This window comes from Salvelinus fontinalis, chromosome 27 (assembly GCF_029448725.1).
Source record: "Salvelinus fontinalis isolate EN_2023a chromosome 27, ASM2944872v1, whole genome shotgun sequence".
NCBI lineage: Eukaryota > Metazoa > Chordata > Actinopteri > Salmoniformes > Salmonidae > Salvelinus > Salvelinus fontinalis.
In genome coordinates this window covers 39,409,743-39,553,921 of record NC_074691.1, presented here as the reverse complement: position 1 = coordinate 39,553,921, position 144,179 = coordinate 39,409,743, and the positions used below count along the sequence as shown (strand labels likewise).

Below are 144,179 nucleotides of genomic sequence, written 5' to 3'. Positions count from 1 at the left end.
ACTCCTTGCCACTCCTGTCTTTGGCTAATAACAGGAGTGGAATGTTAACTGTAAAGACGGGTATCCAGGCTAGTTTGAGGCCAGTGTCACAATGAAAGGTCAACTTTAGCTGTGTCGAGTCTTTTTTTCCATCTGAGGAGAAACAACGACGTAGATTAATGACATAAATGATCTGTTTGACAGAGATCCTTTATAGCACGGGATGTTGTGGATGGTTTTGAGAAAGGGGGGCCAGGGAAGGGGCTGTATGGTAAGTTGATTAAATGTGGCCCTCATCTCTCCTCAAACTACCCCCCCCCCCCCCCCCCCCCCCCCCCACATTGACTAAGCCTGAAAGACAGACGCTAAATGAATTGACTTCTACTGGATGAACCACAAAGGAAGTGAATGTGTCATCGGTTGGATGTGCTTTCAAGTCTTCATGTTGTAGCTAGCCACCGCAAGGTCAAACGGGACACTGTGTTGACAGCCACGCAGCCAACCAGCTGACAGTAAGGGGGGGGGGGGGGTTTACACCCCAAGGCATTGTCCTTCCAGCTCCCAGACGGACACAGAATTGACCGCCAAGCGTTTCCTTTCACTGTTCATTTAAGGTTATTATTATTCGTGAGATGTATAGGGAGAAAGGGGAAGGAGGGGGAGAAAGGCTGGTGGGGGGGGGGGGGGGGGGGGGGGTAATAGGGGAGCAACCTGCCTGCCCTTGTCAACTGTCTGTCCCCTCTAGGCCCAAATGACCTGACTTATCATTGTGTCGTGGACTTGACAGGGCTTCCCCCCCCCCCCATTTTATTTTTCTAATGTAAACTTTCTTTTATTAGGCAAGTCAATTAGGAATGGCGTTCTACCAACAGGCAAAAGGACTCCTACCGGAGACACTGGAATTAAAAATAAAAATGTAGGACAAAACATCACATCGGGACAAGAGAGACACCACGACACTACATAAAGAGAGGCCTAAGACAACAACACAGCATGGCAAAGACACATGACAACACAACATGGTAGAAACACATGACAACAACACAAAATGGTAGTAACACAGCATGGTAGCAAAACAACATGATAGCAACACATGACAACAACATGACAACAACACAAAATGGTATCAACATAGCATGGTAGCAACACAACATCAAATTGTATTTGTCAAATGCGCCAAATACAACACGTGTAGACCTTTCAGTGAAATGCCCACTTAAACCAACAATGCAGTTTTAATTATAAAAATAAAAATAACAAATACTTAAAGAGCAGCAGTAAAATAACACTAATGGGGCTATATACAGGGTGTTACGGTACAGAGTCAATGTGGTGGCTATATACAGGGTGTTACGGTACAGAGTCAATGTGGAGGCTATATACAGGGTGTTACGGTACAGAGTCAATGTGGAGGCTATATACAGGGTGTTACGGTACAGAGTCAATGTGGAGGCTATATACAGGGTGTTACGGTACAGAGTCAATGTGGAGGCTATATACAGGGGGTACCGGTACAGAGTCAATGTGGAGGCTATATACAGGGGGTACCGGTACAGAGTCAATGTGGAGGCTATATACAGGGTGTTACGGTACAGAGTCAATGTGGAGGCTATATACAGGGGGTACCGGTACAGAGTCAATGTGGAGGCTATATACAGGGGGTACCGGTACGGAGTCAATGTGGAGGCTATATACAGGGTGTTACGGTACAGAGTCAATGTGGAGGCTATATACAGGGGGTACCGGTACAGAGTCAATGTGGAGGCTATATACAGGGGGTACCGGTACAGAGTCAATGTGGAGACTATATACAGGGTGTTACGGTACAGAGTCAATGTGGAGGCTATATACAGGGGGTACCGGTACAGAGTCAATGTGGAGGCTATATACAGGGGGTACCGGTACAGAGTCAATGTGGAGGCTATATACAGGGTGTTACGGTACAGAGTCAATGTGGAGGCTATATACAGGGTGTTACGGTACAGAGTCAATGTGGAGGCTATATACAGGGGGTACCGGTACAGAGTCAATGTGGAGGCTATATACAGGGTGTTACGGTACAGAGTCAATGTGGAGGCTATATACAGGGTGTTACGGTACAGAGTCAATGTGGAGGCTATATACAGGGGGTACCGGTACAGAGTCAATGTGGAGGCTATATACAGGGGGTACCGGTACAGAGTCAATGTGGAGGCTATATACAGGGTGTTACGGTACAGAGTCAATGTGGAGGCTATATACAGGGGGTACCGGTACAGAGTCAATGTGGAGGCTATATACAGGGGGTACCGGTACAGAGTCAATGTGGAGGCTATATACAGGGGGTACCGGTACAGAGTCAATGTGGAGGCTATATACAGGGGGTACCGGTACAGAGTCAATGTGGAGGCTATATACAGGGTGTTACGGTACAGAGTCAATGTGGAGGCTATATACAGGGTGTTACGGTACAGAGTCAATGTGGAGGCTATATACAGGGGGTACCGGTACAGAGTCAATGTGGAGGCTATATACAGGGGGTACCGGTACAGAGTCAATGTGGAGGCTATATACAGGGTGTTACGGTACAGAGTCAATGTGGAGGCTATATACAGGGGGTACCGGTACAGAGTCAATGTGGAGGCTATATACAGGGGGTACCGGTACAGAGTCAATGTGGAGGCTATATACAGGGGGTACCGGTACAGAGTCAATGTGGAGGCTATATACAGGGGGGTACCGGTACAGAGTCAATGTGGAGGCTATATACAGGGTGTTACGGTACAGAGTCAATGTGGAGGCTATATACAGGGTGTTACGGTACAGAGTCAATGTGGAGGCTATATACAGGGGGTACCGGTACAGAGTCAATGTGGAGGCTATATACAGGGGGTACCGGTACAGAGTCAATGTGGAGGCTATATACAGGGTGTTACGGTACAGAGTCAATGTGGAGGCTATATACAGGGGGTACCGGTACAGAGTCAATGTGGAGGCTATATACAGGGGGTACCGGTACAGAGTCAATGTGGAGGCTATATACAGGGGGTACCGGTACAGAGTCAATGTGGAGGCTATATACAAGGGGTACCGGTACAGAGTCAATGTGTGGTGGCTATATACAGGGGGTACCGGTACAGAGTCAATGTGGGGGCTATATACAGGGGGTACTGGTACAGAGTCAATATGGAGGCTATATACAGGGGGTACCGGTACAGAGTCAATATGGAGGCTATCTACAGGGGGTACTGGTACAGAGTCAATATGGAGGCTATATACAGGGGGTACTGGTACAGAGTCAATATGGAGGCTATATACAGGGGGTACCGGTACAGAGTCAATGTGTGGGGGTACAGGTTAGTCAAGGTAAATTGAGATAATATGTGCATGTAGATAGAGTTAAAATGACTATGCATAAATAATAATCAGAGAGTAGCAGCAGTGTAAAAGAGGGGGTGGAAGCTGTTAAGAAGCCTTTTAGTCCTACACTTGGTGCTCCGGTACCGCTTGCCGTGCGGTAGCAGATAGAACAGTCTTTGACAATTTTTAGGGCCTTCCTCTGGCACCGCCTGGTATAGAGGTCCTGGATGGCAGGAAGCCATGGCAGGACCGCAAGGCACTACAGAAGGTAATGAGTATGGCCCACTACATCACTGGGACCAAGCTTCCTGCCATCCAGGACCTACAGTATGTACTAGGCAATGTCAGAGGAAGGTCCAAAAAATTGTCCAAGACTCCAGTCACCCAAGTCATAGACTGTTCTCTCTGCTACTCCACGCCAAGCGGTACGGGAGCTCCAACTCTAGATGTCCCCACCCGTTTGTTTTTACACTGCTACTACTCGCTGTTTATTATCTATGCATCACTTTACCCTTACCTACATGTACAAATTAACTCGACCAACCTGTACCCCAAACATTGACTCGGTACCGGTACCCCCTGTATATAGCCTCGTTATTATTGTGTTACGTTTGTTTTTATTTTTTACTTTTGTTTATTTAGTCAATATTTTCTTAACCCTATTTCCCTAAGCGTTTTACTGTAAGGTCTACACCTGTTGTATTCAGTGTAAGGTTCTGTATTTATTTTCTTAGTCATCCTTGTGTTCTGTTTCTTTGTGTTCTGGAACGTAGCCCTGTTTCTTTGTGTTCTAGAACATAGCCCTGTTTCTTTGTGTTCTGGAACGTAAGCCATGTTTCTTTGTGTTCTGGAACGTAGCCCTGTTTCTTTGTGTTCTGGAACATAGCCCTGTTTCTTTGTGTTCTGGAATGTAGCCCTGTTTCTTTGTGTTCTGGAACGTAGCCCTGTTTCTTTGTGTTCTGGAACGTAGCCCTGTTTCTTTGTGTTCTGGAACGTAGCCCTGTTTCTTTGTGTTCTGGAACATAGCCCTGTTTCTTTGTGTTCTGGAACGTAGCCCTGTTTCTTTGTGTTCTGGAACGTAGCCCTGTTTCTTTGTGTTCTGGAACGTAGCCCTGCTTCTTTGTGTTCTGGAACGTAGCCCTGTTTCTTTGTGTTCTGGAACGTAGCCCTGTTTCTTTGTGTTCTGGAACGTAAGCCCTGTTTCTTTGTGTTCTGGAACGTAGCCCTGTTTCTTTGTGTTTTGGAACGTAGCCCTGTTTCTTTGTGTTTTGGAATGTAGCCCTGTTTCTTTGTGCTCTGGAACGTAGCCCTGTTTCTTTGTGTTCTGGAACGTAGCCCTGTTTCTTTGTGTTCTGGAACGTAGCCCTGTTTCTTTGTGTTCTGGAACGTAGCCCTGTTTCTTTGTGTTCTGGAACGTAGCCCTGTTTCTTTGTGTTCTGGAATTTAGCCCTGTTTCTTTGTGTTCTGGAACGTAGCCCTGTTTCTTTGTGTTCTGGAATTTAGCCCTGTGTCTTTGTGTTCTGGAACATAGCCCTGTTTCTTTGTGTTCTGGAACGTAGCCCTGTTTCTTTGTGTTCTGGAACGTAGCCCTGTTTCTTTGTGTTCTGGAACGTAGCCCTGTTTCGTTGTGTTCTAGAACGTAGCCCTGTTTCTTTGTGTTCTGGAACGTAGCCCTGTCTTTCATTTGTGTTCATTGATTTCACCTATGTTAGTTATACTCACCTGGTCTCATCAGCTCCTCAGTTAGTTCAGTTCGTTCTGTTTGTGCCTTTGGGAGGTATTGTTCATTTTGACTGACTTTCCCAGCTCGTTTGTGAGAACCAGTTATAGCCTTCAGTCCTAGGTCTGATTCACCTGCCTGTTTGCCTACCTGTGTATGACCATTGCCTGCCTGTGACCACGATACCTAACTTCTGCGAAGGTGAAATAAACACCTGCCGTCCTCTGGGTGTCAATCTACACCTTTTTCCCCCTGAGTATTCAGTACATTCAGCGCATGTGACGAATAAAATGTGATTTGATTTGATTTGGTGTCAGGCAGTGGCTGAGACAGCGGACGTTCTGACTTTATACACTACACTCTTTGAGAGAGGTAGTTAGCAAACCAGGCCAGAGACCCCTCAGAGACACCAATACTCCTTAGCCGGCCCACAAGAATGGAATGGTCTACCGTATCAAAAGATTTGGCCAAGTCAATAAAAATATCAGCACATCATTGCTAAGAATCAATGGCAATGGTGACATCATTTAGAACCTTGAAGGTTGCAGTGACACATCCATAACCTGAGAGGAAACCAGAGACAACACTATAGACATCAAGAAAGCCAGTCAGTTGATTATTGCCAAGTTTTTCCAACACTTTTAATAAACAGGGCAAGGTGTAAATAATCTGAAAGAACAGAAGAAGGAAACCATCAATATGAAACCAGGTGAGAGAAGAGTAAGAAGTGGAGATAGACCAGGTGAGAGAGAGAGAGAAGTGAGTGAGTAGTGGATATAGACCAGGTGAGAGGAGTGAGTAGTGGAGATAGACCAGGTGAGAGAAGAGTGAGTAGTGGAGATAGACCAGGTGAGAGAGAGAAGTGAGTGAGTAGTGGAGATAGACCAGGTGAGAGAGAGAGGAGTGAGTAGTGGAGATAGACCAGGTGAGAGAGAGAAGTGAGTGAGTAGTGGAGATAGACCAGGTGAGAGAGAGGAGTGAGTGAGTAGTGGAGATAGACCAGGTGAGAGAAGAGTGAGTAGTGGAGATAGACCAGGTGAGAGAGAGAGGAGTGAGTAGTGGAGATAGACGAGGTGAGAGAGAGAGGAGTGAGTAGTGGAGATAGACCAGGTGAGAGAGAGAAGTGAGTGAGTAGTGGACATAGACCAGGTGAGAGAGAGAGGAGTGAGTAGTGGAGATAGACCAGGTGAGAGAGAGAGGAGTGAGTAGTGGAGATAGACCAGGTGAGAGAGAGAGAGGAGTGAGTAGTGGAGATAGACCAGGTGAGAGAGAGAAGTGAGTGAGTAGTGGAGATAGACCGGGTGAGAGAGAGAGGAGTGAGTGAGTAGTGGAGATAGACCAGGTGAGAGGGAGGAGTGAGTGAGTAGTGGAGATAGACCAGGTGAGAGAGAGAGGAGTGAGTAGTGGAGATAGACCAGGTGAGAGAGAGAGAGAAGTGAGTGAGTAGTGGAGATAGACCAGGTGAGAGAGAGAAGTGAGTAGTGGAGATAGACCAGGTGAGAGAGAGAGGAGTGAGTGAGTAGTGGAGATAGACCAGGTGAGAGAGAGAGGAGTGAGTGAGTAGTGGAGATAGACCAGGTGAGAGAGAGAGGAGTGAGTAGTGGAGATAGACCAGGTGAGAGAGAGGAGTGAGTGAGTAGTGGAGATAGACCAGGTGAGAGAGAGAGGAGTGAGTGAGTAGTGGAGATAGACCAGGTGAGAGAGAGAGGAGTGAGTAGTGGAGATAGACCAGGTGAGAGAGGAGTGAGTAGTGGAGATAGACCAGGTGAGAGAGAGAGGAGTGAGTAGTGGAGATAGACCAGGTGAGAGAGAGAGGAGTGAGTGAGTAGTGGAGATAGACCAGGTGAGAGAGAGAGAGGAGTGAGTAGTGGAGATAGACCAGGTGAGAGAGAGAGGAGTGAGTGAGTAGTGGAGATAGACCAGGTGAGAGAGAAGTGAGTGAGTAGTGGAGATAGACCAGGTGAGAGAGAGGAGTGAGTGAGTAGTGGAGATAGACCAGGTGAGAGAGAGAGGAGTGAGTGAGTAGTGGAGATAGACCAGGTGAGAGAGAGAGGAGTGAGTAGTGGAGATAGACCAGGTGAGAGAGGAGTGAGTAGTGGAGATAGACCAGGTGAGAGAGAGAGGAGTGAGTGAGTAGTGGAGTTAGACCAGGTGAGAGAGAGAGGAGTGAGTGAGTAGTAGAGATAGACCAGGTGAGAGAGAGAGGAGTGAGTAGTGGAGATAGACCAGGTGAGAGAGAGAGGAGTGAGTAGTGGAGATAGACCAGGTGAGAGAAGAGGAGTGAGTGAGTAGTGGAGATAGACCAGGTGAGAGAGAGAGGAGTGAGTGAGTAGTGGAGATAAACCAGGTGAGAGAGAGAGGAGTGAGTGAGTAGTGGAGATAGACCAGGTGAGAGAGAGAGGAGTGAGTAGTGGAGATAAACCAGGTGAAAGAGAGAGGAGTGAGTAGTGGAGATAGACCAGGTGAGAGAGAGAGGAGTGAGTAGTGGAGATAGACCAGGTGAGAGAGAGAGGAGTGAGTGAGTAGTGGAGATAGACCAGGTGAGAGAGAAGTGAGTGAGTAGTGGAGATAGACCAGGTGAGAGAGATGAGTGAGTGAGTAGTGGAGATAGACCAGGTGAGAGAGAGAGGAGTGAGTGAGTAGTGGAGATAGACCAGGTGAGAGAGAGAGGAGTGAGTAGTGGAGATAGACCAGGTGAGAGAGAGAGGAGTGAGTAGTGGAGATAGACCAGGTGAGAGAAGAGGAGTGAGTGAGTAGTGGAGATAGACCAGGTGAGAGAGAGAGGAGTGAGTGAGTAGTGGAGATAAACCAGGTGAGAGAGAGAGGAGTGAGTGAGTAGTGGAGATAGACCAGGTGAGAGAGAGAGGAGTGAGTAGTGGAGATAAACCAGGTGAGAGAGAGAGGAGTGAGTAGTGGAGATAGACCAGGTGAGAGAGAGAGGAGTGAGTAGTGGAGATAGACCAGGTGAGAGAGAGAGGAGTGAGTAGTAGAGATAGACCAGGTTAGAGAGAGAGGAGTGAGTAGTGGAGATAGACCAGGTGAGAGAGAGAGGAGTGAGTAGTAGAGATAGACCAGGTGAGAGAGAGAGGAGTGAGTAGTGGAGATAGACCAGGTGAGAGAGAGAGGAGTGAGTGAGTAGTGGAGATAGACCAGGTGAGAGAGAGAGAAGAGTGAGTAGTGGAGATAGACCAGGTGAGAGAGAGAGGAGTGAGTGAGTAGTGGAGATAGACCAGGTGAGAGAGAAGTGAGTGAGTAGTGGAGATAGACCAGGTGAGAGAGAGGAGTGAGTGAGTAGTGGAGATAGACCAGGTGAGAGAGAGAGGAGTGAGTAGTGGAGATAGACCAGGTGAGAGAGGAGTGAGTAGTGGAGATAGACCAGGTGAGAGAGAGAGGAGTGAGTGAGTAGTGGAGTTAGACCAGGTGAGAGAGAGAGGAGTGAGTGAGTAGTAGAGATAGACCAGGTGAGAGAGAGAGGAGTGAGTAGTGGAGATAGACCAGGTGAGAGAGAGAGGAGTGAGTAGTGGAGATAGACCAGGTGAGAGAAGAGGAGTGAGTGAGTAGTGGAGATAGACCAGGTGAGAGAGAGAGGAGTGAGTGAGTAGTGGAGATAAACCAGGTGAGAGAGAGAGGAGTGAGTGAGTAGTGGAGATAGACCAGGTGAGAGAGAGAGGAGTGAGTAGTGGAGATAAACCAGGTGAGAGAGAGAGGAGTGAGTAGTGGAGATAGACCAGGTGAGAGAGAGAGGAGTGAGTAGTGGAGATAGACCAGGTGAGAGAGAGAGGAGTGAGTAGTAGAGATAGACCAGGTTAGAGAGAGAGGAGTGAGTAGTGGAGATAGACCAGGTGAGAGAGAGAGGAGTGAGTAGTGGAGATAGACCAGGTGAGAGAGAGAGGAGTGAGTAGTGGAGATAGACCAGGTGAGAGAGAGAGGAGTGAGTGAGTAGTGGAGATAGACCAGGTGAGAGAGAGAGAGGAGTGAGTAGTGGAGATAGACCAGGTGAGAGAGAGAGGAGTGAGTGAGTAGTGGAGATAGACCAGGTGAGAGAGAAGTGAGTGAGTAGTGGAGATAGACCAGGTGAGAGAGAGGAGTGAGTGAGTAGTGGAGATAGACCAGGTGAGAGAGAGAGGAGTGAGTGAGTAGTGGAGATAGACCAGGTGAGAGAGAGAGGAGTGAGTAGTGGAGATAGACCAGGTGAGAGAGGAGTGAGTAGTGGAGATAGACCAGGTGAGAGAGAGAGGGGTGAGTGAGTAGTGGAGTTAGACCAGGTGAGAGAGAGAGGAGTGAGTGAGTAGTGGAGATAGACCAGGTGAGAGAGAGAGGAGTGAGTAGTGGAGATAGACCAGGTGAGAGAGAGAGGAGTGAGTAGTGGAGATAGACCAGGTGAGAGAAGAGGAGTGAGTGAGTAGTGGAGATAGACCAGGTGAGAGAGAGAGGAGTGAGTGAGTAGTGGAGATAAACCAGGTGAGAGAGAGAGGAGTGAGTGAGTAGTGGAGATAAACCAGGTGAGAGAGAGAGGAGTGAGTAGTGGAGATAAACCAGGTGAGAGAGAGAGGAGTGTGTAGTGGAGATAGACCAGGTGAGAGAGAGAGGAGTGAGTAGTGGAGATAGACCAGGTGAGAGAGAGAGGAGTGAGTGAGTAGTGGAGATAGACCAGGTGAGAGAGAAGTGAGTGAGTAGTGGAGATAGACCAGGTGAGAGAGAGGAGTGAGTGAGTAGTGGAGATAGACCAGGTGAGAGAGAGAGGAGTGAGTGAGTAGTGGAGATAGACCAGGTGAGAGAGAGAGGAGTGAGTAGTGGAGATTGACCAGGTGAGAGAGAGAGGAGTGAGTAGTGGAGATAGACCAGGTGAGAGAAGAGGAGTGAGTGAGTAGTGGAGATAGACCAGGTGAGAGAGAGAGGAGTGAGTGAGTAGTGGAGATAAACCAGGTGAGAGAGAGAGGAGTGAGTGAGTAGTGGAGATAGACCAGGTGAGAGAGAGAGGAGTGAGTAGTGGAAATAAACCAGGTGAGAGAGAGAGGAGTGAGTAGTGGAGATAGACCAGGTGAGAGAGAGAGGAGTGAGTAGTGGAGATAGACCAGGTGAGAGAGAGAGGAGTGAGTAGTAGAGATAGACCAGGTTAGAGAGAGAGGAGTGAGTAGTGGAGATAGACCAGGTGAGAGAGAGAGGAGTGAGTAGTGGAGATAGACCAGGTGAGAGAGAGAGGAGTGAGTAGTGGAGATAGACCAGGTGAGAGAGAGAGGAGTTCGTGAGTGGAGGAGATAGACCAGGTGAGAGAGAGGAGTGAGTGAGTAGTGGAGATAAACCAGGTGAGAGAGAGAGGAGTGATTGAGTAGTGGAGATAGACCAGGTGAGAGAGAGAGGAGTGAGTGAGTAGTGGAGATAGACCAGGTGAGAGAGAGGAGTGAGTGAGTAGTGGAGATAGACCAGGTGAGAGTGAGGAGTGAGTGAGTAGTGGAGATAGACCAGGTGAGAGAGAGAGGAGTGAGTGAGTAGTGGAGATAGACCAGGTGAGAGAGAGAGGAGTGAGTAGTGGAGATAGACCAGGTGAGAGAGGAGTGAGTAGTGGAGATAGACCAGGTGAGAGAGAGAGGAGTGAGTGAGTAGTGGAGATAGACCAGGTGAGAGAGAGAGGAGTGAGTGAGTAGTGGAGATAAACCAGGTGAGAGAGAGAGGAGTGAGTGAGTAGTGGAGATAGACCAGGTGAGAGAGAGAGGAGTGAGTAGTGGAGATAAACCAGGTGAGAGAGAGAGGAGTGAGTAGTGGAGATAGACCAGGTGAGAGAGAGAGGAGTGAGTAGTGGAGATAGACCAGGTGAGAGAGAGAGGAGTGAGTAGTAGAGATAGACCAGGTGAGAGAGAGAGGAGTGAGTAGTGGAGATAGACCAGGTGAGAGAGAGAGGAGTGAGTAGTGGAGATAGACCAGGTGAGAGAGAGAGGAGTGAGTAGTGGAGATAGACCAGGTGAGAGAGAGAGGAGTTAGTGAGTGGAGGAGATAGACCAGGTGAGAGAGAGGAGTGAGTGAGTAGTGGAGATAAACCAGGTGAGAGAGAGAGGAGTGAGTGAGTAGTGGAGATAGACCAGGTGAGAGAGAGAGGAGTGACTGAGTAGTGGAGATAGACCAGGTGAGAGAGAGGAGTGAGTGAATAGTGGAGATAGACCAGGTGAGAGAGAGAGGAGTGAGTAGTGGAGATAGACCAGGTGAGAGAGAGGAGTGAGTGAGTAGTGGAGATAAACCAGGTGACAGAGAGAGGAGTGAGTGAGTAGTGGAGATAGACCAGGTGAGAGAGAGAGGAGTGAGTGAATAGTGGAGATAGACCAGGTGAGAGAGAGAGGAGTGAGTGAGTAGTGGAGATAAACCAGGTGAGAGAGAGAGGAGTGAGTAGTGGAGATAGACCAGGTGAGAGAGAGAGGATTGAGTAGTGGAGATAGACCAGGTGAGAGAGAGAGGAGTGAGTGAGTAGTGGAGATAGACCAGGTGAGAGAGGAGTGAGTAGTGGAGATAGACCAGGTGAGAGAGAGAAGTGAGTAGTGGAGATAAACCAGGTGAGAGAGAGAAGTGAGTAGTGGAGATAGACCAGGTGAGAGAGAGGAGTTAGTGAGTAGTGGACATAGACCAGGTGAGAGAGAGAGAAGTGAGTGAGTGGAGGAGATAGACCAGGTGTGAGAGAGAAGTGAGTAGTGGAGATAGACCAGGTGAAAGAGAGGAGTTAGTGAGTAGTAGAGATAAACCAGGTGAGAGAGAGAAGTGAGTGAGTAGTGGAGATAGACCAGGTGAGAGAGAGAAGTGAGCAGTGGAGATAGACCAGGTGAGAGAGAGAAGTGAGTGAGTAGTGGAGATAGACCAGGTGAGAGTCAGTGGAGTCAGTGGATTGTCATAGAATGGGACGACATCAATATGCTCAGTGTAAATTAAAGGAGGATGAGGTCATGATTTACATCTTCTGGCGTTGAGGGTGTTTGACCCCTACATGACCAAAAGTATGTGGACACCTGCTCGTCTAACATCTCATTCCAAAATCATGGGCATTAATATGGAGTTGGTCCCCCCTTTGCTGCCATAACAGCCTCCACTCCTCTGGGAAGGCCCTTCCACTAGATGTTGGAACATTGCTACGGGGACTTGCTTCCATTCAGCCACAAGAGCATTAGGAAGGTCGGGTCCTGATGTTGGCCGATTAGGCCTGGCTCGCTGTGTTCTAATTCATCCCAAAGGTGTTCGATGGGGTTGAGGTCAGGGCTCTGTGCTGTTCTTTCAGACCGATCTCGACAAACTATTTCTGTATGGACCTCGCTTTTTGCATGGGCCCATTGTCATGCTGAAACGGGAAAGGGCCTTCCCCAAACTGTTGCCACAAAGTTGGAAGCACACCTCTACTGGAACTAAGGGGCCTGAACCATTAAAAACAGCCCCAGACCATTATTCCTCCTCCACCAAACTTTACAGTTGGCACATTGCATTCGATCAGGTAACGTTCTTCTGGCATCCGTCAAACCCAGATTCGTCTGTTGGACTGCCAGATGGTGAAGCGTCGTTCATCACTCCAGAGAACACGTTTCCCCTGATCCAGAGTCCAATGGCGGTGAGCTTTACACCACTCCAGCTGATGCCATGGGGATCTTAGGCTTGTGTGAGGCAGCTCGGCCATGGAAAACCATTTCATGAAGCTCCCGGCGAACAGTTATTGTGCTGACGTTGCTTCCAGAGGCAGTTTGGAACTCAGTAGTGAGTGTTGCAACCAAGGACAGATGATTTCTATGCACTACGCGCTTAAGCACTCAGCGGTCTCGTTCTGTGAGCTTGTGTGGTCTACCACTTCACGGCTGAGCCGTTGTTGCTCCTAGACATTTCCACTTCACAATAACAGCACTTACAGTTGACCGGGCCAGGTCTAGCAGGGCAGAAATTTGACGAACTGACTTGATAGAAAGGTGGCATGAGTCACTGAGCTCTTCAGTAAGGCAATTCTACTGCCAATGTTTGTCTATGGAGATTGCATGGCTGTGTGCTCGAATTTATACACCTGTCAGCTACGGGTGTGGTTGAAATTTCTCTCTCTAACCTTTATTCAACTAGGCAAGTCAGTTAAGAACAAATTCTTATTTTACAATGACGGACCTACCCCGGCCAAACCCGGACGACGCTGAGCCAACTGTGCGCCACCCTATGGGACTCCCGATCACGGCCGGTTGTGATACAGTCCGGGATCGAACCAGGGTCTTCAGTGACGCTTCTAGCACTGAGATGCAGTGCCTTAGACTGCTGTGCCACTCGGAAGCGAAATCCACTCATTTGAATGGGTGTCCACATACTTTTGAATAGATAGTGTACCATAACATGATAGATAGTGTTTTCCTCTCCCTCCCTCTCCCACTCCCCCTCTCCCTACCCCTCTCCCTCTCCTCCAATCTGCTGGCCGTCTCAAGGACAGGTAAGGGTGCCTTTCCCCGTCTACCTCTCTCACTTTTTCTTTCTCTCCCTCTCTCTCTACCCCTCCCTCACCATCCCCCTCCCCTCTACCTCCTCCCTCTACATCTCCCTCCCCTCCACCTCCCCTACCCTCTCCTCTCCACCTCCCTTCACTCCCTCTCCAACTCTCCCTCTCCTCCTCCCTCCCCTCCCTCTCCCCTCTCCACCCCCCCTCATCTCCATCTCATCTCCATCATCTCCCTCCCTCCCCTCCCACTCCCTATCCCACTCCCTATCCCACTCCCTTCTCCCCCCCCTCCCCCCACCTTCCCTATCCCTCTGAAGTGAGTGCCATCTATAGCTCACTGGAGGTACTGACTCGGGGGAAAGCTGGGAGAAGATCACTCTGGTATTCCAACATGTATTTTGGACTTTACAACTATCTCTATGCCACAGGACATATACATTTACATTTACATTTAAGTCATTTAGCAGACGCTCTTATCCAGAGCGACTTACAAATTGGTGCATTCACCTTATATCCAGTGGAACAGCCACTTTACAATAGTGCATCTAAATCTTTTAAGGGGGGGGGGGGGGGGTTAGAAGGATTACTTTATCCTATCCTAGGTATTCCTTAAAGAGGTGAGGTTTCAGGTGTCTCCGGAAGGTGGTGATTGACTCCGCTGACCTGGCGTCGTGAGGGAGTTTGTTCCACCATTGAAGGGAACAGCTGTAGACTGACTCACAACAGCTGCAAACAACACACCCACGACATTACACATTACATTTGTCCTACAGACAGTCCTGTTGTATTGGTTTTAGGGAATAGGGTGCCATTTGGAACACAGTCGGGATGAAGAATATGCTTCAGCCCCAGAATATTCTTCAGCCCCAGAATATTCTTCAGCACCAGAATATGCTTCAGCCCCAGAATATGCTTCAGCCCCAAGAATATTCTTCAGCCCCAGAATATGCTTCAGCCCCAGAATATGCTTCAGCCCCAAGAATATGCTTCAGCCCCAAGAATATTCTTCAGCCCAAGAATATGCTTCAGCCCCAGAATATGCTTTAGCCCCAGAATATGCTTCAGCCCCAGAATATGCTTTAGCCCCAGGGGAAATGGCTGCTCAGAAATGACTACATTTTGGCTTCAGGGTCGTGACAGCTGCTTAAATCCACAGAGATAAAAAATGTAAAAAGTTGTTAAAGTAGGCCCTCACTGGCCCAGAAAGGCATAGACAACAGGAATCAAATGAAATCAAATTATATTGGTCACATACACATGGTTAGAAGATGTTATTGCAGGTGTAGTGAAATGCTTGTGCTTTTGGATCCAACAGTGCAGTAATATCTAACAAGTAATCTAACAATTCCACAACAACTACCTAATACACACAAATCTAAAAGGGGTGAATGAGAATATGTACATATAAATATATGGATGAGCAATGACCAATAGGCGAGATGCAACAGATGGTATAAAATACAGTATGTACATCTGGGATGAGTAATGCAAGATATGTAAACATCATTATTAAAATGACATTAATAAAAGTGACTAGTGATCCATTTGTTAGAGTGGCCAATGATTTCAAGTCTGTACGTAGGCAGCAGCCTCTCTGCATCTATAAAAGTTTGTGAGGGTTTTAGGTGGGTGTGAGTGGACCATTTCAGGGTGTCCATGATGTGTACGCCACTGAACTGACCACCTTCTCCCACTACTGTCCCGTCGATGCGGATAGGGGGGTGCTCCATCTGATGTTTGCCGAAGTCCACGATCATCTCCTTTGTTTTGTTGACGTTGAGTGAGAGGTTGTTTTCCTGACACCACACTCCGAGTGACCTCATCTCGTCGAAAGAGGAGGAAGGGAAGCTCTACTAAGGTACACAATAGTACATGTTGGTAGACAGAAGGTGCTCTTTGGTTAAAGGGGTGAATTGGTCATCAGAAAGAAAGGAGGACCAAGGCACTCTTCATATAATGAATTAAAAGGCCTTTATTAGTATGGCATGTTCAATAGAAACAAAGTTTTTTTTTTTACATCCGACGCGTTTCGGCTGCATGGCCGTCACCTCCTCCCTATAGGCTTGTCTCATCGTCGTTGGTGATCAAACCTACTACTGTTGTGTCATCTGCAAACGTGATGATAGAGTTGATCTGTGTTCCATTGAATTGGCACCAGCCTGATCTGTGTTCCATTGAATTGGCACCAGCCTGATCTGTGTTCCATTGAATTGGCACCAGCCTGATCTGTGTTCCATTGAATTGGCACCAGCCTGATCTGTGTTCCATTGAATTGGCACCAGCCTGATCTGTGTTCCATTGAATTGGCACTAGCCTGATCTGTGTTCCATTGAATTGGCACCAGCCTGATCTGTGTTCCATTGAATTGGCACCAGCCTGATCTGTGTTCCATTGAATTGGCACCAGCCTGATCTGTGTTCCATTGAATTGGCACCAGCCTGATCTGTGTTCCATTGAATTGGCACCAGCCTGATCTGTGTTCCATTGAATTGGCACCAGCCTGATCTGTGTTCCATTGAATTGGCACCAGCCTGATCTGTGTTCCATTGAATTGGCACCAGCCTGATCTGTGTTCCATTGAATTGGCACCAGCCTGATCTGTGTTCCATTGAATTGGCACTAGCCTGATCTGTGTTCCATTGAATTGGCACCAGCCTGATCTGTGTTCCAACAGAGGACATATTGAAATAACACACTGTAAGGCCAAAAGGATTTTGTTCTTCTTTGCTTCGTCATCATCATCATCATCGGCCTCTCCCTCCATTCAGCCATGCACAACAACAACAACATCAAACAACAACATACCACCTCTCTGAGTGGATCAGTCGTCCTTGTGGCTCCATGACACTACCTTTCACGGTGTGACAGGTGCTCTGTAACCCCCCCCCCCCCCCCCATTACTTTTCAATTAGCAACGATGAGCGTTAGTCATCAAGCGTAGCCAGCGTTATTTTACAGCCCCAGTGTCTTAGTCCATTAGTGACGGTGTGTGTGTATGTGATGTGTTTATGTGTGTGTGTGTGTGTGTGTGTGTGTGTGTGTGTGTGTGTGTGTGTGTGTGTGTGTGTGTGTGTGTGTGTGTGTGTGTGTGTGTGTGTGTGTGTGTGTGTGTGTGTGTGTGTGTCTCCTGAGGAGAGGGAGAGGAGGGTAGATAGGAGCCAGCGCTCCACTTAATAGAGGGAGAAAGCAAAAGCAATTAACGATACATTAACATTGTGCTAATAAGGTTGTGTGCTGCAGAAGGCTGTGTGCTGCAGAGGGCTGTGTGCTGCAGAGGGCTGTGTGTGCTGCAGAGGGCTGTGTGCTGCAGAGGGCTGTGTGTGCTGCAGAAGGCTGTGTGCTGCAGAGGGCTGTGTGCTGCAGAGGGCTGTGTGCTCCAGAAGGCTGTGTGCTGCAGAGGGCTGTGTGCTGCAGAGGGCTGTGTGCTGCAGAGGGCTGTGTGCTGCAGAGGGCTGTGTGCTGCAGAGGGCTGTGTGCTACAGAGGGCTGTGTGCTGCAGAGGGCTGTGTGCTGCAGAGGGCTGTGTATGGCTGTAGGACTACAGCAGTGTTTGGAACAGAGAGATGGCTAGAAACAACCCTTATGCAGTAGGCCCTACCCTCATAGCACTTGTTGACAGCTGAAAGGACTGGATACCTACATTATATGCAATATGGTAGGTAATCCACCATGCCTAAAGGCTTCAGCAAACCTCAGTTCGGCTGACGCCTAGACGAGCTCGGCAAGTTCGAATAAGATGGCGCCGAAGAGCTTGGACTGACGTTTCACATTCTCCCAACCAATTGTGCTATTTTGTGTAACTTATTTCTTTACTTATTGTGTACATAATGTTGCTGCTACCGTCTCCTATGACCGAAAAGAACTTCTGGACATCACTCACCGCGGACTGGAAGAAAATTGGTCAACGAATCCCTCCTGTTGACCAATTGGTCGACGAATCCCTATTGTTGACCAATTGGTCGACGAATCCCTACTGTTGACCAATTGGTCGACGAATCCCTCCTGTTGACCAATTGGTCGAAGAATCCCTACTGTTGACCAATTGGTCGAAGAATCCCTACTGTTGACCAATTGGTCGACGAATCCCTATTGTTGACCAATTGGTCGACGAATCCCTCCTGTTGACCAATTGGTCGACGAATCCCTCCTGTTGACCAATTGGTCGAAGAATCCCTACTGTTGACCAATTGGTCGACGAATCCCTACTGTTGACCAATTGGTCGACGAATCCCTCCTGTTGACCAATTGGTCGAAGAATCCCTACTGTTGACCAATTGGTCGAAGAATCCCTACTGTTGACCAATTGGTCGACGAATCCCTACTGTTGACCAATTGGTCGACGAATCCCTCCTGTTGACCAATTGGTCGACGAGGGGTTATAAACTTCGGCTACTGACTTTGTCTCGAGAAAAAAATTGTAAAACATCACAAAATATCATCATAATATATTGTATGCACAAACTGTTCCGAACTGTTTCGGCTAGGAAACATGCAAACCCCTTAATAAGAGGACTGCAAGGACAAGGACTACATCAAACTACACCCAACACCCTTCAGTGATGCACACCAAACTACACCAAACACCCTTCAGTGATGCACACCAAACTACACCCAACACCCTTCAGTGATGCACACCAAACTACAACCAACACCCTTCAGTGATACACACCAAACTACACCCACCCAACACCCTTCAGTGATGCACACCAAACTACACCCAACACCCTTCAGTGATGCACACCAAACTACACCCAACACCCTTCAGTGATACACACCAAACTACACCCAACACCCTTCAGTGATACACATCAAACTACACCCAACACCCTTCAGTGATGAACACCAAACTACACCCAACACCCTTCAGTGATGCACACCAAACTACACCCAACACCCTTCAGTGATGAACACCAAACTACAACCAACACCCTTCAGTGATGAACACCAAACTACACCCACCCAACACCCTTCAGTGATGCACACCAAACTACACCCAACACCCTTCAGTGATGCACACCAAACTACACCCAACACCCTTCAGTGATGAACACCAAACTACACCCAACACCCTTCAGTGATACACACCAAACTACACCCACCCAACACCCTTCAGTGATGCACACCAAACTACACCCAACCAACACCCTTCAGTGATGCACACCAAACTACACCCAACACCCTTCAGTGATGAACACCAAACTACACCCAACACCCTTCAGTGATGCACACCAAACTACACCCACCCAACACCCTTCAGTGATGCACATCAAACTACACCCACCCAACACCCTTCAGTGATGAACACCAAACTACACCCAACCAACACCCTTCAGTGATGAACACCAAACTACACCCAACACCCTTCAGTGATACACACCAAACTACACCCACCCAACACCCTTCAGTGATGCACACCAAACTACACCCAACCAACACCCTTCAGTGATGCACACCAAACTACACCCAACACCCTTCAGTGATGAACACCAAACTACACCCAACACCCTTCAGTGATGCACACCAAACTACACCCACCCAACACCCTTCAGTGATGCACATCAAACTACACCCACCCAACACCCTTCAGTGATGAACACCAAACTACACCCAACACCCTTCAGTGATGAACACCAAACTACACCCAACACCCTTCGGTATCACATCGGGTCTCGTGAGGATCCCATACGACAGCTCCATCGTGACCTCTGTCACCTTCAGCCTCGTCTTTCAACAGTAATGTGCTCCTCCTCAGTTTCACACGCACACATAACAACAAACTGAAATCTCAGCGCTTAGAACTGAAATCTCAAGAGATTATTTAAGGGGTTTTAGCTGCATTTTCCAAATAATTACATGCCATTAATGGTTGAAATGAAGCAGGGTTTTACAGTAAGCTGGCAGGATGTGGTTTAATTGTTGTCTGTTCCACTGTTTGATGATACAAAAGCATCAAAGTAATATAGTGTCTATATTATTCACTAATTCCAGCCTGTTAGTTCTGCTGATTAAGGTTATTAAATTGTGTTAATAGATGAAGTTGTGTTAATTGTTTATTTTTTCTATTATAACGTCACACTCATTAGCTTAGCGGTCACTCTGAATGGCCTTGATTGGATAACAAGTCAATGAGACTGAGTCACTTTTCTCTGATTAAAGTTATTGGTTCTTGATGAACATTGACCACTTGGTACAACAGCCATGGGAAACATCACTGATAGCGCTACAATTCCGCATGCACTGAGGGACGAGCGTCACGTAAGAGTGACGACCCCACCTGATGTAAGACAATGCAATTTTCCAGCTTTAGATGTGAGAATAAAGCCCAGTTCATATCATACTTTTATTCTTCACGTATGTGTGTTGTACTATTTGGTTTAACGTTGGTATTTAAATATCTATTATGATGGAATTATTATAAATTATGATCCACTCAAATGGACTTTCGGGGACAATAAAGATTTACTGAATCGGGGCCCCCGTATTTACAAAGTGTCTCAGAGCAGGCGCGCTGACTTAGGAACAGTTTTGACATTTAGATTATACTAAATGACCAGGGCGAACCTGATCCTAGATCAGCCCTGCTACTGACCAGGAGGAACCTGATCCTAGATCAGCCCTGCTACTGACCAGGGGGAACCTGATCCTAGATCAGCCCTGCTACTGACCAGGGGGAACCTGATCCTAAATCAGCCCTGCTACTGACCAGGGGGAACCTGATCCTAGATCAGCCCTGCTACTGACCAGGGCGAACCTGATCCTAGATCAGCCCTGCTACTGACCAGGGGGAACCTGATCCTAGATCAGCCCTGCTACCGACCAGGGGGAACCTGATCCTAGATCAGCCCTGCTACTGACCAGGGGGAACCTGATCCTAGATCAGCACTTCTACCGACCAGGGGGAACCTGATCCTAGATCAGCCCTGCTACCGACCAGGGGGAACCTGATCCTAGATCAGCCCTGCTACCGACCAGGGGGAACCTGATCCTAGATCAGCCCTGCTACTGACCAGGGGGAACCTGATCCTAGATCAGCCCTGCTACTGACCAGGGGGAACCTGATCCTAGATCAGCCCTGCTACTGACCAGGGGGAACCTGATCCTAGATCAGCCCTGCTACTGACCAGGGGGAACCTGATCCTAGATCAGCCTTGCTACCGACCAGGGGGAACCTGATCCTAGATCAGCCCTGCTACTGACCAGGAGGAACCTGATCCTAGATCAGCCCTGCTACTGACCAGGGGAAACCTGATCCTAGATCAGCCCTGCTACTGACCAGGGGGAACCTGATCCTAGATCAGCACTGCTACTTGTTAGAAATAGCAATGAAAAGGAGCAACAAAAACACTCAATCACTGACCTATATACCAACAAGCGACACTCCTAAATTGGTTGTGTAGTCCAACTGCACAGACACAAGAACCAAAATACACTCAGCTATACCGTACATGTACAGACAGAACCAGACGGATTAAAGCTACAAGAATAATGCCTCTGTCCTCATGCGGAGGCTGATAGGGATATCAGGGGAGATGTGAGTGTCGCAGGCCGCAGGAAGTGGAATACAACACTGGACTTAATAAAGCGTCAGAAGTCGAAGAGATAAGGCTCTAACGTCCTTCTACTAGGCCTCCGAAATGTCAGCAGTGACAGCACCATCACTCATTACAAATGGGGCTCTCCTGGTGTGTGTGTGTGTCTCCTCACACTGACCTCTGTGTGTGTGTGTGTGTGTGTGTGTGTGTGTGTGTGTGTGTGTGTGTGTGTGTGTGTGTGTGTGTGTGTGTGTGTGTGTGTGTGTGTGTGTGTGTGTGTGTGTGTGTGTGTGTGTGTGTGTGTGTGTCTCCTCACACTGACCTCTGTCTGTGTGTGTGTGTGTGTGTATGTGTGTGTGTGTGTGTGTGTGTGTGTGTGTGTGTGTGTGTGTGTGTGTGTGTGTGTGTGTGTGTGTGTGTGTGTGTGTGTGTGTGTGTGTGTGTGTGTGTGTGTGTGTGTGTGTGTGTGTGTGTCTCCTCACACTGACCTCTGTGTGTGTGTGTGTGTGTGTGTGTGTGTGTGTGTGTGTGTGTGTGTGTGTGTGTGTGTGTGTGTGTGTGTGTGTGTGTGTGTGTGTGTGTGTGTGTGTGTGTGTGTGTGTGTGTGTGTGTGTGTGTTGTGATCCTCCAGGGTCTCTATGTCTGCTGAGAGCCGACACACTGGTGATGCTGGGAGGAGATATGCAATTATTCAAAACAGGAGAGGAGCCTGGCCTTCGGCTGCTTGTGGGGGCTGTACTGTGGGGAATGCTTGGGGGGCTGTAACAGTTCTGTCCTCTCACGTTTTCTATGTTTCCCACTTTGTTTTGTATGACTGCATCAACTCAACTGAAAGAAAGCCTGATGGCTAAATGCAACTAAAATTGTGTGATAGTTGTTTCGTGTAACACCAACCTAACACTTTGAATGTTCCTTCATAATGCCTAGAGAGCTCCTGAATGGTAATCAGGATGGGGATGACATTCTCCTTTGCAAGTTGCCTTTTGTATATAATAAATGTTTGCCTTTCCATTCAGAGGTATGCCCGTACAGGTTTGAATCCTGCCGACTACGCCAACGGTAACAAAGGGGGATTATGCCATCAATATAATATCCTATGCACCCATTTGTATGACGAGGTGAGACCTTAGAGATACATGAGATTGTCATAAATATGCTTGTGAAGTAAATGATTATAAAAACAAAGCCATAACAGTCATCTCTGCACCCCCCATCCTGCTAACTCTGGCTAACACACGTCCTGTCCATATTGCAACATCGTTAATCAGATCCAATAATACAGGTAGTGTGGATTCCATTGGTTGAGAGGGAGGTTTAACTAATTACTTTAATGTATTGGAGTCATGCTCATTAAATATATAAATTGTGTTCTGTGGGGAAGGTTTGGTTTCCATGATCAATCTTGTTACGGACAAGATTGCAAGAGAAGAGCTTTTCATTGTAAAATGAAAAACACCACACACATACTTGAGTGTGTGCACGCACGCACACACACACACAGACAGGACACACACACACACACAGACAGGGGACAAACACATACTTGAGTGCGTGCATGCACACACACACAGACGGAGACACACACGTACTTGAGTGCGTGCAAGCACACACACACAGACAGGGGACACACACATACTTGAGTGCGTGCACGCACACACACACAGACAGGGGACACACACATACTTGAGTGCGTGCACACACACACACACAGACAGGGGACACACACATACTTGAGTGCGTGCACGCACACACACACAGACAGGGGACAAACACATACTTGAGTGCGTGCACGCACACACACACAGACGGGGACACACACATACTTGAGTGCGTGCACGCACACACACACAGACAGGGGACACACACATACTTGAGTGCGTGCACGCACACACACACAGACAGGGGACACACACATACTTGAGTGCGTGCATGCACACACACACACACAGACGGAGACACACACATACTTGAGTGCGTGCACGCACACACACACAGACAGGGGACACACACATACTTGAGTGCGTGCACACACACACACACAGACAGGGGACACACACATACTTGAGTGCGTGCACGCACACACACACAGACAGGGGACACACACATACTTGAGTGCGTGCACACACACACACACAGACAGGGGACACACACATACTTGAGTGCGTGCACGCACACACACACAGACAGGGGACACACACATACTTGAGTGCATGCACGCACACACACACAGACAGGGGACACACACATACTTGAGTGCGTGCACGCACACACACACAGACAGGGGACAAACACATACTTGAGTGCGTGCACGCACACACACACAGACGGGGACACACACATACTTGAGTGCGTGCACGCACACACACACAGACAGGGGACACACACATACTTGAGTGCGTGCACGCACACACACACAGACAGGGGACACACACATACTTGAGTGCGTGCATGCACACACACACACACAGACGGAGACACACACATACTTGAGTGCGTGCACGCACACACACACAGACAGGGGACACACACATACTTGAGTGCGTGCACGCACACACACACAGACAGGGGACACACACATACTTGAGTGCGTGCACACACACACACACAGACAGGGGACACACACATACTTGAGTGCGTGCACGCACACACACACAGACAGGGGACACACACATACTTGAGTGCGTGCACACACACACACACAGACAGGGGACACACACATACTTGAGTGCGTGCACGCACACACACACAGACAGGGGACACACACATACTTGAGTGCGTGCACGCACACACACACAGACAGGGGACACACACATACTTGAGTGCGTGCACGCACACACACACAGACAGGGGACACACACATACTTGAGTGCGTGCACGCACACACACACAGACAGGAGACACACACATACTTGAGTGCGTGCATGCACACACACACACAGACGGAGACACACACATACTTGAGTGCGTGCATGCACACACACACAGACGGAGACACACACATACTTGAGTGCGTGCATGCACACACACACAGACGGAGACACACACATACTTGAGTGTGTGCACGCACACACACACAGACAGGGGACACACACATACTTGAGTGCGTGCACGCACACACACACAGACAGGGGACACACACATACTTGAGTGCGTGCACGCACACACACACAGACAGGGGACACACACATACTTGAGTGCGTGCACGCACACACACACAGACAGGGGACACACACATACTTGAGTGCGTGCACGCACACACACACAGACAGGGGACAAACACATACTTGAGTGCGTGCACGCACACACACACAGACGGGGACACACACATACTTGAGTGCGTGCACGCACACACACACAGACAGGGGACACACACATACTTGAGTGCGTGCACGCACACACACACAGACAGGGGACACACACATACTTGAGTGCGTGCATGCACACACACACACACAGACGGAGACACACACATACTTGAGTGCGTGCACGCACACACACACAGACAGGGGACACACACATACTTGAGTGCGTGCACACACACACACACAGACAGGGGACACACACATACTTGAGTGCGTGCACTCACACACACACAGACAGGGGACACACACATACTTGAGTGCGTGCACACACACACACACAGACAGGGGACACACACATACTTGAGTGCGTGCACGCACAGACACACAGACAGGGGACACACACATACTTGAGTGCGTGCACACACACACACACAGACAGGGGACACACACATACTTCAGTGCGTGCACGCACACACACACAGACAGGGGACACACACATACTTGAGTGCGTGCACGCACACACACACAGACAGGAGACACACACATACTTGAGTGCGTGCATGCACACACACACACAGACGGAGACACACACATACTTGAGTGCGTGCATGCACACACACACAGACGGAGACACACACATACTTGAGTGCGTGCATGCACACACACACAGACGGAGACACACACATACTTGAGTGCGTGCATGCACACACACACAGACGGAGACACATACATACTTGAGTGCGTGCACGCACACACACACAGACAGGGGACACACACATACTTGAGTGCGTGCACGCACACACACACAGACAGGGGACACACACATACTTGAGTGCGTGCACGCACACACACACAGACAGGGGACACACACATACTTGAGTGCGTGCACGCACACACACACAGACAGGGGACACACACATACTCGTCCCAGTCTGGCGATGTGGTGTGGATGTTCCCATTTTTTTGCCATCTCTCATTGCGTTGACTTTCTTTGTCTTTTCATCTGTTGTTGTTGTTGAATGAGGAACAAATGTATCTGAGTTTTATAAATGGGGGAGAGATATTTGCAGATTGTGGAGATCAGGTAACATCTGGACCCCCCCCCCCTCACCATCTGGACATCTGGACCCCCCCCTCCCCCTCACCAAAAACCTCCCCATTGTTCTATCGTCCACTTCTGCCCCTTGCATTTCAAACAACATCATACTTTTAAATGTGGGAATGCCTTATTCATACCTCTGGTTATCTGAAATATCTGTCTCACATTTTGAGGAATTATATTATAGACCCATGACATTATGGTTTCTTTAAGATACATGCAATAGAATAAACACAGTCTGTTCAACTCACTGGCAGGCCCGGCTATTCATATAAATCAAACAGCTAAGTTCCTTTATGACACAAAGCAAATAGTCACAAATGCGCTCTTCTTCTCTCCTAATAGTCTGTCTGGTTACAATCATACTATTACATGTTATCGTTATCATATCAGGCAAACACCTCTTTTTTCATAGGTATCATTTATAACCAGTGGACAGCTGGTTCTGTAATGATATTCAAAAGCAGTCTATTGGGTCTAGGGATCGTCCTCTCTGTTTAGTTGGATTTACATATATTTCTGTGTGTTTATTTTCCACATCGTCCAAGTATGATGAATGCATCGCTGTGATCTGTCTGGGGGTCTGGGACAGAAACAGGCACTATATATATACACACACAATATATCTGAGGCCAGGAAAGTTACAGTTTACATTTACAACAAGGTTAGAAGTCTGTCCTTTGAAATGAATTATCTTATTATTACAAATGTATTAATTGTATATAGACAATATATCAGAGGACACAGGGAAGTGTACAGCAAAGTTGTCAATGTGTTTTGGTTTTAAATTAGTTGTTATTTTAAAATTAACATCTTATAATTGCATAATTATATATACATATATACAGTACCAGTCAAAAGTTTATACACTGTAAAATAATAGTGAAGACATCAACACTATGAAATAACACATATGGAAACATGTAGTAACCAAAAAAGTGTTAAACAAAACTAAATATATTTTACATTTGTGATTCTTCCAAGTAGCCACCTTTTGCCTTGATGACAGCTTTGCAAACTGTCCTCAAAATGGAAAACTGGAAACCAAAACAGGCAGGGTATTTATAAACCATCTGTGTTGTAGACCTATACTCCCCCTTTCATTTGTAGAGCGTTGATTAAATAATTAATATTCCTCTCTCAAGGACTTTTTATAAATCTCATCATTAATAAAAACAGACATTCAATTAGCAACCAAAGCTTGATAGCCAATTTTGTCATCATAACAGTCTCTCTCTCTCTCTCTCTGTCTGTCTCTCTCTCTCTCTCTTTCTCTTTCTCGCTCTCTCTCTCTCTCTGTCTCTCTCTCTCTCTCAGCTGGAGGGAGGGTGTGAAAGGGAGGGAAAAATTAACTAATTTCATTCATCTCATTGTCATCCATTTTCAAGCGGCCGCTAATAAGTACAAATTAATATGATTAATCAAATTGACTACATCAACTCCTTCCAGGTTTTCAAAGGCGAGTGGGTGTGTTGAGGGTGATAGGGAGGGAAGAGAGGATGAAGAGAGGAGAGGACAGAAGAACCCACTAAATGACACCACATCGGGGGTATTAAACCATCAGCGGAAACAACACCCAGATGACGATGACACCTGGGAGAGCGGATATCTCTACCGCTTTAATCTTTGTTATTTATTTTGAATTATACATTTTCTTCTACCCCATTCAAAGCTCTTTCTATTTGACTTAAAAGACAATTAAAATATTAGATGCGCACACTTTTAACTGGATCTACATTGTGTATGGTGTTACATCGCAATAAGCATCAGACACCTTTTTATTTAATGTTATTCGCCCCTATGGTTTAATTTCACCCAATCGGAATATACTATAGGCCTATACCATTCTCAGTGAGGATATATTAACCAGGAAGAAAGACCTCTGCTTTTGTTCTTTTGTTCTGACATCGGACTGAATCAGCTGTGGAGGGGAATGAAGAAGCATCTGTCACGATCGTCTTTTGGAGAGAGTGAGGACCAACATGCAGCGCGTGGAAAATACATCTTCTTTTTATTTTGAAGAAGGAAAAACGAAACAAAACACTTACAAACTAACAAAACAACAAACGACCGTGAAGCTACAAAACGAAAGTGCACACACAAGCTACTAACGTTTAGACATAGACAATTCCCCACAACAAACTAAAGCCTATGGCTACCTTAAATATGGCTCCCAATCAGAGACAACAGAAACCAGCTGTCTCTAATTGGGAACCCATTCAGGCAACCATAGACTTTCCTAGACAACTACACACAACATAGACACAACTAAGACACAACTAGACAACTATACTAAACATAAACCCAACTACTCTAAATAAACCCCCTAAACCTTACAATCACCCTGGACACTACAAAACCCACATAAATACCCATGTCACACCCTGACCTAACTAAAATAATAAAGAAAACAAAGAATACTAAGGCCAGGGCGTGACAGCATCACTATTAGACTGAACATCTTATTTTAAACAGAGTATGTATACTTAATAAAAATAAAAATATGTACTAAATATGTTAATAAAAATATTGACTGTAGTCATACTGAACATAATGTATCGGCTTCATCATATCAGGACGGTATCATTATAGGTGATGTTCTTTATGTATCAGCTTCATCATATCAGGACGGTATCATTATAGGTGATGTTCTTTATGTATCAGCTTCATCTTATCAGGACGTCATCATTATAGGTGATGTTCTTTGTTAATCGGCTTCATCATTATAATCAGGTGATTAAGTAGCAGCTCATATTGCTGCTGTGCTACACTGTATATTGGTATTATCTTTCAGATCCTCTGTCTCCTAATTGGAGAAGTGAGGGCATTACAGACTAGATACAGACCAGACAATCTGGGACTGCATCCCAAATGCCACCCTAGCTATTCCTTATATAGTGCACTACCCTGGTCAAAGGAAGTGCACTATATGGGGTATAGGGTGCAAATTGGGACGTAGTTCTGGGTTCGATTGGAGAGGAGGAGAGCAGAGGAGAGGAGCTGAGAGGAGAGCTTGGAATGCTGCTGACAGTCGAGAGAGAGAGAGAGGAGGGAGGCTTTTAAATGTCACACCAATTAATCTATCCAGCCATCAAACAATATTCTGGAAAACAAAGTCAGAGGCTGATCAATCGGCATCACTCTTCCCCTCACAGGGTTATGGGAAAATTGATTTGTCAAACAAAGCAAAGCGTTTTGAAAAGCAGCCAGCCAGCCAGCCAGCCAGCCAGGGAACAACCATGGATACATGGGCTTGTGCTGAATCCATTAGACTGCATTGAGCATTTTGTTTAACATAGGATTTTCATCACAGGAGAAAATGCACTGTCCTCAATATTGTATAACTGTCCAATTTTAAGTGTTTGAAATTGTTCAAACAGCTTTGGAAAGGGTTGTGCTGTTAAGTACCTAATACGCTGTCCTGTTCTGTTCTATAACACTACAAACGTGTAGATGTTTCACTTCTAGACAACATTAGGACCACAACATATACTCATTTGGTCAGAAATAACCAGATGATAAAAAATATGGATATTGTTTATAAAAATAATCTGACTTTTCACGTTTCATCCATACATCACTCAAATAATGGTAACTGCAAAAATAATGGAAACATTTGAGTAAATGAGGGATACAAAGTATTTTGAAAGCCAGTGCTTTCACAGAGGAGTGTTCATTAATAAATTGACATCCCATCATGCTTAGGGTCATCTATAAAAATGGGCAAACCATTATTTGGTTTATTCTATATATCACACAAATACTATATCATAGTGGTACAGGTACTCTATACCAGTTACCTGTCCATCATAGTGGTACAGTGTACCCTATACCAGTTACCTGTCCATCATAGTGGTACAGTGTACTCTATACCAGTTACTTGTCCATCATAGTGGTATAGGGTACTCTATACCAGTTACCTGTCCATCATAGTGGTACAGTGTACCCTATACCAGTTACCTGTCCATCATAGTGGTACAGTGTACTCTATACCAGTTACCTGTCCATAATAGTGGTACAGTGTACCCTATACCAGTTACCTGTCCATCATAGTGGTACAGTGTACTCTATACCAGTTACCTGTCCATAATAGTGGTACAGTGTACCCTATACCAGTTACCTGTCCATCATATCGGTACAGTGGTACAGTGTACTATCACCAGTTACCTGTCCATCATAGTGGTACAGTGTACTCTATACCAGTTACCTGTCCATCATAGTGGTACAGTGTACTCTATGCCAGTTACCTGTCCATCATAGTGGTACAGTGTACTCTATACCAGTTACCTGTCCATCATAGTGGTACAGTGTACCCTATACCAGTTACCTGTCCATCATAGTGGTACAGTGTACTCTATACCAGTTACCTGTCCATAATAGTGGTACAGTGTACCCTATACCAGTTACCTGTCCATCATAGTGGTACAGTGTACTCTATACCAGTTACCTGTCCATAATAGTGGTACAGTGTACCCTATACCAGTTACCTGTCCATCATAGTGGTACAGTGGTACAGTGTACTATCACCAGTTACCTGTCCATCATATCGGTACAGTGGTACAGTGTACTATCACCAGTTACCTGTCCATCATAGTGGTACAGTGTACTCTATACCAGTTACCTGTCCATCATAGTGGTACAGTGTACTCTATACCAGTTACCTGTCCATCATAGTGGTACAGTGTACTCTATGCCAGTTACCTGTCCATCATAGTGGTACAGTGTACCCTATACCAGTTACTTGTCCATCATAGTGGTACAGTGTACCCTATACCAGTTACCTGTCCATCATAGTGGTACAGTGTACCCTATACCAGTTACTTGTCCATCATAGTGGTACAGTGTACCCTATACCAGTTACCTGTCCATCATAGCGATACAGTGTACCCTATACCAGTTACCTGTCCATCATAGTGGTACAGTGTACTCTATACCAAAAGATACAGAGGCCTAGTCTTCTAAGCTGTAATGGCATATCCTGCTATTCAATGCAGCACTGCCTTAAGCTGCACCATGCTACCCCCCCCCCCCCCCCATTCTATTCCCTGGCCTGCCCATGCTATTCCCTGGCCCCTCTATGCTACACAGTCTAGTGTTCTAATCTAAACAGAACTGTATCATAATGCCCGTCATGCTTTTTAACGGAGAGAGCTCAGCTTCCTTCCTGTTTAGGGATTCCTCCACCCTCCACTGCATCACTCCTCCCCATTCCCTGCTCCATCCCTCCTCCCCATTCCCCCCTCCATCCCTCCTCCCCACTCCCCAATCCATCCCTCCCTCCACCCGCCACCCCATTCCTCGCTCCATCCCTCCCTCCTCCCCATTCCCCCCTCCATCCCTCCTCCCCACTCCCCGCTCCATCCCTCCTCCCCATTCCTCGCTCCATCCCTCCCTCCTCCCCATTCCCTGCTCCATCCCTTGACAATGTATCTGTATCCCTCCCTAAAGGCCAGAGCTCGTAGTGTGACCTTGTCTTCCATCAGGGAGGGCGTCCCGTCTTGAGAGTATAAAGAGCTGTGCCAGCGTTCAAAATGGCCCCCTATTCCCTATATCCCTCAAACTCAACTCTGGACCTCCAAGGCAGTTCCACTGCATTATTTCCATTGTTGCCCTCTAATCAGGGACTGATTTAGACCTGGGACAACAGGTGTGTGCAATTGATTATCAGGTAGAACAGAAAAGCAGCAGGCTCCGGACCTCGTAGGGTAAGTTTAGTACCCCTGCCCTATATAGTGCACAGGGATTTGGTCAAAAGTAGTGCACTATATAGGGAATAGGGTGCCATTTATTCTCTGTTTAACACCCCTTTAATGTCATCATGAAATATGAGGTCATTAGGAGATATTAAAACACTGCTGACAAACTCATTAACAGGAGACATTAAACGGGGCGGGGGTTGATTAATCCGCTTTAACGATTATTTTTAAGTGGTTCTGGTTTAAACTTAATACAGATTTACTGGGGATCTAACTGAAGACAAAACAGTAACACTGTGTGAAGGGTAGGGAGTCGAAAGGCCCTGAAGGGCAAGATAAAGTTGTTGGCGTTTGACCACAGCATGTGTCCTCTCTCCTTCAATCCCTTTTAGCTGAACTTCAAAGGCTCAAGGGGAACAAAAATGATTTCCAAACCATCCCAACACTCCTATATTTTGTTAGTGGTTCAGACTTTTGTGATGGAGATCATGAGAAATATACCTATTTTAAAGGTATTGAACAAAGGCTGCACACACACACAGGTTTTTTGTAAGCCATATCTCAGACCTTCAAAGCACAATTATTTGATCCAACTCTTTCAAAAAACAGAGCCCTTTTTTTTGACCCAATAATTTACATGTTTGACCCAATAATCTATCTGATTGGTTCCAAAAACCCTTTTCTCATCATGTTGTTTTGGACTACCGAAATCTGGTTGCGGCATATGAGGCCTGTGTGTTTATGTAGAAATGTCACCCTCTTGTGGAATGGAAAAATAACAACAACTTGGGTGATCCGGACATGATGTACTCATGACGTACATCCGTCATACCAACCAATCAGCGTGTACGTTTCCCACGTCTCCCTCCACAACCAGCTAGTTAGCTTTCTAGCTAAAGGATACGGAACCCGAAAACCAGGGCGAACAACGCATTTTCTTTAATTTGTTAACGTTTACTGATACAACAAACGCGATCAATAATCAGCGTTTGTTTACGGTTTGTAACGCGCGTGAAAACGTAGCTCTATATCGAGGGTAGCGTCGCATTACCTTGCACCGGTTTTATGTGAGCACAAAGGCCCACACAGCCCGCTGTTTCCAAGCATGTATCCTTGGGGTACTAACTACGGTGGTGGCCATCAACCACCTTCGCAGCAGAACTTTGGTGCGCCGTCTCCTCAAGGCGAAGGCTTCGGAGGAGGATTCGGGAGCCGCGGAGCCGCTACGCCCGCAGCTGCACCCGGTTCGACTTTCAACAGCCTGCGGGAGCAGCATCTCCAGCAGATGCAGCAACTGCAACAGCTCCACCAAAAACAGCTCCAATCCGTGCTGCACCACGACAGGAACGTAGATGCAAACCCATATGGCGGCGGTGGTACTGCGGCCGAATCGTGGCAAGGCAGTTCGGGATATGGGTATGGTTCAACGGGGCCCGGTGCCCCTTCCCCTTATCAAGATGAGTATCAGACCATACAAGCCGGTCCTCCCGGACCACAACAGCAGCTGCCGCCGCCGGTACCACCACAGTCCCCGCAGTCCAAGGAGGCCCAGCCTTCCGCACCAGATTCGACCCTTCCGGTGCCCACTCAGAATAATGGTACTCCAGCGACTAAAGAGGTAAACAAGAAAGAATCTTTGGCCTCGAAAGACCAGGCACATTCCTCTGGGTCGGAGGAGGAAAAGCCCGATTTTACGTCAATGTCGTTGCAGGTAAAATCTTGGATGTGTATTTCACATTGCAGCAGTAGGTCTCCTTTCCACGACGCATGCAAACGTACCGTACTTCATCTCAGGAATGACGAGAATATAACTTATGATTTGCAATTACTCATTGCATCAGGAAGTCGTTGTTTCTGCGTGCTATAGGCTGACCCCCAGATTTGTTTGTGTTGTATAGCAAGCACTTATGATTTATCAATGACCGTAGGAGTCTGCAAAACAGCACAAACAGATCTGGGACCAAGCTAGTAGTATTGTTAGTTTCTAATTGTATTGTGATCTTCTCATCACCCATCTTCTTGCATGAGATAGGCCTACTTATCATTCCCCCACTCATCTCTCAGAGCAGGGTTTTAACTATAACACAATGGTAGCTGTGTTTATTCCATCGTATTTACAACACGCAGGAAGGGAAAGGGGGCTGCACATCCTAACCAGCGTGTTTAATATCGTCATGGTGATATGATGTTTTGTTGTTGTCATCCAGGAGCAGCAACAGTACTGGTACAAGCAGCATCTCCAGAATCTGCAGAGGCTGAAAGCAGAGAAGGCCAAACAGGGTGATGGCCCAACGCCCCGGCCCCACTCGGCTGCAGCCGCGCCTCCCCCTCCATCGGAACCCCCTAAGAACGCCCCTCCACCACCCCCACCCAAAGAGGAGCCCCCACCACCACCTCCACCCGAGGACAAAACGGTAAGGAGAAACCTGACTTTTTCACATGTCTGACATTAGAATTGTAGGTAAATATATTGGTCTATGAGACATATCTCATTTATAACAGACGATGTGGTATGTTACCTGTAAAAAAAAAAGAATGAATTAGTGCGATTTTTCTCTGTGTATGAAAGGAAAAATGTTGACATACGAATCTTCTCCACACAATCGTCTCCTGAGAGTCTGATGTGTTTTAAAATGCAATATCTTCAGAATGTAATCGGACTGTGTGGTAACAATTCAGTGATATGGTAGGTATTCACGTATCGGTTTACCAAGGTCACAGGGAAAAAAATACAAATAATTGAATGGGAATGGTAATTAAGCTGCCTCACGCTACAGAAACAAGAGAAAGGCTACTGCCCCTGTGTGTCGTTCTGACTGGGACAAGGCTAAAGGACTCTACGTCAACGTAGCATTTTCATCGCTCTCTGCGCTGTTCTACGTATATTTGGAACGGACCGTATTATGAGGATCTGTTGCTCTGTTTGCGTAGATTTTGTAGAGCTCTTAAACTCCTCCAGGGCTTCCTTCCTCCGTTCCTTCGTTAGTTTGGGTTAACTTTACTACAAGATACAGTCCTCTCCACCTGCAGCCTGCGCCCCCAGCCCAGGACCCAGCAGAGGCGGCCCGGCTGCAGCAGCTCCAGAGTGCAGCGGCCCAGTGGCAGCAGGCCCAGCAGCAGAGAGCGGGCTACCAGTACCAAGCCCTGATGCGGCACCATGCTCAGCTACAGGCCATCCTCAACCAGTACCAGCAGTGTATCCAACAACCTGCACATCTAGAGGTAAGCAATGCTCTAATGACACAATATTATGTCCATCCTTTCTAACTAGGCCTATGTCTAACTAGGTCTTACTGGGCCTAGGTCTTACTGGGCCTAGGTCTTACTGGGCCCAGGACTACTGCTTCCAGCAGAATCCAACAGCTGTATACAAGGTTGTGGTCTGTTCAGCTAGTGTAATGCTAAAAGCAATCCACTTTATTTGCACAGAATCTTGTACTGATAAAATAAAATAACATTTTGGAGTGAGCATAGAAAGTATCATCGTATCGTGCATCTTTTCTCCTGTCAAAGTGTGTGCTGTCTCTTTGCTCCTGTCATAGTGGGTGCTGTCTCTTTTCTCCTGTCAAAGTGTGTGCTGTCTCTTTGCTCCTGTCAACGTGTGTGCTGTCTCTTTGCTCCTGTCAACGTGTGTGCTGTCTCTTTGCTCCTGTCAGTGTGTGCTGTCTCTTTGCTCCTGTCAAAGTGTGTGCTGTCTCTTTGCTCCTGTCAACGTGTGTGCTGTCTCTTTTCTCCTGTCAAAGTGTGTGCTGTCTCTTTGCTCCTGTCAACGTGTGTGCTGTCTCTTTGCTCCTGTCAACGTGTGTGCTGTCTCTTTGCTCCTGTCAGTGTGTGCTGTCTCTTTGCTCCTGTCAAAGTGTGTGCTGTCTCTTTGCTCCTGTCAAAGTGTGTGCTGTCTCTTTGCTCCTGTCAGTGTGTGCTGTCTCTTTGCTCCTGTCAGTGTGTGCTGTCTCTTTGCTCCTGTCAACGTGTGTGCTGTCTCTTTGCTCCTGTCAACGTGTGTGCTGTCTCTTTGCTCCTGTCAACGTGTGTGCTGTCTCTTTGCTCCTGTCATAGTGTGTGCTGTCTCTTTGCTCCTGTCATAGTGTGTGCTGTCTCTTTGCTCCTGTCATAGTGTGTGCTGTCTCTGCTGTCAGGGTATTTCTAGTTTCATTTTGAACGACGAACAGATTAAGCCTGTTGATATTCTCCTCAATGTCCTCCTCTGTATACAATGCCATGGACATACAGTTTATATTTCCACTTCTTCTTCTTTTATGTCCGATAAAAGTTGTTCTAATTCCCACCTGTGTAGACGATGGCTATGGCCATGCAGCTGAGTCACTATGAGACGCAGCAGCAGCAGTTTGGCCCGGTGTTTGCAGACTGGGGCCGCACCTTCAGCCAGTGGCAGGAGGAGTTCCAGTCCTACCCACATAAAGACCAGCTACAGGACTATGAGTTACAGTGGAAACAGTGGCAGGAACAGATGAACTCGACCTCAGCACACCTACAGGTACAGTCTGACAAACTCCACCTCAGCACACCTACAGGTACAGTCTGACAAACTCCACCTCAGCACACCTACAGGTACAGCCTGACAAACTCCACCTCAGCACACCTACAGGTACAGCCTGACAAACTCCACCTCAGCACACCTACAGGTACAGCCTGACAAACTCCACCTCAGCACACCTACAGGTACAGCCTGACAAACTCCACCTCAGCACACCTACAGGTACAGCCTGACAAACTCCACCTCAGCACACCTACAGGTACAGCCTGACAAACTCCACCTCAGCACACCTACAGGTACAGCCTGACAAACTCCACCTCAGCACACCTACAGGTACAGCCTGACAAACTCCACCTCAGCACACCTACAGGTACAGCCTGACAAACTCCACCTCAGCACACCTACAGGTACAGTACAGCCTGACAAACTCCACCTCAGCACACCTACAGGTACAGCCTGACAAACTCCACCTCAGCACACCTACAGGTACAGCCTGACAAACTCCACCTCAGCACACCTACAGGTACAGCCTGACAAACTCCACCTCAGCACACCTACAGGTACATCCTGACAAACTCCACCTCAGCACACCTACAGGTACAGCCTGACAAACTCTACCTCAGCACACCTACAGGTACAGCCTGACAAACTCCACCTCAGCACACCTACAGGTACAGCCTGACAAACTCCACCTCAGCACACCTACAGGTACAGCCTGACAAACTCCACCTCAGCACACCTACAGGTACAGCCTGACAAACTCAACCTCAGCACACCTACAGGTACAGTACAGCCTGACAAACTCAACCTCAGCACACCTACAGGTACAGTACAGCCTGACAAACTCAACCTCAGCACACCTACAGGTACAGTACAGCCTGACACTCAACCTCAGCACACCTACAGGTACAGTACAGCCTGACACTCAACCTCAGCACACCTACAGGTACAGTACAGCCTGAAAAACTCCACCTCAGCACACCTACAGGTACATCCTGACAAACTCTACCTCAGCACACCTACAGGTACAGTACATCCTGACAAACTCCACCTCAGCACACCTACAGGTACAGCCTGACAAACTCCACCTCAGCACACCTACAGGTACATCCTGACAAACTCCACCTCAGCACACCTACAGGTACAGCCTGACAAACTCCACCTCAGCACACCTACAGGTACAGTACAGCCTGACAAACTCAACCTCAGCACACCTACAGGTACAGCCTGACAAACTCCACCTCAGCACACCTACAGGTACAGCCTGACAAACTCCACCTCAGCACACCTACAGGTACAGCCTGACAAACGCCACCTCAGCACACCTACAGGTACAGTACAGCCTGACAAACTCCACCTCAGCACACCTACAGGTACAGCCTGACAAACTCCACCTCAGCACACCTACAGGTACAGTACAGCCTGACAAACTCAACCTCAGCACACCTACAGGTACAGTACAGCCTGACAAACTCCACCTCAGCACACCTACAGGTACAGTACAGCCTGAAGAGGAGAGGCCTCTCCTCTGGGGGCCTGTTCAGTAGGATGTAATGTTACAGGACCTTTTAGATATGGTCATCTGTCGCATACAGTAAGGGACTAGATTCAGCTGTAGTCATTGTGTTTCTGTAGCGTTCTAAAGTGTTTTACGTTGCTGAATACATCCCCAGGCAGCTTCATGTAAAAGGCGCTGCATGATGTGAAAAGAGGCTTCATAAATTGGATTGATTCGTTGCAGGAGAGGGTCACCACCCTGCGAGCCATGCAGCAACAGTACGGAGGAGGCGGCGGTGGACAGTACGGCGCTGATCAATACAGTAGTAGTGACCAGTATGGTAGTGGAGGGTACGGGAACCAATATGGTCAGTACCCAAACTCTGGACCGGACTCGCAGATTCAACAAGGTCACATGGTGAGCCCGTCCATGCCGTCCCAGCCAGGTAACCAGCCCTCGTCCACCTCTGGACCCATGTCGCAGGGCCCTCGACCAGGGCAGCAAGGCCCCTCAAACGCCCAACGCATGGGAACCCCCACAGGAGAACCACACCAAGGGCTTCAGGCAGAGCAGTACAACCTGTCTGGACCTCCAGGGAGAGGCCCAGGAGGGGCGGGCCCAGGAGGGGCGGGCCCAGGAGGGAGAGGACCAGGAGGGGCGGGCCCAGGAGGGAGAGGGGCGGGTCCAGGAGGGGCGGGTCCAGGAGGGGCGGGCCCAGGAGGGAGAGGGGCGGCCAGACCACCAGTTCCACCACCAGGACAGCCTCCACCCTACCAAAGCCTCAGAGGACCACGGTAACTTGTGTATTCATGACATAATGATATTCAAACTGTGTGATTGTGTTTCACTTGGGGGCTACCCTCTTGACCACAGAGATGTTGTTTGTACCTGAACATGACAATCTGGGGGTTAAATTAATAAATGAAAATAATTGTGGCTTGGACAATGTTTTTTTTTTTTTTTTAAGTTGCAATTTCCAAAAACAGGATGTTGACAGACATTCATGTGATTTGCTTTCTTTTCAAGGTTTGATGGTCCGAGAGGGAACGGCCCGCTGTTTGACCAGCAGCAGCAATCTGGTCAACAGCAGAGGTTTAATGCTCCACCAGGCTCCAGGTTCAACGAGCAGCGCCAGAGGTTCGACCAGCCTGGCCCCAGAGGACCAGGGCCTCGATTTGGGCAGCAGGGGTCCCGGTTCGACCAGCCCCCGAGACAGAGCCCCCCTGGCCGCTTTGAAAGACCACCTGGTCCCCCAGTTCCCCATATAGGCCCACAGCCTAAACCAGACACGGGTAAAGACACCCAACCACCACAGGGTAAGACTGAGACGCCAGCGGGATCCAAGCCTCCTGGTAATAAACCTACCGGGCCAGCGAAACCAGGAGCAGAACCGGAGGATATGTCAGAGGACATGTTGGACTCACTGGACGGCTTCTTCGTCCAAAAGGACCCCATCCCTCAGACGAAGGCAGAGGCTGACGCTGCTGCTGCTAGTAAGGGATCCACCGCCAACATGGAGAAGGTGAGCCCTACTGGTCCTGCCGATGCCAAGTCCCATGTGTCTACCGACGCCTCTGTGTCCCCGAAAACCGCTTCCCCCGCCAAGACCGCTTTCAAACCAGGTGGACTGGATGGGCTATTGAAGAATAATGTCAATAACAGGCCTCAGGGACCACCGGGGCCGAAGCCCCACGGACCGGATCCTTTGAAGACAGACTCAATGACCAACCAACCTCCTGGTCCTCCGGGGCCCATGGGACGTGGCCAGCTGCTAGGGTCTGTCAGAGGAAGAGGGGAGGTGGATTTAGGGATGAGGGGAGGTAGAGGACGAGGGGAGGCGGATGGAGGGATGAGGGGAGGTAGAGGACGAGGGGAGGCGGATGGAGGGATGAGGGGAGGTAGAGGACGAGGGGAGGCGGATGGAGGGATGAGGGGAGGTAGAGGACGAGGGGAGGTGGATGGAGGGATGAGGGGAGGTAGAGGACGAGGGGAGGTGGATGGAGGGATGCGGGGGCGAGGAGGAAGAGGTGGTCTGAGGGGACGTGGAGGAAAACAGCCCGGTATCCCAGACTTCAGTCCCAACACTATCACCCTGGGAGGTGGGAGGACGGAAGACGATATGGAGGGTGTTCCTTACGACTACAGACCTCCACATGAAGAGATGAGATCACAACATGGAGGACCAGAGGAGGACTGGCAGCAGGACCCTTCACTGGAGAAACCTGAAGGTCCTCCTCTGCCTGAAGAGGAGATGTGGGTCCCTGAAGAGCACTACTACCCTCCAGAGGACTACTACGAAGACCCAGGGAGAGGAGGTCCCCCTATGGGGAGAGGAGAGCCTCTAGACGGGCACCACTGGGAGGAAGCAGACCCCCCACCTCCAGAGTACTGGGGAGAGGAAGGAGATCCCTACTGGATGGACCGGAGGCCCCCTCCTCATGGCATGAGAGGAGGCCCCCGAGCCCCTTTCCCTCCTGGACGTGGTCGCCCTCCACGCGGCCGACCCGGCTTCATGCACCAGGGGGGTCCCAGACGCCCCCTTCCTCCTCCTCACGGAGCCATGGACCCCCATGACCCTCTAGGATCCCCCATGGGGCCTCATGATGACATGGACCCTCTGGGACCCCCACTGCATCGGGACTACAACCCCCGAGGGCCGACCATACACCACGATATGATGGAGCGAGACATGAGGGGGCGGCCTCCTCCGCCTAGAGAGATGATGGACAGAGATATGATGGGGCCTGGTGATCCTCCATACCACGACATGGATAGGGACCTTGGCTGGCCCCCGGGCCCAGGAAGACTCCCCAACCACGGCAGAGTCGGGCCAAGAGGTCCCCCTCCATCTCCCCTTGAGTTGATGATGGAGCGAGGGGGGATGAGGAGACGTCCGATGGGCAGGGGCCGGGGCATGATGCAGCAACTACCTCACCCACACGAGGAGATGGAGGGGTACCCCCACGACGGGTACGGGGAGGAGTTTGGTGGTCCTGATGATGACGGGTATGGAAGACCGCTACCACCACGTGACTGGCCGAACCGCCCGCCACATGAATACGAGCGTGAGGAGGAGTTTTATCCACATGAGCAGCCTCCTCGTGGTGGGGAATGGGACAGGGAGAGAGGAGGACCACTACCAGAGAGAGACTACCCTCCCTACCCTCCCCCAGGCCGCTTCAGAGAGGACGAGTGGACTGATGAAAGGGACCGAGACCGTCCTCCATACGCCTACGAGGGAGACCGAGATCGTCCTCCATACGCCTACGAGGGAGACCGAGATCGTCCTCCATACTCCTACGAGGGAGACAGAGACCTTCCTCCATACGCCTACGAGGGAGAAGAGCACGGAAGAGGAGGCAAGCTACCAAGTCGTGACTACCCGGACGACCCTCCTTACCGGCACGATGAAACCCCCTACTTGCCCCCTTCAGAGTGGGAGAGATCAAGACCACCCCTTCCGGAGAGAAACTACCCCCCAGACTTTGAGGAGCATAGGCTCCATTACGACGGGCGAGCCGAGCCACCTAGATCAGATCTAGGTATCCCTCCACCCACAACTTCCCAGGGCCTTGCTCCTCCCAGTACTGGACCAGACAGTTCCTCGGAACCAGCCTCACAGGGAACTGGACCGGGCATACTGGCTCTGTCCCAACGACAACATGAGATCATCCTGAAAGCTGCCCATGAGCTGAAGCTTATCAGGTAAACTAGAGACCTCTGGGTCGGGTTCAATTCGGGAAGTACATTCCAATTCTCTTCAATGCTTTTCAATTAGGAAAATGTGGAATTGCAATTTGGTTTACTTTTGTAATTGCCTGGAATTGAAATGGAATTGACCCTCAACCCTTAGAGATATGTATGTATGGAAAGGGGTTGCCCCTAAGATAGAAAATGTCTTGTTGAAACCTTGTAATTTTTGAATGACCACAATATATATCAAACTATACATTACATTTGGAAAGTATTCAGATCCCTTGACTTTTCCCACATTTTGTTACGTTACAGCCTTGTTCTAAAATGGATTAAATTATTATTATTTTTTAAATCTCATCAACTACACACAATACCCCATAATGACATCACAATACCCCATAATGACATCACAATACCCCATAATGACATCACAATACCCCATAATGACATCACAATACCCCATAATGACAAAGCAAAAACAGTTTAAGATATTTTTGAAAATGTATAAAAACTGTAACCTGAAATATCACATTTACATAAGTATTCAGACCCTTTACTCAGTACTTTGTTGAAGCACCTTTGGCAGCAATTACAGCCTTGAGTCTTCTTGGGTATGATGCTACAAGCTTGGCACACCTGTATTTGGGGAGTTTCTCCCATTCCTCTCTGCAGATCCTCTTAAACTCTGTCAGGTTGGATGGGTAGTGTCGCTGCACTGATATTTTCAGGTCCCCAGACATGTTTGATCGGGTTCAACTCCGGGCTCTGGCTGGGCCACTCAGAGACTTGTCCTGAAGCAACTCCTGCGTTGTCTTAGCTGTGTGCTTAGGGTTGTTGTCCTGTTGGAAGGTGAACCTTTGACCCAGTCTGATGTCCTGAGCTCTATGGAGCAGGTTTTCATCAATGATCTCTCTTTACTTTGTTCCGTTCATCTTACCCTCGATCCTGACTAGTCTCCCAGTTCCTACCGCTGAAAAACCGCTGAAAAACATCCCAATAGCATAATACCACCATGCTTCACCGTAGGGTGCCAGGTTTCCTCCAGACATGACGCTTGGCATTCAGGCCAAAGAGTTCAATCTTGGTTTCATCAGACCAGAGAGTCTTGTTTCTCATGGTCTGAGAGTCTTTCGGTGCCTTTTGGCAAACTCCAAGCGGGCTGTCATGTGCCTTTTACTGAGGAGTGGCTTCCGTCTGGTCACTCTACCATAAAGGCCTGATTGGTGGAGTGCTGCAGAGATGGTTGTCCTTCTGGAAGGTTCTCCCATCTCCACAGAGGAACTCCAGAGCTCTGTCAGAGTGACCATCAGGTTCTTGGTCACCTCCCTGACCAAGGCCCTTCTCCCCCGATTCCTCAGTTCAGCACGGTGGAAAGTTCTAGGAAGAGTCTTGGTGGTTCCAAACTTCTTCCATTTTAGAATGATGGAGGCCACTGTGTTCTTGGGGACCTTCAATGCTGCAGAAATGTTTTGCTACCCTTCCCCAGATCTGTGACCTGACACAATCCTGTCTCGGAGCTCTACGGACATTTCCTTCGACATCATGGCTTTGTTTTTGCTCTGACGTGCACTGTCAACTGTGAGACCTTATATAGACAGGTGTGTGCCTTTCCAAATCATGTCCAATCAATTGAATTTACCACAGGTGGACTCCAATCAAGTTGTAGAAACATCTCGGGATGATCAGTGGAAACAGTAATGCACCGGAGCTCAATTTCAAGTCTCATAGCAAAGGGTCTGAATACTTAAGGAAGGAGGTTTTCCAATGGTGTAAAGTACTTAAGTAAAAAATACTAGAAAGTTAAGTAGTTTTCTTGGGTATTTGTACTTTACTTTACTATTCATATTTTGCAAAACTTTTACTTCACTACATTCCTTAAAGAAAATAATGTACTTTTTACTCCATACATTTTCCCTGTCACCCAACAGTACTTGTAATATTTTAAAGGAGTAACAGGACAGGAAAAATGTCTAATTCACCCACTTATCAAGAGAACCCTGGTCATCCCTACTGCCTCTGATCTGGCGGACTCACTAAACACTGGCTTCATGTGTAAATGATCTTTGACTGTTGGAGCGTGCCTCTGGCTATCCATAAATACATTTATTTTTTTTACTAGAAAATGTAGTGTTAGGGTTTGCTTTAATATATGGAATTGGAAATTATGTATACTTGTACTTTTGATACTTAAGTACATTTTATCAATTACATTTTCTTTTGATACTTAAGTATACAGTATTTAAAAACATACTTTTAGACTTTTACTTTTGTAGTATTTTACTGGGTGACTTTTACTTGAGTCATTTCCTATTAAGGTATAACTACTTTTACTCAAGTAGGACATTTGGATATTTCTATTTTTTTTATTCGCAATAATTTCTAAAACCCTGTTTTTGCTTCGTCATTATGGGGTATTGTGATGTCATTATGGGGTATTGTGATGTCATTATGGGGTATTGTGATGTCATTATGGGGTATTGTGTGTAGATTGATGAGGGGGGGAAAAACAATTGAATCCATTTTAGAATAAGGCTGTAACCTAACAAAATGTGGGAAAAGTCAAGGTCTGAATATTTTTTGTTTTTATTTTTACTGTTTTCTACATTGTAGAATAGTAGTGAAGACAACAAAACTATGAAATAACACATATGGAATCATGTAGTAACCAAAAAAGTGTTAAACAAATCAAAATATATTTGAGATTTGAGATTTTCTAAAGTAGCCACTCTTTGCCTTGATAACAACTGTGCACATAGTTTTGATGTCTTCACTATTATTCACTTGATTGAGTAAGTGTGTCCAAATTTTTGACTGGCACTGTATATATTTTTTGAAATGCCGTTTTTCACAACTGTTTTTTTGTGAGAGACCTCTGTATGTAGCCTGAGTCTGTTTGTGCTATCATTCTACTCATTGCCAACCTTTTGTGATACCATGTTTGGAGTACACGGAGAGGAATGTCAGCACAAAATTCTGGATTCCAGGCTACTCTGTACATGCATATTAGCAAATGAATCACACAGCACTTTAAATACAATATAGGTCTGTTTCTCTGGTACTGAACAGAGAAATGCAGGAGAATTTGACCGAGGGAGAGACCCTATCCATCATGTCTGACCCCAAGACGGAGCTCCCTGCTGGGCTACTGGGGCTGGAGATACCCCCTGAGGTCCGGAGTGCCCTGCAGGTAAACAACCACACCTTGTTGAAAATAAAATATTACTAAATCATTTATATATTTGACATAAAATATAGAATTGAACTGTTTGACATTTACATATAGAATTTAGCTTCAGGTAAATCTATAGACATTTGTTTGACATATTACAGTTTTGTGTATTTTCTTTCAAGCTCTTTATTCAAGTAATTGTATATATAGATGTGTGTGTGTGTATATATATTTATATTTGTATGTAGGGTTGCAAAATTCCGCGAACTTTGAATAAATTCCCTGGTTTTCCAGAAATCCGCCAACCGGAATTTGGGAAAACCAGGGAATTTATTCAAAGTTCTTAAAACCCTATATATATATATAACTGTTAAATCTCACAGTTGTCATGTCACTAGCTAGGTTTCCATCCAATTGGCGACAGATTTGCTTGCAAATATTCCCCCCAAAAATCTGCGTAAATTATACGCATTTTCCCACCAGAGATGTTTCCATCAATTTGACTAGTTGTGGATAAAAGGCTGTGTGTGATGGAATTATGCACATACAAGTTACTTTTTCCTTTGTATTTTACAACTCTGCTGATAGTTTTGGCACAAAAAAAATGGTTGCGTTTTATAACGTGCCCTGTGTTAATTTCCACGTGCTTTAGCCAACATCTCTCAGCCAGTGCAGGTAGACTACCTACATGATGAGATTATTATGGATAAGAGCCATGTTATTTTCATCTGTCAAAACGACAGTCAAGCATCGATCATCATGCCACCAGAATAAGACCCTCAATATTTATTGGAAAGGAGCATCAAGATCATTACCGTGCACATTCACCACTCTGTGAAGTTCCATCAGAACTTATTTCATCTGTAGCCTAATAAACTGTGTGGGTTTACCCAGTCGTGGGAGGAGCACACAACATGTAATTTGCATGTCTCCCAAGTTTACGTCGATATGATGGTTATTATACTGTATCGATATCTGTGCTTTAAGACGGTTCCACCTCCGTTTCTTGCACCAATTTATTTTACCGACTCAAGCGCCCACCTTGTCTAGCGTGTTTTTGTTTTTCCGACAGTTAAAAAGTTGACTGCCAGATTTGCTGCTGTTATCAGGCCTCTCGTTTTAGTCATGTTTTATTACTGTGTACTTTACTTGCATAACAAGTTTGGTTGGAAACCTGGTTATAATAGTTGGTTATAGACCTGGTTATAATAGTTGGTTATAGACCTGGTTATAATAGTTGGTTATAGACCTGGTTATAATAGTTGGTTATAAACCTGGTTATAATAGTTGGTTATTAACCTGGTTATAATAGTTGGTTATAGACCTGGTTATAATAGTTGGTTATAGACCTGGTTATAATAGTTGGTTATAGACCTGGTTATAATAGTTGGTTATAGACCTGGTTATAATAGTTGGTTATAAACCTGGTTATAATAGTTGGTTATAAACCTGGTTATAATAGTTGGTTATTAACCTGGTTATAATAGTTGGTTATAGACCTGGTTATAATAGTTGCTTATAGACCTGGTTATAGACCTGGTTATAGACCTGGTTATAATAGTTGGTTATAGACCTGGTTATAGACCTGGTTATAATAGTTGGTTATAGACCTGGTTATAATAGTTGGTTATAGACCTGGTTAGAATAGTTGGTTATAGACCTGGTTATAATAGTTGGTTATAGACCTGGTTATAATAGTTGGTTATAGACCTGGTTATAGACCTGGTTATAGACCTGGTTATAGACCTGGTTATAATAGTTGGTTATAGACCTGGTTATAATAGTTGGTTATAGACCTGGTTATAATAGTTGGTTATAGACCTGGTTATAATAGTTGGTTATAGACCTGGTTATAGACCTGGTTATAATAGTAGGTTATAGTAGTTGGTTATAGACCTGGTTATAATAGTTGGTTATAGACCTGGTTATAATAGTTGGTTATAGTAGTTGGTTATAGACCTGGTTATAGACCTGGTTATAATAGTAGGTTATAGTAGTTGGTTATAGACCTGGTTATAGACCTGGTTATAATAGTTGGTTATAGACATGGTTATAGACCTGGTTATAGACCTGGTTATAGTAGTTGGTTATAGACCTGGTTATAGACCTGGTTATAATAGTTGGTTATAGACCTGGTTATAGACCTGGTTATAATAGTTGGTTATAGTAGTTGGTTATAGACCTGGTTATAGACCTGGTTATAATAGTAGGTTATAGACCTGGTTATAGACCTGGTTATAGACCTGGTTATAATAGTTGGTTATAGACATGGTTATAGACCTGGTTATAGACCTGGTTATAATAGTTGGTTATAGACCTGGTTATAATAGTTGGTTATAGACCTGGTTATAATAGTTGGTTATAGACCTGGTTATAGACCTGGTTATAGACCTGGTTATAATAGTTGGTTATAGACCTGGTTATAATAGTTGGTTATAGACCTGGTTATAGACCTGGTTATAATAGTTGGTTATAGACCTGGTTATAGACCTGGTTATAATAGCTGGTTATAGACCTGGTTATAATAGTTGGTTATAGACCTGGTTATAATAGTTGGTTATAGACCTGGTTATAGACCTGGTTATAGACCTGGTTATAATAGTTGGTTATAGACCTGGTTATAGACCTGGTTATAATAGTTGGTTATAGACCTGGTTATAGACCTGGTTATAATAGTTGGTTATAATAGTTGGTTATAATAGTTGGTTATAATAGTTGGTTATAGACCTGGTTATAGACCTGGTTATAATAGTTGGTTATAATAGTTGGTTATAATAGTTGGTTATAATAGTTGGTTATAGACCTGGTTATAGACCTGGTTATAATAGTTGGTTATAATAGTTGGTTATAGACCTGGTTATAGACCTGGTTATAATAGTTGGTTATAATAGTAGGTTATAGACCTGGTTATAATAGTTGGTTATAATAGTAGGTTATAGACCTGGTTATAGACCTGGTTATAGACCTGGTTATAGACCTGGTTATAATAGTTGGTTATAGACCTGGTTATAGACCTGGTTATAATAGTTGGTTATAGACCTGGTTATAGACCTGGTTATAATAGTTGGTTATAGACCTGGTTATAATAGTTGGTTATAGACCTGGTTATAATAGTTGGTTATAGACCTGGTTATAGACCTGGTTATAATAGTTGGTTATAGACCTGGTTATAATAGTTGGTTATAGACCTGGTTATAATAGTTGGTTATAGACCTGGTTATAGACCTGGTTATAGACCTGGTTATAATAGTAGGTTATAGACCTGGTTATAGACCTGGTTATAGACCTGGTTATAATAGTTGGTTATAGACCTGGTTATAGACCTGGTTATAATAGTTGGTTATAGACCTGGTTATAATAGTTGGTTATAGACCTGGTTATAGACCTGGTTATAATAGTAGGTTATAGACCTGGTTATAGACCTGGTTATAATAGTTGGTTATAGACCTGGTTATAGACCTGGTTATAGACCTGGTTATAATAGTAGGTTATAGACCTGGTTATAATAGCTGGTTATAGGCCTGGTTATAGACCTGGTTATAATAGTAGGTTATAGACCTGGTTATAATAGTTGGTTATAGACCTGGTTATAATAGTAGGTTATAGACCTGGTTATAATAGTTGGTTATAGACCTGGTTATAATAGTAGGTTATAGACCTGGTTATAGACCTGGTTATAGACCTGGTTATAATAGTTGGTTATAGACCTGGTTATAGACCTGGTTATAATAGTTGGTTATAGACCTGGTTATAGACCTGGTTATAATAGTTGGTTATAGACCTGGTTATAGACCTGGTTATAATAGTAGGTTATAGACCTGGTTATAGACCTGGTTATAGACCTGGTTATAATAGTTGGTTATAGACCTGGTTATAATAGTTGGTTATAGACCTGGTTATAATAGTTGGTTATAGACCTGGTTATAGACCTGGTTATAATAGTAGGTTATAGACCTGGTTATAATAGTTGGTTATAGACCTGGTTATAGACCTGGTTATAGACCTGGTTATAATAGTAGGTTATAGACCTGGTTATAATAGCTGGTTATAGGCCTGGTTATAGACCTGGTTATAATAGTAGGTTATAGACCTGGTTATAATAGTTGGTTATAGACCTGGTTATAATAGTAGGTTATAGACCTGGTTATAATAGTAGGTTATAGACCTGGTTATAGACCTGGTTATAATAGTTGGTTATAGACCTGGTTATAATAGTAGGTTATAGACCTGGTTATAGACCTGGTTATAGACCTGGTTATAATAGTTGGTTATAGACCTGGTTATAGACCTGGTTATAATAGTTGGTTATAGACCTGGTTATAGACCTGGTTATAATAGTTGGTTATAGACCTGGTTATAGACCTGGTTATAGACCTGGTTATAGACCTGGTTATAATAGTTGGTTATAGACCTGGTTATAGACCCGGTTATAGACCTGGTTATAATAGTTGGTTATAGACCTGGTTATAATAGTTGGTTATAGACCTGGTTATAATAGTTGGTTATAGACCTGGTTATAGACCTGGTTATAGACCTGGTTATAGACCTGGTTATAATAGTTGGTTATAGACCTGGTTATAATAGTTGGTTATAGACCTGGTTATAGACCTGGTTATAATAGTAGGTTATAGACCTGGTTATAGACCTGGTTATAATAGTTGGTTATAGACCTGGTTATAATAGTAGGTTATAGACCTGGTTATAGACCTGGTTATAGACCTGGTTATAATAGTTGGTTATAATAGTTGGTTATAGACCTGGTTATAGACCTGGTTATAGACCTGGTTATAATAGTTGGTTATAGACCTGGTTATAGACCTGGTTATAGACCTGGTTATAATAGTTGGTTATAGACCTGGTTATAGACCTGGTTAGAATAGTTGGTTATAGACCTGGTTATAATAGTTGGTTATAGACCTGGTTATAGACCTGGTTATAGACCTGGTTATAGACCTGGTTATAATAGTTGGTCATAGACCTGGTTATAGACATGGTTATATACCTGGTTATAATAGTTGGTTATAGACCTGGTTATAGACCTGGTTATAATAGTTGGTTATAGACCTGGTTATAATAGCTGGTTATAGACCTGGTTATAATAGTTGGTTATAGACCTGGTTATAATAGTTGGTTATAGACCTGGTTATAATAGTTGGTTATAGACCTGGTTATAGACCTGGTTATAATAGTTGGTTATAGACCTGGTTATAATAGTTGGTTATTGACCTGGTTAGAATAGTTGGTTATAGACCTGGTTAGAATAGTTGGTTATAGACCTGGTTATAATAGTTGGTTATAGACCTGGTTATAATAGTTGGTTATAGACCTGGTTATAATAGTTGGTTATAGACCTGGTTATAATAGTTGGTTATAGACCTGGTTATAGACCTGGTTATAGACCTGGTTAGAATAGTTGGTTATAGACCTGGTTATAGACCTGGTTATAGACCTGGTTATAATAGTTGGTTATAGACCTGGTTATAGACCTGGTTATAATAGTTGGTTATAGACCTGGTTATAATAGTTGGTTATAGACCTGGTTATAATAGTTGGTTATAGACCTGGTTATAATAGTTGGTTATAGACCTGGTTATAGTCCAACAATATATTTGAAGAAGACCACTTCAATTATTTTCCGTTGTCATTTCCAGGTCAAATACATATTTCGGACTCTTTTTTTATTATTTACATTTTTAGTTACAAATTATAGCTATTTACCCCAACATTTTTTTAAATGTGTTAATCCACATCACTGTGTCTCCACCCCAGGCGACCAATCTCATTTCTAGCTCAACTGCTGCAAAAACAGTGATGTGGGGAGACACCAAACCTCAAGATACTGGGTACCTGTCCTCCGTTCCTCCAGTGCCCAACGCACCAGTCATCCCGAAGACCGTCGACTATGGACATGGACATGGTAGGGAGAGAAACATGGGAATAGGAAGCAGGGTTGGGGTCATTTCCTGTTCCAATTCCATTCCATTCAGAAAGTAATCTAATTCCAATTCCAAATGTCCTTTATCGAAAAGCATTTAAAGATAATTAGAATGCGTATTGGAATTTGTTTAGGAATTGTTACTTCCTTAATTGACTGATGTTAAAATGGAATTGCTTCTGTAAAAATATATACATGGTAACTAAAGGGTTCTCATTGAGAGATAACACAGGAAGTTGTGGCTTGTGTCTTTAAAAACTATAGGCCTGGAAGGTTTTAAATGAAGTGGTTGTTCTGCTTCAGAAACACAAATCAAATGTATTTGTCTCATACACACGGTTTGCAGAGTGTATGCGAGTGTAGCGAAATGCTTGTGCTTCTACTTCCGACCACCATGCAGTGATATCTAACAAGTAATCTAACCTAACAATTTCACAACAACTACCTTATACACACACCTGCATTTAACTAGGCAAGGCAGTTAAGAACAAATTCTTATTTTCAACGACGGCCTTCGAACAGTGCCTTGTCTTGTTCAGGGACAGAACCACAGATTTTTACAGATTGTCAGCTCGGGGATTCGATCTTGCAACCTTCCGGTTACTAGTCCAACGCTCTAACCACTAGACTACCTGCCGCTCCAGGTACCTGTAGGTTGTGCGTGTGTGTGTTTTCCCTCCCCAAGACATTGACCCCCACATTTCCATGTTGCTATCCAGACCTGGGTGCTGCCACGGTGGAGCGAATCTCTTACGGTGAGAGGATTGTGTTGAGGCCTGATCCCTTACCTGACCGAGAGAGGAGCTATGAAAAAGGTGACTGTATTTATTTTTTGGGATGGTGATCGTTTTGAGACTTGCTAGCATTGGTTTTTGCAGGTAGCAGCTAATTCTGTATGTCGCTTTGGATTAAAGCGCCTGCTAAATGGCATCGATTACCACCTCCTTTCCCCCTGTAGAACTGCTGGGCCCCCTGAGAGAGAGGGACCCCTACCACAGAGACATGTACTACGACAGACGACCTGTAGATCCCTACATGGAGCGCAGAGAGTACAGCAGAGAGAGGGAGATGTACAGAGATAAAGCTCCCATGGACTTTGAAAGAGAACGATACGAGAGGGAGCGCTATCCGCCTCGAGATGACAGGTATACCTGGTTACGTTTAGTGGAGATTTTAAACTAGATGATCGAATAATACACGATATTGCTATGGGTTTAACGACGGCCACAGTGAACGCTAGTGTGTGTGTGTGTGTGTGTGTGTGTGTGTGTGTGTGTGTGTGTGTGTGTGTGTGTGTGTGTGTGTGTGTGTGTGTGTGTGTGTGTTCCACTAACGAATTTGTCTTGTGTTCTTGTTAATGCTATCAGTCTTATCAAATCTATTTCTAAAGCACTTTTTACCTCAGCAGTTAGAGTGCTTTTACAGAACTGTGTGACAATGCTGTGTACAACTACCAAGAGGCAGTACGTGTATAACATCTTGTTCTTGGCAGTACGTGTATAACATCTTGTTTTTGTCTTCTGGTCTTGCTGCTTCAAGCAAAAACTTCATGGATATTGATGAAAGGTATTATATCACCCTGTGTTACTGTGACTAGTCTGGCTGGTATTATATCACCCTGTGTTACTGTGACTAGTCTGGCTGGCATTATATCACCCTGTGTTACTGTGACTAGTCTGGCTGGTATTATATCACCCTGTGACTAGTCTGGCTGGTATTATATCACCCTGTGTTACTGTGACTAGTCTGGCTGGTATTATATCACCCTGTGTTACTGTGACTAGTCTGGCTGGTATTATATCACCCTGTGTTACTGTGACTAGTCTGGCTGGTATTATATCACCCTGTGTTACTGTGACTAGTCTGGCTGGTATTATATCACCCTGTGACTAGTCTGGCTGGTATTATATCACCCTGTGACTAGTCTGGCTGGTATTATATCACCCTGTGTTACTGTGACTAGTCTGGCTGGTATTATATCACCCTGTCACTAGTCTGGCTGGTATTATATCACCCGGTGTTACTGTGACTAGTCCAGCTGGTTGTTGTGGCCTTGTGAATGCTGCCTGCTCCGGGCCCTGCGTGTTCACAAAGCATCTGATCTGGGATCAGGTCCTCCTTGTCCATATTATCATATTCATTATGACCGAAAAGGCGAATCTGTTCTAAGATCAGCACCCCCATTTTTAAAAACACTTTTGTAACTAGGGGTCCAGATATGCGGTGTTCTGAGGGGTTTTCATCGTGTGTCTCTCTCTCTCTCTCCAGACAACCCCCAGGCCATCCTCGCCCCGGCCCCCCACCTCCTCGCCCGGGCTACAGGGACAGAGACATGAGGGAGAGGGAGGGCAACCGGACCAGTAGAGACAGAGAGGATCCTTATGGAAGGCCTGGGGGTTATGACAGACCTCCGTTCGAGCGCGGGCCTGAGCGTGGGCCGGAGCGCTACGACCATGGTGACGAACGTGGGCCGGAACGCTACAACCACGGCGCCTCAACATATGGTAAGACATCCTATGTACTGCAGTCTCTAACAAACATGGTGAGACATGCTATGTACTGCAGTCTCTAACAAACATATGGTGAGACATGCTATGTACTGCAGTCTCTAAACAAACATATGGTGAGACATGCTATGTACTGCAGTCTCTAACAAACATATGGTGAGACATGCTATGTACTGCAGTCTCTAACAAACATATAACAAACATATGGTGAGACATGCTATGTACTGCAGTCTCTAAACAAACATATGGTGAGACATGCTATGTACTGCAGTCTCTAACAAACATATGGTGAGACATGCTATGTACTGCAGTCTCTAACAAACATATAACAAACATATGGTGAGACATGCTATGTACTGCAGTCTCTAACAAACATATAACAAACATATGGTGAGACATGCTATGTACTGCAGTCTCTAACAAACATATGGTGAGACATGCTATGTACTGCAGTCTCTAACAAACATATAACAAACATATGGTGAGACATGCTATGTACTGCAGTCTCTAACAAACATATGGTGAGACATGCTATGTACTGCAGTCTCTAAACAAACATATGGTGAGACATGCTATGTACTGCAGTCTCTAACAAACATATAACAGAAATACAGTGTAGACATTGTTAATGTTGTAAATGACTGTTGTAGCTGGAAACGGATGATTTTTAATGGAATATCTACATAGGCGTACAGAGGCCCATTATCAGCAACCATCACTCCTGTGTTCCAATGGCACGTTGTGTTAGCTAATCCAAGTTTATCATTTTAAAAGGCTAATTGATCATTAGAAAACCCTTTTGCAATTATGTTAGCACAGCTGAAAACTGTTGTTCTGATTTAAAGAAGCAATAAAACTGGCCTTCTTTAGACTAGTTGAGTATCTGGAGCATCAGCATTTGTGGGATCGATTACAGACTCAAAATGGTTAGAAACCAAAGGACTTTCTTCTGAAACTCGTCATTCTATTCTTGTTCTGAGAAATTAAGGCTATTCCATGCGAGAAATTGCCAAGAAACTGAAGATCTGGTACAACGTTGTGTACTACTCTCTTCACAGAACAGCGCAAACTGTCTCTAACCAGAATAGAAAGAGGAGTGGGTGGCCCCGGTGCACAACTGAGCAAGAGGACAAGTACATTAGTGTCTAGTTTGAGAAACAGACACCTCACAAGTCCTCAACTGGCAGCTTCATTAAATAGTACCCGTAAAACATTGCCTTGATGACATCTTTGCACACTCTTGGCATTCTCTCAAACAGCTTCACCTGGAATACTTTTCCAACAGTCTCGAAGGAGTTCCCACATATGCTGAGCACTTGTTGGCTGCTTTTCCTTCACTCTGCAGTCCAACTCATCCAAACCATCTCAATTTGGTTGATGCAGCGCTCCATCACTCTCCTTCTTGGTAAAATAGCCCTTACACAGCCTGGAGGTGTGTTGAGTCATTGTCCTGTTGAAAAACAAATGATACTCTCACTAAGCCCAAACCAGATGGGATGGCGTATCTCTGCAGAACACTGTGGTAGCCATGCTAGTTAAGTGTGCTTTGAATTCTAAATAAATCACAGTGTCACCAGCAAAGCACCCCCAAACCATCACACCTCCTCCTCCATGCTTCACGGTGGGAACCACACATACGGATATCATCCATTCATCTACTCTGCGTCTCACAAAGACACTGCGGTTGGAACCAAAAATGTAAAGTTTGACTCATCAAACCAAAGGACAGATTTCCACAGGTCTAATGTCCATTGCTCGTGTTTCTTGGCCCAAGGAAGTCTCTTCTTATTATTGGTGTCCTTTAGTAGTGGTTTCTTTGCAACAATTCGACCATGAAGGCCTGATTCACACAGTCACCTCTGAACTGTTGATGTGTCTGTTACTTATTTGGGCTGCAATTTCTGAGGCTGTGCAGCAGAGGTAACTCTGGGTCTTCCATTCCTGTGGCGGTCCACATGAGAGCCAGTTTCATCATAGAGCTTGATGGTTTTTGCGACTGCTCTTAAAGAAACTTTCAAAGTTATTGAATTGACTGACCTTCATGTCTTAAAGTAATGATGGACTGTCGTTTCTCTTTGCTTATTTGAGCTGTTCTTGCCATAATATGGACTTGGTCTTTTATCAAATAGGGCTATCTTCTGTATACCACCTCTATTTTGTCACACCACAACTGATTGGCTCTAACACATTAAGAAGTAAAGAAATTCCATAAATCAACTTAAGAAGTCAAACCTGTTTATTGAAATGCATTCCAGGTGACTACCTCATGAAGCTGGTTGAGAAAATGGCAACTGTGTGCAAAGCTGTCATCAAGGCAAAGGGTGGCTACTTTGAAGAATCTCATATAAAACATATTTTGATTTGTTTTACACTTTTTTTGGTTACTACATTATTCCATATGTGTTATTTCATAGTTTTGATGTCTTCACTATTATTCTACAATGTAGAATATCGTACAAATAAAGAAAAACCCTTGAATGAGTAGGTGTTCTAAAACTTTTGACCGGTAGTGTACATTTCCCGAAAAACACGTTGGTTTTAACAATCAAAATGGTGTTTGTGAAGGCAACTTCCATTGTCCTACTAATTTTCAGTTTTCTTGTCTTTTCATGCCTCTTGGTTATAAAGTAAAATTGCGACAGGCTTCTCTTTTTGCTTTGCACTGACTGTCCTGTCTTGTGGTCTAGGTGAACGGAGGAGTTACCCAGAGGAGAGGGGAGGAGGAGGAGGAGGCCCCACGTCGTCCCACCCTCCCCCCCCACCGACTGCTCCTCCTTCCAGGATGGAGAAGAAACCGGAGACCAAGAACGTGGAGGATCTTCTCAAACTGCCAGGCCGAGACACTCGTCCAGAAAGGGTGCAAATAAATGACTTCTCGCTCACTCTCAATCATCTTACTCTTCATTCACTTACTTCTTCATTCACTTCAATACAACTTTAAATACAGTACTTCCTCATTCACTTCAATACAACTTTAAATACAGTACTTCCTCATTCACTTCAATACAACTTTGAATACAGTACTTCCTCATTCAATTCAATACAACTTTGAATACAGTACTTCCTCATTCACTTCAATACAACTTTAAATACAGTACTTCCTCATTCACTTCAATACAACTTTGAATACAGTACTTCCTCATTCAATTCAATACAACTTTAAATACAGTACTTCCTCATTCACTTCAATACAACTTTAAATACAGTACTTCCTCATTCACTTCAATACAACTTTGAATACAGTACTTCCTCATTCACTTCAATGCAACTTTAAATACAGTACTTCCTCATTCACTTCAATACAACTTTAAATACAGTACTTCCTCATTCACTTCAATACAACTTTAAATACAGTACTTCCTCATTCACTTCAATACAACTTTAAATACAGTACTTCCTCATTCTCTTCAATACAACTTTAAATACAGTACTTCCTCATTCACTTCAATACAACTTTAAATACAGTACTTCCTCATTCACTTCAATACAACTTTAAATACAGTACTTCCTCATTCACTTCAATACAACTTTGAATACAGTACTTCTTCATTCACTTCAATACAACTTTAAATACAGTACTTCCTCATTCACTTCAATACAACTTTGAATACAGTACTTCCTCATTCAATTCAATACAACTTTGAATACAGTACTTCCTCATTCACTTCAATACAACTTTAAATACAGTACTTCCTCATTCACTTCAATACAACTTTAAATACAGTACTTCCTCATTCAATTCAATACAACTTTATTTATCCCTCTCAGGGACAATTAAGAAATGCGTTGCCAGGATATTAACATCCTCAACCTGTAGGCCAATACAAGTACAACAAGAGGACACAGATCTCATATCCCCAAGATATGTGTCTAGTGTATGAATGAGTTCCATAATCTCTGATGTTTCTCAGATCGTCATCATAATGAGAGGCCTACCAGGAAGTGGAAAAAGCCACGTGGCCAAGCTGATACGGGTGAGTAGAACCTAAAGTTGCCATCGTCCTACGTGGCTGTTCTGTTGTGGTAATAATAACTTGTCTGGGATTAAATGTTCTTTCCTGTCGTTTCCTGTTTTCCCAGATATAATAATAATATATTATAGATATCCCAGAGTTCTTTCACAACGGTCAAATACCGAGCCTCGTTCCACCATCCTGATCTCGAGCGCTACGAGAGAGCGACGGGTCAGGATGGTGGATCAGGTTAACCTAAATACCTGCAACACTCGTCCTAAAAACACGCCTCTCCATTTCTACCTGCACCACTCGTCCTAAACACACGCCTCTATCCATTTCTACCTGCAACACTCGTCCTTAAAAACACGTTGCTATCCATTTCTACCTGCACCACTCGTCCTAAAAACACGCCTCTATCCATTTCTACCTGCACCACTCGTCCTTAAAAACACGTTGCTATCCATTTCTACCTGCACCACTCGTCCTTAAACACACGTTGCTATCCATTTCTACCTGCACCACTCGTCCTTAAAAACACGTTGCTATCCATTTCTACCTGCACCACTCGTCCTTAAACACACGTTGCTATCCATTTCTACCTGCACCACTCGTCCTTAAACACACGCCTCTATCCATTTCTACCTGCACCACTCGTCCTTAAAAACACGCCTCTATCCATTTCTACCTGCACCACTCGTCCTAAAAACACGCCTCTATCCATTTCTACCTGCACCACTCGTCCTTAAACACACGTTGCTATCCATTTCTACCTGCACCACTCGTCCTTAAAAACACGCCTCTATCCATTTCTACCTGCACCACTCGTCCTTAAACACACGTTGCTATCCATTTCTACCTGCAACACTCGTCCTTAAAACACGCCTCTATCCATTTCTACCTGCACCACTCGTCCTTAAAAACACGCCTCTATCCATTTCTACCTGCAACACTCGTCGTCGTCGTCTTCCCTGAAACTTCTCGAGCGCTGCCTTCTCTCGCTGAAATACCTTGTCGTTACTAACTCTGACTTTTCTGCTAGCAGCTTTATTGAGGACGTTTTGTTTACTGTGACTGTGATAGGTGGTTGTCTCATCTAACTACCTTTTTTTTTTAAAGATGAGTACACTGTTAACTGTAAGTGGCTGTGGATAAGAGCGTCTGCTACCTGACTAAAACGTTACATGTTGTTGTTGTGTTGGGTTAAGGACAAGGAGGTAGAGTGTGGAGGTGCTCCGCCCAGAGTGCTGGGCTTAGACGACTACTTCATGACGGAGGTGGAGAAGGTGGAGAAGGACCCAGAAACAGGGAAACGGGTCAAACTCAAGGTGTGTCCTTCTGTTTGCTCTCTGGACTGACTGACTAAAACCTCTGTGTTCCTGCTTTATGTGGAGCAATGAGGCTTTCTACAAGAGATCAGTTTAGTCAAATACGATCTCTCTGTAGGAGAGGACTGTAGGCCTTAAGAAAACGTACCCATGTGTAACATGGTGTCTCGCTGGAGCTGTTGTAGGACATGAAGCAAATGGCCCCATTTTAGGCTGTTGTTTTAAATAGTAGCAATAACGCACCGAGGGGGTGTGGTATATGGCCAATATACCACGGCTAAGGGCTGTTCTTATGCGCGACGCGGAGTGCCTGGATACAGCCCTTAGCCGTGGTATATTGGCCTTAAATCACAAACCCCCGAGGTGTCTTATTGCGGTTTATAAACTGGTTACCAACGTAATTAGAGCAGTAAAAATAAATGTTTTGTCATACCCGTGCTATACGGTGTGATATACCACGGCTTTCAGCCAATCGGCATTCAGGGCTCGAACCACCCAGTTTATAATTTAATATTTGAACACACATTTATTTTGTATTTTATTATCAATTCATAAATAGTTTTTATTTTTGTCAGTGTCTGGAATACGAGTATGAAGCCGAGATGGAAGACACGTACAGGAACAGTATGCTGAAAACATTCAGGAAGACCCTCGACGACGGCTTCTTCCCCTTCCTCATCATCGACGCTATTAATGACAGGGTTAAATACTTTGATCAGTTCTGGAGTGCTGCCAAGACTAAAGGCTTCGAGGTGAGTTAACGTTTTCATATCTTGGAAAATATCAAAAATGTAGATGGACAACGACGATACTACGTTAGTTAGTCCATACTAGCTTACCATTTTAAAATTCATGCCCAATAAATGACTTCATTCGAAGTTGTATACTAGTGTGAAGATTCAAACTGAATTTAAAAAATCTATACATTCCTATTGGGGCCTATATTACGTGTCAATGTATTTTTATGCCAGGTGTACTTGGCTGAGATCACTGCAGACAATCAGACTTGTGCTAAAAGAAATGCCCACGGGCGGAAGATTAAGGACATTCAAAAGGTACCGTACTGAGTGTCCTCGCGTCCACAACCGCAGAACTCTCATACCTTTTAATGGCATCAGGGGGTCATATTTATCAAGGCATTGATAATGACAGTGATAGACCATAAAAGTATTTTGTCTATTTATTTTCTGGTGTTTCTGTATAGTATTTTTTATTTTATTTAGAGTAATTAATGGCAATATATTGTGTTTTATTCCCTGTTCTGTTTTATATTTCTGTTTTCTGTCCGTCTAGATGTCCAGTAACTGGGAGGCGTCTCCACGTCACATGGTGCGTCTGGATGTCCGTTCCCTGCTTCAGGACGCTGATATTGAGGAGGTATATAGTACGGGAACATTTCACAATATGTTGACATCTTGGTTTTTATACCAGTTTTAGGGGCTTTAAAGGTGCTACACGTAGGATTTGTTTGAATATCAGCAGTAACGGTGAAATCAGTGTTTCACAGTATTTCTTACCCGTCAGTGTTGTGATTGGCTGGGATATTTGCCTTTTTGGTTTCTCCCGACCAGAGTGGTATTTGTTGTCAAAATGAGAAAGCTGTTTTGACTTTGGCCGTGTTATCTAGTGGTAATCAGGTCAAGTGGCCAATGTAGAAATTGCTGTCATTTCCTGGTTGATAAAATGTACAGTGTTTACTCAATTTCAGTTTGTGAGAAAACAACCACTGAATAGTGAAGAGGAATCATTTTACCAATCTTAATCACTGTCAAATATAATTTTCAATAACCAGAAATATTGTTTGTGGAGCTAGTGGACCAAAACAGAAAGTGTGTGGCTCAAGGTGGGCGGCAGGGTAGCCTAGTGGTTAGAGCGTTGGGCTAGTAACCAATAGGTTGTAAATTCAAATCCCCGAGCTGACAAGGTACAAATCTGTCGTTCTGCTCCTGAACAAGGCAGTTAACCCACTGTTCCTAGGCCGTCATTGTAAATAAGAATTTGTTCCCAACTGACTTGCCTCGTTAAATAAAGGTTAAAAAAAAAAGGCTTAAGGCTCCACCTTGTTACGGGGAAATGGGATGCAAGGGGGAGATTTATTTTGGATTGCAGCCTAATGCTGCTCAGGTTCACCTAGCATCAACATAGGGGATAAATTCTAGGCGTAGCACCTTTTTTTATTGACTGTTTTTATAATGGGTTCCTGTTATAAGAGTGAACCTTGTCCTCTCTTAAAGATGTAGTACCTGTTGGCACTATCCTCAATGATTTCCCCGTGTAGCCACTTGTGTGGTTGTAAAGTTTTTTTTTTAATGTTATTATAAAATATTATTCCACTTACCTAATGGCATTTTTTTTTTTTTTTATGTTTAATTCAATGGAAACATTTTGTGTTTTAAAGGTTGAGATGGAAGACTTAAATCCTGATGACGAGCCGCTGATGGAGCCCAAGAAGGAGGAGGAGGAGGAAGATATTAAGGTAGGATCCAGTCAGCAAGCCTTTATATCTGTTATTAAGGTAGGAACCAGTCAGCAAGCCTTTATATCTGTTATTAAGGTAGGATCCAGTCAGCAAGCCTTTATATCTGTTATTAAGGTAGGATCCAGTCAGCAAGCCTTTATATCTGTTATTAAGGTAGGAACCAGTCAGCAAGCCTTTATATCTGTTATTAAGGTAGGACCCAGTCAGCAAGCCTTTATATCTGTTATTAAGGTAGGATCCAGTCAGCAAGCCTTTATATCTGTTATTAAGGTAGGATCCAGTCAGCAAGCCTTTATATCTGTTATTAAGGTAGGATCCAGTCAGCAAGCCTTTATATCTGTTATTAAGGTAGGACCCAGTCAGCAAGCCTTTATATCTGTTATTAAGGTAGGATCCAGTCAGCAAGCCTTTATATCTGTTATTAAGGTAGGACCCAGCCAGCAAGCCTTTATATCTGTTATTAAGGTAGGATCCAGTCAGCAAGCCTTTATATCTGTTATTAAGGTAGGACCCAGCCAGCAAGCCTTTATATCTGTTATTGTTCTTAAAGAGATCTACTGATCCCTCATATCCACTAGAGCAGGACTCTCCAACCCTGTTCCTGGAGAGCTTACCCTCCTGTAGGTTTTCACCTCTTATCAACCAGCTAATTATTAGAATCTGGTATGCCAGGTGCGCTAGGGGACCGTAGGTCTCCAGGAACAGGGTTGGAGAAGGCCCTGCAGCAGAAACGCATTGGTCCATGTTGATATGGTGTCATGGCAGTGAGAAGGAAGGCTAGGTTGCTTGCAGGTGCAGTGAGTGACTTGCTGACAAAAGCCCTTGGGCCAGTATTGCAGCTACAGCAGTAGCTGCAGTCAAAAAATGTGCTTTTTCTGTGTTTTATATATATATTTCCACACTGAGGTTGGAATAATACTGACATTGTGAAAATTATAATGCGTTTGTAGTGTAAGAGCTGTAAATTGTAGTTTGTTTCCCTCCCACAGTCTTAGCCAAGTTCTTGCTAGTGATATTGGTCTTTGCTAAGAAGCTATTTTTGTTTTTTCAAATTTGAATTGAAAACAATCACAGTAAAGTACTTAATTGCTACCCAGAAATGATTTGATATTGAGATAAAAAAAAACAATTAGACCTGATGTTTTTTTTATTTCGGTCTTGTTTGGTCGATACTGTCCTCCGTTGTGCTGAGATTAATCAAATTGATCCAAAATATCTCATAGTATTAATGAGAACTTTATAAAGTTATAAACCCAAGTCAAATGTCCTATACAGGGGTATAAAATACAAGCGTACCAGAATGAGGAAGATCATGAGATTTGGCAACGTGATCAAAATTGAGGAAGTAGTGTGTGGTTCTAGTGGTTAGTTGACCTCGAGGGAGTAGTGTGTGGGGCCTGTGGTTTAGTGGTTAGTTGACCACACAACACGTTTTGTTCAGAGAATCCAACAATCCTTCTGACTCGGGCCTTTCCTGTCTTCATTGTCCTATATGTTCAATAAAACACAAGGATACAGAAGAAGTGGTATTTCCCACATATATATATATATATATATATTTAAAAAAAGATTACAAATAAATAAATAAATGGAGAAAGCATTCATTTTGTCTTGGTAATGTGGATGCTTTTTAGGATGGTATACATAAGTGAAATGAAATATTATATAATATTGTTTTTATTATTGTTAACTAAGCCTAAATTTGTTCTGGATTTCTTCTGTAATCAAACTCTACTTGAGTAAAACAAAATATGTTTCCATGGTGTTAGTTCCTTACTAGATGGTAAGTACAAGCGTAACGTTTTACAGTTAGGATGTGTTAATCACACACTTTCTATCTCAAATCCATGGGTATAGTTATTGTGGTGTAGTACATGGGAGAGCCGTGTAAAACGTTTTATTATGGTATGTAGGCCAAACTTTCACATTTTAATGACGATCTGTGTTCTTGCAGTTCCTCCTGATGCTTCTGTCTTGAAACAGCACTTTGTGAAAATAACTACTTGTGATGTAGAAGTTGCCCTCTACAGCCGCGTTGCCCTCTACAGCCCCGTTGACCTCTACAGCCCCGTTGACCTCTACAGCCCCGTTGCCCTCTACAGCCCCGTTGCCCTCTACAGCCGCGTTGCCCTCTACAGCCCCGTTGCCCTCTACAGCCGCGTTGCCCTCTACAGCCCCGATGACCTCTGCAGCCGCGTTGCCCTCTGCAGCCGCGTTGCCCTCTGCAGCCGCGTTGCCCTCTGCAGCCGCGTTGCCCTCTGCAGCCGCGTTGCCCTCTGCAGCCGCGTTGCCCTCTGCAGCCGCGTTGCCCTCTACAGCCGCGTTGCCCTCTACAGCCGCGTTGCCCTCTACAGCCCCGTTGACCTCTACAGCCGCGTTGCCCTCTACAGCCGCGTTGCCCTCTACAGCCGCGTTGCCCTCTACAGCCGCGTTGCCCTCTACAGCCGCGTTGCCCTCTACAGCCGCGTTGCCCTCTACAGCCGCGTTGCCCTCTACAGCCGCGTTGCCCTCTACAGCCGCGTTGCCCTCTACAGCCGCGTTGCCCTCTACAGCCGCGTTGCCCTCAACTATATCTGACGTTCCTTTCCTTTTCTCACTGGAAATAATAGCCAGGTCAATTCATTAAAAAGAATTGCTGTTTAATGTTAATTTCCTCGTGACTCAAGTGACGGCTATGACATGTCTGACTTGGATCATCCAGTAGTTAACATGAGTAGATCAATGTGGGTGTCGTAATGTTGATTTTCAACGTAATTAACAGATATGACGTGATGATAATGACTTGATACTTCCACAGTCATGTTTATAATAACAATTTGTCATTTCTACAAACAGCACCATATAATATTGTGTTTTTCTCATGTATTTAGCAAAAAAATATATAAACTCTGAAAATTGCTGTTTAAAAAATCCCACTTTCAAAAAATTATAATTTACCGACAACATTTAAATGTTTTGAGTCCACAACAATGCTTAAACCACATCAGAGGGGTATCCTACGAAGCAGGTTTGAGGGGTTAGCGAGGTAACTAGGAAAGACCTAAGAACTTTTCATTAAAAACGTGCATGATGACTGAATTGTGCATCGTAAAGATTCAACCAAGACATCAGAAACCACAAACTTTTTAATTGAATCAATGTCTGCGTACGTCATCTCCACTGCTACCAGAATCCCAACTCAAACACCCAGGGAAGGTCCTTCCAAAACGATTATTATTATTAACACGATTCATTAGATGATAGATCCATTTATTAGACATTGTAAGAAAATTATGTTAGGATCATCATGGTTACTGAAGCACAGAGAGAACTACAGGAAACACATCTCACGCAGAAGTTGAAATGGGATTGGACATTAGGGAAATATGATGTTACAGGGTTTTGGGTCAATTCCATTTCAAATCAGAAAGTAAACCAAATTCCACATTTTTCCTCAATGAAAAGCATTGGAGAATTGGAATGTCAGTGTTCTTCCTGAATTGGCTGGAATTGAAATAGTATTTACCGTAACCCTGCTGGAAGGTCTCAATTAACGGTCTACTTTCAGGAACAAGGTAACCTCGTACCCAGACTAACTCCTCCATTAAGCTGTCTACTGTTTGGAATGAGCCTCCGATACCGCTTCAGAAATGCTACTTTATTATGGTTCAAATATTTAGAAATTTCAAAAATCAGTTATTTCCCCCCGCCCATTTAGTGCTGACAAAATGACCATGGCATGCCGAAAGGTGCTCTGACAGACAACAGTCTCCTAGTCCCTAACCTCGTCCACCAGTCGTCTCCCTCTGTCTGTATGCCGTAGCAGTTAGCCTAGGGGCGAGGTTACCTTGTTCCTATCAACAAAAAGCTAATGTGGCTCAGTTGGTAGAGCATGGTGCTTCCAACGCCAGGGTTGTGGGTTCGATTCCCACGTGGGACCAGTATGAAAATGTATCCACTCACTACTGTAGTGTGTCTGGATCAGAGAGTCTGTTAAATGACTCACTACTGTAGTGGCTCTGGATCAGAGAGTCTGTTAAATGACTCACTACTGTAGTGGCTCTGGATAAGAGAGTCTGTTAAATGACTCACTACTGTAGTGTCTCTGGATGAGAGAGTCTGTTAAATGACTCACTACTGTAGTGTCTCTGGATAAGAGAGTCTGTTAAATGACTCACTACTGTAGTGGCTCTGGATAAGAGAGTCTGTTAAATGACTCACTACTGTAGTGGCTCTGGATAAGAGAGTCTGTTAAATGACTCACTGCTGTAGTGGCTCTGGATAAGAGAGTCTGTTAAATGACTCACTACTGTAGTGGCTCTGGATAAGAGAGTCTGTTAAATGACTCACTACTGTAGTGGCTCTGGATAAGAGAGTCTGTTAAATGACTCACTACTGTAGTGGCTCTGGATAAGAGAGTCTGTTAAATGACTCACTACTGTAGTGGCTCTGGATCAGAGAGTCTGTTAAATGACTGACTACTGTAGTGGCCAAATGTAAACTTTTAAACGATTAATGTATTTATTTTGTACATTTAGCTGCTTCATTATTATTGTTGGCTCTAGATTCCTGTTATTAAGGAAATGGCTATATCCACTACAGGTTCCTGTTATTAAGGAAATGGCTATATCCACTGCAGGTTCCTGTTATTAAGGAAATGGCTATATCCACTACAGCTTCCTGTTATTAAGGAAATGGCTATATCCACTACAGGTTCCTGTTATTAAGGAAATGGCTATATCCACTACAGGTTCCTGTTATTAAGGAAATGGCTATATCCACTACAGGTTCCTGTTATTAAGGAAATGGCTATATCCACTGCAGCTTCCTGTTATTAAGGAAATGGCTATATCCACTACAGCTTCCTGTTATTAAGGAAATGGCTATATCCACTACAGCTTCCTGTGTTGGAAGCATACGGTTTGACAGGTCTAACAACTAGCCTGATTTCAAGTTTTGACCCAGAACGTATTTCACGTTCTTCGTTTATTTACCAAATACTGCAGAATCAAAGACGATTTAATGTCCAACTTGTGCACATCAGTGTTGTTTTGGGGGGGTTTAACTAATAGTTTAACTTCTTCTTCAGTAACTAGGCTGTATAATCTGTTTCGACTTGGTGTGGAACCACGATTAACACAAAGAAAGTGTTGATCAAATCTAGTTGTGCACTTGTAGTAGGATAGCTTGTCTATCAACTAGCTGTTTTCTGAAGTGTCTCAAAATGCTTTGATCATGGCTAACGCCAAAGGCAAATCTTCTCAACACGAGGTGTCATAGTGACATCTGACATGTTTGCATGCCAACGTCTTAAAAAATATTTTATATTGTCTCATGTCGTGTCATTCTTACGATTCTCCTGATTTGTACTGATATTGTTTGATTAACGTAACTATTTCACCGCCTTCTCTCCGTCATCAAAACCCATCTCTCTCGCTCTCACTCTGTCTTTCTCTCTCTGTCTCTCTCTCTCTCTCTCTATCTCTCTCTCTGTCTCTCTCTCTCTGTCTCTCTCTCTCTCTCTCTCTCTGTATCTCTCTCTCTCTCTCATATATTCACATCCTCCTCCTGACCCCTAGCTCCTTGACGCTCAGAGGCCTAACCCTTGCGGTGTCTTCTCTGTATAATTTAGGGTTACATTCCACAAAGCAAATGGGAGATGGACACTTCTGATGCCAAACTCGGTAGGTATTCCCTTTGTTTTCTGATCTTACTAATGTACATGATGTTTACTAACAACTATGTGGTGAATGGAATGATTTCAAACACGTCTTTGATTCCATTTACAGAGCCTTCGGAAAGTATTCAGACCCCTTGACTTTTTCCACATTTTGTTACATTTTAGAATAAGGCTGTAACGTATCAAATAGTTTTTCCCCCTCATCAAACTACCCCTCATCAATACCCCATAATGGCAAAGCAAAGATGGGTTTTTAGACATTTTTCCTAATTTATAAAAAACTTTTAAACTATGATATTTACATAGGTATTCAGACCCTTTACTCAGTACTTTGTTGAAGCACCTTTGGCAGCGATTACAGCCTCGAGTCTTCTTGGGTATGATGCTACAAGTTTGTCACGCCTGTATTTGCGGAGTTTCTCCCATTCTCCTCTCAAGCTCTGTCAGGTTGAATGGGGAGCGTCGTGGCACAGCTATTTTCAGGTCTCTGCAGAGATGTTCGATCGGGTAAAGTCCAACTTTTGGCTGGGCCACTCAAGGGCATTCAGAGACTTGTCCCGAAGCCACTCCTGCGTGATCTTGGCTGTGTGCTTAGGTTTGTTGTCCTGTTGGAAGGTGAACCTTTGTCCCAGTCTGAGGTCCTAAGCGCTCTGGAGTAGGTTTTCATCAAGCATCTTTCTGTATGTTGCTCTGTTCATCTTTGCCTTGATCCTGACTAGTCTCCCAGTCCCTGCCGCTGAAAAACATCCCCACAGCATGATGCTGCAACCACCATGCTTCACCGTAGGGATGGTGCCAGGTTTCTTCCAGATGTGGCGCTTGACATTCAGGCCAAAGAGAATCTTGTTTCTCATGGTCTGAGAGTCTTTAGGTGCCTTTGGCAAACTCCAAGCGGGCTGTCATGCCTTTCACTGAGGAGTGGCTTCCGTCTGGCCACTCTACCATATAGGCCTGATTGGTAGAGTTCTGCAGAGATGGTTGTCCTTCTGGAGGGTTCTCTCATCTCCACAGAGTAACTAGAGCTCTGTCAGAGACCATCAGGTTCTTGGTCACCCTGACCAAAGCCCTTCTCCCCCGATTGCTCAGTTCGGCACGGTGGAAAGTTCTAGGAAGAGTCTTGGTGGTTCCAAACTTCTTCCATTTAGGAATGATGGAGGCCACTATGTTCTTGAGGACGTTCAATGCTGCAGTAATGTTTTGGTACCCTTCCCCAGATCTGTGACTTGACACAATCCTGTCTCTGAGCTCTACGGACAATTCCTTCGACCTAATTGCTTAGTTTTTGCTCTGACTCAACTGGGGATTCTTAAATAGACAGGTGTGTGCCTTTCCAAATCATGTCCAATCCAATTGAATTTACCACAGGTGGACTCCGAATAAGTTGTAGAAACATCACAGGGATGATCAATGGAAACAGGATGCACCTGAGCTCAATTTCGAGTCTCATAGCAAAGGGTCTGAATACTTATGTAAATAAGGTTTTTCTGCTTTTTGTTTTTAATACATTTGCAAAAATGTATAAAAACCTGTTTTTGCTTTGTCATTTTGGGGTTTTATGTGTAGATTGCTGAGGAACTTGTTTTATTTAATTAATTTTATAATAAGGCTGTAACGTAACAAAATGTGGAAAAAGTCAATGGGTCTGAATACTTTCCCGAATGCAATGTACATGATGTTCGCTAACAACTATAGCTTCCAGTAGATGTGCCCTTTTTTTCCACAGTGATATCCTTTTCACCGCCATCCTCTTAACCAGTCATTTTCAAACTTCTTCTCCGGGACTCCCAGACTTTGACAATGTTGTTGTCCTCAACTAGCTCACTTGATTTAATCAATCAAAGTTATTTATATAGCCCTTCTTACATCAGCTGATGTCACAAAGTGCTGTACAGAAACCCAGCCTAAAACCCACAAACAGCAAGCAATGCAGGTGTAGAAGCACGGTGGCTAGGAAAAACTCCCTAGAAAGGCCTGAACCTAGGAAGAAACCTAGAGAGGATCCAGGCTATGACGGGTGGCCAGTCCTCTTCTGGCTGTGCCGGGTGGAGATTATAACAGAACATGGCCAAGATGTTCAAATGTTCATAGATGACCAGCAGGGTCAAATAATAATAGATCATTTTAAGTAGTCAATGTCTTGATAACTAGTTGGCAAGTTGAATCAGGTGTGCTTGCTCTGGATTGGTTCAAATACATTTGGGGTAACGGTTGGGGGTCCCCAACGAGAGACACTCGGCCCTCCGTGGAATGAGTCTGACACCTGTGGTCTGAACTGTTTCCAGTCTCCTCCTTAGTATAGACAAATGTGCATAAATGCTGAATTACAAATGATCTGGTCAAAACACACACAGATCAAAATAGTACATTTTCAAATAAATAACATCGCCACTTTATATTTACATTAAAAAAATGAGATGTTCTATAAAGAAACACATTTGTGCTTGCTTTAAACCGCACACCGTTAGCTTCAAAATCAAAATGAGACGAGACAACTCTTTGAGAGGGGATCCTTGGTAATACATTTGGAAAACATGGAAAGTTTCTTACAAATTTTTTACAAATATTTATAGATGGAGCAAGATAATGGCGTTACACAGAATTTAAAAGCAGTGTCGGGCATCGTCGTCACGGTGACCATGACGTCAGTGAAGTAGCAAGTATTTATTATTTTGCTGAGTCGTGAGGTGACGTGGCGAGCGCTCTTCTCCTTACAGACAAGCTGGACGGCTTGGTGATGGGGGGGAAGAGGAAGAGGGAGGGAGACGATGTGGCAGGCATGGATGACTTTCTTCAGCTGCCGGACGACTACGCCACACGCCACTCTGAACCCGGCAAGAAGAGGGTAAAGTGTCATACACTGTTATATCCCGTTTCCTGTTTAACAGACCAAAACCTCTCCATCCTGTCTAATATTATTCATGCATTTTTTTTTTTTGTTAACCTTTATTTATCCATGCAAGTCTATTATTATTTACAATGACTGGCCATATAATATAGTTTGCGGACAGTAACATTTCATCGTTTGTGACAAGTCAATCTCTGTATTTTAAGGCAGATAATTTCATCACAAAAAACAGGATTATCTATTGGCGAGAATGTGGTTTGATGTGCTCCCTAAATACTGTTTCACAAAATTACTGGAATATTTAAATTGCAATCATGACCCATTTCCTGCCCGTGACCCCGCTGGATGTTTTCCTTCCTGTCGTCTAGGTTCGCTGGGCTGACCTGGAAGAGCAGAAGGACGCAGAACGTAAGCGTGATATCGGCTTTGTGGTGGGTCAAACAGACTGGGAGAAAATCACCGACCAGAGCGGACAGATAGCTCAGAGAGCTCTCAACCGCACTAAGTATTTCTAAAAACACAAGATCGTTGCCCTCACCCCGTGCTTCTTGATTTATAGGTATGTACATTACATTCTATTAATAATCTCATTTGATAGAGTATTGCCATGTGTTTTTGGAGTGGCATTTGTGTAATGGTTTGTCTTTGTTTATTACAGTTAGGAGAGAGGGCTAGTAGTTATACCGGTAGTTATTTATTAATACTGGTAGTTATTTGGAGGTTACGAAACGTATGTTTTATATCCTGGTTAGTTTCCCAATAGGTGGACCCCAAGTTTTTTTATATATATATACAGTACCATTCAAAAGTTTGGACACGCCTACTCATTCAAGGGTTTTTCTTTATTTTTACTATTTTCTACATTGTAGAATAATAGTGAAGACATCAAAACTATTAAATAACACATATGGAATCATGTAGTAACCCAAAAAATTGTTAAACAAATGAAAATATATTTGAGATTCTTCAAAGTATCCACCCTTTGTCATGATGACAGCTTTGCACATCATATCTCTCATACATACACACTACATGGCCAAAGGATGTGGACACCACTTCAAATTAGTGTATACAGCTATTTCAGCCACACCCGTGGCTGAAAAGTGTACAAAATCGAGCGCACAGCCATGCAATCTCCATAGACAAACATTGGTCGTAGACTAGACCATACTGAAGAGCTCAGTGACTTTCAACGTGGCGCCGTCATAGGATGCCACCTTTCCAACAAGTCAGTTCGTCAAATTTCTGCCCTGTTATTGTGAAGTGGTAGGCCACAACAAGCTCACAGAACGGGACCGCCGAGTGCTGAAGCGTGTAGCGCGTAAAAATCGTCTGTCCTCAGTTGCAACACTCATTACCGAGTACCAAACTGCCCCTGGAAGCAACGTCAGCACAAGAACTGTTCATCGGGAGCTTCATGAAATGGGTTTCCATGGCAGCCTCACACAAGCCTAAGATCACCATGCACAATGCCAAGCATTGGCTGGAGTGGTGTAAAGCTCACCGTTATTGGACTCTGGATCAGTGGAAACGCGTTCTCTGGAGTGATGAATCACACTTCACCATCTAGCAGTCCGACGGACGAATCTGGTTTTGGCGGATGCCAGGAGAACTCTACCTGCCCGAATGCATAGTTCCATCTGTAAAGTTTGGTGGAGGAGGAATAATGGTCTGGGGCTGTTTTTCATGGTTCAGGCCCCTTAGTTCCAGTGAAGGGAAATGTTAACTTACAGCATACAATGACATTCTAGACGAATCTATGCTTCCAACTTTGTGGCAACAGTTTGGGTAAGGCCCTTTCCTGTTTCAGCATGACAATGCCCCAGTGAACAAAGCAAGGTCCATACAGAAATGGCTTGTTGAGATCGGTGTGGAAGAACTTGACTGGCCTGCACAGAGCCGTGACCTCAACCCCATCGAACACCTTTGGGATGAATTGGAACGCAGACTGCGAGCCAGGCCTAATCACCCAACAACCCCGACCTCACTAATGCTCTTATGGCTGAATGGAAACAAGTCCCCGTAGCAATGTTCCAACATCTAGTGGAAAGTCTAACCAGAAGAGTAGAGGCCGTTTATAGCAGCTAAGGGGGAACCAACTCAATATTAATGCCCATGATTTTGGAATGAGATGTTCGATGAGCGGGTGTCCACATACTTTTGGCCATGTAGTGTATGTGTGTTTTTTTGTTTGTGGCATAAGACTGTAAAATCACCAGAAAATCAGCTCAAATCATTTTAAATTTAGGAAATCTGTTCCCAAGTATTCCCATGCATAAATAGAGGTAAACAAGGCCTTCAGAAAGTATTCCTACCTCTTGATTTATTCCACATTGTTGTTACAGACTGAATTCAAAATGGATTACAAACAGATCTCGCCTATCAACACGCAATACCCCATAATGACAAAGTGAAAACAAAACGTGTAAATATATTAAACAAAATGCGGAAAATATCTTAATACAAGTAAGTAAGTACCCAATACATGTTAGAATCACCTTTGGCAGTGATTATAGCTGTGTCTTTCTGGGTAAGTCTCTGACAACTTTGCACACCTGGATTGTATAATATTTGCACTTTAATTATTTAAACAATTCTTCAAGCTTTGTCAAGAGATTATAACAGAACATGGCCAAGATGTTCAAATGTTCATAAATGACCAGCATGGTCAAATAATAATAATCACAGTAGTTGTCGAGGGTGCAGCAAGTCAGCACCTCAGGAGTAAATGTCAGTTGGCTATTCATAGCCGATCATTCAGAGTATCTCTACCGCTCCTGCTGTCTCTAGAGAGTTGAAAACAGCAGGTCTGGGACAGGTAGCACGTCCGGTGAACAGGTCAGGGTTCCATAGGCAGAACAGTTGAAACTGGAGCAGCAGCACGGCCAGGTGGACTGGGGACAGCAAGGAGTCATCATGCCAGGTAGTCCTGAGGCATGGTCCTAGGGCTCAGGTCCTCCGAGAGAGAGCCATTAAATATTTTGAGAGGGATACTTTGGGATTTTTGCAAAGAGGCCCTGTATCTACTCGTGGATACCATTTGTAGGTCTCTGTTTCCAGTATGAAGGAAATTAGAAGTAGTTTTGTGAGCCAATGCTAACTAGCATTAGCAGAATGACTGGAAATCTGGACTTTAACTCATTCTGCTAACGCTAGTTAGCATTGGCTCACAAAACTACCTCTAATTTCCTTCATACTGGACACAGAGACCTACAAATGGTATCCACGAGTTCACCTGACTCTGGGGAAGTAGATAATGGCCTCATTGCAAAAACCCAGAAGTATCCCTTTTAAAGTCACCATTGGCCTCATGGTGAAATCCCTGAGCGGTTTCCTTCCTCTCCGGCAACTGAGTTAGGAAGTACGTATTGTGTGAAGGTCAATGACAAAATATCTGTTTTTATGTGGAAAAGGTCAAAGGTGTGTGAATACTTTCTGAAGGCACTGTATGTGATCGTATCCCAAGGTAATCGAGGTTTAAAATCATTCTGTTTTTCGTCATACTATATCTGTTGACCATCCGCTCAAAGAAAAACCAGTAACTACTCTGTTGGGTGAACAGAAAAGCACTGTTTTAATCCGTTGACGAGATGTCTATTATCTTTGTCAAAGGAAGATATATTATGTTCTTGTAAGATCATTTAATTGAAAAGTTCATTGGATGGATGTAGCAATTACAGATTGCCATTTTTTTTTTTTATCTTTGTGGAATATTTTTCAATCGGTTTTCTTTCTTCCTCTAGGTCTGCAGACTGTGAATATGCTTAACCCGTTTCTCGAAAAACAAAGTCACGAAGACTACTCATTCTACCTGTTGACTTTTAGGAGATCCATAGTTGTTTATTCCATTATTAGAATACAGGATAGCTTTATCTTGCGTTTAAAAAAAAAATATAATAATAATTCTTGATCTTTAATTTGAGTATTTTTAGTTTTTTCTTCATCCTTTCAATGGTAGAATTCATGCACCAGTCGAGCTTTGCTTCTCATTTTATACTGTAATGTCTTCCTGTATGTTAGCACTGTTGCTTATTTTATTAAATAAACTGAAGAAACAATAAAAGTTTCACACACAAAACAACCAGGAGAGTCTCATGTGAGTGGTCATATGGGCTGCGCCATAGAGAGTCTTCTGTGATGTCTGTTTTCATGTTGACCACATACAGTACAAACCTCAAAGATACAAAATATTTAAACGTTACAAACATATCAGTATTTCAAACAACCTTCATTCCAGATGTGTTTGCGTCTGTGAGGTCGTACTGTGTTACAAGAGGTTATATAGCCACGGTTTGAGTGGTGGAACAGTAGCCCGGAAGGCTCTTGGTTCAAGCCCTGAGCCAGGCGATGAAGTGGGAGCTGAACTGACAACCGTAGGGCTGCTGGCCTCTTCGCCACTGGCTGCCATTGTGCCCTTGAGCAAGGCACTTGGCTTTCAAACCGCTGCAGGGAGGCTGCACTGTGGCTGACCCATTGCCTCAATGTATGTGTGTGTCTTGGGGGGTGTTTGGGTAAGACAAAATTAAATTAGTTTTCAGTGCTCAAATCAAACCACACACACAGTATCACTTTCTCATATTTAATTATATTTAAACTTTCACGTTGCATTCTCATAAACTCCTAAACTTTTGGAGTTAAGAAAAAGTTCACATTCGCTGTTTCTTCCAACAAATCAAATACTGAATTGACAGTATATATATTTTGTGCTGTTTTACCGATGACATGACAAAGTGACACAGCAGCCCTTTACGTGTAAAAACAAACAACATATCAAGATTATAGTAAAGGTCAATTCTACACTATCAACTTGCTAACTGAAGCAAATGACATGTTCCTTTTATGGTTCTGTTTTCTGTACAAAGATGCCCTATAGGTATGGCACGCAAGCCAAAACAACTGAGCCACAACAGGGGTCACCTGTCTTTTTCACAGTACGATCTCGTTAGCAATGGCAAACTTTACCAGCCCATATTTGCCGCAATTTGTTTTAAAAAAACAAAACATTTAAATCATAAAATGACAGCCTCCTTTTTGCTACTTTGACTGGAATAAATTCTGACTACACAGCTATAATCCAGATTGTCCGTTTCTGAATTTGTCAATCTGAGATTATGCTGCAGTGGATTTATGATACTCTAAGTGAATATGATAAATTATGACAATCTGAGAGAATATATCCTCTAGTGTAGTTGTGACTGGTCATAGAGGTTAAACAGTTAAACAGCTGGTCTGTACCAAAACCATATGGTTCTGGCAGGGGCGACTGGGACCAGGGGCGGCCTGGGACCAGAGTCGGCCTGGGACCAGAGTCGGCCTGGGACCAGGGGCGGACTGGGACCAGAGTCGGCCTGGGACCAGGGGCGGACTGGGACCAGAGTCGGCCTGAGACCGGGGGCGGACTGGGACCAGAGTCGGCCCAGAGATTTCTAACCCACCGGAACATTATTTTCTTTGAGGCCCTTATTATTATTAGCCTAATAATGATCATTCTGTGCAAAATATCCAATTTAGAAAGGCCCACTGAGTCATTACTGTAGGCAGCTCGAGAGTCAGTACTGTAGGCGGCTCGAGAGTCATTACTGTAGGCAGCTCGAGAGTCAGTACTGTAGGCAGCTCTAGAGTCAGTACTGTAGGCAGCTCTAGAGTCATTATTTAACCTTTATTTAGCTAGGCAAGTCAGTTAAGAACAAATTCTTATTTACAAAGACGGCCTACACCGGCCAAACCCGGACGACATTGTGCTCCGCCCTATGGGACTACCAATCATGGCCGGTTGTGATACAGCTTGGATTCGAACCAGGGTGTCTGTAGTGACGCCTCTAGCACTGAGTTGCAGTGCCTTAGACCGCTGCGCCACTCAGGAGCCCACTCTAGAGAGAGTCACTACTGCGGGCAGCTCTAGAGAGAGTCACTACTGCGGGCAGCTCTAGAGAGAGGCACTACTGCGGGCAGCTCTAGAGAGAGGCACTACTGCGGGCAGCTCTAGAGAGAGGCACTACTGCGGGCAGCTCTAGAGAGAGGCACTACTGCGGGCAGCTCTAGAGAGAGGCACTACTGCGGGCAGCTCTAGAGAGAGGCACTACTGCGGGCAGCTCTAGAGAGAGGCACTACTGCGGGCAGCCCTAGAGAGAGGCACTACTGCGGGCAGCCCTAGAGAGAGGCACTACTGCGGGCAGCCCTAGAGAGAGGCACTACTGCGGGCAGCCCTAGAGAGAGGCACTACTGCGGGCAGCCCTAGAGAGAGGCACTACTGCGGGCAGCCCTAGAGAGAGGCACTACTGCGGGCAGCCCTAGAGAGAGGCACTACTGCGGGCAGCCCTAGAGAGAGGCACTACTGCGGGCAGCCCTAGAGAGAGGCACTACTGCGGGCAGCCCTAGAGAGAGTCACTACTGCGGGCAGCCCTAGCGAGAGTCACTACTGCGGGCAGCCCTAGCGAGAGTCACTACTGCGGGCAGCCCTAGCGAGAGTCACTACTGCGGGCAGCTCTAGAGAGAGGCACTACTGCGGGCAGCTCTAGAGAGTCACTACTGCGGGCAGCTCTAGAGAGAGTCACTACTGCGGGCAGCTCTAGAGAGAGTCACTACTGCGGGCAGCTCTAGAGAGAGTCACTACTGCGGGCAGCTCTAGAGAGAGTCACTACTGCGGGCAGCTCTAGAGAGAGTCACTACTGAGGGCAGCTCTAGAGAGAGGCACTACTGCGGGCAGCTCTAGAGAGAGGCACTACTGCGGGCAGCTCTAGAGAGAGGCACTACTGAGTGCAGCTCTAGAGAGAGGCACTACTGAGTGCAGCTCTAGAGAGAGGCACTACAACTGCGGGCAGCTCTAGAGAGAGGCACTACTGCGGGCAGCTCTACAGAGAGGCGTTACACTACGGCTCTGTGATTTCCTGGAGATGAACTCCACAGAGCACTACAGCACTACTGGAGGCCGAATCAACTAATATTGCCGGGATATTTAAGAAGACAAACCCACAAGTCATGTTTGAGGTCACACCTGTTGAAAACCATGTCTGATTGAAATATCCAATATGGAGCTTTTTACTTTTCCTCTTCCTGTGAGATGTGCTGGAACTTTTAGCAGAGACGTCAAGGTGAGTATATTGATATGATTAAGGAGCGATGTGATGTAAACGAGTTTTGAAGTCCGTTGGCTAAAGAATGTTGTTATAGTCAAATGTCCCGGAAGTCTCCTTTCGCCAGAGTCCATGCAGTATGTACTTGAATATTTAACTAATAGTATTGGGGTTACGTGAATGTTACGTGAGTTTAGGGTTTGACACGTTATACAGGTTTTATTGTTCTGATACACCAGGCGAGTAGAAGGAGACACACGCTGACAGAAAAGACTGCACCTATTGTATTAATAAAGGGTTTTCTACTTGTGTGGCTTGTGTTTTTTTTTTTTTGTTGTTGTCTGTCCAGTTTCTTTACAACAGTTTAGAAACCATCAGTGGTCTCTTGAAACTTAAAACATTTTAGATTTTGGAATGGAATAATGCCTTTCTCCCCATTCACTAACATGAAACTGCCTTCGTAATTGACACATACTGAAAAATTCCAAATGAAGGTCTCTTGTATTGTCGCTACATTGATTTGATGTAGCAAAAAATACTAATTTAATTCACATGCTCCAATATGAGGTTGATAATAGATTCTACAGCAACGCATGCCTCGATGTCAATCAAAATCATATACATTTATTTTTTTTTATTTTTTATGAAACTACATTGCAATTTGCTCTACAATCCTCCTACTGTGAATATAAAACCCAGCTGTGACATAGGCCTACTGTACAGCCACACATTTCACATGACTGACCTCTGAATGGGAAATGGCGTTAACAATGCTTATTTACCAGACGCTGTTATCCAAAGCGACTTACAGAACCGTCAACATTGACCATATATTGAAATACCAGGTGCCCTGTCCCGCTGTTGTACTGTTAGCATGGCCCATGCAGGAAAATACACTTTGTTTTTAATACAGCAGCCTCTTTCTATGTTGTGAGGGGGGCTTTGAATTCAGCTGGTACGTCACTGTCCAGTTTACTGATGACCTTATAGATGGCTTTCTTCCAGGATGGGTCTGAGTCTCTGGCCAGGGAGATGGAGATGTAAAACTCCTGTAGTGTAATCTCAGCCACTTCCAGGAACCGGTCAGGGACCTGTAGATTAAAGGCACAACCTGTAAGATGTATGTAAATGGATAATCTGCCATTCAAAAACAAAGCCGCCACCATTTTGGTTTAAAAAAAGCCGACGGGTGTGGAGAAATGTAACCACTTCGAATGTGTAGACGGTGCTATAGATGCAAAGAATGGCCATCTGAGTTAAAGTTCATATGGAAATCAGTGAATTTAAATGCATTCATTAGGCCCTAATCTATGGATTTCACATGACTGGGAATACAGATCTGCATCTGTTGGTCACAGATACATTAACACAAATATTGTGGCGTGGATCAGAAAACCAATCATTATCTGGTGTGACCATTTCCTTTCGCATAGAGTTGATCAGGCTGTTGATTGTGGCCTGTGGAACGTTTTCCCACTCCTCTTCAATGGCTGTGCGAAGTTGCTGGATATTTGGCGTAAACTGGAACACACTGTCGTACACATCGATCCAGAGCATCCCGAACATGCTCAATGAGTGACATGTCTGAGTATGCAGGCCATGGAAGAACTGGGACATTTTCAGCCTCCGGGAATTGTGTAACATATCCTTCTGACATGGGGCCGTACATTATCATGCTGAAACATGAGGTGATGGCGGCAGATGAATGGCACTACAATGGGCCTCAGGATCTCGTCACGGTATCTGTGCATTCATAGTTGCCATTGACAAAATGCAATTGTGTTTGTTGTCCGTAGCTTATGCTTGCCCCATACCATAACCCCACCGCCACCATGAGGCACTCTGTTTACAACAGTGACATCAGCAAACCGCTCACCCACACGACACCATACACTCTGTCTGCCCGGTACAGTTGAAACTGGGATTCATCCATGAACAGCACACTTCTCCAGCGTACCAGTTGCCATCGTCGGTTACGACGCCGAACTGCAGTCAGGTCAAGACCCTGGTGAGGACGAAAAGCACCTAGATGAGCTTCCCTGAGACGTTTCTGACATTTTCTGCAGAAATTCTTTGGTTGCGCAAACCCACTCTCTCCAGGTGGCTGGTCTCAGACGATCCCGCAGGTGAAGAAGCTGGATGTGGAGGTGCTTGGCTGGCATGGTTACACGTGGTCTGCGTTTGTGAGGCTGTTTGGAAGTACTGCCAAATTCTCTAAAATGACATTGGAGGCAGCTTATGGTAGAGAAATGAACATTCAATTCTCTGGCAACAGCTCTGGTGGACATTCCTGCAGCGAGCATACCCATTGCACGCTCCCTTAACTTGAGACATCTGTGGCATTGTGTTGTGTGATACAACTGCACATTTTAGAATGGCCTTTTATTGTCCCCAGCACAAGGTGCACCTGTGTAGTGATCATGCTGTTTAACCAGCTTCTTGATATGCCACACTGGTCAGGTGGATGGATTATCTTGGTAAAGGAGAAATGCTCACTAACAGGGATGTAAACACAATTTTGCAAAACATTTGAGAGACAAACGTTTTGTGCGTATGGAACATTTCTGGAATATTTTATTTCCGCTGAGTAAACATGGGACCAACACTTTACATGTTGCGTTTATATTTGTGTTCAGTGTACAGTTGTGGCCAAAAGTTGAGAATGACACAAATATAAATTTTTACAAAGTCTGCTGCCTCAGTTTGTATAATGGCAATTTGCATATACTCCAGGAATGTTATGAAGAGTGATCAGATGAATTGCAAAGTCCCTATTTGCCATGAAAATTAACTCAATCCCCCAAAAACATTTCCACTGCATTTCAGCCCTGCCACAAAAGGACCAGCTGACATGTCAGTGATTCTCTCGTTAACACAGGTGTGAGTGTTGACGAGGACAAGGCTGGAGATCACTCTGTCATGCTGATTGAGTTTGAATAACAGACTGGAAGCTTCAAAAGGAGGGTGGTGCTTGGAATCATTGTTCTTCCTCTGTCAGCCATGGTTACCTGCAAAGAAACACGTACCATCATCATTGCTTTGTGTCAAGAAGGGCAGCAAAGAAGCCACTTCTCTCCAGGATAAACATCAGGGACAGACTGATATTCTGTAAAAGGTACAGGGATTGGACTGCTGAGGACTGGGATAAAGTCATTTTCTCTGATGAATCCCCTTTCCGATTGTATGGGGCATCTGGAAAAAAGCTTGTCCGGAGAAGACAAGGTGAGCGCTACCATCAGTCCTGTGTCATGCCAACAGTAAAGCATCCTGAAACCATTCATGTGTGGGGTTGCTTCTCAGCCAAGGGAGTGGGCTCACTCACAATTTTACCTAAGAACACAGCCATGAATGAAGAATGGTACCAACACATCCTCCGAGAACAACTTCTCCCAACCATCCAAGAACAGTTTGGTGACGAACAATGCCTTTTCCAGCATGATGGAGCACCTTACCATAAGGCAAAAGTGATAACTAATTGGCTCGGGGAACAAAACATCAATATTCTGGGTCCATGGCCAGGAAACTCCCCAGACCTTAATCCCATTGAGAACTTGTGGTCAATCCTCAAGAGGCGGGTGGACAAACAAAAACCCACCAACTCCAAGCATTGATTATGCAAGAATGGGCTGCCGTCAGTCAGGATGTGGCCCAAAAGTTAATTGACAGCATGCCAGGGCGGATTGCAGAGGTCTTGAAAAAGAAGGGTCAACACGGCAAATATTGACTCTTTGCATCAACTTCATGTAATTGTCAATAAAAGCCTTTGACACTCATGAAATGCTTGTAATTATACTTCAGTATTCCATAGTAACATCTGACAAAAAAATATCTAAAGACACTGAAGCAGCAAACTTTGTGGAAATTAATATTTGTGTCATTCTCAAAACTTTTGGCCAGGACTGTAGTTTTGAGTTTTATAAAAACATTTATATTTCGATTTTATATTATTTAGTTTTAGTGTTCGGTAGAGAAAGTAGTGGATTTGTTCCCTGTTAGCTTGTGATGCATAGCGATGCATAAGTCTGTTTGAAACATCTCTGGATTCTCAAGCTTGAAAACCACATTAGAAAAAAGTCTGAAAACCCATTTGATTTTTGTCCCCCCAAAAAACAACTAAAACTGAATATATTCATGTCGTTTTTTTTTGTTGTTGTTTTTAAAGATAATATTTTTTGTTTTATTTCAGTTTATGAAATAGTTTTTTTTAAGGATTATTTTTAGTTTCAGTTTTAATTTACTATACTAACCTTGGTAACATAGCACATTTTCTGATATACAAAGTAATTCTGTCACCGGGCCGGCAGACGTGTTGATGGTAAGTTATACGTGCTTTTAATGCCAAGACATAATGGATTTTTCAACAGCAGGAAATCTTTCTGTGTATTCTTTTGAACTGTCAGTCTTTTCTTTGTAGTGTCATTTGTGTAGTCGTTTGTAATGTCGTTTGGCAAGATCACAATGCTTGGGTAAGTAAGCAGGCCAGTAGCAGGCTGTTTTGAATCCAGGTCCAAGGAAAGAGGTCAGATGAATTGGCAACAGGTTTCAAATCTCCTGCCGTTGTTCCCTTGAACAAGGCATTTAAACCTCAAAAATAGTTCTGGGAGTATTGCACTGAGGCTGACCCTGTGATCCAGCCAAAATGTGAGTTGTGTGTGTGGTGTCCCTGGGGGGGGGGGGGGGGGTAGCAGATTAGAATAAACAGTTAATTCTGTTGATGGATGAATACAAATCATATTCTATTCTCCATTATGACATCAGACAGAATAATCAACATCAAATGTAAACAATTCCACCCCTCTGAACTAACAGGTTTTATATCTGTCTGGCCTATTGACCTTTGACCCATTTAAAGCGGTTTGTTTGTTTTTAACTCACCATACTTGAATTGATCTTTGTAGACAATAACAGATTTAAAGCTTTTAAAATATATATATCTGTGCTTAGACTTCCATTAACATACCTGTTGTATATGCTGACCACATATAAACAATGTATTGTGCATACCATCTTATCTTTCGATCAGATTGACTCTCTGTACAGGGATACAGCTGAGCACAATGGAGACGTAAGGATGAAGGCATGTCTTAAAAATACCGTGAGAGCGATGAAGTCATGAGCAGCACAATGAATTCAATCCGTGTGAATCCGCAATTAGCGAAACAGAATGTAGGCTCGTGAGATCAGGATGGTCGTACGTGTTTTTTAATGAATACAGAGATTTTACAGTACCTGAAAGTCATTGGCCTTGTTGTAGTGCATGTTGAGGGCTCTGAAGAGCTCCGAGTCTCTCCTCACTGCTACATCCCTCACACTGTTAACCCCTTCCACTCGCGCCTGACGTGCAAACTTCTCCATCTGAATATAGTAGAACTCTCTGAAGTTGCTGAACCATTTAATCAGCTGGGACATGATGCAGCGAGTGAGCTGTATGTGGGAACACAAAATAAACAAACAATTTGGGTAAGTAGATTCTAAGTTATTTTAAAATGAGTGATAGTTATATCTGGGTTATTTCACTTTGTCTGATGTAGGTTTAATTTAGTTGCTTTTAGTATGTGTGAGAATTTTTGTTCATCCCACTGTTTCTGCTTTCTTTGTAAATATGTCAAATAAATCATGTATGAACTATTTTGAATAAAGCAAATTGCCCACAGTTATGTGTGCAGTGATTTGTTTTCAATGAGGGGATTCTATCTCAACATTTCAGGTATTCACTCTACCAGTACTGGTAAGACCATAGTAAAAGGTCATTCATTAAAATCTGTATAATTCTCTGGATATATAACACGCCATTTATAACAAATTTAAATGCCCATGATATTAATGCCCATGATTTTGGAATGAGATGTTCAACGAGCAGGTGTCCACATGCTTTTGGCCATGTAGTGTATTTCATTACCTGGACGTCGGAGAAAAAGGTTGTGAGCACGTTAGAGCTAGGGTAGCGAGTATAGAAGAACATCAACTTGGCTTTCTTCAGGTGGTGTGTGGTCAGACCCTCCTACAGATCAGGTTATGGAGCTTAACACATTCAGATGTTGTGTGGTCAGACCCACCTACCAGTCAAAAGTTTGGGCACACCTACTCATTCCAGGGTTTTTCTTTATTTTTGACTATTTCCTACATTGTAGAATAATAGTGTAGACATCAAAACTATGAAATAACACATATGGAATCATGTAGTAACCAAAAAGTGTTAAATCAAAATACGTTATATTTGAGATTCTTCAAAGTAGCCACCCTTTGCCTTGATGACAGCTTTGCACACTTTTGGCATTCTCTCAACCATCTTCACCTGGAATGCTTTTCCAACAGTCTTGAAAGAGTTCCCACATATGCTGAGCACTTGTTGGCTGCTTTTCCTTCACTCTGCGGTCCAACTCATCCGAAACCATCTCAATTGGGTTGAGGTCAGGTGATTGTGGAGGCCAGGTCATCTGATGCAGCGCACCATCACTATCCTTCTGGTCAAATAGCCCTTACACAGTCTGGAGGTGTGTTGGGTCATTGTCCTGTTGAAAACCAAATGATAGTCCCACTAAGCGCAAACCAGATGGGATAGCGTATCACTAACTTTAATGAATTTATAATCTGCAGCAGAGGTAACTCTGGGTCTTCCTTTCCTGTGGGGGTCCTCATGAGAGCTAGTTTCATCATAGCGCTTGATGGTTTTTGCGACTACAATTGAAGAAACTTTCAAAGTTCTTGAAATGTTCTGGATTGACTGACCTTCATGTCTTAAAGTCATGATGGACTGTCATTTCTCTTTGCTTATTTGAGCTGTTTGTGCCCTAAAATGGACTTGGTCTTTTACCAAATAGGGCTGTCTGCTGTATAACCTCCATACCTTGTCACAACACAACTGATTGGCTCAAACGCATTATGAAGGAAAGAAATTCCACAAATGTACTTTTTAACAAGGCACACCTGTTAATTGAAATTCATTCCAGGTGACTACCTCATGAAGCCTTTTGAGAGAATGCCAAGAGTGCAAAGCTGTCATCAAGGCAAAGGGTGGATACTTTGAAGAATCTCAAATATAAGATTTGTTTAACACTTTTTTTGGTTACTACATGATTCCATATGTGTTATTTCAATGTAGAAAATAGTAAAAATAAAGAAAAACCCTGGAATGAGTAGGTGTGTCCAAACTTTTGACTGGTACTGTATATTCTGGTTATGGAGCTTAACACATTCAGATGGTGTGTGGTCAGACCCACGTACAGGTCAAGTTATGGAGCTTAACACATTCAGATGGTGTGTGGTCAGACCCACGTACAGGTCAAGTTATGGAGCTTAACACATTCAGATGGTGTGTGGTCAGACCCACGTACAGGTCAAGTTATGGAGCTTAACACATTCAGATGGTGTGTGGTCAGACCCACGTACAGGTCAAGTTATGGAGCTTAACACATTCAGATGGTGTGTGGTCAGACCCACGTACAGGTCAAGTTATGGAGCTTAACACATTCAGATGGTGTGTGGTCAGACCCACGTACAGGTCAAGTTATGGAGCTGAACACATTCAGATGGTGTGTGGTCAGACCCACGTACAGGTCAAGTTATGGAGCTTAACACATTCAGATGGTGTGTGGTCAGACCCACGTACAGGTCAAGTTATGGAGCTTAACACATTCAGATGGTGTGTGGTCAGACCCACGTACAGGTCAAGTTATGGAGCTTAACACATTCAGATGGTGTGTGGTCAGACCCACGTACAGGTCAAGTTATGGAGCTTAACACATTCAGATGGTGTGTGGTCAGACCCACGTACAGGTCAAGTTATGGAGCTTAACACATTCAGATGGTGTGTGGTCAGACCCACGTACAGGTCAAGTTATGGAGCTTAACACATTCAGATGGTGTGTGGTCAGACCCACGTACAGGTCAAGTTATGGAGCTTAACACATTCAGATGGTGTGTGGTCAGACCCACGTACAGGTCAAGTTATGGAGCTGAACACATTCAGATGGTGTGTGGTCAGACCCACGTACAGGTCAAGTTATGGAGCTTAACACATTCAGATGGTGTGTGGTCAGACCCACGTACAGGTCAAGTTATGGAGCTGAACAGATACACTACTCAAGTCATTCATACATCAGAATAATATGAATGGGAGAAAATACATAGTATTCCTAAAGAAAACCATGTTGTCTAATCTTTTTTCACATGTCAATAGGTTTCACTATGTTGCTACACTTCTATTTCAATATTTATACCATTGAAAACAAGCTTCTTTTCCTGAATCCTGACAATTATTTTCAAAGACAGATATTATTTTTTACATCAATGTTTTTCTTTGTCCTGCAATCATTAGACTACACTCAGATAGTAGAAGCAATTTCCATTCGGAGTAGAGATCACAAGATCAAAGGGTAAATTCTCCTTGAAGTGCAATCCTACCACAGCTACTAATGCTCCCCCCAAAACCTCATAGATATTGTTCTCCTGGAAAAGGAAGAAGACTGAATTGATTTTTGTTTTATAGACTATCCATGTGGGCAGAGAAAGGTTATTATGAGACACTTAGCGAAACCTCAAGGAAAGGCAATCTTTCTTAGGCACAGTGTTGTGGATACGACTCATCATACCTGAAGCCAATTGGCTCACTAAAGAAAGCCAACCAAAGAATCTATCATTTGGTGGAAATGAAAAAATGCACATCATCATGGTTGACCACAACATATTACAGACTGGCTGACTTATATTACAGATTTACTAAATCAATGAAAAGTATATAGTAGTATTCTATAGTCAAATATCGGTGCAGAGCCATGGTGTCGTGGTAGCACTCCCTGGCACGTCACAAATACTTTTTAAAGTACTACTTAAGTATCTGTACTTGACTTTACTATTTATATTTTGGGCAACATTTACTTCACTACATTCCTAAAGAAAATTATATGCTTTTTACTCTCTACATTTTCCCTGGCCCCCAAAAGTATTTGTTTACATTTTGAATGCTTAACTGGACAGGAAAATGGTCTAATTCACCCACTTATCAAGAGAACATCCCTGGTCATCCCTACTGCCTCTGATCTGGTGGACTCACTAAACAGAGAACATCCCTGGTCATCCCTACTGCCTCTGATCTGGAGGACACACTAAACAGAGAACATCCCTGGTCATCCCTACTGCCTCTGATCTGGAGGACACACTAAACAGAGAACACCCCTGGTCATCCCTACTGCCTCTGATCTGGAGGACACACTAAACAGAGAACACCCCTGGTCATCCCTACTGCCTCTGATCTGGAGGACACACTAAACAGAGAACACCCCTGGTCATCCCTACTGCCTCTGATCTGGAGGACACACTAAACAGAGAACATCCCTGGTCATCCCTACTGCCTCTGATCTGGAGGACACACTAAACACATGCATCTTTTGTAAATGATGTTTCATCCGTACATTTTAAAAACAGGAAAATGGAGCCATCTGCTTTGCTTAATATATGTAATTTGAAATGATTTATACTTTTGATATTTAGAACCAAATACTTTTAGACTTTTACTCAAGTAGTATTTTACTGGGTGATTTCCACTTTTACTTGAGTAACTTTCTATTAAAGGTATCTTTACTTTTTACTCAAATATGACAATTGGGTACTTTTTTTCCCACCACTGCCGGAGACCAGGGTTCTGTTTCTCCTACTTGCCTGTGTCTCCCAATCTCATTTCCTTACTGTCTGAATAATGTAGTAAAACACCAAAATGTAGAGAAAAAAAAAGATATATACTATTTTCAAAGGATACATTCAGCACATATGAAGTCCTCTTCACCATACTCTGGAAGCTACCATACTCCATCTTAACGTGAGGGAGACCGAGACTATCCAGAAGCACATTATGCCCTGTGGCTATGGGGTGGTGAACCTGTGGACTCCTGGGTGGCCTGGAGGTCACCTTGGACTTCACTTTGACCGGATCCCACATTAAGTCAACCATCTCTGGGGTAGGTAGACCCGTGGTAGTAGGTCTACACTGGAGCCCTCCGAAGGTATCGTGATGGAAGCTGTTGTGTTTCAGGTTATCCAGTACTTGGTGGTCTTCCTGTAGAGCAGTGGGGTGGTTGTATAGGAGTGAGGGCTGATGGAAATGGAGAGGCCTTTTCACTGTTAGGTTTAGAGAACATGGGCGAGTCATTGAAGCAGGCTTTTGAACAACCAGAGATAGAGCCTCCGTTTGAATCTCTGGTAGTTGTTGGGCCATACCACTCTTGGAACATGGGGGGAGTCGTGACACGCTGTCTACATGGGTGGATGATGATGCTGGCTCATGAGAGCTGAGGAACATGGTCTCATCGTCTGTTTCCACCATTCCCCCATCCTTGATGTGTAGCTGTGGTGACTTGAATAATGTATGTGATATGTTTTTGAAAATCGAGTCAACGCTCGAGTTTACGGCTCTGGAGAGCTCATACTTGAGAATATCTGCTAGGAGTTTGTCTTCGTTGTCTGGGTTTGAGTGGATGTAGTCAGTTAGCTTGTGATTCTTCCACCCCAGATGACCTCTATCTAAAGGCCCTCCATTGTTAAACTCACTGTAAGGGTCCATAAACACCTCTGTCTCCGGGTATCCTTTGTTCCAAGTACTTTGGTGGTCGTCCTCCATCACACCTGTTGAAAACGTCCCATCACTGACGTCCTCCTGAGACTCAGTCTGATACTCGTAGATCTGGATGAACCTGGCCTGGAGTTGACCCAGGAGCCTCTGCATGGTCTGAAGCTGCTTCTTCAGGTTATGGCCTTCGTCCGTACTCTTTCCGCTAGCGCCCCCCGTCCTCAGGAGGTCCTGATGCTGCGGCACCCTCTGTTTCCTTTTGTTCTCCTGTTTGTTTTCCACTGTCTCACTCTGAAGGTCACTGGTAGGAGTGGTCTCTCCTTCATCTGTACAATGAACCCTGGGACTGGGAGGAGAGACTGCCATGCCTCTGATGATGTTCTCCACTCTGGCACGCTTCGCCTGGCGTCTATCCCCCAGCTCCAGGGTCCAGTCCTGGTTCGACCCGGCTCCATTGGGGCTGACTCTAGTGGGGCTGGCCCCGGTGGATGCCTGGCTGGCTGGAGACAGAGGCTCCATGGTGGTGCTGCTGCTCTTGGAAGAAGTGCTGCTGTGATGATCCACCAGTCTAGGGCTCGTCAAGGCAGAGAAGGAAATCTGAGCGTCGTGGTGGTAATATGCAGCAGAGCACTCCTGGAGGGTCTGTTCATGCTCAATGGGTTTCTGTAGGAGCATAGAGATAAGGGATCCTCCGCTTGAGCGAGAGAAGGATGGACGAGTGGAGGAGTTGTATGTGTTGTCGTGTAGAAAGGAGGGAGGATGCTCTGCTCTGTCCTCTGGGTAGGTGCTGCTGGGGAAATGATGCATGCTGTGGTCCAGAAGTCTTGGGTTCATGCTTCATGCAAAAAATAAAGACACATGTAGTTTATCTTAACAAACGGTTTTAGAAATTAGACACAGTTCTACTGAAATCTTAAAGGAAAACAATATTGTTCATGGAAAACCAACAATACTGCAAAAGGTAAAGTTATTTCCCCCAGAAAACAACATATCATTTTAATGATAAAACAATATTTAGCAAATCTGCTATAGTATTTATTAATAAATCAATAATTTTGCAATTGGTAATACCTATTAAATACTGTAATACTGCTGTTAACTGTACTTTGTCCGTTAACAGCAGTTTGAAAGTTATACGTTTTGTGAAGTCAAATCTACCAGACAACAATAGCTGTATTCATAGCGTGCAACTTGTAGAATATTACTCACATTTTAACTCAAAACTATGTGGATATAATGTCAATGCTAGAAAGGGAATATGCATCCTGTAAAGAAGCACAATTTAAATGTCTTTATTTTTAGATAAATCTGTTGACTGAGCACTACTTTTACACGTGACGAAATGCTCTAATGTAGCGTTGTTAGCAGTAGACACGTTTTAAGACCCAAATGACGACAAACCTGCTATTCATTTGATGAAATCCAATCGCACTATTTATTTTAATTAAAAAAAATATTTGAGTTAGTACTTTCAAAAAATCATTATCGTTGTTGAGAATATTATTACAGCCTATTGTCTACATTTCACCTGTCTTATTTCCTAAGATCCCACAGACACAAACAAGAAAAAGGATGTCTGCCTACCTGTTGCTCAGAGTGAAGACAGCTGTCCAGAAAAGAGAGAAGAACGTATGTCCTGTCACAGGAGAGGAGGGTTATTATAACAGGAAAATACTGTATTTCATAGAACCCCATAAATCCACACAAGGAGGGGGCGTGGCACCTTATAATAAAAGCAACCTCATTATCAATTAGCTCATACCATCAGCCTCTGTGGGAACGAAATGACATACTAAACATTTCCTAATTTTGTTTTGCACAATATCACACCGCATGTTTTTGAATTGCGCATGTTTATTATTTAGCCTTTTAATTCTATACATTGATCACAAAATACGATTGAATTCATGAGTTTCTTTAATAATTATAATATTTTAGACAACAAAACGCAGCATGAAGTTAAGGCTGTAGGAGTGTAGGCAGGCCTACTAGGAATGAGCTACCTCCCCTATCATTAAAACGACATTGGTTTGTCCCTAGTCGCTTTCCGTCGGCGCAGTCTTGATGACAGCTTCTACTTTGAGACCTTCGTTACCACTCCCTTGGTTGGTTTGCCACCACAGTTGAAGCTATGTTATCGCATTCCCGATGTCTTTCCCGGACACTTGGGCGTTCTCTGTCTGCGTTAAGTCAGGTAGGAGAGAAATAACAATTACAATTACCGTGTACCGAATCTTTGGGTTCGGCAAAACTTTTTTGAACGCCATAGCTAGCAGGGAATAGGCCTCACCCGAACCCAAGGACATAATGACACCCTTCCTACTACTATGTCTAACTAAGGAAATGGCTTGTTTTTCCCCTCAATACATTATAAAATATAAGTCTTTCGATATGCGTAGTTAGTAGGAATATCACCAAAACCATTAACTTAGCTAGCTAAATTATTTAAAGACCAATCGAACTGTCACAGGTAGCTAAATCGGTTAAACTAACTTAGTTAGCTACCTGAGCTTATTAGCTAGCTAGCATTATGGTATTCTTGTTCGTTTTTTTTACTGGGATTTGCTTGTTGCCGTTACCTAGCTAAGTATCTTGCTATCTAACCCGCTAGCTAGCAAGGTATCTAGCCTAACTACCATAAGATTACTAGCTAACTAGTCAACTAGTTAGATGTCCTCTACTGCTCTAGAATCCATGGTGGGTTCCACTTTAACAGGCGTGAGCTGTCATGTATGCAACATTTAATACCGCAGATGGCTCGGTAGTAACTAGCTGTACACATTTAGGATTTTCAAGACACACTTGAGCCACACCTCTCATGCATATGCTGCAGTGTTATTCCCCAGCTAGCAGATTGTTTTGTCGTATATTTTACAGCTGACCTCTGTTTGAAACTTGCGCCAGAAATAGCCCGTGTCATGTCAGGCATGAAGGTGTCGTGTGTGGAGCTCATCTGTTATTAGCCGAGGAACGCTAAGCTCGATTCTATTATATCGAGGGAGACGTCGGTGGTTTTATTAGATAAAAGTTTATTACATTAGAATTTTTTTTAAGTATGAATTTCAGCACCTCGCGGAAGGGCAGCAGTTCTAAAGGACAAACATAGGAAGGGGGGGGTGACGTGTATCAAAGGTGGGGGGTGACGTGTATCAAAGGTGGGGGGTGACGTGTGTCAAAGGTGGGGGGTGACGTGTGTCAAAGGTGGGGGGTGACGTGTGTCAAAGGTGGGGGGTGACGTGTGTCAAAGGTGGGGGGTGACGTGTGTCAAAGGTGGGGGGTGACGTGTGTCAAAGGTGGGGGGTGACGTGTGTCAAAGGTGGGGGGTGACGTGTGTCAAAGGTGGGGGGTGACGTGTGTCAAAGGTGGGGGGTGACGTGTATCAAAGGTGACGGAAGGGGGGGAGGGTAACGTGTATCAAAGGTGACGGAAGGGGGGGAGGGTAACGTGTATCAAAGGTGACGGAAGGGGGGGAGGGTAACGTGTATCAAAGGTGACGGAAGGGGGGGAGGGGGGGTAACGTGTATCAAAAGTGACGGAAGAGGGGGGGGGGGGGGGGTAACGTGTATCAAAGGTGACGGGAGGGGGGTAACGTGTATCAAAGGTGACGGAAGAGGGGGGGTAACGTGTATCAAAGGTGACGGAAGAGGGGGGGTAACGTGTATCAAAGGTGACGGAAGGGGGGGGGGGGGGGGGGGTAACGTGTATCAAAAGTGACGGGAGGGGGGGGGGGGGGGGGGGTAACGTGTATCAAAAGTGACGGGAGGGGGGGTGTAACGTGTATCAAAGGTGACGGAAGAGGGGAGGGGGTGTAACGTGTATCAAAGGTGACGGAAGAGGGGAGGGGGGGTAACGTGTATCAAAGGTGACGGAAGAGGGGAGGGGGGTAACGTGTATCAAAGGTGACGGAAGAGGGGGGGGGGGGGGGTGTAACGTGAATCAAAGGTGACGGAAGAGGGGGGGGGGGGGGGGTGTAACGTGAATCAAAGGTGACGGAAGAGGGGGGGGTAACGTTTATCAAAGAAGCTCCCAAGTGGCTCAGCTCTCTAATGCACTGCATCTCAGTGCTCGAGGCGTCACTACAGACCCTGGTTCGTTTCCAGGCTGTATCACAACCGACTGTGATTGGGAGTCCCATAGGGCGGTGCACAATTGGCAAAGCGTCGTTAGGGTTTGGCCTGGGGGGGGTAGGCTGTCAAGGGGACTCATTCACTGTGTCAGTTCTGTGGCATTAAACTCCAGCTGTGTTTGAACGTGTCTGGATTCAGGAACACGTCATGGCCAGATGTTTTGTCTCGTTATGCTGAGATGCAGAGTGACCATGAAAGCAGGGGTGTTTTCAGTTACGACAGAACTGATGCTCACCGTTAAATTGAATGGAAATGGTAACATTCTGTTGATAAAAAAACAGTGATTATGGTGTCCCAGAGGTCTATTGTGTAGGGTGTGCTGCACAAGTTATCTGATTTCAGTCACACCCATATAGATCAGTCCACACCACACCCATATAGATCAATCCACACCTCACCACACCCATATAGATCAGTCCACACCACACCCATATAGATCAGTCCACACCACACCCATATAGATCAGCCCACACCACACCCATATAGATCAGCCCACACCACACCCATATAGATCAGTCCACACCACACGCATATAGATCAGTCCTCACCTCACCCATATAGATCAGTCCTCACCTCACCCATATAGATCAGTCCACACCACACCCATATAGATCAGTCCACACCACACCCATATAGATCAGTCCACACCACACCCATATAGATCAGTCCACACCACACCCATATAGATCAGTCCACACCACACCCATATAGATCAGTCCACACCACACCCATATAGATCAGTCCACACCACACCCATATAGATCAGCCCACACCACACCCATATAGATCAGCCCACACCACACCCATATAGATCAGCCCACACCACACCCATATAGATCAGCCCACACCACACCCATATAGATCAGTCCACACCACACCCATATAGATCAGTCCACACCACACCCATATAGATCAGTCCACACCACACCCATATAGATCAGTCCACACCACACCCATATAGATCAGTCCACACCACACCCATATAGATCAGTCCACACCACACCCATATAGATCAGTCCACACCACACCCATATAGATCAGTCCACACCACACCCATATAGATCAGTCCACACCACACCCATATAGATCAGTCCACACCACACCCACCAAATGGAAGCAAAATGTCCTTAAAAGACTGTTGAAAGAATGGTGCACACCGTTTTGGGGGAAACATTTTGTTTCGGGGTACAAACCATTAAGCAACGTAGCAAACACTGAACGCACCCCAGTTCTTCATTTTGTGTTTTTTTTTTTTAATTTTTTTTTATATATGCCCCTTTGACTACAAAGCTGTTTTTTTGAATCAGAGAGAGATTTAATCTAAGCACACCTCAACTGCTACAAATTCAACGCTCCCTTAATGCAAGCATATTGAAATGAAGATGTCGGCCGAATTGATTCTGAAGCAGCCCAGCGAAGAATTCAATTGAAAGGATATTTATCTTCCTCCCTTTCCCATTTATTTTCAGGGGAAGTATGTGCTGGCTGGAAGGACTGCTTCAGGTGAGTGGGCCTCTCGCTTTCTCCTCTGTCTGTAGGGTTTAACTGTACAGGGTCCTGTTCATTAGGGCACACCGTAACAAAACGATTTGCAATGGAAAACAAACAAAAAAACACTTTCCTCAATGGACAAGTCCATGTAAGCCCTTCCCTGTTTGTCTGTTTTGGTTCCGTTGTGTGCCTGATGAACACAGCCCACCCAGGACTAATGTAAGATCAGAGGCCTTTGTTTCTCGTAATAAATCTGAATAAACATGCCCTGTATGAATGGTGATTCATGGCTCAGAAGACTGTAATGGCCATGAAGTATCAAAGAGCACTGGAGGGCCTGTGAGTGGTTAAATATGCCCCATCATCAAGGAGTCGTTTTATGTATTCGCCCGGCCCAGGGTCCTCAAGAAGTCTGACTCAACTGTGGCAGCCATGGTTATCACTGTTAATAATTATAATAATCATATCCCTTCCTCTTTCTCTCTCTCCCCCCTCTTTCTTCCCTTCTCTGTCTTCATTTTCTTTTATCTCCTTGAAGGCCTATCCGCTGGCAACAGGGTTGTCTACAGGAACAGTCAGTCGTAGGTGTCCTCTCTGTCCTGGGTATTTGTCCGTTTGTTTTGCCTCAGGCTGACAAACCCCAAAAAATCTCAAGATGTCCAATGTCTGCTACAGAATCCGTTTCAGTCTTTTAGTGTGTGTTGCTCTAGTTTTAAAGCCACTTGTTTTACAACGGGCTACTTTATATCCTGCTACATAATGATATGTTTTCTTCTTCTGTGTTTAGTAGATATGAATCTCTGTCATCAGTTGGTGTCTTCCACGTCAGATACTTCAAGACGTCTGCAGCACACAGTACGTATTCCAAACCCCCTGTCTCGTCTGCCTCCGGGACCTGTGTATTTAAACAAGTAAATCTCATTCGGACTTCTTTTGTTGGGGGTTTTTTTCGATCAGGGGATGAAGTTGTCACCGTCAACACCCCTCCGTTCTCTGAGTCGATCACAGAAGGGGACGTCAGGTGGGAGAAAGGTCGGTGTCCTGGATTGTTTTTGTGGAGCCGGCTCCCGTTTAGTATGTTGTTCCCAGGAAGGTTTTGTGCAGGACAGTAATACCTTCCTTTGGTCTTTTCCAGCTGTTGGAGATTCAGTGAAAGAGGATGAGGTGGTGTGTGAGATCGAGACTGACAAGGTCCTGTAAACACTAAAAAGTCACACATTGGAATACAAAATAAAGCCTTGACCTATGTTTAAAAACACTTTCTGGGAATAAAGAAATGGCGTTGAGGATCAGATATTTAGAAAAGGCGAACTGTCAAATGCTGAGTTTTGTAATTTCAGTAACTGTTTTGATAAGAAGAATCCGTTTTTCTCTCAGACCTCCTTGCAGGTGCCGTCTCCGGCGGCCGGGGTGATCACGGAGCTGCTTGTGCCAGACGGAGGGAGGGTGGAGGCCGGGAATCCCCTCTTCAAACTCCAAAAAGGAGGTACGCTCTTCCTCTTTCCTCTCTCTCTCATCCAACTGATCCTTTGATCTTCATACACGTAGTACCATTCATATCAGGAGTTGATCTGAAAATCACACAATCATGATGTCAGTGTCTCTTCTTCTCTGGTCAGCTGCAGCAGCCGCTACTGTCCCGGCGGCAGAGGCCCCTGCAGCAGCCGCTGCTCCAACCCCGGCTGCCATCCCCGTCGCCATGCCCGCGGTGCCTCCCGTGCCAACGCAAGCAGCCCAAGCCAAACCTGGTACGTCAGCTGCTCAACTGTTATAAAAGTGCATTTAGATTCATGTTAACTTTAGTAGAATTATTTTAAAAAATATATATATTTAAGCGGGGTTCTCACAATTTATTTTATCTTTCTAAGCTTTTTTTTGTTGCATAAAGTCTGTCTTGTGCTCTTTCTAGTTTCTGCAGTCAAGCCCAGCGCAGCACGAGCAGAACCAGTAGCAGTAGCCCATGGGGCCAGGACAGAGAGCAGGGTAAGACCTCTCCATTTCAGGCCAGCTTCAGGCCAACACTCCCATACTAACAGAACAAGATGAAATGGCGGGGGGAAAAGCCTTAGGCTAAGTTTCAAACCAAGAGAAGTGGGTCTTGCTGTGATTTATTGGGAAACCAAACAGATGCTCTCAACCAATTGTCTTATTATTCGTCCAGGTCAAGATGAATCGTATGAGGCTGAGGATCGCTCAGAGGCTAAAAGAGGCTCAGCAGACCTGTGCCATGCTCACCACCTTCAACGAGATAGACATGAGGTACTAGACAATCCAACGTTATGTGTCCTCTATGGTCAAGTGGTTCCAGGGCAACAGCAGGTGCAAACATGCAGATATAGACACTTCATAAATGACCTGTTGTTTACTCTTGGAAATGTTGTTGTCCACCAAATGACCACCGAGTAGAAAGCTCCATGAAGATGTTTTCCTGAAGCGACACTCACCCTCTGCTTTAATGCTTGTTCTCTCCCATCCCTCACCCTCTGCTTTAATGCTTGTTCTCTCCCATCCCTCACTCTCTGCTTTAATGCTTGTTCTCTCCCATCCCTCACCCTCTGCTTTAATGCTTGTTCTCTCCCATCCCTCACTCTCTGCTTTAATGCTTGTTCTCTCCCATCCCTCACTCTCTGCTTTAATGCTTGTTCTCTCCCATCCCTCACCCTCTGCTTTAATGCTTGTTCTCTCCCATCCCTCACTCTCTGCTTTAATGCTTGTTCTCTCCCATCCCTCACTCTCTGCTTTAATGCTTGTTCTCTCCCATCCCTCACCCTCTGCTTTAATGCTTGTTCTCTCCCATCCCTCACTCTCTGCTTTAATGCTTGTTCTCTCCCATCCCTCACCCTCTGCTTTAATGCTTGTTCTCTCCCATCCCTCACTCTCTGCTTTAATGCTTGTTCTCTCCCATCCCTCACCCTCTGCTTTAATGCTTGTTCTCTCCCGTCCCTCACCCTCTGCTTTAATGCTTGTTCTCTCCCATCCCTCTGCTTTAATGCTTGTTCTCTCCCGTCCCTCTGCTTTAATGCTTGTTCTCTCCCGTCACTCTGCTTTAATGCTTGTTCTCTCCCGTCCCTCACCCTCTGCTTTAATGCTTGTTCTCTCCCGTCACTCTGCTTTAATGCTTGTTCTCTCCCGTCCCTCTGCTTTAATGCTTGTTCTCTCCCGTCACTCTGCTTTAATGCTTGTTCTCTCCCGTCCCTCACCCTCTGCTTTAATGCTTGTTCTCTCCCGTCACTCTGCTTTAATGCTTGTTCTCTCCCGTCACTCTGCTTTAATGCTTGTTCTCTCCCGTCCCTCACCCTCTGCTTTAATGCTTGTTCTCTCCCGTCCCTCTGCTTTAATGCTTGTTCTCTCCCGTCCCTCTGCTTTAATGCTTGTTCTCTCCCGTCCCTCTGCTTTAATGCTTGTTCTCTCCCGTCCCGCCGCAGCAACATCCAGGAGATGAGGAAGCTCCATAAAGATGCTTTCCTGAAACGACACAATATCAAGCTGGGTTTCATGTCAGCCTTCGTTAAGGCTTCAGCACACGCTCTCATGGACCAGCCTTCTGTCAATGGAGGTAAGACCCTCTACCCCCACAGACTAGCCCTCTGCCCCCGCAGACTAGCCCCCGCAGACTAGCCCCCGCAGACTAGCCCCCGCAGACTAGCCCCCGCAGACTAGCCCCCGTAGACTAGCCCCCGCAGACTAGCCCCCGCAGACTAGCCCCCGCAGACTAGCCCCCGCAGACTAGCCCCCGCAGACTAGCCCCCGCAGACTAGCCCCCTGCCCCCGCAGACTAGCTACCAGAACCCCACAGAGACATTATTTCAACAGTTACTTGTTACGGTCAACAGGCTTTTTGATTAAGTTATATGATATTCTGTTGCTGGGAGGAATCGTATGTACCAACTCATAATTACTTAGAAGTCTCAAACTGAATTTCTTTACCAGAACCCCCCAAAATGGATGAAATGAAACAGAAATGGCATTGAGGTAAAAAAAAATGTGAGGATGATTTTAGTGTCTCTTCCCGTCCCCAGTGATTGATGATACAACCAAAGAGATCGTGTACAGGGATTATGTTGACATCAGTGTGGCTGTGGCCACTCCCAAGGTGAGGCACCGAGGACATGTGACCTTTACATTCTCTTCTCTTATTAACTGCCCCTTACTGTCCTAGTCTGTTGGTGGGAGGTTGGACCAAATCTATACATGAAATAGTGGTCATTTTTATTTTGGATTGATCATGGGCTAGAGATCCTTGTACAGTAGGACATTGTGTTTTGTCTTATGTGTGTTTGTGTTCTTTGCTGTGTGTTGGGTGAAAATTCTATAAAAATGTAACCGGAAAGGTCTGGCTTTCTTGCTGTATGTGGTCTGATCTGCTCCTCTTCACCAGGGACTGGTTGTACCGGTTATTCGCAACGTAGAGACCATGAACTTTGCTGACATTGAGAAAACCATCAACGGTCTGGGAGAGAAGGTACTGTACAAGGCTTTGTTTGAGTGGGATGAATGTGTCACTGTTGTAGACATTACGATCCAACAGTTCGTCTGAGAATTGGTTTCTTCTGTCACCACATCAATATGATGACGCCACCTCGTGATAAACGGTGCCCTGAAGCTCTTCAAACGGGAGATCAATGAAGAACAAATTGAATGACGACAGGACTGACTCCTGTGTGTGTGTTTATGTTCAGGCTCGTAATAATTTGCTGGCTGTGGAGGACATGGACGGAGGTACCTTCACCATCAGTAACGGGGGAGTGTTCGGGTCCATGTTCGGCACGCCCATCATCAACCCACCCCAGTCTGCCATCCTGGGCATGCACGGTATCTTCGACAGGCCCGTGGCCATCGGCGGCAAGGTGGGTGACACCCGCAGTGCATGTGCTTCTGTATGTCAACACATTAGATTCATCTCCATCCAGAAGTTGAATTGGACATTATTTGCCGCAAATGTATGAATGCATGTTGTCATGTCAACAAAGTTATCTTTTTTTAAGTCTAGCTACTATATGCAAGTTTCGATTTCGACCTCAGTCAGTTATTTTATCATGATTTATTATGACTAAATGACTGTGGTGCATTTGGTTCTATGGCGACAGCGGTGCGGTGGGTTCTATGGCGACCGCGGTGCGGTGGGTTCTATGGCGACAGCGGTGAGGTGGGTTCTATGGCGACCGCGGTGCGGTGGGTTCTATGGCGACCGCGGTGCGGTGGGTTCTATGGCGACAGCGGTGCGGTGGGTTCTATGGCGACAGCTGTGCGGTGGGTTCTATAGACTAGCTACTAGTTGTTCTCATCTTGTTTCTCTCCATCAGGTGGAGATCCGGCCCATGATGTACGTGGCTCTGACATACGACCATCGGCTGGTCGACGGCAGAGAGGCCGTCACCTTCCTGCGTAAGATCAAGTCAGTGGTGGAAGACCCCCGCGTTCTTCTGCTCGACATGTGATCCCAACGTCCCATCACTACAGCAGGGCCACGTTCAGTACACAGCGCTGTTGCCTGACATTACAGAGGGGTATGCTATAACGCAGAATCAGAGTTAGCCAGCTAACGTTGATCAACAAGCAGCAATAACTGGTTGTTGATCTGGTTACATCTAAGAAAGCTCAACTTAGATTTGCCTTTTTTTGGTTGTTCGGCCAATTTTGACCATGCTCATTTCAAGGTTATCTTTCCCCCCCAAAAATGTAAAAAGTTATTTCAGAAAATTTAGGCAACTTTGCTGGCTCTCGTTGACCCTGCTTTGTAGTATACCCCTCATATAGCAGTGTTGTGAATAGAGAGGACTTGATTCCTTCTTATACCCTTCGAGAGGGATGTTGTTTCAACATCATGCTCCAAAACGTTGTGCCCTGCTGAACGCACCCCAAAGCTATTTAAACATCACTCAGCCTCTGTATAAAACCCCAAACCCCCCCCCCCCCCCCCAAATAAAACACAAGCGACAGCCAAATCTTATGTACTGCTTTTGGTTAAAGAGAGAGAGCCTGAGTCCCTGATCTGGTTGTGGCGTTTTGTCAAGAAAGGACAAAACGGATATATGGGAATCAAGCAAATAGAGAATTTAATGTTGAGATTATTCACTTTATTATTGGGTGGGTATCATTCTGCAGCTTTTGCTCAGATTGACATGTCAGATTGATTCAACAGTTGGTCAACATCATACAGTGTTACCACTGACTCTCTGATGAACCTACCATGTCTGATCCGACTCAATATTAGACTGACTCTGATGAACCTACCAGGTCTGTTCTGTCTCAATATTAGACTGACTCTCTGATGAACCTACCAGGTCTGTTCTGTCTCAATATTAGACTGACTCTCTGATGAACCTACCAGGTCTGTTCTGTCTCAATATTAGACTGACTCTCTGATGAACCTACCATGTCTGATCCGACTCAATATTAGACTGACTCTGATGAACCTACCAGGTCTGATCCGTCTCTATTAGACTGACTCTGATGAACCTACCAGGTCTGATCCGTCTCTATTAGACTGACTCTGATGAACCTACCAGGTCTGATCTGTCTCAATATTAGACTGACTCTGATGAACCTACCATGTCTGATCCGTCTCTATTAGACTGACTCTGATGAACCTACCAGGTCTGATCCGTCTCAATATTAGACTGACTCTGATGAACCTACCATGTCTGATCCGTCTCTATTAGACTGACTCTGATGAACCTACCAGGTCTGATCCGTCTCAATATTAGACTGACTCTGATGAACCTACCAGGTCTGATCCGTCTCAATATTAGACTGACTCTGATGAACCTACCAGGTCTGATCCGTCTCTATTAGACTGACTTTGATGAACCTACCAGGTCGGATCCGTCTCAATGTTAGACTGACTCTGATGAACCTACCAGGTCTGATCCGACTCAATATTAGACCTGTACATTCAAAGCACTTACATTGCTGTCTAGAAGGAACCTGGAAGTCGGCATTTCATTGGACAGTGTACTGTACCACGTGTATCCAGTACATACGACTAATAGAAGTGAACTTGGAAAAGAAACAGACACATTTATTTTTCTTCAAAGCATCATGAATTTTGTGTACCTTTTTTTTAACACTGAGATTTTCCATCGCGCTGTACATGTAAATCTATCCATGCTAGTGATTTAAAGCCAATACGTGTTTTTATAACGCTACCCTAAAGAAATGTTCAGTCGGACAAGATGAAGTCCATTCTGAAGCTCCTGTGCTGTTTTGACTGTCCCATGTCCTGGTTCTGTGTTTTGACAGAGCTATTCATGGGGATACAGAAGCCTGTCTCCCCTGTATGTCTAGTCTCTTGGCTTCCTACTGTTGCAGTAACTTCTGCTTATTTTTGGGGTGACTGTCCACTGAGCAGCATTGGAAGTGATTTGGAATCTCATGGAAACTACCACACCCATTGGGGTTTGCGTCCATAATGGCATCCTATTTCATTTATATCGTGCACTACAAAAGTAGAGCACTATATACGTATTAGGGTGCCATTTCAGATACAGATAATTGTCTTTGAGGTTTTGGTAGAGAAGGGAGTAACCACTTTCCGTCGTCTCTCTAAGATGTACTTCTGTCTGTCCATGAGAAGGCAGGCACCCTGCTATAGAAAACCCGGACGCCAATTTTGTTCAGGACTTACACAACATCGTTTTTGGGAGTAGTTTTCAAGAAGCACAATTTAGCAGCATGCACGATGTATTTCTCATGATCAACTCTTCTTTGTTGAACCCACCCAGGTAAAGAGATGTCTTTCTGTGCTGCGTACAATGCTTAGTAACTATTTAAAAACGACTATTGTAGGTAGTAACGCTTAATAACGCCACGTAATATAGAATTTATAACGGATTAGTAAATAGTTTATTAATCATTACTCCATTCATAAGATGTTTAATATAGGTCATTTATTTAACCATTTAGTTAAGTCATTAGTTAAAAGTATTTTTTTTTGCTTGACCTCATCAAAAGTGTGGGTTATTTATATTTTATAAGTATGTATTATTTTGTGAGGGTGGAGAATTTGCAAACCCGGAACTCCCAGAACTAAATCCAGCCCACTGAGAAAATTATGCAAAGTTTCAGTTCTGGGTTATTTGAGAGAAGACTGCTCTTAAGGCATGACTGCAAACCACACTTTGCTTTTGGTAGAAAGGTCACTGCCAAGAAACGCTCATGTTCAAATTCTCATCTGTGTTGTGGGCTTATTGTTTAACCGTTGATATGTTCGAGGGGCCATTTTGAGACCTTAAGGAGCATCGGGTATTACTGGAATGTCTACCAATGACATGTCCATCTGTTTGGTGAGAAATTACACTTGTCGCTCAAAACATTTTTATAAATGATTTATAAAGTATAAATAGCCAATTTTTAGATTAGGTCATGCAAAAATACTTTACTAATGATTAGTAGATGGTTTAGAAGGACTTATATTGAACATCTTAGAAAACATTAAATACTTTTAAGTTTTATAAATGTGTGAATAACTAGGTTACTAACATTTTTTTACAAATGTGAGTAATGATGAATAAATTATTTACTAATCCGTTATAAAATGCTTTTATGTAGAGTTATTATGAAGTGCTAGCCAACATTAAAACATCTCAGTTTTAATTTACATTGTCTTGTTGTTTTTTAATCTTTCCCCTCTCTGACCATATCTACTGAGTGCTTCCCATTCACAACCACTGTTATCATCTTGAAGAAGAATCTGCCTTTAAATTGTCATGTATTGTTATTTTTTATAGTATTTGTATTTATTAAGGTTCCCCATTTTTTTTGTTCCTGCCAAAAGCAGCAGTTACTCTTCCTGAGGTCCAGCCAAAAATTAAGGCAGTTTATACAATTTTAAAAACATTTAGAATACATTGACAGATTTCACAACACACTGTGTGCCCTCAGGCCCCTACTCCACTACATATCTATCTAATCTCTACCCGGCACAGCCAGAAGAGGACTGGCCACCCCTCAGAGCCTGGTTCCTCTCTAGGTTTCTTCCTATGTAGGTTCTTGCCTTTTCTAGGGAGTTTTCCCTAGTCACCGTGCTTCTACACCTGCATTGTTTGGGGTTTTGAGGCTGGTTTTCTGTACAGCACTTTGTGACATCAGCTGATGTAATAAGGGCTTTATAAATACATTTGATTGATCTAATGTATGTAAGTAGCCCTTCCTACAGCAACATGGATCACAGTAGAGCAAGTAGAAGCAGCGTGGCAAGGACTAGGAAGGTAAGTTTTAAATGAAGCGTTCAGCAAATCCACTAACATGCAGGTGCTGTTTACACAAAATAACCATATGAAATAAAGGACAGATGCACCATGGGAAATGTCAGACAAAACCGTGGGAACATTTATCAGTGTTCTGGTGTCTATTCTTCATAGAAAAGGAATTACAAGAGGAACCAATAAGGGCAGACCATGTGGCCCCATCCTACTCTTGATGTACTGGTAACAGGGTATAATTGAACAGACAATCTGCAGTTCAAACAATAACGAAGCAGTCAACCTGCCACTTTTGGTTAACAGCAGAGGGAATAAATCTCAAATTTATAGACAGAGCTATAAATGTATGGTGTGGCCATCCGTGATATCAAGATGATAGTTTTAACCGTGTATTAAGGCTGTACGGTATTTGTTTACAATTGCGTTGTTTACAATGGCTTAAAACATGCTTCTATTAAACTAGGCTCATGAGGCATTTATAAGTTTATATTGTTCCAGAATCCAAAATTGAATGTAGCAATCGCAGATTGTCCCTTTTTAATGAAGAGGAAGCGGGACGAGAACATTTTGTTCCTTAGCTGCTGTTTGTCATTACACTTTTGGACTGCACCCAGATGAGTCCTAACCCAGAGCTGGATCTGGGCCCTGTTCATTAAGGCACACTGTAGCAAAACCTGTTTCAATGGAAAGGGGAAACAAGCAGTTCTTATTGAGTCCTGATAGTCCCCCTCTGTTTGTCTGTTTTCTTCCCTTTGGTGCTTAATGAAGACGACCCTGATCTTCAAAGCTAATTATCGTAGTGCTCTGCTGTTCTCTAGAAGCCTCTGAATAATAGGCTCACCTCTCTAACCGAGAGTCTTGAGGGTTGCTTGGCCCGGGCCTTTCCTCCCTCTCTTCCTCCCCTCAAGTGCCTGCAGCTGCCTCCATAAGACGAGCACCCTCCACTCTGTTTACTTTAATAATCATGGAGGACAATGGTTGTGTCTTTGTTTCTGTGCCAGAACCTACACAAACGTCTGAAAAACACCATTTGGAACGAGAAAAAAAAACAAAAAAAACAGGTTCATTCATTATGTTGATCACAAAATAAATGAAACAAAATATCCTGATGTTAGATTTGCATGAGAATACAGGAGGCCTTGATGATTCATGAATACAGGGAACAATAAAACCATGGGGTCTTTAATTTAAATATTTACTTTTATTGGCCACTCAAGATTCCATTAGCTCTATGGAGATGATTTCCTACTATGCTAAATACACTCTATTAGGCCAAGCCTATGCTGCAACGTGCATAGATATCCAACGGGTTTACCTTCTGTTGTTTTATGTCTCGTCTTGAAAATTTGGCCCAACATGTGAATATCCAATGGAAAGGCCTCGTTGAATAAGACGAGGCCTTCAAGGCTTTGTGTTAATTTCAAATGAAAGATGGACCATTAGGAACAGGAGAGTTAGATATTTATTTTCATTAAGCCAACATCAGAGGTAATTTACTTCAATTATTCTGTTATTTTTTTTCTTCCCCCTTTTTGAAACAGGCCTGTTGGCATATACAGAGCCTTCAGAAAGTATTCACACACCTTAACTTTTTCCCTCATTTTTGTTGTGTTTCAGCCTGAATTTAAAATGGATTAAATTGATATTTTGTGTCACTTGCCTCTACACAATACCCCATTATTTTATGTTTAGAAATGAATAACTGAACAGCTGAAATGCCTTGAGTCAATAAGTATTCAATCGCTTTTGTTATGGCAAGCCTAAATAGGTTCAGGATTTAAAAAAAATGGGAATACCAAGTCATCTAAGTTGCATGGACTGTGTGCAATAATAGTGTTTAACATGATTTTTGAATGACTACCTCATCTCTGTACCCCCCACACATACAATTATCTGTAATGTCCTTCAGTCGAGCAGTACATTTCAAACAGAGATTCAACCACAAAGACCAGGCATGTTTTCCAATGCCTCGCAAAGAAGGGCACCTATTGGTAGATGGGTAAAAAATAAAGCAAGCAGACATTGAATATCCCTTTGAGCATAAAGTTATTAATTACACTTTGGATGGTGTATCAATACACCCAGTCACTACAAAGATACAGGTGTCCTTCCTAACTCAGTTGCCGGAGAGGAAGGAAACCGCTCAGGGATTTCACCATGAGGCCAGTGGTGACTTTACAACAGTTACAGTTTAATTGTAGTGGTAGGAGAAAACTGAGGATGGATCAACAATATTGTAGTTACTCCACAATACTAACCTACTTGACAGAGTGAAAAGGAAGTTTGTACAGAATACATTTTCTCAAAACATGCATCCTGTTTGCAATAAGAAAATAAATGAACTTCATGTCCTGAATATAAAGCGTTATGTTTGGTGCAAATCCAACACGTCACTGAGTACCACTCTTCATATTTTCATGCATGGTGGTGGCTGCATCATGCTATGGGTATGCTTGTCATCAAGAACTAGGGAGTTTTTTGGGGGGGATAAAAAGAAACAGAATGGAGTTAAGCACAGAGAAAAACCTGGTTCAGTCTGCTTTCCACCAGACACTGGGAGATTAATTCACCTTTCAGCAGGACAATAACCTAAAACACAAGGCCAAATCCTAGAGGAAAACCTGGTTCAGTCTGCTTTCCACCAGACACTGGGAGATTAGTTCACCTTTCAGCAGGACAATAACCTAAAACACAAGGCCAAATCTACACTGAAATTGCTTACCAAGATGACATTGAATGTTCCTGAGTTGCCTATTTACAGTTTTGACTTTAAATCGGCTTGAAAATCTATAGCAAGACTTGAAAATGGCTGTCTAGCAATGATCAACAACCAGCTTGAAGAATGTTTGTACAATCCAGGTGAGCAAAGTTTTTAGAGCCTCCCAGCTGTAATTAGAGCCTCTCAGCTTCTGGTATAGAGAAGAAAAAACAAGGAAACCATCAACAGTATGTTTATGTTATATAACATTTTCTGAAATTGACTCATATTAAATGATCATTGTACTTGAGCACACATTGATGTCAGACATGCACCTACCTCAATGCTCTGTTGCTGATGACTGGGATGAACGCAGAACGAGGTTTCAGGAGCAGGACAAGACATCCTCTTCTTGACTGATGACTGACATAAGGTCATGTACGTGATTGGCCAATCTGGCTTATATGATTATGATGGTCATAATGCTTCTTGACAGTGTCATAAAGGTTATTTTCTTAGTCCAAGTAAAGTGACAAAGGATGATCATAATTCATAACAAAGGACTTTTCAAACGAAAGGGAACTTCTGGCAGGGAAAAAACACATTTGAATAAATGTGTGTTTTGACACTTATGTAGGTGTCATAACCAGCCATAAAATAATACAATACGTTACAACAGGAGTAAATATATTTATCATGACAGTGTTATGACCCTATTATGACAGCTGTTATGACATTATGATATGGTTATGACCGTGTCATGTTTTATGACACTGGGTGTCAAGTAAAGTGTTTTATTTTTCATGAATTTACTTTTTTTTTTTTTATGTTATAATTTTTCTTTGACTTTGTCATTACAGAGTATTTTGTTTAAATCGTTGACCCAAAAAATATGACAATTCAATTCATTTTAATCTCACGTTTTATAACACAACGACATTTTGAAAAAGTAAAGGGGTGTGAATAGTTTCTGAAGGCACGGTAGTCTTGCTACTCTCTGTAGCGAGTCATCTTGGTGGCTCTACGTTGCATTATTTTGTTTTTAATTTAACCTTTAACGAGACAAGTCAGTTGAAGAACAAATTCTTATTTACAATGACGGCTTAGCAACAGTGGGTTAACTGCCTTGTTCAGGGGCAGAACGACAGATTTTTTACCTTGTTATCTTGGGCTTTTGATCCACCAACCTTTCGGTTACTGGCCCAACGCTCTAACCACTAGGCTTCCTGACGCCCAAAGAGGCATTAGTGGGCAAAGTGATATTTTATAACAGATACAACTTCTTCAATTAGGGATAGAGCTGTATCATACCCTTGTTCTATCTATTTTAATGCAGTAATACCATTACTATTCAATGTCTTCTAGGGGTTTCCAAACCTTTTCTCAGGGACCCCCAGCCGTTCCAAACCTCTCCTCAGGGACCCCCATCCGTTCCAAACCTCTCCTCAGGGACCCCCAACCTTTCCAAACCTCTCCTCAGGGACCCCCAGCCGTTCCAAACCTCTCCTCAGGGACCCCCAGCCGTTCCAAACCTCTCCTCAGGGACCCTCAGCCGTTCCAAACCTCTCCTCAGGGACCCTCAGCCGTTCCAAACCTCTCCTCAGGGACCCCCAGCCGTTCCAAACCTCTCCTCTGGGACCCCCAACCGTTCCAAACCTCTCCTCAGGGACCCCCAGCAATTCCATGTGTTTGATCTATTCCAGAGATAGCACCTGATTCGACTTGTCAACTAATCATCAAGCCCTTGATTAATTAGGTGAATCAGGGAGCTAGTTCAGGGCTACACGTCCTGGGGTCCCTGAGGACCACTATCTTATAGTGTCAGATGAAGCTGATTTATCCTACGTAATATGCTTCGTAAAACAGTATTGAAAGCAACGTTTTTAAGTTTAAAAAATCTCTACCTTGATGCAATAGTGTTCTTCACTCAAGAGCAATGAAACAGCTATCGGGTTAGCAGAGGACACAGGCACCACAGTGTCCCGCACCTTGATGTCAAGTGCATCAGATTCACAAAATGTCAATTTTTGCGTTACCGATGGTTAACCGATCCTCCCATTGAGAAACGTGGCGCCAAATCAAATCCATTTCAAAAGAACTCAAGCCTTTGAAACAGATATTTCCTCAAATGACAGTCCAACCAACAGCAAATTGAACCAATCAGTGGGCTAAAAGCTCTTTAGGAAACAAGTGGTTGTAGTCATGTTCCATCCACACACTATCTGAGCTGAACACACACAGCTGTCACATCAAAACATCAGGAGAAGGGGGAGAACATCCTCATCCTCATCTGACCAGTTGTGCTTTTTTACGCCTCTTTTACCAGAGCAACAGAGACAGTCAGTGGGAGGTCAATTCCCTTTTTTAATTCCAATCAAATGACGGACGTGCGTAAAGATGGCAGAATTCGATATGACTTCATTGTTTTAGCACAATCCAATAAGAGTTCAATGTGCCTATAAATCAGAAGTATCTCTTTTTTTCTTCTTCAAAAATGCCGGAGCTAAAAACTGGAATCATGTATATTGTGACTAATGACGATACAAAAAGGTCTTTATGCACCGCCGCAATTCAGATAGTACACAGAGATTCCATTTTCAGTTTGGAATTAGAATTTGGAATTAGAATTTGGAATTAGAACTTTCTGACTTTACTGGAATTTTAAATGGGACTGAGCCCAGCCCTGCTACAGTACGTACAGTAGGCTATGCAAACAATGCCCTTTGACCTCCTCCTCACAGAGACCCACCCAGGTCATGGCAACAATGTGACACCGACCGGGGTTGGAACCCTGTTGTCCTGTGCCACATATAAGACTTGCTGCTGAGCTAGGCAGGCACGGTTACCCATTAGGTGAGCGTGGCTCACCAAACCACTGGCACGGTTACTCACCAGGTAGCTCACCAAACCACAGGCATGGTTACTCACCAAACCACAGGCATGGTTACTCACCAAACCACTGGCATGGTTACTCACCAGGTAGCTCACCAAACCACAGGCATGGTTACTCACCAGGTAGCTCACCAAACCACTGGCATGGTTACTCACCAGGTAGCTCACCAAACCACAGGCATGGTTACTCACCAAACCACAGGCATGGTTACTCACCAGGTAGCTCACCAAACCACTGGCACGGTTACTCACCAGGTAGCTCACCAAACCACAGGCATGGTTACTCACCAAACCACTGGCATGGTTACTCACCAGGTAGCTCACCAAACCACAGGCATGGTTACTCACCAAACCACAGGCATGGTTACTCACCAGGTGGCTCACCAAACCACAGGCATGGTTACTCACCAGGTAGCTAACCAAACCACCGGCATGGTTACTCACCAGGTGGCTCACCAAACCACAGGCATGGTTACTCACCAGGTGGCTAACCAAACCACAGGTATGGTTAATCACCAGGTGGCTCACCAAACCACAGGCATGGTTACTCACCAGGTGGCTCACCAAACCTCTTCTGGTTTAGGCGAAGCCTTCTCAGCTACCTAAAGTGTCTCTCCATAATCTCTCCGTACAGAAATACGCCTCGAGACACAATCAGCCTTATTTACACCCAACGCTGTGCCTGCATACGTAATGATCTGCATGCATATTCATCAGGAGTATCTGTCCATGCATGCATATTCATCAGGAGTATCTGTCCATCCATCTCCTTTACAGGCTATGCGTAGTCACAAAGCAGATACGATTGGCTGCATCTGGTCCTATTCTTCCTACCTCCCTCTGCCTGTCTTTTATAAGTCCTGGACCAAGGCCTCCTATTCTTCCTCCTCCTGCCTCTCAGTCTGTGTATATATCTCTGGATGTGTTGTTGTCATAGCAGAAGATTAATACTGGCTGTAGAATGGGCCGGAGTGATGAGATTAATACTGGCTCTAGAATTAACCCACTGCTCCCCGGTAAGCCGTCATTGTTAATAAGAATTTGTTAAATAAAAGTTACATTAAAAATTCATAAAAAAATAAAGAATGGGCTGTGATGAGATTAATGCTGGCTGTTGAATGGGCCAGAGTGAGTGAGTGAGTGAGTGAGTGAGTGAGTGAGTGAGTGAGTGAGTGAGTGAGTGAGTGAGTGAGTGAGTGAGTGAGCGAGCGAGCGAGAGAGCGAGAGAGAGAGAGAGAGAGAGAGAGAGAGAGAGAGAGAGAGAGAGAGAGAGAGAGAGAGAGAGAGAGAGAGAGAGAGAGAGAGAGAGAGAGAGAGCGCGCGCTCGGGAACACCTGGCTGAACTGACGTGCCCTCCCTGTGTGCAGCTGGCTGGGGTTAAAGGTCAAACGTATTCACCAATCACCATGAAGGGTTTGAGTGGGAACGATGAGTGTAGATCCCTACAAAACAACCTTGAATATTCAGTTTTGTTTGTTTGTTTCATTGGTGCATCTGTATGCTTCCGTGCATGCAAACACAACCCCATTCTACAAGGACACAATCCTATTCACAGACTGATGTTTATTAGAGGATCGCTCTCTTATCATCCTCCATCTTGTCTGGTCATCCTCCATCTTGTCTGTCCTGCTTCTTTCACTGTCCTGTCACCACCAATGGCTGCCTATGACTGCTCAGCAAACTGACTGTGGAAGGAACCGAGCACACAGGGAACCCAATGACAAGACACTAGATGAAGTAGTACCATAGACAAAACACATTTGACTCTGTGTACAAACTAAGACCTTATAATCTCCTTAAAGGGGTAATTTGTAGTTGAAACAATAATAAAGTGGGTTCCCCGCCTCTGTTTTGATAAACAGCTGAGGGTTGAGAAACATAACTACTCTCAAAGTAGTAGACGGAGCAATGCATGAGATAAAATTATAGATTAAACATGTTTTTGAGTTTGTTTACCTTGACTTTGTTTACAAACAGTGGAGTGAAGAAGCTTCTATGTTTGAGTTGTGATGCAGTGTGGGAGTTGAACTAAGCTCATGAGGAATGTGGAGGTTATATTCTTCAAGAATCAGTGGATATATCATTCATTTATACGTTAAAAAAAATTTGATGTAGCAACTGCGAATTGCCCTTTAACCTTTTCTCTGGCAGATTCTGGATGAGGGACACTGTCTGTACCCTGCCTGACACACCTGTAGTTTACCCTGCCTGACACACCTGTATTTTACCCTGCCTGACCCACCTGTAGTTTATCCTGCCTGACACACCTGTATTTTACCCTGCCTGACACACCTGTAGTTTACCCTGCCTGACACACCTGTAGTTTACCCTGCCTGACACACCTGTAGTTTACCCTGCCTGACACACCTGTAGTTTACCCTGCCTGACACACCTGTATTTTACCCTGCCTGACACACCTGTATTTTACCCTGCCTGACACACCTGTATTTTACCCTGCCTGACACGCCTGTATTTTACCCTGCCTGACACACCTGTAGTTTACCCTGCCTGACACACCTGTATTTTACCCTGCCTGACACACCTGTAGTTTACCCTGCATGACACGCCTGTATTTTACCCTGCCTGACACACCTGTAGTTTACCCTGCCTGACACACCTGTATTTTACCCTGCCTGACCCACCTGTAGTTTACCCTGCCTGACCCACCTGTAGTTTACCCTGCCTGACACACCTGTATTTTACCCTGCCTGACACACCTGTATTGTACCCTGCCTGACCCACCTGTAGTTTACCCTGCCTGACACACCTGTATTTTACCCTGCCTGACACACCTGTATTTTACCCTGCCTGACACACCTGTATTTTACCCTGCCTGACACACCTGTAGTTTACCCTGCCTGACACACCTGTAGTTTACCCTGCCTGACACACCTGTATTTTACCCTGCCTGACACACCTGTAGTTTACCCTGCCTGACACACCTGTAGTTTACCCTGCCTGACACACCTGTATTTTACCCTGCCTGACACACCTGTAGTTTATCCTGCCTGTACCCTGCCTGACCCACCTGTAGTTTACCCTGCCTGACACACCTGTATTTTACCCTGCCTGACACACCTGTAGTTTATCCTGCCTGACCCACCTGTAGTTTACCCTGCCTGACACACCTGTAGTTTACCCTGCCTGACACACCTGTAGTTTACCCTGCCTGACACACCTGTAGTTTACCCTGCCTGACACACCTGTAGTTTACCCTGCCTGACACACCTGTATTTTACCCTGCCTGACACACCTGTAGTTTACCCTGCCTGACACGCCTGTATTTTACCCTGCCTGACACACCTGTATTTTACCCTGCCTGACACACCTGTAGTTTACCCTGCCTGACACACCTGTAGTTTACCCTGCCTGTACAGTCCTTGTCGAAGTCCTGGATCAGCCACTCCAGCTGATGTTGATCCAGGGGTATGTTAGCTTGCTGCAATACACAAACACAATGGTTATCTTTACCATCATATTCAAAATAATATGAATTCATTGATTGATTGACTGATTGGTTGGTTTATTGATCGTGTTGACTGGTTGGTTGGTTGATTGATCTAGTCATGTTCAATCACTTGTGAGACTGAGAAACAGTGCCTAGTCATTTCTGTCAGTAGGCTGCTCGTGGCGTCAGACCTGCACAGCCTTCCTGAACTCCTTATTGTCCACAGACATGGTTCCCTCTTTATCCAAACTCTGGAACAACTCTACCAGGCCCTCCTTTCGCTCTGCAAGGAAGTCCTACAGGAAATACATTGAAGCCATTTGTTATTCACAAAGATAAATTCAGTTATTTTGTTCTAGATACAGTATAATCATTTTTTTTTTTAAATCAATAATCCAAATGTAGTTATGCTTTTGTATTTGAATGTAATGTGTGGTTTCAATGGGCTTGCTTGCCTACCACCACAAATTAAGTTAATTTGGGAAAAATAAAGTTTTCAGTCTCACTAAGAACAGTGTTCTCCGTCTAACTGACAGTGTTCTCAGTCTAACTGACAGTGTTCTCCGTCTAACTGACAGTGTTCTCCGTCTAACTAACAGTGTTCTCCGTCTAACTGACAGTGTTCTCAGTCTAACTAACAGTGTTCTCCGTCTAACTGACAGTGTTCTCCGTCTAACTGACAGTGTTCTCAGTCTAACTGACAGTGTTCTCCGTCTAACTGACAGTGTTCTCCGTCTAACTAACAGTGTTCTCCGTCTAACTGACAGTGTTCTCAGTCTAACTAACAGTGTTCTCCGTCTAACTAACAGTGTTCTCAGTCTAACTAACAGTGTTCTCCGTCTAACTAACAGTGTTCTCCGTCTAACTGACAGTGTTCTCAGTCTAACTAACAGTGTTCTCCGTCTAACTAACAGTGTTCTCAGTCTAACTAACAGTGTTCTCAGTCTAACTAACAGTGTTCTCCGTCTAACTAACAGTGTTCTCAGTCTAACTAACAGTGTTCTCCGTCTAACTGACAGTGTTCTCCGTCTAACTGACAGTGTTCTCAGTCTAACTAACAGTGTTCTCCGTCTAACTAACAGTGTTCTCAGTCTAACTAACAGTGTTCTCAGTCTAACTAACAGTGTTCTCCGTCTAACTAACAGTGTTCTCAGTCTAACTAACAGTGTTCTCAGTCTAACTAACAGTGTTCTCCGTCTAACTAACAGTGTTCTCAGTCTAACTAACAGTGTTCTCCGTCTAACTAACAGTGTTCTCCGTCTAACTGACAGTGTTCTCAGTCTAACTAACAGTGTTCTCCGTCTAACTAACAGTGTTCTCAGTCTAACTAACAGTGTTCTCCGTCTAACTGACAGTGTTCTCCGTCTAACTAACAGTGTTCTCCGTCTAACTGACAGTGTTCTCAGTCTAACTGACAGTGTTCTCAGTCTAACTAACAGTGTTCTCAGTCTAACTGACAGCGTTCTCAGTCTAACTGACAGTGTTCTCCGTCTAACTGACAGTGTTCTCCGTCTAACTGACAGTGTTCTCCGTCTAACTGACAGTGTTCTCCGTCTAACTGACAGTGTTCTCCGTCTAACTGACAGTGTTCTCCGTCTAACTGACAGTGTTCTCCGTCTAACTGACAGTGTTCTCCGTCTAACTGACAGTGTTCTCCGTCTAACTGACAGTGTTCTCCGTCTAACTGACAGTGTTCTTGTTTTACGATATTCCCAAGTCTCGTTCATCACTAAATTGACACTGACCTGTATGATGTTGAGTGCGATGGAGGGTTTTTTGGTCCTGGTGATAGAGCCCGTAACCCCCTGGTACTGGACCTCCAGACCTGAACGGTTCTGACACACTGCCTCCAGCAGCTCCACAAATGCCTCGTTTACCAGCACCGTCTACACACACAGGGACGGACAGACAGATACACACACACACAGAGACGGACAGACGGATACACACACATACACACAGGGACGGACAGACAGATACACACACACACAGAGACGGACGGACAGATACACACACACACACAGAGACGGACAGACAGATACACACACACACACAGGGACGGACGGACACATACGCACACACACACATGCGTAAAATCACGTACAAAACTCAAACAAACACAAAAGAAGTTGCTGAACAGTTGATGGGTGTAGTAGAATCTCACTGAGATGTTAATCTCTTCCAGGGCTGACTTGGGGTTGTATCTGACGCTGTTGAGTAGAGTCAGAGCTCCCATCTGTGTTAAAGGGTTATGGGCCAGCTGTACAACGGAAGCACATCAAACTACATTCAATTTTAGTCTACACTTGTCTGAACATTAGATGTACGGGGGGAAGTATGTCATTTATGGCGTGCTTATGTACTGTTTTATGGATAAGCTGTACGTATGAGTTGTGAATGTGTTATGAAGCAGCCACCTACCCTGAGGACCCTGAGCCTGTCGTTGGCTGCCAGGCCGTTACAGAGCAGTGCGGTGCCCTCGTCTGAGACTTCGTAACACATTTATAACACATACATAACGCATTCATAGGCACCCCACACCAGGATAGAGGAGCTGCTGCATGTGCAACAACTAATGGGGATCCTAATAAAGTAAACTAAACCCACCCTGAGGACCCTGAGGCTGTCGTTAGCTGCCAGGCCGTTACAGAGCAGAGCGGTGCCCTCGTCTGAGACCCGGTTGTTGCTGAGGTCCAGATGCACCAGTGTGTAGTTGTGACGTAGGGCCTCCCCCAGAGCCTGCGCACCGGCACTGCCGAACCCGTTCCAGGACAGGTCCAACTGCTTCAGGGTTACATTCACCTGGAGGAGGAGGGGAGGGAGAGAGGGATGTCCAGTGATTTCTTGTTGGAATATAATGTTCTATCTGACATTTTGGTCAAAAAAATTGTGTGGTTGTCCTTTACATGTGAGATATTTCAGATAAAAACACATTTTAACTTGGTGCTATACTGTACTAGCTGCAATCCAATCACACAATGCTGGGTTGTCAATAAAACGTAATTCTATGTAAGGTGACATATTTATTGATTCATGAAAGAGGAAGACAACACCAAAACAGTTCTGAGATCTGGGACTTGAAAAATACTAATAATGTCAAAATTATACAGTACATTTTGCAGATATAACTTTATAGTCCCAAGTCCTTGATTATTTATATCATAGATTCTGGTCGTCTTTTAAATGACTTTCTTTTCAATTATTTTCTTTTCACCCTTTTTTTTTCAGAAGAATGGCCATAACGTAAGCTCTTTGTGCTACAGTCAGGTAGAGGTGCCTTAGAGCATGGTTAAGGCCCTTCATTTCTGTTTGTCTTGTTCTATATCGATACGAAAACCTCCATGGAAGGGGTATTTCACAAAAATGTACAAACTTACCACATTTTATTGATAACTAAAAGTAGTTTATTGACTTTGGGTGTCAGAGACCAGAAAAATATATCAGTTTACTCATGCAAATCTAAGCTTTAGGGTTATGATATTACCTGTTACATTATATTACCTGTTACATTATATAACTGGCATGATATTACCAGTTACATGATATAACTGGCATGATGATATGGGAGAGGAGGAGAGGTGGGTGGGAGAGGAGGAGGTGGGTATCAATGGTAGAAAGAATAGGGGAGAGAGGAAGGGAGGGGAGGAGGATGGGAGAGGAGGGTGGATAGGGGAGGGGAGGGGATTTAGAGAGGAGGATGGGAGAGGAGGGGAGGAGGATGGGAGAGGAGGGTGGATAGGGGAGGGGATTTAGAGAGGAGGATGGTAAAGGAGGAGAGGAGGGTGGATAGGGGAGAGGAGGGTGGATAGGGGAGAGGAGGGTGGATAGGGGAGAGGAGGGTGGATAGGGGAGAGGAGGGTGGATAGGGGAGAGGAGGGTGGATAGGGGAGAGGAGGGTGGATAAGGCAGAGGAGGGTGGATAGGGGAGAGGAGGGTGGATAGGGAAGAGGAGGGTGGATAGGGAAGAGGAGGGTGGATAGGGGAGAGGAGGGTGGATAGGGGAGAGGAGGGTGGATAGGGCAGAGGAGGGTGGATAGGGGAGAGGAGGGTGGATAGGGGAGAGGAGGAGGATGGGAGAGGAGGGTGGATAGGGGAGAGGAGGGTGGATAGGGGAGAGGAGGGTGGATAGGGGAGAGGAGGGTGGATAGGGGAGAGGAGGGTGGATAGGGGAGAGGAGGGTGGATAGGGGAGAGGAGGGTGGATAGGGGAGAGGAGGGTGGATAAGGGAGAGGAGGGTGGATAGGGCAGAGGAGGGTGGATAGGGGAGAGGAGGGTGGATAAGGGAGAGGAGGGTGGATAGGGGAGAGGAGGGTGGATAGGGCAGAGGAGGGTGGATAAGGCAGAGGAGGGTGGATAGGGGAGAGGAGGGTGGATAGGGGAGAGGAGGGTGGATAGGGGAGAGGAGGGTGGATAGGGGAGAGGAGGAGGATGGGAGAGGAGGGTGGATAGGGGAGAGGATTTAGAGAGGAGGATGGGAGAAGAGGGTGGATAGGGGAGGGGATTTAGAGAGGAGGATGGGAGAGGAGGGGAGGAGGATGGGAGAGGAGGGTGGATAGGGGAGAGGAGGGTGGATAGGGGAGAGGAGGGTGGATAGGGGAGAGGAGGGTGGATAGGGGAGAGGAGGGTGGATAGGGGAGAGGAGGGTGGATAGGGGAGAGGAGGAGGATGGGAGAGGAGGGTGGATAGGGGAGAGGAGGGTGGATAGGGGAGAGGAGGGTGGATAGGGGAGAGGAGGGTGGATAGGGGAGAGGAGGAGGATGGGAGAGGAGGGTGGATAGGGGAGAGGAGGGTGGATAGGGGAGAGGAGGGTGGATAGGGGAGAGGAGGGTGGATAGGGGAGAGGAGGAGGATGGGAGAGGAGGGTGGATAGGGGAGAGGATTTAGAGAGGAGGATGGGAGAAGAGGGTGGATAGGGGAGGGGATTTAGAGAGGAGGATGGGAGAGGAGGGGAGGAGGATGGGAGAGGAGGGTGGATAGGGGAGAGGAGGAGGATGGGAGAGGAGGAGGATGGGAGAGGAGGGTGGATAGGGGAGAGGAGGGTGGATAGGGGAGAGGAGGAGGATGGGAGAGGAGGGTGGATAGGGGAGAGGAGGGTGGATAGGGGAGAGGAGGGTGGATAGGGGAGAGGAGGGTGGATAGGGGAGAGGAGGGTGGATAGGGGAGAGGAGGAGGATGGGAGAGGAGGGTGGATAGGGGAGAGGAGGGTGGATAGGGGAGAGGAGGGTGGATAGGGGAGAGGAGGGTGGATAGGGGAGAGGAGGGTGGATAGGGAAGAGGAGGGTGGATAGGGGAGAGGAGGGTGGATAGGGGAGAGGAGGAGGATGGGAGAGGAGGAGGATGGGAGAGGAGGGTGGATAGGGGAGAGGAGGGTGGATAGGGGAGAGGAGGGTGGATAGGGGAGAGGAGGAGGATGGGAGAGGAGGGTGGATAGGGGAGAGGAGGGTGGATAGGGGAGAGGAGGGTGGATAGGGGAGAGCAGGGTGGATAGGGGAGAGGAGGAGGATGGGAGAGGAGGGTGGATAGGGGAGAGGAGGGTGGATAGGGGAGAGGAGGGTGGATAGGGGAGAGGAGGGTGGATAGGGGAGAGGAGGGTGGATAGGGGAGAGGGTGGATAGGGGAGAGGAGGAGGATGGGAGAGGAGGGTGGATAGGGGAGAGGAGGGTGGATAGGGGAGAGGAGGGTGGATAGGGGAGAGGAGGAGGATGGGAGAGGAGGGTGGATAGGGGAGAGGAGGGTGGATAGGGGAGAGGAGGGTGGATAGGGGAGAGGAGGGTGGATAGGGGAGAGGAGGGTGGATAGGGGAGAGGAGGGTGGATAGGGGAGAGGAGGGTGGATAGGGGAGAGAAGGGTGGATAGGGGAGAGGAGGGTGGATAGGGGAGAGGAGGGTGGATAGGGGAGAGGAGGGTGGATAGGGGAGAGGATTGTGGCACTGAAGAGGAGTGGACAGTGTTTCTATGATTTTTAGCCAGATAATACCAAGACTACCTTAAGTCCAGCACACAGTGTCACGGCTCCACTCATCCTCAAATGGTTCCAGCTCAGGTCCAGCATCTCCAGGCCCTCGTTATTGGCTGAGAGGAAAGAAAAACGGGCCCTGGTCAAATGGCACCCTATTCCCTATGGGCACTGGTCAAATGGCACCCTATTCCCTATGGGCCCTGGTCAAATGGCACCCTATTCTCTATGGGCCCTGGTCAAATGGCACCCTATTCTCTATGGGTCCTGGTCAAATGGCACCCTATTCTCTATGGGCCCTGGTCAAATGGCACTCTATTCTCTATGGGCCCTGGTCAAATGGCACCCTATTCTCTATGGGCCTTGGTCAAATGGCACCCTATTCCCTCTGGGCCCTGGTCAAATGGCACCCTATTCCCTATGGGTCCTGGTCAAATGGCACCCTATTCCCTATGGGTCCTGGTCAAATGGCACCCTATTCCCTATGGGCCCTGGTCAAATGGCACCCTATTCCCTATGGGTCCTGGTCAAATGGCACCCTATTCCCTATGGGTCCTGGTCAAATGGCACCCTATTCTCTATGGGTCCTGGTCAAATGGCACCCTATTCCTTATGGGCCCTGGTCAAATGGCACCCTACTCTCTATGGGTCCTGGTCAAATAGCACCCTATTCCCTATGGGCCCTGGTCAAATAGCACCCTATTCCCCTACGGGCCCTGGTCAAATAGCACCCTATTCCCCTACGGGCCCTGGTCAAATAGCACCCTATTCCCTATGGGCCCTGGTCAAATAGCACCCTATTCCCTATAGGCCTTGGTCAAATGGCACCCTATTCCCTATGGGTCCTAGTCAAATGGCACCCTATTTCCTATGGGCCCTGGTCAAATGGCACCCTATTCCCTATGGGTCCTGGTCAAATGGCACCCTGTTCCCTATAGGCCCTGGTCAAATAGCACCCTATTCCCTATGGGCCTTGGTCAAATGGCACCCTATTCCCTATAGGCCTTGGTCAAATGGCACCCTATTCCCTATGGGCCCTGGTCAAATGGCACCCTATTCCATATGGGCCCTGGTCAAATGGCACCCTATTCCCTATGGGTCCTAGTCAAATGGCACCCTATTTCCTATGGGCCCTGGTCAAATGGCACCCTATTCCCTATGGGCCCTGGTCAAATGGCACTCTATTCTCTATGGGCCCTGGTCAAATGGCACCCTATTTCCTATGGGCCCTGGTCAAATGGCACCCTATTTCCTATGGGCCCTGGTCAAATGGCACCCTATTCCCTATGGGCCCTGGTCAAATGGCACCCTATTCCCTCTGGGCCCTGGTCAAATGGCACCCTATTCCCTATGGGCCCTGGTCAAATGGCACTCTATTCTCTATGGGCCCTGGTCAAATGGCACCCTATTCCCTATGGGCCCTGGTCAAATGGCACTCTATTCTCTACGGGCCCTGGTCAAATGGCACCCTATTCCCTATGGGCCCTGGTCAAATGGCACCCTATTCCCTATGGGCCCTGGTCAAATGGCCTCCTATTCCCTATGGGCCTTGGTCAAATGGCACTCTATTCTCTATGGGCCCTGGTCAAATGGCACCCTCTTCCCTATGGGCCCTGGTCAAATGGCACCCTATTCTCTATGGGCCCTGGTCAAATGGCACCCTATTCCCTATGGGCCCTAGTCAAATGGCACTCTATTCTCTATGGGCCCTGGTCAAATGGCCCCCTATTCCCTATGGGCCCTGGTCAAATGGCACTCTATTCTCTATGGGCCCTGGTCAAATGGCACCCTATTCCCTATGGGCCCGGGTCAAATGGCCCCCTATTCCCTATGGGCCCTGGTCAAATGGCACCCTATTCCCTATGGGCCCTGGTCAAATGGCACCCTATTCCCTATGGGCCCTGGTCAAATGGCACCCTCTTCCCTATGGGCCCTGGTCAAATGGCACCCTATTCTCTATGGGCCCTGGTCAAATGGCACCATATTCTCTATGGGCCCTGGTCAAATGGCACCCTATTCTCTATGGGCCCTGGTCAAATGGCACCATATTCTCTATGGGCCCTGGTCAAATGGCACCCTATTCCCTATGGGCCCTGGTCAAATGTAGTACACTAAATAGTGAATAGGGTGCCATTTGACAGAGACACAGCCACGCAGCATAGTGGAAACCAAGACTGTTCTCAGGGCAGGTCGTATCTAGATATGTTTGCGTCGCGTCGTTGACAATTGTTGCATTTTAGCGAACCCTAACCCTTACTCTAATTCTCCTAACCTGCTACGTTAATTCTCTTAACCTACTGCTTAAGTTATCCTAACCTGCTACGAAAAGTCCCTTCTGCTAGTAAACCTGCCCTGAGAACAGTCTTGGTTTCCAATAATGAGATCGAGCCACATCCACCGTCTTACCTAGCATCTGTCCCAGGTGTTCTCCTCCCGTGTCACAGAACTGGTTGTGACTCAGGTTCAGGTCTTTCAGCATGTAGTTGTTCTATTGGAGGGGGAAGAGCTATAGTGTTGCACAAATCTGCTAACTTTCACCCCAAACAAACAGGGGATTTGTGGAAAGTTAACAGATTTCTACAGTAGCTCTTTGTATGTGTTGTTTGAAACGGCCTCCCAATGATTCATGACAGATATAAAAAGATAACTTACTGCCAGAGCGTCAGCCAACCTTTTGGCATCAGCGTCGATGAACCCATTTCCTGGTTGAGGAAAGAAGGAGTGACAGCTTTAATGTTTACATACATGTAGACAACGATTCAACGTGTGTGTGTATACAGTAGGCCATAGATAAAACTATACAGCACCTGATAGGTTGATGGATTTGATGGAGACATTGTCTAACAGCATTTTACAGATGTGCTTAGACCCTGCGGACTGGAGGTGGTTGTTGGAGAGGTTCTGAAACAGACACATTTCCTATCAGCCACTACCACAGATCGGTCGATTTGGGATTTTGTGGCCGTGGTTTGAAGCACAAACCAGAGCTACGTGTAATACTCTGTCAGAAGGTTATTATGTTATATACGAAATCTGAAACTAAAATTGGAAAAACTATTTAATAACATATTGTAACGACCCTGGGTTTCTAAGCGCGGAAATCGAGTCTGCCGTTCGAGCATGCTTTTGAGACAGTCGATAGCGCGTCGGACTTCGGGCTAGAAGGTCGAGGGTTCAAGACCTGCCCCCTGCTGTTTCATTACAATATTTATAGGAAAAACATTTGAAAAACTAAAACTACAATGAAACTATTATCTTTAACTTCAAAATGGGGGGGGGGTACAAATCTAATGGGGTTTTCGACCTGATGAATCTGGCTGGTAAATGTTGCCAGTAGATGACAATGTTTCAAATAGGCCTAGTTTGTAACCACGTTTCCATCTACAGTTTTTATGCTAGTAAAGTCATACTATATATATTTTTTTCAATCACACAGCTGTGATGGAAACAGGAAGTGTCTGTAAAATTGTAAAAATGCCGACAGATAATTTATCCGTTCGACATGGTGGGATCTTTTTGTGTCTGTAAGATTAATTATGCGAGAAAAGGGAGTGGAAACGCCTTTCTGCGCAAATATTAATATAATAACCATTATATCGAAGTAAACTTGGAGTCACGTGATGCCATAGTGTGAAGTCCTCCCACTACGACTCCAGAAACCATGCAGTTTATTACGCTACAAATTAAATAAGTTATGATGAACTTCACAGGGTGGTGAAAGAGCACGGTGATGATCTTGATGCTCCTTTCCAATAAATATTGAGGGTCTTATTCTAGTGACATGATGATCGATGCTTGACTGCCGTTTGACAAATAAAAATATTCTCCCCCGTATCCATAATAATCTCATCATGTAGACTAGCCTACCGCCACAGCCTACCCGTATTGTACACACGAGCTGTTGGCTAGGGCGCACGTGCCAAGACCAGAGTAGGCACATTTGCTATTTAACAAAACTTTTTTTTGTGAAAAAACTATTGGTTGAGTTGAAAATGCGATGGAAACATGTTCACTTTAGATTTTTATTTTGTGTGCACTATGTCATCACACACCGATTTTTTTTTTTGGTGTGCTCTATGTCATCACACACTGATTTTTATTTTGTGTGCACCATGTCATCACACACTGATTTTTATTTTGTGTGCACCATGTCATCACACACTGATTTTTATTTTGTGTGCACTATGTCATCACACTGATTTTTATCTGCAACAAGTCAGTTTAGTGGAAACACACCATTGGTGGGAAAATGCGGATGTGGATTTTAGAATATTTGCATGAAAATCTGCTACCAATAGGTGGGGTAAAGGACTCAATGGAACGCAGACATTTGATCTAACAAACTGGATATTCGTGAAATCCGTCAAGATGTATGTTTTGTAACAGGCCTGCAATGTGGTTACTGAAGTTCCATTTTGATGTATTTGACTGCATAACATGTAGAAGTTGTTCCTGGTGTGTTTACAGACATATTCAATCAATCCCTGTCCCAGTCTGCTGTTCCCACAAGTTTCAAGATGGCCACCATTGTTTCTGTTCCCAAGAAAGCTAAGGTAACTGAACTAAATGACTACAGTCCCATTGCACTCACTTCTGTCATCATGAAGTGCTTTGAGAAACTAGTCAAGGATCATATCACCTCCACCCTACCTGATAGACCCACTCCAATTTGCTTACCGCCCCAACAGGTCAACTGACGATGCAATCGCCATCACACTGCACACTGCCCTATCCCATCTGGACAAGAGGAATACCTATGTAAGAATGCTGTTCATCGACTACAGCTCAGCATTTAACACCATAGTACCCTCCAAACTCGTCATTAAGCTCGAGACCCTGGGTCTCGAACCCCGCCCTGTGCAACTGGGTCCTGGACTTTCTGACGGGCCGCCTCCAGGTGGTAACGGTAGGAAACAACCTCTCCACCCCGCTGATCCTCAACACTGGGGCCCCACAAGGGTGCGTTCTCAGCCCTGTTACTGCATAGTTGGAACTAGAAGCACAAACATTTTGCTACATTCGCATTAACATCTGCTAACCATATGTATAACACAACAGTGGTAGGCCTGATCACTGACAACGATGAGACAGCCTATAGGGAGGAGGTCAGAGACCTGACCATGTGGTGCAAGGACAACAACCTCTCCCTCAACGTGATCAAGACAAAGGAGATGATTGTGGACTACAGGAAAAAGTCGACAGAGTACGCCCCCATTCTCATCGACGGGGCTGTAGTGGAGCAGGTTGAGAGCTTCAAGTTCCTTGGCGTCTACATCAACAACAAACTAACATGGTCCAAGCACACCAAGACAGTCGTGAAGAGGGCACGACAAAACCTATTCCCCCTCAGGAGACTGAAAAGATTCGTCATGGGTCCTCAGATCCTCAAAAGATTTTACAGCTACACCATCGAAAGCACCCTGATTCCTGACGGGTTGCATCACTGCCTGGTATGGCAACTGCTCGGCCTCCGACCGCAAGGCACTACAGAGGGTAGTGCGAACAGCCCAGTACATCACCGGGCCTAAGCTTCCTGCCATCCAGGACGTCTATACCAGGCGGTATCAGAGGAAGGCCCTAAAAATTGTCAAAGACTCCAGCCACCCTAGTCATAGACTGTTCTCTCTGCTACCGCACGGCAAGCGGTACCGGAGTGCCAAGTCTAGGTCCAATAGGCTTCTAAACAGCTTCTACCCCCAAGCCATAAGACTCCTGAACAGCTAATCAAATGGCTACCCATACTATTTGCACCCCCCCCCACGCTGCTACTACTCTGTTATTATCTATGCATAGCCACTTTAACAACCCTACCTGCATGTACATAATTATCTAAATTACCTCGACACCGGTGCCCCCGCACATTAGCACATTGACTCTGTACCGGTACCCCCTGTATATAGCCCCGCTATTGTTATTCACTGCTGCTCTTTAATTATTTGTTATTCTTACTTTTTATTTTTTAGGTATTTTCTTAAAACTGCATCGTTGGATAAGGACTTGTAAGTAAGCATTTCACTGTAAGGTCTACAGCTGTTGTATTCAGCGCATGTGACAAATAATATTTTATTTTATTTGACATAGTGTGATAGAATAAACAATAGCCTAAATGTATGCTAATTTTGTTGGAGGGCAATGAGGAGACTCTGGATCTTTCCCCCACGTGTTTCCATTCCACTTTACTGTGAAATGCTGTCTGCTGTCGACATCAGGATATGATTTGAGAGGACTGGTTAGCTCCAAAAGTGGCAATAGCTTTGACTGAATTCAGTGGCTAGCTACACTACAAACATAATTTTACCAGGTTCCCGTGAAGCGAATGTAAATGACAGTACACCACAACATACTCACTTGTCTCCTGATTAGCAAGGTGTTTAATTTCATTGTGTATTAGAAACACAGTTTGAGATCATTGTGAGGGGATTTCGTCAGTGGTTGAATTGGGCTTCCCGGAATTGTTTTGTCTGAGGCTGCAACAGGAACCAAAGGGTCAATTGGATGGAAACCTGTCTCCATAGGAGAACCCTTTTTGGTTCCAGGTAGAACCGTTTTGGCTTCGATATAGAACCTTTTCCACAGAGGGTTCTACATGGAACCCAAAATGGTTCTATCTGGAACCAAGAAGGGTTCTACCTGGAAACAAAATGTGTTCTCCTTTGGGGACAACGAAGAACCCTTTTGGAAACTTTTTTTTGTAGAGTATACTATCACTATCTATCAGTAGCTAACAGGCAAGAAATCCGAGCATGAGCGCGGAGCAAAAGCATGAACAATGGCGGCAGCAAACCCCACACCAGCAGTGGTTGATCGCAAAAGGCATAAACCCTGTATGGGATTATTTTGCGTACATTGCTGGAAAGAACACAAACAATTGTAGTGTCAGAAGATGGCAGCGTGTGGAACAGAGATGAAAGGGAGAACCCCAACCAACCTCAAATTTAATCTGAACAGCGCCCTCAAAGAATTTCAGCATAAAGACAAAGTGGGACAGCTATTATATCTATCAGAATTCAACTCCTGGTATCATATTGTAGCGACCCGCACAGACAGCTGTGTGTTATGTGTTAGGCTAGTAGGTGGTTGTGTTCGCGGGGTCCGACATGTCAATCAACCTGCTATCTGCCAATCACGGGAATGCCTGAAATGTTCTGATGCCGGGCATCCTGGCGGTTGGCGGAGTGGCGTGGAGGGGGGTTGGGCAGGGGGGTGGAGCATTGGAAGTTAAGACCAGGTTTTGCCTTTGTTCTCTCTCTTACGTCTGGGCTTCACAAGAGAAGGTCACGATTGGCTTGTGGGTTATCTTTCATTTATTTGGCGTGGGCTACGGCCAAACAGTAGCCTGTGTAAAGTTGGTTTAATAAACCGTCCATTCGTAAACTCAAACCTCTGTCTGGACAGTTGTTCTTTTATGATCTAGTCAGGTCATTACAATATGAACACACGTAAAACGTGGAAAACTTGTAGAATTACAGTAAATGAATGTTAAACGGCTACATTTTCTCCACGCTAGATGGCACAACGTGTAGAATTGCAGAACAGGAGCTTTAAAAATGCAATTTTTTCTCTCTGCCAACAAGAAGGGTGTGAATAGTTTAAACAGTTTGGGTTGTGAGGTGGGGGTTTGTTACTTCGCCGATAAATGACTATATCCATCTGGACCTAGGAAATTTGAGTGACCAGACCATCTCAAATAGTACAGGAATACCCCTGCTATAGGACTACAACACATTAGTAAATAGTACCACAGTACCCCTGCTATAGGACTACAACACATTAATAAATAGTACTGCAGTACCCCTGCTATAGGTCTACAACACATTAATAAATAGTACCACAGTACCCCTGCTATAGGTCTACAACACATTAATAAATAGTACTGCAGTACCCCTGCTATAGGTCTACAACACATTAATAAATAGTACTGGAGTACCCCTGCTATAGGTCTACAACACATTAATACATAGTACCACAGTACCCCTGCTATAGGTCTACAACACATTAATAAATAGTACTGGAATACCCCTGCTATAGGACTACAACACATTAATAAATAGTACTGGAGTACCCCTGCTATAGGACTACAACACATTAATAAATAGTACCACAGTACCCCTGCTATAGGACTACAACACATTAATAAATAGTACCACAGTACCCCTGCTATAGGTCTACAACACATTAATAAATAGTACTGGAATACCCCTGCTATAGGACTACAACACATTAATAAATAGTACTGGAGTACCCCTGCTATAGGACTACAACACATTAGTAAATAGTACCACAGTACCCCTGCTATAGGACTACAACACATTAGTAAATAGTACCACAGTACCCCTGCTATAGGACTACAACACATTAGTAAATAGTACCACAGTACCCCTGCTATAGGACTACAACACATTAATAAATAGTACTGCAGTACCCCTGCTATAGGTCAACAACACATTAGTAAATAGTACTGGAATACCTCTGCTATAGGTCTACAACACATTAATAAATAGTACAGGAATACCCCTGCTATAGGTCTACAACACATTAATAAATAGTACCACAGTACCCCTGCTATAGGTCTACGACACATTAATAAATAGTACAGGAATACCCCTGCTATAGGTCAACAACACATTCATAAATAGTACCACAGTACCCCTGCTATAGGACTACAACACATTAGTAAATAGTACCACAGTACCCCTGCTATAGGTCTACAACACATTAATAAATAGTACTGGAATACCTCTGCTATAGGTCTACAACACATTAATAAATAGTACCACAGTACCCCTGCTATAGGACTACAACACATTAATAAATAGTACTGGAGTACCCCTGCTATAGGACTACAACACATTAATAAATAGTACCACAGTACCCCTGCTATAGGTCTACGACACATTAATAAATAGTACAGGAATACCCCTGCTATAGGTCAACAACACATTCATAAATAGTACCACAGTACCCCTGCTATAGGACTACAACACATTAGTAAATAGTACCACAGTACCCCTGCTATAGGTCTACAACACATTAATAAATAGTACTGGAATACCTCTGCTATAGGTCTACAACACATTAATAAATAGTACCACAGTACCCCTGCTATAGGACTACAACACATTAGTAAATAGTACTGCAGTACCCCTGCTATAGGACTACAACACATTAATAAATAGTACCACAGTACCCCTGCTATAGGACTACAACACATTAATAAATAATACTGGAATACCCCTGCTATAGGACTACAACACATTAATAAATAGTACCACAGTACCCCTGCTATAGGACTACAACACATTAATAAATAGTACCACAGTACCCCTGCTATAAGACTACAACACATTAATAAATAGTACCACAGTACCCCTGCTATAGGTCAACAACACATTAATAAATAGTACCACAGTACCCCTGCTATAGTTCTACAACACATTAATAAATAGTACTGGAATACCCCTACCATAGGTCTACAACACATTAATAAATAGTACTGGAGTACCCCTACCATAGGTCTACAACACATTAATAAATAGTACTGCAGTACCCCTGCTATAGGTCTACAACACATTAATAAATAGTACTGGAGTACCCCTGCTATAGGACTACAACACATTAATAAATAGTACCACAGTACCCCTGCTATAGGTCTACAACACATTAATAAATAGTACCACAGTACCCCTGCTATAGGTCTACAACAAATTCATAAATAGTACTGCAGTACCCCTGCTATAGCACTACAACACATTAATAAATAGTACCACAGTACCCCTGCTATAGGACTACAACACATTAATAAATAGTACTGCAGTACCCCTGCTATAGGTCTACAACACATTAATAAATAGTACTGGAATACCCCTGCTATAGGTCTGCAACACATGCATTGCTCCTAGCCTCCCATCCATAAACTAAAACTGAAGCTAAATAATATGAACGAGTAAATTAAAACGAGTAACTCAAGTCTGAAAACGAACTGAAACTAAACTGAATTCCTAATAAAAATCTAAAAACGAATGGAAATAAAAAGTAACCTTGCTATGATGTTATGGCTCTGGCAATGGTAACTTACCCTGTGTCACCCTCTGGTGGAGGAAATTATATAACACTGGTAGAAACCAGAGACACTTACACTGCATGACCAAAAGTATGTGGACACCTGCTCGTCGAACATCTCATTCTAAAATCATGGGCATTAATATGGAGTTGGTCCCCCCTTTGCTGCTATAACACCCTCCACTCTTCTGGGAAGGCTTTCCACTAGATGTTGGAACATTGCTGTAAGGACTTGCTTCCATTCAGCCACAAGAGCATTAGTGAGGTCTAGCACTGATGTTGGGCGATCCCAAAGGTGTTCGATGTGGTTGAGGTCAGGGCTCCGTGCAGGCCAGTCAAGTTCTTCCACAACGATTTATTTCGACAAACCATTTCTGTATGGACCTTGCTTTGTGCACGGGGATATTGTCATGCTGAAACAGGAAAGGGCCTTCCCCAAACTGTTGCAACAAAGTTGGAAGCACAGAATCGTCTAGAATGTTATTGTATGCTGTAGCATTAACATTTCCCTTCACTGGAACTAAGGGGCCTGAACCATGAAAAACAGTCCCAGACCATTATTTCTCATCCACCAAACTTTACAGTTGGCACTATGTATCTGGGCAGGTAGCGTTCTCCTGGTATCAACCAAACCCAGATTCGTCCGTCGGACTGACAGATGGTGAAGCATGATTCATCACTCCAGAGAACGCATTTCCACTGCTCCAGTCGACGCTTGGCATTGCACATGGTGATCTTAGGCTTGTGTGCGGCTGCTCAGCCATGGAAACCCATTTTATGAAGCACCCGACTAACATTTATTGTGCGGAGATACAATCTTCGGCAAAATCATTCGCAAGGAGATTCCTGCAAAAATATTATTTGAAGATGAAGATGAAGATGTTGCTTCCAGAGGCAGTTTGGAACTCTGTAGTAAGTGTTGCAACCGAGGACAGACGATTTTTACGCGTTACGTACTTCAGCACTCGATGGTCCCGTTCTGTGAGCTTGTGTGGCCTACCACTTCGCGGCTGAACCGTTGTTGCTCCTAGACGTTTCCACTTCACAATAACAGCACTTACAGTTGACCAGGGCAGCTCTACTAGTGCAGAAATTTGATGAACTGACTTGTTGGAAAGGTGGCATCCTACAGTATGACGGTGCCACGTTGAAAGTCACTGAGTTCTTCAGTAAGGCCATTCTACTGCCAATGTTTGTCTATGGAGATTGCATGGCGGTGGGCTTGATTTTATACACTTGTCAGCAACAGTTGTTGCTGAAATAGCCGAATCCACTAAGTTGAAGGGGTGTCCACATACTTTTGTATATATATTGTATTTAGAGAGTTGCGGCAACTTTTAGAATGGAATCCATGTTAGCGCCTTTAAGCATTACATTCACGATGAGAATTTGGAATATTGTACCTACATAGCATTGTTTAAAATTCCGAAAATTCAGAGAACTGCTATTGGTCAATATTGCTCATGGGAAGCTAAGTATAGAAACTATAGTTTCTAAATTCAATCTGGAGTGCCAGAGGGCGCTCAGAGTGCATTCTGGGTGTTCTTAAATTCAGAACGTTGTCAGATTGTCCATTCATAAATTCAGAGTGTTTCGCTCTTGGAGCCTTCAGAGGGCACACCGAATGCTCTGGCTGAGGAATAGGGCATTCTGACCTCACAACAGCAGTCAAGCACCCAAGCTAACTGGCTAACATTGGCTAGCTACTTACAGACACAAATGAGAAAACACTTCTTCACTCTGACCATTTTACTCACCCCAGCAGAGCTGGTTAGGCTGTTTTCATGTTATCCAGAGCGTTGGTGACTGTAACTGGGCTGCTGGCCACAATTTAATTACACTTTTTTTGCCGACGTTTACTGACACCGGTCATATTCAACCGGTGTCGAGCGTTCGTAAATTCATAATTTATTCTACGTCCTGGCACACTCAGACGAGAGTGCTCTGAAATCGGAGTAGATAGCCAGAGGGAATTTACGAATGCACTAGCTATTTATATGAGGCTAACATGGCTGCCATGGACGGAAGTGCCATGTAAACGCATCATAATGCAGAAACCTCATGTTCTAACTCCCTAGATTTATGGCTCTGGTAGAAAACCAATGTTTGTGTAGCAGCAGTTTTCCTTGATAATCTCCATGTCCCCTCAACCAGTGTAGCGTACCCATAAAGATATCCATGCAATACTATTATTTAATACTATAATACTATTCTATAATACTATTCTTTAATACTATTCTGTAATACTATAATACTATTTTATAATGCTATAATACTATTCTGTAATACTATAATACTATTCTATAATACTATTCTGTAATACTATAATACTATTCTATAATACTATTCTATACGTACTAGACTCTGAATAGTAAAGTTCTCCTTGAACATCTCCATGAGGTAGCCAGTCCCCTCAGCCAGAAGGTAGTTGTCCTTCAGCTCCAGGTTACTGATCTGCACGTCACTCTATAAGGCAACACATACAGATACAACCAAGTGATCTACTGTATCTACCTACAGTCAACATACCACCAACCCTCGATGAGCATAACAAGAGATCTCGGTAGCACTAACATTATAACTCTATGGTGCCGGCCTGCTACACAGATAGATGGTCGCTATATGTCAAGTATTTTTGAGGCCTAGGCTTGAAAGTATCAAAATTAAGAAGACAGTTTCTCCCTCTCTTTATGCAAACCCCATGGTGGAGGGTTCATTCTACTCACCAGGAGGGTGATGGCCAGGGCTTTAGCCCCCAGCGGTCCCAGGCCATGATGGTTGAGATCCAGGGTGCCCTGCTGGTTGAGGTCCAGGGTGGTGGAGGCTAGCTGACGGAGGACGTAGGAGCAGGGGATCACAGCCGTCAGACGACAGGCCACCAGGTAGAGCTCTGTAGGGGAGACCAGCCTGTCTCTCCTGTCCTGCTCTGGAGGATGAGAGGAGAGGAAACAAGAGGAAAGGGAGGGGAAAGGAAAGCAGAGGAGAGGAGAGGGGGACAGGAGAGGTGAGCAAAAGAGAGGTGGAGAAGAGAGGAGACAGGGAGAGGAGAGGAAATGAAATGAGAGGGGGGAGGTGAAAAGAGGGGAAAATAGGGGGGAGAGGAGGAGAGGAAAAGAGAGGGGAGGAAAGGAGAAGAGAGGAGAGGGAAGAGAGAAAAAGAGGAGAGAGAGGAGAGAAAAGGAGAAGGGGGAGGAAAGGACAGGACAGGAGAGGAGAGGGGGAGATTAGAAGAGAGGAGATGGTTACGGGACCAAAAGCAGACATGGAGAATCCCTGAAAAGCAATTAAAAAGTCACATTTGATGTACTGTGGTGTTTTGAAAACGTAAAAATGTATGTACTGTAGTGTTTGGTGAAATACACACACTCACTCACACAAACACACATCTCCCTCCCTCCCTCCCACCCTCTTTCTCTCTCTCTCTCTCTCACACACACACACACACAAACACACATCTCTCTCCCTCCCTCCCACCCTCTTTCTCTCTCTCGCTCTCTCTCTCACACACACACACTCACACAAACACACAACTCTCTCCCTCCCTCCCCCCCTCTTTCTCTCTCTCTCTCTCTCTCACACACACACAAACACACATCTCTCTCCCTCCCTCCCACCCTCTTTCTCTCTCTCTCTCTCTCTCTCTCTCTCTCTCTCTCACACACACACACACACACATACACACACCACCTCCCCCACCCCCCACACACAGCTCCAGTAGTACCATCAGCCTCCAAGTCTGTGTCCCACTCGTCCCCGCTGTCAGGCTGCTCTGCTGGGGTTGAGTCTGGGCTCTCCTCCTGGCCCAGACCATCCAAAACCTTGTCCAACCCCACCGTCTCCTCCTCCTTGTTCTCTGGGGCTGGTAGAGTCAGCACGTCCCCCTCGCTCTGAGACATCACTGTTTTGCATGTTTGTGGTCAATAAGAAATTGAAGGCAATCAATTCAGGAAGTGATTTGAATGTTAAATTCCAAAATGGATAAATGTTTAAATGTTTTATAAACAGCTTCTACTTTCAGATTATTTAGAATTCATTGAAAATATGCAACAACAAATAAATGTTATTGAATTGGATTTTCAGTTTACTTCCTGAATTGACTGCCTTCAATTATACTTAACCCCAACTCTGCTACCCTTCCCTTCAGCACCTCACTAAGACCAAGTAACAGGAGGGAGAAAGGAGGGGAGGTATCTCTGATCCATGTTACTGCCCTGTATGGTTTTGTGGTAGTGTAATTCATTCAAAATTAGTATTTAAATATTAAATCATATTTGGTGCTTGTAAGGTTCTGTATTTATTTTCTTAGTCAACCTTGTGTTCTGTTTCTTTGTGTTCTGGAACGTTGCCCTGTTTCTTTGTGTTCTGGAACGTAGCCCTGTTTCGTTGTGTTCTGGAATGTAGCCCTGTTTCTTTGTGTTCTGGAACGTAGCCCTGTTTCTTTGTGTTCTGGAACGTAGCCTTGTTTCTTTGTGTTCTGGAACGTAGCCCTGTTTCTTTGTGTTCTGGAACGTAGCCCTGTTTCGTTGTGTTCTGGAACGTAGCCCTGTTTCTTTGTGTTCTGGAACGTAGCCCTGTTTCTTTGTGTTCTGGAACGTAGCCCTGTTTCGTTGTGTTCTGGAACGTAGCCCTGTTTCTTTGTGTTCTGGAACGTAGCCCTGTTTCTTTGTGTTCTGGAACGTAGCCCTGTTTCTTTGTGTTCTGGAACGTAGCCCTGTTTCTTTGTGTTCTAGAACGTAGCCCTGTTTCTTTGTGTTCTGGAACGTAGCCCTGTTTCTTTGTGTTCTGGAACGTAGCCCTGTTTCTTTGTGTTCTGGAACGTAGCCCTGTTTCTTTGTGTTCTGGAACATAGCCCTGTTTCTTTGTGTTCTGGAACGTAGCCCTGTTTATTTGTGTTCTTGAATGTAGTCCTGTTTCTTTGTGTTCTGGAACGTAGCCCTGTTTCTTTGTGTTCTGGAACGTAGTCCTGTTTCTTTGTGTTCTTGAACGTAGCCCTGTTTCTTTGTGTTCTGGAATGTAGCCCTGTTTCTTTGTGTTCCTGAACGTAGCCTTTTTTCTTTGTGTTCTGGAACGTAGCCCTGTTTCTTTGTGTTCTGGAACGTAGCCCTGTTTCTTTGTGTTCTGGAACGTAGCCCTGTTTCTTTGTGTTCTGGAACGTAGCCCTGTCTTTCATTTTTGTTCATTGATTTCACCTATGTTAGTTACTCACCTGGTCTCATCAGCTCCTTATTTAGTTCAGTTCATTCTGTTTGTGCCTTTGGGAGGTATTGTTCATTTTGACTCTACTAAGTCTTTTCCCAGCTCGTTTGTGAGAACCAGTTATAGCCTTCAGTCCTAGGTTTGATTCACCTGCCTGTTTGTCTACCTGTGTATGACCATTGCCTGCCTGTGACCACGATTCCTGCCTTCTGCTAAGGTGAAATAAATACCTGCGTGTGAATCTACATCTTTTTCTCCCTGAGTATTCATTAGTGCTAGTGTAATGAATTCATATTTAGTGCTAGTGGAATGAATTATTGTTTTACCATTTATTCATAGCTACAGTTATTCTCATTGAGAACTGTATTGGTTGTTGATCAGATGTTTATGAAGAAATATATTTGTAACTGTCTTTAGTTTTGAACAAAAACTATAACCGATTTGAAACATATGGAAATGTATGTGAGTTAGATATGCCAAATAATGGTGTGCATTGTAATGATACCTTAGGTGTCTTGAGCAGCAGCTGTGGGGGAGTCTGGGATGTGGTAAGAAGAACAGTGGGATTACATCAGTGACAATGCTAAAGAATTTAGCACCCATTGTTGTCCAGGTAACTAGTGCAGCAAAATTCTAGAACCCACAGAACAATACAATGGCATCACAAAGAGATGAATAGAGTACTAATCTTTCACTTTAACTACAGAGACAGTCATGCCTGTCAGATTTAACCATAGAGATCCTATTAAATTACTAGATTATCTGCAGTATTTCATAAACCCTCAAAGTTCCAGAATAGGCTGAAAATGGTAGCCATATTGGTCAGACAGAAATCCAAACTCGTCCAATTGGAATGAATGGCAGTAGAGGCATAATCCTGATTTTTAATTTGGCAGGAAAATAAAAGTAAAGCATGTGATTATATCAAATTGTGTAATATAATTATTGTCAGCCTAAAATATTGTCATAACTTGAAATACAGTTTATGGGTTTCATGCACATTTTCTGTATAAATTGCATTTGACATTTTGCAGGATGAAATCTCCTGAGATGCACCATCTCGTTTTCAGGCGTAAAAGTTACATTTAAAAAATACTTAGTTATTGATATGGAAACTACTGTAACAAGGTAGTAATAATAACTTACATTAACAACTACTAACAGGTCTACAACTATGATTACAATTATTAAAACTATTGCTACAACTACTAATAATAGTAATAGTAGTACTGATACTAATACAACTACTGCTACAACTGATACTAATACGACTAATACTACTACTAATACGATTGCTGCTACAACTAATACAACCCAAGTAACCCAAGCGTATAGTTCATTGTTTGTCTAATATAATCAATATGCTCTCCAAAAGATAGTTCAGAATCTATCCTCAAACCCAGATATGGAGTTTATTCTTTGCCATGTACCAAACATAGGGCTTTGTTTGGTTTAAAACCATATTTGCCCTAAGTGTAAAGTGTAACTGTAACAGTATAACTTTAAACCGTCCCCTCGCCCCGACACGGGCGCGAACCAGGGACCCTCTGCACACATCAACAACGGTCGCCCACGAAGCATCGTTACCCATCGCTCCACAAAGGCCGCGGCCCTTGCAGAGCAAGGGGCAACACTACTTGTAGGTTTCAGAGCAAGTGACGTAACTGATTGAAACGCTAGTAGCGCGTACCCGCTAACTAGCTAGCCATTTCACATCCGTTACATAACCATAAGTGTAAAAATGATCTTGGAGAGTTGCTTGTATCTGCAAAATATTTAAACCGGATGTATAGAGCACTGCATCATCTGTGTATAAGTGCACATGACTATTCTGACAAATTAGAGGCACTTCATTTATGAATGTAGCGAAAAGAAGGGGAGTCAATAGTGAGCCTTGAGGAACCCCTCTACCGAGTCCAACAAGTTGTAATTGTTTTGTCCGTTGAAAACATGTTGTTTTCTATTGCTAAGATATGCATGGAACTGGTAAAGTGATCTGTTAGTGAAACCCATGCTTTGAAGCTTTCATAGAATGATCCACTAAATCAAATACTTTTGATTAATCAACGAAAATTTGACCAGTTAGGTCATTAGTACATTTCACTAATGCTGTAGTGGTAGAATGGGTGAGTCTAAAGCCAGATTGAAAGAGTGACATTTAATTAATCTAGGTACTCAATACATTTTGTAATGTATTAATTTCTCAAAGATTTTTTGCTATCGAACAGATTACTGATATAGGTTTTTAGCTATTTGGATCTAAAGTCTGCATGAGGATACATTATAACATTATCAAACCACGTTATAGATCTAGGCCTACTCCTTAGTAGATATTGATCTCATAGAGGACAGGCAGTATATTCGTTGGTTTAATCTGTCTAAAGTTAAATGTCTGATTTGAAGTGTTGATCTCCTGGTTCCATGTATACCTAGCATTGGTGGAATTGTGGGTGAAATTATTATCTGAGGTAACCGATGAGAAAGGATTATTTGCTGAATAGGTTGATTATTTGACCTATTCAAAAGGTAAAATTTGTGTATTTCCAGAACCACTGTGAATTATTTTCCCCCGTTCGTTGTAAGAATATAGATATAGAAGGAGACTTTTTGCATTTCTAGTTGTAGTTTTATCTTCCAGTCAGTTGGATCTTTGATTCTTCGGTAGCCCAGTTTTTATCCCTTTCTCTGAACAGATGTATTAAGGCAGACCTAACCCAGGGCAGGTGACAGCCCTTAAAACCTCTCTGGGATATATATAAAATGCTGCCCCCTATCCTAGAGAAGTTTTAACCTATTTACTGCAGTGGACTAAATCAGGGTAACACAGTGTGATTCTTGGTAGTCTTTAACAGATCTACTTTGAAAACGAAAGTATACACACATGGTTATGGGCTTAAAAAAGAAGACACCTGTACCATGTCAGATATAGAGTAAAAATGTACACTTTATATACATCACAGAAGACTAAAATATAAGATAACTGTTTGACATAGAAACACCGGATTGTCGTTGTGAAAAAAATAATATTAATAATAATAATGAAATTATGAAAATGTTTAACATTCCACCCATAAGGCCAAAGAGGGCTCTTTTGGTCATTGAAATGTTAATTTTCCAAACTCAGGAGGTGATGGAATAATCACTGAAACAGTCTGAAAGAACACCTGAATTTATAACCCTATCAAATCTAATGTTATTTGTCTCATGCACCAAATACAACAGGTGTAGACCTTACCGTGAAATGCTTACTTACAAGCCGTTAAACAACAATGACGTTTTAAGAAAATAAAGTTAAGAAAATATTTACTAAATTAAAAAATGTATTCTTTTTTAATGGAAAAAATGTTTCACAATAAAATAACAATAACGAGGCTGTATACAGGGGGTACCGAGTCAATGTGCGGGGGTACAGATTAGTCAAGTTGATTTGTACATGTAGGTAGGGTCTTTGACAATTTTTTGGGCCTTCCTCTGACACCGCCTAGTATATAGGTCCTGGATGGCAAGAAGCTTGGCCCCGGGAATATACTGGGCTGTACCCACTACCCTCTGTAGCACCTTGTGGTCGGATGCCGAGCAGTTGCCATACCGGGCGACGATGCAACCAGTTTGGAGGATGCTCTCGATGGTGCAGCTGTATAACTTTTTGAGGATCTGGGGCGAGCCAATTCAGCAATATCCCCAAATTAGTTTGTTTATTGACATATTTTCGATGGCTTTTATATCCTCAGCAGAAGATTTATCTAGCCAGTTCTTATTAAAGTCACCTAAAATAATCCATTCATTTGACCAATCCATTGAATTAACAGTGGTGATAAAATTGTTTATGGAGTATACTGGGGCATTGGGTGGTCTGTAAATATTACCAATCAACAATGACTTGTTCTCATGTAGAGTTATTTTAACAAATAAACTTTCAAAATCTAAAGGGATAATCTCAGGTGAAATCTTCATAGACAGTAATTTCTCGAAAGGGCATAGGGTGCTAATCCCCCCATCTCGAGTGCACCTATCAATTCTATATAATATGTAACCCTGGATTTTTAACTCTGTGTCTGAAATGTTGCTATTCAACCACGTCTCTGAATATGTTAATATGTGAGGCTTATGAGTTTCTACTCATGCTCTGGTCATGTCTATTTTGGACAGCAAGCTACGTATGTTTACAGAAATAGTTTTTAAGCCTTTCAGTATCTGTTATTCGATCGGAACTTGACATGAGTAAATAAAAAAAACAATATAATGAATAAAACTAAATGAATGCATCACTCGACTGCAGATGATGTTCAGGAGGTGTATTTATCTGATAAAGTTCAGGCCCTGAGTGTCATCTCAGCATAACTCTCTGGCCGAGCCCCTGGGAGTCACTCAGCTGATTGTTCTGGAGCTCTGTTGTAGTTCTGTTGGAGGCGACCTGTTGTAGTTCTGTTGGAGGCGACCTGTTGTAGTTCTGTTGGAGGCGACCTGTTGTAGTTCTGTTGGATTCGACCTGTTGTAGTTCTGTTGGAGGCGACCTGTTGTAGTTCTGTTGGAGGCGACCTGTTGTAGTTCTGTTGGATTCGACCTGTTGTAGTTCTGTTGGAGGCGACCTGTTGTAGTTCTGTTGGAGGCGACCTGTTGTAGTTCTGTTGGAGGCGACCTGTTGTAGTTCTGTTGGAGGCGACCTGTTGTAGTTCTGTTGGATTCGACCTGTTGTAGTTCTGTTGGAGGCGACCTGTTGTAGTTCTGTTGGAGGCGACCTGTTGTAGTTCTGTTGGAGACGACCTGTTGTAGTTCTGTTGGATTCGACCTGTTGTAGTTCTGTTGGAGGCGACCTGTTGTAGTTCTGTTGGAGGCGACCTGTTGTAGTTCTGTTGGAGGCGACCTGTTGTAGTTCTGTTGGAGACGACCTGTTGTAGTTCTGTTGGATTCGACCTGTTGTAGTTCTGTTGGAGGCGACCTGTTGTAGTTCTGTTGGAGGCGACCTGTTGTAGTTCTGTTGGAGGCGACCTGTTGTAGTTCTGTTGGAGGCGACCTGTTGTAGTTCTGTTGGATTCGACCTGTTGTAGTTCTGTTGGATTCGACCTGTTGTAGTTCTGTTGGAGACGACCTGTTGTAGTTCTGTTGGATTCGACCTGTTGTAGTTCTGTTGGATTCGACCTGTTGTAGTTCTGTTGGAGGCGACCTGTTGTAGTTCTGTTGGAGGCGACCTGTTGTAGTTCTGTTGGAGGCGACCTGTTGTAGTTCTGTTGGAGGCGACCTGTTGTAGTTCTGTTGGAGGCGACCTGTTGTAGTTCTGTTGGAGGCGACCTGTTGTAGTTCTGTTGGAGGCGACCTGTTGTAGTTCTGTTGGAGGCGACCTGTTGTAGTTCCGCTGGATTCGACCTGTTGTAGTTCTGTTGGAGGCGACCTGTTGTAGTTCTGTTGGAGGCGACCTGTTGTAGTTCTGTTGGAGGCGACCTGTTGTAGTTCTGTTGGAGGCGACCTGTTGTAGTTCTGTTGGAGACGACCTGTTGTAGTTCTGTTGGAGACGACCTGTTGTAGTTCCGCTGGATTCGACCTGTTGTAGTTCTGTTGGAGGCGACCTGTTGTAGTTCTGTTGGAGACGACCTGTTGTAGTTCTGTTGGATTCGACCTGTTGTAGTTCTGTTGGAGGCGACCTGTTGTAGTTCTGTTGGAGACGACCTGTTGTAGTTCTGTTGGAGGCGACCTGTTGTAGTTCTGTTTGATTCGACCTGTTGTAGTTCTGTTGGAGGCGACCTGTTGTAGTTCTGTTGGAGGCGACCTGTTGTAGTTCTGTTGGAGACGACCTGTTGTAGTTCTGTTGGAGACGACCTGTTGTAGTTCTGTTGGAGGCGACCTGTTGTAGTTCTGTTGGAGACGACCTGATGTAGTTCTGTTGGAGGCGACCTGTTGTAGTTCTGTTGGATTCGACCTGTTGTAGTTCTGTTGGAGGCGACCTGTTGTAGTTCTGTTGGAGGCGACCTGTTGTAGTTCTGTTGGAGGCGACCTGTTGTAGTTCCGCTGGATTCGACCTGTTGTAGTTCTGTTGGATTCGACCTGTTGTAGTTCTGTTGGAGGCGACCTGTTGTAGTTCTGTTGGAGGCTACCTGTTGTAGTTCTGTTGGATTCGACCTGTTGTAGTTCTGTTGGAGGCGACCTGTTGTAGTTCTGTTGGAGGCGACCTGTTGTAGTTCTGTTGGATTCGACCTGTTGTAGTTCTGTTGGATTCGACCTGTTGTAGTTCTGTTGGAGACGACCTGTTGTAGTTCTGTTGGATTCGACCTGTTGTAGTTCTGTTGGATTCGACCTGTTGTAGTTCTGTTGTAGTTCTGTTGGAGACGACCTGTTGTAGTTCTGTTGGAGGCGACCTGTTGTAGTTCTGTTGGATTCGACCTGTTGTAGTTCTGTTGGATTCGACCTGTTGTAGTTCTGTTGGATTCGACCTGTTGTAGTTCTGTTGGAGGCGACCTGTTGTAGTTCTGTTGGAGGCGACCTGTTGTAGTTCTGTTGGAGGCGACCTGTTGTAGTTCTGTTGGAGGCGACCTGTTGTAGTTCTGTTGGAGGCGACCTGTTGTAGTTCTGTTGGAGACGACCTGTTGTAGTTCTGTTGGATTCGACCTGTTGTAGTTCTGTTGGAGGCGACCTGTTGTAGTCCTGTTGGAGGCGACCTGTTGTAGTTCTGTTGGAGGCGACCTGTTGTAGTTCTGTTGGAGGCGACCTGTTGTAGTTCTGTTGGAGGCGACCTGTTGTAGTTCTGTTGGAGGCGACCTGTTGTAGTTCTGTTGGAGGCGACCTGTTGTAGTTCTGTTGGAGGCGACCTGTTGTAGTCCTGTAGGAGGCGACCTGTTGTAGTTCTGTTGGAGGCGACCTGTATCTGTCTCTCTGGGTAGACGGCTGGGGTTTACCCTGGATGCTACTGTATCTGTCTCTCTGGGTAGACGGCTGGGGTTTACCCTGGATGCTACTGTATCTGTCTCTCTGGGTAGACGGCTGGGGTTTACCCTGGATGCTACTGTATCTGTCTCTCTGGGTAGACGGCTGGGGTTTACCCTGGATGCTACTGTATCTGTCTCTCTGGGTAGACGGCTGGGGTTTACCCTGGATGCTACTGTATCTGTCTCTCTGGGTAGACGGCTGGGGTTTACCCTGGATGCTACTGTATCTGTCTCTCTGGGTAGACGGCTGGGGTTTACCCTGGATGTTACTGTATCTGTCTCTCTGGGTAGACGGCCGGAGTTTACCCTGGATGTTACTGTAGCTGTCTCTCTGGGTAGATGGCTGGGGTTTACCCTGGATGTTACTGTAGCTGTCTCTCTGGGTAGACGGCTGGGGTGTACCCTGGATGTTACTGTAGCTGTCTCTCTGGGTAGACGGCTGGGGTTTACCCTGGATGTTACTGTAGCTGCCTCTCTGGGTAGACGGCTGGGGTTTACCCTGGATGTTACTGTAGCTGTCTCTCTGGGTAGACGGCTGGGGTTTACCCTGGATGTTACTGTATCTGTCTCTCTGGGTAGACGGCTGGGGTTTACCCTGGATGTTACTGTAGCTGTCTCTCTGGGTAGATGGCTGGGGTTTACCCTGGATGTTACTCCTACCACTACAATTAAACTCTGTAACTGTTTTAAAGTCACCGTTGGCCTCATGGTGAAATCCCTGAGCTGTTCCTTCCTCTCCGGCAACTGAGTTAGGAAGGACGCCTGTATCTTTGTAGTGACTGGGTATAATGATGCAGCGTCCAAAGTGTCATTATTAACTATACTATGCTCAAATGGATATTCAATGTCTGTTTTTATCTTATTTTTACCCATCTACCAATAGGTGCCCTTCTCTGCGAGGCATTGGAAAACCTCGCTGGTCTTTGAAGTTGAAATTGTTTGAAATTCACTGCTCGACTGAGGGACCTTACAATTATCTGTGTGTGTGGGGTACAGAGATGAGGTAGTCATTCAAAAATCATGTTAAACAGTATTATTGCACACATTTTGAATTAAGGCCGTAACAACAACATGTAGGAAAAGTCAAGGGGTGTGAATACTTTCTGAAGGAACTGTATGTCTTTGCCATCAACACTGGTCCTTCAGCTCAGACCACTTCTGTTTTTCTGAGGATGGGCAGAGAGAGTATGTCACGACTTCCGCCAAAGTTGGCTCCCCTGCCTGTTCGGGCGGTGCTCGGCGGTCGTCGTCACCGTCCTACTAGCCGCCACCGATCCCTTTTTTGGTTTGTCTGTTTGTTTTGTCTTATTAGTTTCACCTGTGTTTCTGTTGTTTTGGGTTAATGAGCTTCCCTATATTTAGTAGGTAGACCCGCCCTTGTTTTGTGCAGGATTGTCTTTAGTTTGTTACGTGAGTGCATTGTAGGCTGAGGTGTATTTTCTTTCTTACACTTGACACCCTGTGGTTTTTGGGTTGTCACGTTATATGTCCGCGCCCTGTATTTGTTGGGCTTATATTTTATGTGTGCCTTATTAAAGAGCACTATAACCCCAGTGGAACTCTCTCTGCGCCTGATTCCTGCACCCACCGAGTCCCGCGTGACAGAGTAATGGTCATTAGTTGTCTTTCAGTTTGACCACAGAATTCACAGTAAAAAGAAACATTGTCATTTCCCACTTTCAGAAGCAGAAAAATAAAAACATATATATATATTTTTTCTCTTGTTGGTTTGGAGAATATTCCATCAATATTCCATCAATATAAGATATTTATGTTCTAGACACGTTTCACGGGAACGTTGCAAGAACATTTATGTGTCCCAAAGAAAATTCATCGCACATCACCCCTTGTTACAGTTGCCAAGCCTATCGAGGCCCTGATTGGTGAACCACTGATCCATTCACAGCTCTTGGTCTGTTGTCAAGGATACTCACTTGCACACAGTGCTTATAACATACAGTGTTTTTAACATATTTGACACACTTTGACATACATGATTATATTGTGCATGTTCATTTATATAGTCATTATTATTCAAAGTGTACTCACCTGGGATTTAAACTCACAGCCATGTCCGTGTTAGGCATCAGTTAGTTAGACTATTCTCTCATCATTCATTTGATTGACTTATTTCAGCAATTTATTCAGGGCTTTCTGTATAGTTGTCTAATGTTGGTGGGGGGCATGTTAACCTGAATCAATATCCTCAATAAAATATGTTCTTGAGTTTTAACAGAGTTTAGATTTACTTCAAAGAGCATCCACCCTGTTGCTCCCACCTATCAAGTTGGGAGGAGGGGTTAGGGGTTATTCAGGACAGGGCCTAACTATACTGGGGAGGAGGGGTTAGGGGTTATTCAGGACAGGGCCTAACTATACTGGGGAGGAGGGGTTAGGGGTTATTCAGGACAGGGCCTAACTATACTGGGGAGGAGGGGTTAGGGGTTATTCAGGACAGGGCCTAACTATACTGGGGAGGAGGGGTTAGGGGTTATTCAGGACAGGGCCTAACTATACTGGGGAGGAGGGGTTATTCAGGACAGGGCCTAACTATACTGGGGAGGAGGGGTTAGGGGTTATTCAGGACAGGGCCTAACTATACTGGGGAGGAGGGGTTAGGGGTTATTCAGGACAGGGCCTAACTATACTGGGGAGGAGGGGTTAGGGGTTATTCAGGACAGGGCCTAACTATACTGGGGAGGAGGGGTTAGGGGTTATTCAGGACAGGAGCTAACTGTACTGGGGAGGAGGGGTTATTCAGGACAGGGCCTAACTATACTGGGGAGGAGGGGCTAGGGGTTATTCAGGACAGGGCCTAACTGTACTGGGGAGGAGGGGTTATTCAGGACAGGGCCTAACTATACTGGGGAGGAGGGGTTAGGGGTTATTCACGACAGGGCCTAACTATACTGGGGAGGAGGGGTTAGGGGTTATTCAGGACAGGACCTAACTATACTGGGGAGGAGGGGTTAGGGGTTATTCAGGACAGGGTCTAACTATACTGGGGAGGAGGGGTTAGGGGTTATTCAGGACAGGGCCTAACTATACTGGGGAGGAGGGGTTGGGGGTTATTCAGGACAGGGCCTAACTATACTGGGGAGGAGGGGTTAGAGGTTATTCAGGACAGGGCCTAACTATACTGGGGAGGAGGGGTTAGGGGTTATTCAGGACAGGACCAAACTATACTGGGGAGGAGGGGTTAGGGGTTATTCAGGACAGGACCTAACTATACTGGGGAGGAGGGGTTAGGGGTTATTGAGGACAGGAGCTAACTATACTGGGGAGGAGGGGTTATTTAGGACAGGGCCTAACTATACTGGGGAGGAGGGGTTAGGGGTTATTCAGGACAAGGCCTAACTATACTGGGGAGGAGGGGTTAGGGGTTATTCAGGACAGGACCTAACTATACTGGGGAGGAGGGGTTAGGGGTTATTCAGGACAGGGCCTAACTATACTGGGGAGGAGGGGTTAGGGGTTATTCAGGACAGGGCCTAACTATACTGGGGAGGAGGGGTTAGGGGTTATTCAGGACAGGGCCTAACTATACTGGGGAGGAGGGGTTAGGGGTTATTCAGGACAGGGCCTAACTATACTGGGGAGGAGGGGTTAGGGGTTATTCAGGACAGGGCCTAACTATACTGGGGAGGAGGGGTTAGGGGTTATTCAGGACAGAGCCTAACTATACTGGGGAGGAGGGGTTAGGGGTTATTCAGGACAGGGCCTAACTATACTGAGGAGGAGGGGTTAGGGGTTATTCAGGACAGGGCCTAACTATACTGGGGAGGAGGGGTTAGGGGTTATTCAGGACAGGGCCTAACTATACTGGGGAGGAGGGGTTAGGGGTTATTCAGGACAGGGCCTAACTATACTGGGGAGGAGGGGTTATTCAGGACAGGACCTAACTATACTGGGGAGGAGGGGTTAGGGGTTATTCAGGACAGGGCCTAACTATACTGGGGAGGAGGGGTTAGGGGTTATTCAGGACAGGACCTAACTATACTGGGGAGGAGGGGTTATTCAGGACAGGGCCTAACTATACTGGGGAGGAGGGGTTATTCAGGACAGGGCCTAACTATACTGGGGAGGAGGGGTTATTCAGGACAGGGCCTAACTATACTGGGGAGGAGGGGTTATTCAGGACAGGGCCTAACTATACTGGGGAGGAGGGGTTATTCAGGACAGGGCCTAACTATACTGGGGAGGAGGGGTTATTCAGGACAGGGCCTAACTATACTGGGGAGGAGGGGTTAGGGGTTATTCAGGACAGGGCCTAACTATACTGGGGAGGAGGGGTTATTCAGGACAGGGCCTAACTATACTGGGGAGGAGGGGTTATTCAGGACAGGGCCTAACTATACTGGGGAGGAGGGGTTAGGGGTTATTCAGGACAGGGCCTAACTATACTGGGGAGGAGGGGTTATTCAGGACAGGGCCTAACTATACTGGGGAGGAGGGGTTAGGGGTTATTCAGGACAGGGCCTAACTATACTGGGGAGGAGGGGTTAGGGGTTATTCAGGACAGGGCCTAACTATACTGGGGAGGAGGGGTTATTCAGGACAGGGCCTAACTATACTGGGGAGGAGGGGTTAGGGGTTATTCAGGACAGGACCTAACTATACTGGGGAGGAGGGGTTAGGGGTTATTCAGGACAGGACCTAACTATACTGGGGAGGAGGGGTTAGGGGTTATTCAGGACAGGACCTAACTATACTGGGGAGGAGGGGTTAGGGGTTATTCAGGACAGGACCTAACTATACTGGGGAGGAGGGGTTAGGGGTTATTCAGGACAGGACCTAACTATACTGGGGAGGAGGGGTTATTCAGGACAGGACCTAACTATACTGGGGAGGAGGGGTTAGGGGTTATTCAGGACAGGGCCTAACTATACTGGGGAGGAGGGGTTAGGGGTTATTCAGGACAGGGCCTAACTATACTGGGGAGGAGGGGTTATTCAGGACAGGGCCTAACTATACTGGGGAGGAGGGGTTAGGGGTTATTCAGGACAGGGCCTAACTATACTGGGGAGGAGGGGTTAGGGGTTATTCAGGACGGGGCCTAACTATACTGGGGAGGAGGGGTTAGGGGTTATTCAGGACAGGGCCTAACTATACTGGGGAGGAGGGGTTAGGGGTTATTCAGGACAGGACCTAACTATACTGGGGAGGAGGGGTTATTCAGGACAGGACCTAACTATACTGGGGAGGAGGGGTTAGGGGTTATTCAGGACAGGACCTAACTATACTGGGGAGGAGGGGTTAGGGGTTATTCAGGACAGGGCCTAACTATACTGGGGAGGAGGGGTTAGGGGTTATTCAGGACAGGACCTAACTATACTGGGGAGGAGGGGTTAGGGGGTTATTCAGGACAGGGCCTAACTATACTGGGGAGGAGGGGTTAGGGGGTTATTCAGGACAGAACCTAACTATACTGGGGAGGAGGGGTTAGGGGTTATTCAGGACAGGACCTAACTATACTGGGGAGGAGGGGTTAGGGGTTATTCAGGACAGGACCTAACTATACTGGGGAGGAGGGGTTAGGGGTTATTCAGGACAGGGCCTAACTATACTGGGGAGGAGGGGTTATTCAGGACAGGGCCTAACTATACTGGGGAGGAGGGGTTAGGGGGTTATTCAGGACAGGACCTAACTATACTGGGGAGGAGGGGTTAGGGGTTATTCAGGACAGGGCCTAACTATACTGGGGAGGAGGGGTTAGAGGTTATTCAGGACAGGACCTAACTATACTGGGGAGGAGGGGTTAGGGGTTATTCAGGACAGGACCTAACTATACTGGGGAGGAGGGGTTATTCAGGACAGGACCTAACTATACTGGGGAGGAGGGGTTAGGGGTTATTCAGGACAGGACCTAACTATACTGGGGAGGAGGGGTTAG

The 144,179-nt window shown here is 44.9% G+C and overlaps 4 protein-coding genes and 1 non-coding gene across 11 annotated transcripts; 3 read left to right on the top strand and 2 right to left on the bottom strand.

The window, feature by feature from the left end:
• Positions 1-31,938: 31,938 nt before the first annotated feature.
• On the top strand, positions 31,939-72,746 carry ylpm1 (YLP motif containing 1). 4 transcript variants are annotated; one of them, XM_055885740.1, is made up of 23 exons: positions 31,939-32,719; positions 33,309-33,515; positions 34,132-34,323; positions 35,396-35,596; positions 37,338-37,888; positions 38,121-40,799; positions 43,833-43,977; positions 49,729-49,876; positions 50,614-50,709; positions 50,853-51,039; positions 51,434-51,460; positions 52,163-52,398; positions 55,089-55,258; positions 56,313-56,375; positions 57,563-57,682; positions 58,258-58,434; positions 58,654-58,737; positions 58,976-59,059; positions 60,081-60,158; positions 65,773-65,824; positions 68,535-68,662; positions 69,034-69,224; positions 72,409-72,746. In XM_055885740.1, the coding sequence occupies exons 1-22, from the start codon at positions 32,207-32,209 to the stop codon at positions 69,178-69,180; spliced, it is 6,285 nt and encodes a 2,094-aa protein (XP_055741715.1). In that variant the 5' UTR covers positions 31,939-32,206; the 3' UTR covers positions 69,181-69,224; positions 72,409-72,746. The 4 variants fall into 4 exon arrangements, with proteins under 4 accessions (XP_055741715.1, XP_055741713.1, XP_055741712.1 ...); XM_055885738.1 differs by having other exon boundaries at positions 31,939-32,812; positions 43,857-43,977; XM_055885737.1 differs by having other exon boundaries at positions 31,939-32,812.
• trnag-ucc (transfer RNA glycine (anticodon UCC)) lies at positions 64,008-64,084 on the top strand. The gene has a single exon. It is a non-coding gene; the product is annotated as a tRNA-Gly (tRNA).
• A 376-nt stretch (positions 72,747-73,122) lies between the features above and the next one.
• LOC129825560 (prospero homeobox protein 1-like) lies at positions 73,123-87,946 on the bottom strand. Its single transcript, XM_055885741.1, has 5 exons — positions 87,884-87,946; positions 85,493-87,134; positions 81,638-81,739; positions 80,968-81,162; positions 73,123-76,829 (listed from the first exon to the last, which is right to left on the bottom strand). Exons 2-5 carry the CDS (start codon positions 87,131-87,133, stop codon positions 76,662-76,664), a joined length of 2,106 nt encoding a protein of 701 aa, XP_055741716.1. The 5' UTR covers position 87,134; positions 87,884-87,946; the 3' UTR covers positions 73,123-76,661.
• Positions 87,947-88,338: 392 nt separating this feature from the next.
• On the top strand, positions 88,339-100,512 carry LOC129825558 (dihydrolipoyllysine-residue succinyltransferase component of 2-oxoglutarate dehydrogenase complex, mitochondrial-like). 4 transcript variants are annotated; one of them, XR_008754907.1, is made up of 16 exons: positions 88,339-88,493; positions 91,896-91,929; positions 92,456-92,498; positions 92,705-92,772; positions 92,875-92,949; positions 93,053-93,108; positions 93,295-93,403; positions 93,537-93,665; positions 93,827-93,900; positions 94,079-94,176; positions 95,343-95,473; positions 95,937-96,010; positions 96,296-96,379; positions 96,597-96,764; positions 97,221-98,692; positions 98,736-100,512. XR_008754907.1 is itself a non-coding variant. In XM_055885735.1 (15 exons), the coding sequence occupies exons 1-15, from the start codon at positions 88,431-88,433 to the stop codon at positions 97,353-97,355; spliced, it is 1,338 nt and encodes a 445-aa protein (XP_055741710.1). In that variant the 5' UTR covers positions 88,339-88,430; the 3' UTR covers positions 97,356-100,512. The 4 variants fall into 4 exon arrangements, 3 of the variants coding, with proteins under 3 accessions (XP_055741710.1, XP_055741709.1, XP_055741711.1); XM_055885735.1 differs by having other exon boundaries at positions 92,708-92,772; positions 97,221-100,512; XM_055885734.1 differs by having other exon boundaries at positions 97,221-100,512.
• Positions 100,513-110,020: 9,508 nt separating this feature from the next.
• On the bottom strand, positions 110,021-130,069 carry LOC129825688 (leucine-rich repeat-containing protein 74A-like). The gene is made up of 12 exons (XM_055885874.1): positions 129,895-130,069; positions 128,900-129,099; positions 128,532-128,639; positions 118,922-119,015; positions 118,767-118,816; positions 118,521-118,602; positions 116,145-116,230; positions 112,766-112,960; positions 112,323-112,418; positions 111,904-112,044; positions 110,350-110,454; positions 110,021-110,149 (listed from the first exon to the last, which is right to left on the bottom strand). Exons 1-12 carry the CDS (start codon positions 130,067-130,069, stop codon positions 110,021-110,023), a joined length of 1,461 nt encoding a protein of 486 aa, XP_055741849.1.
• Between the last annotated feature and the right edge of the window lie 14,110 nt (positions 130,070-144,179).

Bases quoted from the DNA above. Each gene is read 5' to 3' on its own strand.
- ylpm1 (XM_055885737.1), top strand. From the start codon at position 32,207: ATGTATCCTTGGGGTACTAACTACGGTGGTGGCCATCAACCACCTTCG. The intron at 37,889-38,120 runs GTAACTTGTGTA...TTTCTTTTCAAG, and splicing joins CAAAGCCTCAGAGGACCACG to GTTTGATGGTCCGAGAGGGA. The intron at 40,800-43,832 runs GTAAACTAGAGA...AATACAATATAG, and splicing joins CATGAGCTGAAGCTTATCAG to GTCTGTTTCTCTGGTACTGA.
- LOC129825560 (XM_055885741.1), bottom strand. From the start codon at position 87,133: ATGAACCCAAGACTTCTGGACCACAGCATGCATCATTTCCCCAGCAGC. The intron at 81,163-81,637 runs GTAATGAAATAC...TCCCACATACAG, and splicing joins CCTTTTTCTCCGACGTCCAG to CTCACTCGCTGCATCATGTC. The intron at 76,830-80,967 runs GTACTGTAAAAT...TTTAATCTACAG, and splicing joins ACAAGGCCAATGACTTTCAG to GTCCCTGACCGGTTCCTGGA.
- LOC129825558 (XM_055885734.1), top strand. From the start codon at position 88,431: ATGTTATCGCATTCCCGATGTCTTTCCCGGACACTTGGGCGTTCTCTG. The intron at 88,494-91,895 runs GTAGGAGAGAAA...ATTTATTTTCAG, and splicing joins CTCTGTCTGCGTTAAGTCAG to GGGAAGTATGTGCTGGCTGG. The intron at 91,930-92,455 runs GTGAGTGGGCCT...ATCTCCTTGAAG, and splicing joins GGCTGGAAGGACTGCTTCAG to GCCTATCCGCTGGCAACAGG.
- LOC129825688 (XM_055885874.1), bottom strand. From the start codon at position 130,069: ATGTCTCAGAGCGAGGGGGACGTGCTGACTCTACCAGCCCCAGAGAAC. The intron at 119,016-128,531 runs GTACGTATAGAA...TGTCTGTTTCAG, and splicing joins ACTTTACTATTCAGAGTCTA to AACCTCTCCAACAACCACCT. The intron at 116,231-118,520 runs GTAAGACGGTGG...CTTTCCTCTCAG, and splicing joins ACACCTGGGACAGATGCTAG to CCAATAACGAGGGCCTGGAG.